Below are 144,179 nucleotides of genomic sequence, written 5' to 3'. Positions count from 1 at the left end.
GACTCGATTTATGAAAAAAAAAAAACAGCTTGCGTGGAACTTTCCCAGCAAGTATCTCTGGCATAAATTAAGGTGCACCTGTTTGTATTTTCTGGAATTTACAGATTGTCTTTGTATCCCTTCATAGATAGATACCAAAGTGTTGAGTTGTCATCATGTGTTTGCTCTCTGATTTTCTGGAGGCTTAAAATTTGTCAGCTTCTTTGCTCCTAGATTATCCCCTTTACCTCAGCTAGATGAGGCCTGAGCTTTAGAACTGAAGAGACTGAATTTTGTTAAGCATGCCAGTGTGGAGGTGGATTTAGTTGGCAAGAATGACAATGATGTTAAAAAAAAATAGAGAGAAAGAGGGGGAAAAGATGCCCAGGAGTTATTAAATATTTGGAAAATGACAATTCTTGCAAAATTGGCACCGAGATCCCCATAGCCTCTGGCTTGTTCTGGTCATCTTCTTTGAAATTCTCTCTTTCTCCCTTTGCCTACAATTCTATGCTGGTTGTCTTGCAGAGCTTGTTCGGGAATTGGCCCTAGTCTAAGCTATTCTAAGAAACTAACTGCAGGCACTATGTGAGCTGGTGCAGGCTCTTCTGCCCCTCCTATATGAGAGTGACACACCTGCTTTTTTATACTAATTAATCTAACCAATGGGGTTTGTCAAGTTGCTCTTTCTGCTCACCTGTTGAAGAAGAATTTTCCTCAATGTTGCCAATTCCCTGTTTGAATTCTATCATTGATATCCATGTGTAAAGTTATTAATTATGAAATACAATGAAACAGTCTTACGGTAAAATACTTGTTTCCCAGACAAAGTTTCACTTGAAGGTCATTGTTGCAATTGGCTCATTGTGGTACATTGTAACAAACTGAAAATTTCATTTCCTCCCCATTGTTCATTGAGTGCCTTGCCAGATGATTTACTGTTGTGCGTCAAAGTGAGCTTTGCTATGTGTGGAAAAGGTGAGATGGATCTATTACTGTGCATTATATAGAGTTCTAATTCCATGAAATGAAGGGAGCTGACACAAGTTGGGCCTAATGCAAATGGACCCAATTTTTATACAAGTTCACTTTATTGGTTTTGTTTATTTGTTTTTTAACTCTTACTTCACATAGGAACATGGCCTTGCTTTTATCTCTGTTATTATTTTCACTGTAAATATTTCTCTGTTGTTTTTATCTTCTACTATGACATAGGAGAAATAAGAAATTCAACTTTACCTTGGTTCTTTCTATATCATGGCTTTTACTATGGCTTTAATTGGAAGTTTAATATTTCTCATTTGACTTGTAGGAAGAAACTGACTCAGTGTATTCTGTAGAAGTTTGCCTGTCCAAATACAATCTAAGTGACAGAGAGATAGCTATCCAGGCTGTTAGGTACAGGGTAAGGGGTCTACGGCAGTAAGCTGGGCTCTTCCCAAAGCAATCTAATGGGAAATCAATCCCATAGGCAGTCAGTAACCTTCTCACTGCCACCCAGGGAATCTCTGACCTTCACTTCTTCCTTTGCTCTGTGGAGGTATGCTATTTTTTTCCAGTGTAGCAATAATGTATAGTGTTTTTTTTTTCCCAGAAACAATCAGCAGCAGTCAACAAACATTCATTAAGTACCTATCAGGCTTATACCTATACAGGCTCTATGCTAGGCATTAAGGCTACAAATACAAGGACCAAAACTCCCTACTAGCATCCCTACTGAAGTTTCATATAGTTTACATTTTAATAGAGACAGAACATATATAATTATGCATCAAATAAATACAATGAGAACAAATATAAACAACTGAAGTAGTGAAATACAAGGTAATTCGGGAGGAATGGAAATAATAGTTGTCAGGATCAGAAAAAAAGTTTTATGTAGATGATGATACTTGTGCTGGGTCTTGAAGAAAAAGACCCTGTAAGTTGTAGGTGAGGAGAGAGTGCATTCTAGGCATATGGGATGTGCAGTGCAAAGGTAAAGGGAAATGATATTACCAGGAACAGAAAGAAGGCTATTTTGGCTGAATTAAAGTATATACAAGGGGAAGTGATGTCCAGGGAAGCTGGAAAGATAGGACGGGGCTAAATGAATTTAGATTTTATCCTAAAGGCAATTAGGAATTGGCATTGATTGAGTGTGGGGGTCACATGATTTGATCTGTGCTTAAGGAAAATCAGTTTGACAGTAGTATGTACCATGAGGTAGACCGGAAGACCATTAAGAAAGTTAGTGCAATCAACTTTGCAAGAAGTGATGAAGGCATTAATTAAGGTTGACCTGTAGGAGTAGAGAAAAGGGGTTATATATGAGAAATGTTGTATAAGTAAAATCAGGAAAATTTTGCAGCTGACTAGATAAGCAAGGAATAAAATTAAATGTGAATAACCAATGTCTAAGCATTTTATACACTGTTCCTGTAATATTTACTGCCTCCTATAGCTGTGCTGATTGTCAGTTTCAACTTTTTTTTTTTTTAATTCTTCCTCTCCTTACTTTTACACTTTTGGATTTGCAACACTTTCCTTGTGGAGTAGACCTAGGGCAAACTCATCAAGAAAGGTGATTGCTATTGGATGTCTCTTATATCATGAGTTCCCTCCAGCCCTACATTCCTGGAGAAATGAGAGAATGCCTATTAAAAACAACAACAAAATAAGAACAGGGAAGAAGGGGAAAAAATCATCCCCCAAGCAGGATTACATTGGGAATTGGCATAGCACTTTCCACAGCCTCCTTATCATTATCATTAAAGCTAATGTCATTTCATTCCCCAGTGAAAGAGGTTGCTCTGGGGCCTTTTTGCCTTTTGACAGTGGAGACTAGTGTGTAGATTAATATGAGCCTCTGCTTCTGCTAATGACAACTTTTTGTAACATTAATATTTCCTCCTCAGGAAAATAATTTTTTTTGACTTGAGGATCTGAACTCTAATTTTGTAACAGCTGGTTTGCTCAACTAATCAAGCTTTTTTTTTTTAATACTTAAGCTGGAGTTTTGTATTGGAAAGGGAGGCTAGAATTATAAATTGTCCCTTCAAACTGTGGGTTTGTCCACATTTGAAAGGGGAAGTAGAAAATGAGGCAATTAGCTGGATAGTAAAGGGTTGGGGGATGGGGAGAACCTCAAATTTATGAGGATATTTCAGGTAAAAGTATTTTCTTGGACTGGATTATTTAGTATAGTTATCTCATTTTTTTCTTTCACTCTACTCATGTAACTATAACAATGCTCTACATCAAGAGTTTCCAGCCAAATATGGACACAAATTTCTTTTAGCGGGGACAAAATTAATTTTTCCTTGTCTTTGCTGATATGCTACATTTCATATCTTCTAAACAATTTAATTAGTTGAATATGTTTCTCACTAAAAACTATACTAATCAATTAGTAAAATATTTTATTTTTGTTATTATTGTTGCTTTGTGAAAACCCAAACTTATGGATTTTAGACTTAGCTTATGGACTCTCTTCTCACCTTCCCATTCAGGAAAGGCCCAGCCATCACTTTCCCTAAAACAAATGCCCATGTCACCTCAGGCCTAGGAGGCTGTCAGGAAGAATACCACTTGCTATGTAGCAGGCACTGTGCTAAGTATTAGGAATATGAAAAGAGAAAAAAGACAGTCCTTGCCCTCAAGTTGCTTACAATCAAATGGGGGAGACAAAGACATACACAAAGCTAGCTATATGCGGGCTAAATAGGAAATAATTTAAAAAATCAAAAGCATTGGAATTAAGAGGGGTTGGGGAAGGCTTCTTATAGAAGGTGAGATTTTAGGTGGGACTTAAAGGAAGTCAAGGAGGTCAGTAGTTGGGGGAAAGAAGAGAGCATTCCAGACATGGAGGCATCTAGAGGGAATAGCTGGACATGGAGTATCTTGCTGGTGGAACAGTCAGGAAGCCAGTCTCCCTTCTTTGAACTTGGATTTTTCAATTCTAATGCAGCCACTCATTTCAATTTTCATTAAATTGTTTCTGGATTAAAGAATTATTAAATTATTAAATAAAATGATTACTAAATTATTAAATGACCAAGATGAATTGACATTCAATTCATTAAACATATATTAGATACTTACAATGTGCAAGACACTTTGCCGGGTGTTGGGAGATATAAAGTAAAGAAAACATGGTTAATGCCATCATACACCTTACAGATTTTGAGTAAATTCAATTCATTGCAACAAAAAAATTATTAAGATTGTGCAACATGATAGAAGAAAAAAATGTTCTTTCTCCTCATAGAACTTATAGTCTTGTCAGAAGGTAAGATACATTCACAGATACCTACTTTTAAAAAAAGTGCATAAGAGAGGTCTAAGCATAATAATGGGAAAATTGATGAGTGCTGAAAAGAAGGTGAAAAAAATGTTTACTGGAAGTGGTTGTATTTAACATAGGCTTCAAAGGATGGGCAAAAATTCTAGAGGTGTAGAATGGAAGAGGGTATTCCAGATATAATAATAAAAAACAAATGAACAAAAGTAGAAGTAGTGAAGTATGTGATATGTATAGACTATATCAATAACTAGCATTTATATAATGTTTTAAGCCTTACAAAGTGATTTAATTCTATTATTTCATTTTTATCCTTGAAATAACCTTGTGAGATAGAGGCTATTATTACTCTGGCACAGTGGAGAAGCACTGGACCTGTAATCAAGAAGACCTAAGTCCAAATCCAATCTAGCTGTTTGAAACTGAGCAAGTCAATTCGCCTCTCCCTGTCTCAATTTCTTCATCTATAAAATGGGGATAAAAATAGCACCTTCCACACAAGGTTGTTCTGAGGATAAAATGACATAATATTTGTAAATTTTTTTTAAACCATAAAGGTTTATAAATGAGAACTCTTACTATTATTGAATGAGATTAAGTGACTTACTTCCCTAGTGTTTCCCAGCTAGTAAGTGTCTGGGGTAGGATTTGAACTCAGGTTTTCCTGAATTCAAGATCTAGCTGTATCCATTACACCACTTAGCTACCTTAGATAATAATGGAAAGTTTGTTGGATAAGGCCGAAAGAGGATTGTAAGAAGACTTTGAATGTCAGGCTAAAGAGTTCAGCATTTATTTGACAATCAGTCATTAAATCAGTAAGCATTTATGAATCCCTTGCTAAGCGTCAGTCATTAACTGTGTTTGCTAGGGATACAAAGAAAAAAAAAGAAAGTCCTTGCCCTCAAGGGGCTTACATATAATAGGGATTATAGATAGATAAATTTGGGGTAAAGTATGAGCTGGGAATAGTATAAAAGGTACACTGGAGAGTAAGAGAATAGACAAGGGAAAAGCTGTCAAGGTAACAGTCGAAGCTGGTTGCTATGTGTTAGTATTCAGTTGTTTTGCAGCCTGGTGGTACAGATAGAGAGGAGGAGAGTTGAAAATGAACTTCCAGTGTTTGAATAACTAGATAGAATCATAGATATGAGAGTTGAGGTAGAGAAAAGAGTCACAGATAATACCAAATTTTCAACCCAAAAGCTGGCTAAATAGTGATGCCACTGTAGGTAATAATAAATTCAGAAAGAAGAGAAGGTTTAGGACAAAAGATAATAGATTCAAGTCAGAGATTCATTGAGTCTAAGATTCTGATGCAATAGCATAGTTTGGAGTTGGAGATTTTGAATCAGGACTTTAGAAGATCAAAGCTAAAAATATTGTCTTTGGAATCATCTTTGTAGAGGAGGCAGGTGAAGGCATAGAAAAGAATGGGGCTGTCAAGGGAGAGAATGGAGACAAAAAGAAGCAGACCCAGGACAGAACTTTGGAGATTATCACCCTTCCCCCAAACCATTGGTAATAATAAGAACTAGTGAAGGGACTAACTTGTGTATGAAAGTCCCTAATACAAATAAAATAATAGTGAATAGGAGAGGTACAGAGGGCTATGAAAGACCCAGAGAGGTAATGATTAGTTCTGACTGGGAGTGGGTTTGCCAGGTAGGGAGGTATCAGAGAATGCTTTGTCAAGTACACACCATTGGTGCTGGGCTCCAACCAGTGAGTAGTATTTCAACATTGTCAATTACAAGGAGGAGAAGAATTTCAGGTATGATAGGAGAGGAATGATTAAGTAAACAGTCCATCAACACCATTTAGGTATCAGCCCATACTACTTACCTAATCTCTCAGTATCTGAGGATAATAATAATTCCATTGCCTTTCCCAAAGAGTTGTTTTGAGGAAAGAACTGTATACATTCTTAAGTGGTATATAAATGCATTATTATTAACGCAGAGGTAATTGGAAGAAAATTATTTGTAAACACCAAACAGATAGAGGGAAGGTCAGGAAAGTGGCTTTTGAACATGTGGCCTTTTTTTTTTTAACATTTTGAACATATTTTTCTATTTGACTATAAGCTCCATAGTTAAGGTAGCATGTCTTATTTAATCTTTGTATCTCCTCCAGTCCCTAATACAGTGCCCTGCACATTGTAGAACCTTAATAAATGTTTGATGAATTGAAGTGTGGAGGGATAAAGGAGGAAGAATGCACACTTTTTTCTCAAAGAAAGCATATCTTAATGATGTTTGCAGCCCTTCACAACATGGCTAAAACTACCTTTCCAATCTCATTTCATATTACTCACCTTCGCAGTTCACTATTCCAGTCAAACCAATCTGCTAAATCTTTCCTGTAGACCTTATTTTACATCCATTCTCTGTGCTGTTGAATGAGTGGTCCTCCTGTCTAGAAAGTCCTCCTCCCTCAGCTCCACCAGCCTCATGGAATCCCTCATTTCCTTCACAGCAGAGCTCAGATGTCACCTCTGGAGGGAGGATTTTCCTGATATCCCATCTATCCTCTCTCTACATACTAGTACTCAGAGCCAGGAAGTGTCTGAGGCCAAATTTGAACTCAGGTCTTCCTGACTTAAGCTCAAAGAAAGAGACTTTTTATTTGTCTTTCAAAAGACAGCCTATCAAAGATGTAAACTTTTTGCCTATTTTTTTGTCTTCACCTTTTTCACTCACCTCTCCTCCTCTTCATCTTCCTCCTCATCTTCTTCATCTTCCTCACGTCTAGCACCATATCTTTCACACAGAAGAAGTTTAATAAAGGCCTCTTCCATGGAAGAATACTTACATACAAGGCTAAGAATTAATAAGGTGAAAATGAATAGAGTTAAAATCTGAGAGTTTGGCTGATAGAGGTATTTTGACTAATTCTCTGAGGATGAATGCATGAGCAATGCATGAAGTTGCCACCTGAATAATGAAGGAAGAAATAGGCTAGATAAAGCATATTGTATTTTCTACTTAAGCAATTTTAAGGAGAAGTTATATTTTATACACAAAAATTATAAAAAGAACAAGCAAAAATCATATTTTCAAAATTAACTTAAACCTAAAAAGAACCAGAGATAGAATATTAGATCTAGAATAGGCCTTAGATATGATGATTATAGTCTAATTTCCACCTCTCCCTCAATTACGAGATGAGGAACCTAAGGGTTTAGGATGGTTAGTCACTTTCATCAAATGAATACCAGATCTCATACTTCTTGACTCCCAGTCCAAAGCATTTCCCACTGAGAAAACTTGTTAATATATTTGCATGATCTTTCCAGAATCTTCTTCCTTTCTTTACTACCTTTTCTTTTTCTAGTCTTACTCTATGGTGGCCTTCAGATTCAGACCTTTAGGAAAGGAAAGATTTAGCTACCGGAGGCAATTCTCCCCTACTTCTCTATATTTCCACCAGTTCTACCTATGACAATAAAAACCTATAGCTCTCCAAACCCCAAATCTGCTAATCCTTCCCTTTAGAGAACATTCTGGAGAATAGAGAAGAGAAACATATTCAGTAGTGAAGTTTAATATAAAAAAGCAAAGATATTAATAAAATTAATTTTAGATGGTCTTTTGGACTGAGTCCCTTTAAGGTGTTCCCCATCCCCACCCCATTCCATTTCCTTCTCCCTGGCAGTGTTCAACTTATAGTTTTGTCTAGTCCCCTGGGCATGAGACACCCATCAAGCATGACTATAACAGCTGACCAATTTGGAGTCATTTAAAAGATGGGAAGGAGTGAGTCTAGGCTAATGAATCATTTCAGTTTTCTTTACTGTGAATAATAAACTGGCCAGGATGAAAATCTTTCTTGTCTGACAAATCATAACAGTTCATACAACGATGTATGGCTTGTACAACAAAATATTCAGTGTATATAGCTAAGTCACATCACCAATAAGCAAATATCTATCTATCTATCTATCTATCTATCTATCTATCTATCTATCTATCTATCTCTATCTGTCTGTCTGTCTGTCTATCTATCTATCTATCTATCTGTCTATATATATATATATTTATATTTATATTTATATATATATTTCCTCAAAATAAATAATTTAAAGACTTCATCTAGTCCAAGCCCTTTATTTACAGATTAAGAAATCAAATACCAGGAAGGTGAGGACACTTGTCCACAGTAATTTAACTTATTGGTGTTCTACTTTCTTCCTCTTACATGAATATTTTTGTTTTGCTTTATTTTTTGCTTAACTTAAAATACTTTGAATGTAAATAAAAACAATATTAAAATGCCCTCAATAAGCATTGCAAATACAAATATTACCTTGATTTATGAGATAGGCTATTTTACAGTTTAATTTTTTTAATGGAAATGTCTATGATAGTCTCAGCATAGGGAACTCCTAGTGTAGAAATACCCTTCACCAACACGGAGCAAGGTGCCTATGGTGCATAGAGGTTATAAATGACTTGCCCAGTGTCATAGTAAGTGTCAAAACTCAGGCCTTCCTGACTGAAAGCTGAGAATTCTATCCAATAAGGCATATGTATACGTATGCATCTACATACAAATAAATGCACATGTGTGTGTATGTGGACTTTTTTTTTGTAAAGCAAAAGATATCTCTAATTTGCCTTTTTTATAAATGTGTATTGTGGAATTATTACTAGAATCGTTATGTAATACATAGATTTTTATTGAATTGAACGGAGACAAGTTTCAGTTCTGGATTTGCCAAGAACTAGCTATGTGATGCTGCTATATATCAGTGTTCCTTCTTTTAAAATTAAAGAATTGGAATAGGTGCTCTCTAAGATCTTTCGGATCTAAAATTCTATGATTAATTAAACATGAATTTTTATGTTGTGTTTTTAAGGTATGTCTAGATGCGATTCTCCTTTATAGCCAGCAGGGGTCTCAAAGAGCTTTTTACCCACCGGAAACTATTTTTATCCAAATTAATGACTATACACTGCCCCCACCCCGCAACCAAATTGAATTATATACACAGTAATAAAATCTCTAGGCCATATTCAAATAAAAATACTATTCCATTTTAAGATGATAACTCAGTGCTCTTTAGTTATAGATCTTAATGCTGATAATTGAATATAGTTGCCCTGCTAATCTTAACAAGCATCAGAGCAAAGTATTGAGAAATTATGCTGATTTATATAAAGTGTTCCTAATTAGACTTCATGGTCTCAGAGTACTTAATATTTTCTCCATGCAAGTATGTCCAAGAAATTGTGTGGTATTGAGATTATTTGTTTAAGAAATATTTTCAGGAGTCTGTCTCTTTGTGAATTATTCATTTCCTTGTTTAGAATGGAGCACAGAACAGGGAGGAAAGCATTATATATTTCTAGCACTCAGGGTTGATTGGAATTCCTCAAAGTGGAAAAGACTCCCACATTTAATACTGAAGCTAGTCAGGCACCATAAGAGGCCACAGGGGCTAGCAATCTTCACCAGGCTGTCTCTTGATTTATCTGGGGTTCATTGGTCTGAAGTTGTCCTTCTCCTTAATTAAACAACTAGGGTCACCACTGTTTGATTTCTTTCCCCAATGATTCTGGTTTTTGCTGAAATCTAAGATATCCTCTAGGACAAGGCGGGGAGGATAGGAGGAAGGCAGGGCAGAGAATTAGCATTTATATAGCACCTACTATGTTCTGGGCATTGTGCAAAGTGCTTTATAAATATCTTATTTAATACTCTCAATACCGTTGGGAGGTAGGTTTTATTATTCCCCATTTTACAGTTTAAAAAAATGAGAAAAATGGAAATTGTATCACACTGCAGCTAGTAAGTGTTTCAAGCCAAATGGTTGAGGGCAGAGATTAGGAGGAGGAAGTAAAAAGTACACCCAGAGTACAAACATGAATCAGGTATGGAGCAAGAAAATCTATTCCCACCCACAAAGAGAACCCAGCAATAAAGAATTATAGGATGGTTTCAAACAGTTGAAAAGCCAATATACAGGCCTTGTTGGTCCATTTGTAATAGGATTGATGATTAGATATTTTACATTTGATTTCTGCTGAGTCCTGTTTGAACAATACCAAGTGGGCTCTTTTCTTTTTGTCTTTTTCTTTTTTGGGGAGGAGGGGTGGGAGGACCCTTTTTTTTTCTCTTTTCTGTCTGTAAGCAATCCTATCTTTCTTGGCCAATCTGCATCTACCTCTTACAACTGATACTATTGCCCCTGCAACCTCCCAATTAGCTTATACCTTAGTACTCTGGCTGCAGAAAAGTAGGGAAGACTGTCATTTGAAATCCCACAAGGTCCTGCACCTAAATACAGAAGCCAAGTAACAGACACAGACTTTTCTAGGGGGTCATCTATGGAGGAAGTAGGGGGAAGAACATCACCTCACCAACTCTCAATAGCTAAGAGAGCTGTTCTTACATCTTGAAAATCCTGAGGGGCATGGATTGATTGCCTCTTTACTAAATCCAGGTTAGCAGTCAGTTATGGCAGAAGGAAGTAGTCCAATGATATCTATGCTTGCTTAGAATTGGAGGCGGAGAGACCCTCTATCACTTATTCCCTAAGGGTTCTACACATATTTGTCTAATTAATTAATCAATTAGTTGTAGGTTGGGGGAGTTAGTCATGGTTAATGAGCAGAAGTAAATCGTATGTCAGGCAAAGCAAATACATTTCAAGACTGGGTTGAGTGCAGACTTTGTAGGTGCCCTCATCCCACAATAGCCTAAAGATGCCCTAAAGAGTGGTGTTTTTTCACAATTGGGAAGGAGTCTGAGGGAAGAAATGAGCCCTAGTGAAAACAACTAGAATTCAGTACACCCAGAGGCAGTCTCTAGTGTTCTTAGCTCAAGTGGTGTCTTGTTATCTGCAGGGTTGAAGTAGGGGACACTTGAGGCTGTGGTGAGGATAGGCTCCAAGAAGAACTAAGTTCATTCCTAAAGAGCTAAGTAGCTACTGGGGAGGAATAACACTGGAAAGAGCTTCCCAGTGTCCAACTTGTTGCCTTAGGAAAAGAAAGAATCACAGTAGGGAGGGTGTAAAAAAAGTGTCCTTCATAAAACATCAAAGAGGGGCAGCTAGATGGTACAGTGGATAGAGCTCAGGCCTTGGAGTCAGGAGGGCCTGAGTTCAAATCTGACCTCAGACACTTGACACTTACTAGCTGTGTGACCCTGGCAAGTCAGTTAACCCCAATTGCCTCACCAAAAAGCAAAACAAACAAATAAAAATAAATAAAACATCAAAGAGAAGTAGGAGGAGACATATATGAAGCTTACATTAGTGGGTACATGGGGATAAGAATGGATGGATGAGTGGGAGAGAGACAGAGAGAAACAGAGAGAGGGTTAGAGACAGAGAGATTGAGAAACAGAGAGCAGACAGATGGAAAAAAAGAAAGATGAAAATAGGATGAAGGATAAATAGGTCTTTTTTTTCTATTTCACAGTGAGATCAAATTACTTTAAGAATTAAATTCATTAAATATGAATTTCACATTCATCAGGCTTCTAATAGTAAACTGCAGTAGAATTAGTAAATGTTGTATTTGTTAGCTCCTTTTATTTTGTATGGATTACTTGAAAACAATGTATTTGTTTAGTTATTTCAGTTGTGTCTGACTCTTTGTGATTCATTTGGGGTTTTCTTGGCAAAGATACTGGAATGGTTTGCCATTTCCTTCTCCAGCTCATTTTACAGATGAGGAGCTGAGGCAAACAGGGTTAAGTGACTCACCCAGGGTCACACAGCTAGTAAGTACTGAGGCTGGATTTGAACTCAGAAAGATGTGTCTTTCTGACTCCAAGCCCCAGCATTCTATCCACTATGTCATGTAGCTGCTCCAAAACAATGTATACGTTGAAGAAAAAATATGTATGTGTGTGTATTTATGTATATGTGTATGTGTACATGATATCAGATTCCCTGGGCATAAGAACCCCCACCCTTAATATTTGATGGCTTGTGAGATTCTTGAACTAGAACTAGTAATATAATGTCTAAGCTATTTGCAATATTTTATGCTTACATCATCAGCATATTCATCCACTTTAGGACACTCTTTTCAGCCTGCCTGATCACTTATCATTGGCAGCAATATTATCATCATGAATATTTATTAAGTGGTATACTAAGAGTTATGCAAAATAAGTTACACAGACATGCTATAGAAAGTCTATGAAGCTAAAACAGATGGCATTGAAATATATGTCTGGGTTATTTTTTGTGTCCAGCGGTCATCATCAAATTGAGATAATTTCTGTTGACAATTCTATTTTCTGCTAAGTAGTTTACCTATTTAACAAATGGCTTTTGTCCTCATCAAAATTTGTTAGCACATCAGAATATGTTTTTTGAGGCTGACAGAATGATGCATTATGCTTGCAGTTGCTCTTTTGTACTCAAGGCTAATTTCTATTCTAAAATCCTGTGATGTGTTAAGAATCCACACCATTGCGTCAGCAAAAAATAAATAAATAAATAAATGAATGAATGAATGAATGAATGAATGAATGAATGAATAAAAACTCCGATGAGTGGAGTAATACCAATACAGTGGGTGTCAGAATCATGACAGAAAACCATGTTGCTAGGCTAAATTGTTGATCCTAATTAAATAAGGCAAAAATTCAGAGGAATAAATAGAAAGTCTTAGACTCAGATTTCAAACCATCACTTTCAGCAGTGCAAGATGATCAAGGTATGGCTAGATGCTAGTTTATCTCAACAAAGACATGGTGGGTTTAGTAGACTGGAATCTCCATGGGTCAAAGATATTCCCTTGGAGAACTGATGTAATCTCAGGTTGCCTTAAGAAGAGGCATGGGCATAGTATCCAGGAACAAGGAAGTGAGAGGCCCAGTATATTCAGCCCTGATCTGGCATATCATGGTCATTTCTGAGTGTCACATTTCAAAGACATTAATAACCTGGAGAGTGGTCACAGGAGGGCAAGCAGGATGGTGAAGATCCTTACCTTTATATAAAGGAACTAGAGTTCTTTAGCTGAAGCTGGAAAAAACAAGATTTAGGAATAGGGTGATAACTGAATTCAAGTGCTTAAAGAGGGATTAGATTTGCTCCTTTGGGCTCTACAGCAGGAGTTACAGCCAGAGGGCCAGATCCCCTGCGTGGTTTTATTTATACTGCTGGTCAGGATAATTTTTTTTTTACATTTTAAATACAATAAAACTTTATTTAAAAACAAAAATATCAGTTGTAGCTTGCTGGATATAACAAAAACATATGGGGCCAGATTTGGACAAAGGACCATAGTTTCCTGGATCCTTGCAACAGAGGGCAGAAGAGAAGCAATGAGTAGAAACTGAAATGGAACATTTAGTCTAAATATAAAGGAAAAAAAACTAAAACAAACTAAAATAAAACTTCCTAATATAAGGGTGATATTCCACCCTCTTATCCCAGTTAATGGATCAATTTAATCTAGAGATTTAAAACACCAGGACATTAGATCTAACCCAGGCAATACTCCTGAGTAGATTTTGAACTAGATTGAAATGTAATTGGAATTATATTTGTATATTATAATCATTTAATGAAACAAATAAAAGTACAATGAACATGCCTACTATTACAGGGATCCTTATGTATGGATTAGGGATCCCCATTTCTATTTGAGTTTAACATCATTGATCTAATCAACAGAATAAGCTTTAAAGGTGTGAACAAGATGCAGGGGTGGGGAACCTGTGGCCTGAGGCCACTGTAGCCTTTCTAGGTGCTCAAGTGCTGCTGCCCCTTTGATTGAATCCAAACTTCACAGAACAAGTCCCCTTAATAAAAGTATTTGTTCTGTTAAATGTGGACTCAGTCAAAAGGCCCAACCCAAGGACCTAGAAGGCCACATGTGGCCTCAAGGCCACAGGTTCCCCACTCTTTGTTTCAACTATGTGATCCCTTTATGAGTTATGAAATTCTTTGGGTGCAGAAAAAAGTAGTATAATTACCTGAAAGGAACAGTCATTTCCAATGGGTCTGTGTACAATTCAGCAGTCCACCAGAAAGAGTAAAGCTCTGGGAAATTCCTGGATCAGGAGCACCTTGAGGAGGCTAACTCTTTTGCCAAAGGGCAACAAGCTGTGAAGGTAATGGTCCCACTGGGAGTGTTAAATTTCCACCCCTTGACAGTAAGTCACACCTTCCTCCATCCTATTTGACATGTTATTAAAAAGACTGCCCAGTTTCTGCCATACTGCTTTCCAGTTTCCTCAACAATTTTCACCAAAAAATTAATTCTTATCCCAAAATCTAAGTCTTTACACTTGTCAAATACAAGGTTACTATGTTTATTTGCAGTTGTAAATTGTATACCTATTCTATTCCACTGATCTCCTTTCTGTTTCTTAGCCAGTGCCAGATGGTTTTGATAATTACTGCCTTATAATATAGTTTAAGATCTAATACTGCTAAGCCTCCTTCCTTTACACTTTTTCATTAGTTCCTTTGATATTCCAAATGAAATTTGTTATTATTTGTTCTAATACATTACAATATTTTTTGGTAATTTAATTATGACTGGACCAGTATGAGACAATGCATTCAACAGAGCTGAAAAACGCTCAGAAACACTAGAAATATAGAAGACAAACCAAGTACCTTACAGATAGGCAACTTAGGACTCCACAACAGTACTGACCCCTGATCCCACCTAGGAGTTACACCTAAGGGGGATTTCATGGGGATTCCACAAAGGAAAAAAGAGATCTTTCAGTAATCAGGAGCTCTGACTTTCCCCTTTGGCATAAAGTGCTACCTAAGTTTAGGACAAGTCCTCCCAGGAACCTTGTGTGGATAACAGAAGAGTACATTCCTAGTTTAGGAAATATATGCATTTTATGTATAGACATATATGTGTATGCATATTACACACACACACACACACACACACACACACACATATTTATGTGTGTATATAGAGGGAGATCCACTGATAGATAGATAGATAGATAAGTAGGTAGACAGACAGACAAAATGAACTGTTCTTACTATATAACACTTGTAAATACTTTTTTCTTCTAAAAGCTAATGAAGTATGGCTAGATAGGGGCTCATAAGCAACAGTACTAGAAATCCCAGAGACCATTGGGGTTTACCCTATAGTCCTGAAAGAAACTGTCAGCTGTCCAGCAGCAAACCAGCATTCCATTGTAAATATGGGTCACAAAAGTAGCCCCTGAGGAAATTCTATGCTAACAATTAATTATAAAAATGAAACTAACCTGTTTCATAGAGAGTGACCTGCTTCAGTGGAGGTCTTCAAGAAAAAAAGATGCATTATTATTTGCTAATCAAGTTGTAGCAAGGATCCTGATTTAGAAATGGGTCAGATGACTTTTGAGGTCCCTTCTAACTTTTTAATTCTGTTATTATATTATTTAAATAAATGATTAAGTTGTGAAATAGACATTGTGTTTGTCCTCCAAGCTTTTACAGCCTCTTAGGACATTCCAGAGCTTATATTCCCCTATAACAGCATTAGTGGAGGTTAGGGGGGAACCTCCCTGCTTTTTGAGACAAGATAATTCCACTTTTAGATAACTAATTGTTAGTGTAGGATTCCCTCTGGGGCTACTTTTCTGAACCATACTTATAATGCAATGTTGGTTTGCCATTGGACAGCAGATTTTTCTCCTCTCAGGTCCTAAGGTTAATGATGATGGTCACTGGAGTTTCTAGTTTGTTGTTTATGAGCCCCTATCCAGAGGGCTCCCCATTAATTATCAGCCACATGATCCAGGATTACTTGCAGACATCACTAAGACATCAGAGGCTGACTTTGGAGAAAGGAAAGGTTATAGTTAAATTTTCCACAATAAATATCATAGTTAGACAATTTTTCACCTTTCATTCAACTGTAAAATAAATACTGCCTACACCAGAGTTAAGAAAAGGCATTTGTCTACTCCAGGCAAGGTTGAAATATTGTCTTCCTTGAGTGATGTTGACCACCAGAAATTTAAGCCTTTATTGCAACATATTCAACTTGAGATAAAAAAAATAAATAGCTACATGACATGGAAAATGGAATTTTCTGGCAGGAAAAAAAATGTTCATTTACATTAAAGATGGTCTTTATTATCCCTCTTTATGTATTGCATCCTAAACAGTCTCCAACTTTGCCTAACCTTAGGTACAGCTCTTCTCTTTACTCTAAGCATCTGATTGTATGCTGTCTGCAGGGCACCTTTCAGATGTTTTCGGAGAACATTCCACTTGCTAATTCACTGTGAAGTAAAACAGCAGGTAAAGAAGGAAAGGGGAAAGGAGGCCAGTGGAATGCTGAGCTGTGTTTGTGTTTTTTGTTTTGCCTGAATGCCAGCAAACAATAATGACCTTTCAGCCTCCCTCACTACTCTCCATCTCAAATATTCCAACTGTCTTTATTGGAAAAACTCAACCAGATGCCCAAATTAGTCATTTCATTGAAGTCACACACACACACACACACACACACACACACACACACACACACACACACATATATACATATACATTTGATAGTCCAAGACCTTGGTGGTTGAAAGGCCTAGAGGTACTAACATGATGTATGAAAGTTTCTTTTTTTAATATAATTTTTAAAATTATCCATCATCTATTTTCTTCAATCTGTGTCTATCCAATGGAAAGAAACAAGAAAGAAAGGAAAGGGAAGGGAATGGAAGGGAAGGGAAAAGGAAAGGGAAGGAGAAAGGGAAAAGGTTATACCCCAAAATCATTATTATCTTGCATATTAGTCCATCATTTTCTGTCATAAAGTAGGCAACATTCTTCTTTAGCATTCCTCTTGAATTCTGAATAGTTGAACCATTCAAAATTATACATTTTGTTTTGTTGATATTATAGTTTAAATTGTTCTTCTGATTCTGCTCACTTCCATCTACATCAGTTCATACATGTCTTTCCAAGACTCTGCAACCATCTTTATCCTAATTTCTTACAGAATAACAATATTACATTACATCTAATTAATTTTCTTCATGACTTTCTCCATTGCCTCTCTGTTGATGACTCCACTATAGATACCTGCAGCCTAATTTTCCTTCCCAAACTCCAGACCAGCATTTTCATCTCTCACCTGAAAGCTTATGTACTTTACCTCAAACTCAACTTTACCCCAAACTGATCTATGCATTTGAAATTTTTTTGGTAGGCAATGAGCCATTGATACATATGAGGTAGAGGGAGGGGAAATGATCTGCCTATAAATGTATTTTTCTATCAATTCATATTCCTCTCAAATCATTCTCCTCCTCCTTAATACCTCTCCATCTCTCAATGAATACATTTCCATCTCTCAATATTTCCTTAATCTTCTGGTCTGATATTTTCAGCCTCTTGCTAGACATCTATGCCAGGATATCCCACTGGCACCTTAAGCTCAACATATTTCAAACTTCTTTTCAGTGGCATCCCCAAACTGAGTATTACCTTTAGCTCCTCACATGTAACCAGTTTTTAAGGTTTGTTGTTTCTTCTTCTACATTGTCTGTCAAATGTACCTCTTTAACTTCCTTCTCACAATCATAACCCCAGCTCAGACTCTCCTTACATCTCACTTTTGACTGTGGAAATAGCCTCCTAACTAATCTTTAACTACCCTGACACCAATCCTGATCAAAAAGTATTGCCAGGTTATATTTTCATAAATTGTATTTCTAATCATGTAACACTCTTCTAACTTCAGTGGTTCTCCATTATGTATAAATAAAATCCAAACTACAAAGATCATAGATTTAGAATTATAAGTTGTCTCAGATGTCATCTAGTTCAATCTCCTCATTTTACACATGAAGAAGTAATTTTCCCAGAGTCACACAAATGGTAACAAGCAGGGCCAGGATTTGAACCCAGTTCCATTGAGGACATTCTACTTTTCAATTTATTTTCATAGTGCTTAACAAAATGTGGTATATTTAGTGAGCACTTAATGATTGCATTTTAATTCATTCTTTCATTCATTCACTCATTTCCATTCCATATGTGCTATTTGCCATAACTATAATAAATATGGGTATTTTCACTCAAAGCAAATTTCACAAACTGAAACTTGGTGTGAGAAAGGGAGAAAGCTGATATACTGAGGTGGATTAGGGAAGTATTTTGGGACACTAGGTTTGCTGGGGAGGTCAAGTCACAAAGGGTGGGGAGATCAAAGCAAGGCAAGGAAGTGCATTCCATTTTGTCATTTGGCAACTTCCTATTTAAATTAATTATCCTTGCCAAGTAATGCTAATCTCAGTTACATTTATGCTGCTGAAGAGCTACAATTAGTGTTTTGAGCCTCTAAATTTGGCAGTCTACATTCATCACCCTGGGACAAAGCTCCACTTGCCCTGTTCTATTTATGTTTCTGTTTCTTGCTGTTCTTTGAACACTTCCTATACTTTCTGACCACTGAGGCTTTGTAGTTACTGTTCTATCTACTTGAAATGCTCCTTCATACATATCTGCCTGACCAATTTATTCTTATTTCTCAAAATAATTCAAATTCTACCTTGTCTGTTAAATCTTACCTGATCCAACTTGCCAGAAGTGACCTCTAACCTTTCCCATTTCTAAATCAACATGAGGAGTTGGATTTTTTTCTTATTGGATAGCTACATTATATTTTTGTATTATAAAATATGTCTATGTCATCTCTACCAATTAACTATCATCTTTATGAGGGCAGGAACTATCTTGCTCTTAAAAAACCTAAAATATGTAACAGTAACTCAAGCATGAAAGACATAAGTATGATGAATGAACATCATGAGTTGATATTTTTATTTTGGAGGAAATTGCAAATAGGCAAATTTAGACTTGATTTATGGGGTAGACAACTTCTTAGCAGTAATAGCTACCTAAATTTGCAATGGATTTTCTCAGGAGATAGTCACCAATACCTATCACTATTAAAGGTCTTGAAACAGAATCTTGTTAAACATGTCTGAGGTATGGCATATAGGGTTCTAGTTCAAGTATGCTCTAAGCTAGCTGACTTTTGAAGTTTATTTTAGCTTTAATGTTCAATAATTTTATGATTGGTAATTTGATCCTAGCCATAGGGATGCTGAAACTGGCTTTGGTATATGTCTAGTGTTAGTAGCATGGGAATGAAATGTATCACTGTAGCTACTACAAATTTGCCTGCCATGAAAAATTAGGATGATCCATATAATGGATTTGACCTATGTATTAAAAAAAGCCCATGACTTAGCAGCACCATAAGATTTTTGCCAAATAACCCTGTTTGCCCTTTCTATCGTCTCCGTGGTTCATTGCTAACATTTGAGTATTTTATGTAATTGAGGAAAAGAACATGTTAGTGCACTGAAAACCTTTAAATATTGCTATAATTAGCTACTCTGGGATAACATTGTATACTATGACAGGCCCCTCAGTAGCAGTTGTTGTGACCAATCCTGTTGCCTGACAAAAGATTGTAATGGAGTATTTAATATTGTTTTAATTAGAAACTCTTAAAGGAAAAGTAAATTATCTTCTATTAGCCTGATACATTTTTCTTTTTTAAGTTATTTTTTACCCCATAGGGAAAAGAGCATTTTTAAAAAAATAGGGTGAATTTCCATTATTTTAAAATAGAAGAATAGTGTTTCCCTTGAATATTATTAGTTGGAGGGTTTACATCTGAAAAAGGGAGCACTTAATACTTTTCAAAGTCCTAAAGAAAATTCAGACTTTCCTAGGCACCTTCTCTTTCCTAAAAAAGGAAAGAAAAAGGAGAAGGAATGAACATAATCTAACAATTCATGTGTTGGGTTAGTACTTCACTCATGCAAAGTAATAGTAAATAATAGAGTGTATGAGGTAGAGTGAGTCACTTTAAGGTAGGCAGCATTCATTAATCCATTTAATAAACATTTATTAAGTGCCTATTAAATGATAGACATGAGATATTGTTGCCAGCAACAACATTTTGTCTCTGGTTCCCCTTAAATCTAGAGCTCTGATTTTGCCCTTTAATCATCAGTGTCAATCAGGTGATTGAGAGGCAAGAGATTGTAGTGGAAAGTGAATTAAACTCAAAATCAGATGACCTAAGTTTGAGTCAAAACATGGCTACTTACTCATTTGGGCTTTGGACAATATATTAATCAGGCTTTTTTGAATCTCAAGTTCCTTGTTGGTTACAAATTTCTAATAAATGCTTTGTACTTATATCATAGAGTTAATGTAAGAATGAAGTGATACAGTGTGTGTGTATGTGTGTGTGTGTGTGTGTGTGTGTCTGTAGGAGCTAGTCTCCCAAGGTCACACCCATAAAATGCTACATAAATATTTTGTTGCTCTTTTTATTTTTTATTATATCCTTCTCATCTTATTCAATGGAGTTCAAATAGAAACAGTCTTGAAACTGATTACTATCTTGCTATTATTCTTTTATATGTATTGTTGTATTGACTATTATACAGGTGGTAAAAACAATTGCCTTTTATAGGTGAATAAATTTATTAGGATGCAAGTTCATCCTTTGTAAGCTGACTGAAAGTATCTTCAACACAATTCCAAAAGCAGATAGGATGTACCTCATCCAGTTACCATGTGATTATAATCTCCTTCCATAGGTCTCGATACAGGATGTCCCAAAAGTCTTAGGACAATTTTAAGCTTTAATAGCTCAGAAAGGAAGAAAGTGTAGATGTGTTCAGAGAAGAGCAAATAGTGGAGGCATAACTAGGATGGCGCAATCAAAGCTTTGACCTAGGGCAGTGAATATAGGTTTCATAGCTTAAACTGCACCAAGATATTTGGGACGCCATGTATTTAAAAGATTTTTTCTTCCATGTAGTTTGGAGATTACAAGTACTTGGTATAGCAGTATCTATTAAATTAATCGGTTTTGTAATTTTATGTAATTATACTATGCTCAGGTGATTATGAGTAACCATTTGGTCTGTAATGAAAGTCCCATTGCGGTGCAGTTATACTCAGTGAGTTATTCAGATCATTTTGAAGTTTGATTTATATAGTGTGGAGATTGGTCTATGAAAAATAGTGAGCTTCTGATGTGTAATTCTCACCACCATGACATGCTAAATTTTTGAAGTCTGCAATGATGTGTTATATACTTTCTGCCATTTTCATGCATAATCTAATCATCATCATCATCAGCATCATCATCATTATTTATTGAGTGTCTACTGTGTTTCAAACAGCAGAACATTGTACAATGTATGCTTCCTCACTATTCATAGTTACTCATTTCATTAGAACAAAAAGTATATGTGTGAAGTGGTTACAGACAAAATATATGCTCAAGTAATAATGAGGCAGCATGGTATACTAGAGCATTGGTTTAGAGTTAGCAAGGACTACCTTTATATCCCATTTCAAACACTCATTATCTCTGTGGACCTGGACAAGTGACATAACTCCTCTGGAACTCAGTTTCCTTTTCTGTAAATGAAAATGATTGAACTCAGTGACTTCTGGAATATTTTCCATCTCTAAATCTATGAACCTATAATATTAGAATTTCTAAATTCCATAGTTCAGAAAGTAAATATGATAGAACATCATCAGAAGGAAAGATCAATATGGACCAGTGTAACTAGGGTAGGCTTTGTGGATATGGGACTTGAATTGAAACTTATAGAATGAATGGAATTTTGATAGAGAATGGGGAAGCAGACATTTGGGATATGGGGTACAGAGTAAGCAAAGATACAGAAGGAGGAAAGATTATAGTGTATTGGGTTGCGATGAGCAAGAAAGTAGCTAATGAAACATACAAGGGAGCTATGCTGTAGTGTCTACTTCTACCTTCAGAGAGTATGCACTCTGTTGCTATATGTATGTGCAGAATTTCTTGTTTTCTTAGAGGAAAACATGCCAACTTGAGCACTGTGTATTTTTGGATTTTCTAGTTAGAAGATATAATTTCATAATTGTTATGCAATAGCTCTACTGTATTTGGTCTGGAATCCTAAATCTGGCTAGGAATTTTTCCAGCAATGGACATTTGTCATCTTCCCTCACTCATTTTGAATTAGTTACAACTAACAAGTATACATGACTTGGCAGAGATTTCCGCATAGAGAATAAATAATGTGCTATTTAATAGGGATAAAAGGAGGTGCTTGGGCACTAGAAACAGATTCTATTTCTCTTCTCCAACAGCACCAAGGGATCATTTTTTTTTTTAAATTTTGCCCATGCCAGACAAAACCCAAATTGAGGCAATAAGGAATTAAAGCTTAGAGAGGAAATGTTTTCTTGCATTTCGTTTTCTGAAATTTCTTATGAATCAGTTACGTATCTTTGTATTTAAAAATAATAAAATTGATGGATAGAATTTTATTGAAAACTAACAAATGGAAAAAATGTACCTAGGGATTTATAGGACACACTGGGTCAATTCTGGTTGCTGAGAAACATAGAAGACTTTAAGCTTCTGTCTAGCATGGAACGATCCTGGTGATAAGGGGAAATCAAATTCCAACGTCTACAATAAAATATACATGTAGACACTTTTTCAGTGATTGAGAGGACTTGTATCTCCCTTATCTTATACTGTTCTCTTTACTAGTGAGTAATTATGGAATTCTAGAACATTAATTTTACACTAGAGACTAAGAATATACTGGCCTTACATCCAACTGTCCTACCAAGCTACCATCTTCCTAGTGATAGAACTAGTTGAGCATCAGGTTCCATATCCCTCTAACACACATAAACCATTGTGACACCACAAAAACAAACAAAGCTGAAAACCTGCACTGACAAGTGGAGAGGACATATTTGATTAAGTTGTTGACAAATGCTGCTCACTAGGATCAATACACTCATAATTCACATCACTAAGGATAATAGATCAGGTCACAACATACTAAATGCATGTTTTGTTTTGTTTTGTTTTCTTTCTAGGTTATGTTCTACAGAGATGTCCTTGAAACCATCCTGACCACTGTTGTAAACTCTGGAGAACTTTATGTGCAATGAGAAATGCTTGTGTGAATGATAATTAGTAATAGGTAGAGTTTCCTTAGTGGTACACATAGCCTAGATCCTTCCTGGACAAATAATAAGTTAATCAGAGTTATTGACTCATTTTAAAAGCTTTCAACAGGAAGAAATATGATGTAGAAGTTTTATCTTCCTGCTCTGGACAGGTTTCAGATTATCTGAGAGATAACTGTGTCCTTGTTGTGGCTAGACGTATTTTGCTATTGATATAGGTATTCATTCCAAATAACCAGTTAGAGATATTGTAAACATCCAGGAATAAAAACAATCGATGTACTAAAAGGTCACTTTTCACACATCAAAGACTCCATAGTATGCTTTAAATTTGTAACACAATGAGGAAGCAGTAAAAATAAACAAATAAACAAACAAATAAATAGACACAAATTAATAAATGCATGAATGAATGAATAAACAAACAAACAAATAAATAAATAAATAAATAAATAAATAAAAAGTGTTTGAATCAAGTTCTCTTCAGTGTTGAACTTTTCTTAGAGGTTTCCAGAATCACATTAAAAAAAATTTGAGTATCTGGAGGAATGAAAGAGCTCTGCTGTGCTTTTTTGTTTTAGTGTCCTTCAAAAAGTGGTGTTTTGTTGTTGTTTTTTTTCCCCCATAAAGCACTGGTACCTTGGACGGCAACACAGCTGGCTGCTATTTGATTTTTGGTTTGCTTCCCTCATATAACTCACATCCTCTCTCAGACTAGTATCTGACTACAGATGTGATTTCCTGACTCAATTTCTTTACTTTGTAGCTTTCTTTTTTTTTTACCATATTATGGAGATAAAGATACGGGAACCTAGGAAATTCTGGATAGTCTGCTTAATCAGAAGTCAGGTCTCCAAAACCTTAAGGGGAAGAGAAGAGAGTGCTATTGGTTGGACAAAATCCCCAGAATTCCCAATATTCCAGAGACCTTCATTCTATGTACATGGCAAAAGGTAGGCTATTCCCAATTTAGAATCCTAAACCCCACATCTAGTCAGCACTTAATAAATATTTATTGCCTTTGTAATAAAAAGTGAACATTAAAGAGTTTAGTTATTCAATTCAATAGCATGTACATTTTTTTTTCTAAATGGTGCTTTTATATAGTTTGGTTATGAATATAGTTTGCTCATGAGGCACTGTACAAAATATATACATAATAGGGAAAAGTAAAACATAAAGGGACCTGCAAGGAAAAGATTTATTCCTTAGAGTCTAATCACTGTCCCTCCTCTCAAATCATTCTCCTTTTTTCCGTCTTCCTCCTCAGGCAAATGAATTTGACTAAAGAAACTCAGCATTCACTGTTGTTCTTCCTCTTCTTCCTCTATCACCTCTGATATGTGATGCCTTCTTTTTTCTACTAGAGCATTATCTTGGGTATTCCATTTGGGGTCATGTTCCTCATAACTCCTAGGACTGATGTCACTGCCCTCCATCCAATTCTAGGCCTCACTAACATCACCTTCATTGGTCAAATACTCCAATCATTGTGTTAAATTGCAGCACATGAGTTTTGTTGAGCCTCATTCCAATAGATTCCATTTTATATCCTTCATCATCACTCCTTGCCTCTTTCACATCTTCATCTACATCACACATAAACAAATCATCACATAGGACTGTAGACTGAAATTACTCTGGAGTATCCTACTCTTTATCTGCAAGAACATCCTTTCCCTGTTCTCCTTCCTTTACTTACTACTCTTCTAGGTCTGGTAGTTGGCAGCCCTATGATAGAAAACAGACATACTGCTTTTCATATTCATATACTGAGGCATCTCAGGACATAATAAGGAATGTGTTCATAACATACAGTTCAGAAAGTAGAGGAAGATATGACCTTGAGGTAACTGGTTGATGATCATGATATAGAGAAGCAGAAATTTCTCATTGCAAATGTTTGATAAGAATCAGTGATTATCTAGTTTTTCCCCAAATAAATTGGGAGCCTAAACAATACACAATCAGAACCACCTAAGGTTTTATCATTTAATCAAGGTGCAATCGTGATGATGGTAGTGATGTCCTATATTTCTGTGAGCTGAAAATATGTTTTCATTGGGACTAAAGAGCATTGAGTAAGTCATGAAATTGAAGAATAATAGAAACTCAGATTTCAAATGCATCTCAGAGGTCCTCTAGTCTAACTTGTATCTGAGCAAGTATTGATTTTTACGACCACCTTGAAAAATGACCATTCAGCCACCACTTGAAAGTCTCCAGTGGTGGAGAACTCACTTCTGAAAAACAGAGTATTTGATTTCTAGCCAAACAGAATAATTTTAGAGAAACTCCTAGTTTATAATGATTTATATATTTGAACCTTGAAATCCCATTTAGATTATCCTAGTTCTTTTACCATGCCTGAGGTTTACATTCCTCGTATTATCATAGCAAGATTTTGCTCATGATGGTCTCATTTATTTGGCACACACAACCTTCCTGTACATTACTGCCATTGGTGTTCCAAACTTTCATAGGACGGAACCATCTCTATGTAGCTTATTGGCTTGCTAACTTGACTTTTAATCAAAATCACAGCAGAAGGAAAGGGGGGGAGGGGAATAAAAAAAAACATGCTTGAAAAAGTTGCTACTGAAATTTCTTTGTGTTGGGTTTTGTATTTACTCCAAGATCTTGAAGTTCTGTTATTCTTGTTAATTTGACAGGGAGTATCACAAAAATGAACATGCATGTTGCCTTTTGGCACTTTGCCCAATTCTACCAATGTTTCATAAGAATCCATGTATTTCCAATTTCGTATCTGCTGCCATGAAGCTCTTTGGAAGGCCAGGAGTACAGGGTGTATAGATGTGAAGAAGAATTAGCAGAGTAAGAGAGAGAAGAAAGGAGTAAGAAAATCAGGAAGAGACAGAGAGAAATGTCTACCTATTACTGTAGTAGGCATTTGAATTGAAATTTAAATGACATCATGAAAAGGAAAGAGAATACTCCTGGCATAGGCAACATTATGAGCAAAGGCAAGAAAGTGACAGGTAGGTCCAAAGGTCAAAGAGTACTTCAAATTGGTTAGAATGAAGTGGAGAGGGAGATATTGAGATAACACTGAAAAAGGAAGGGTGTTATCAGATTATGGAAGACTTGGACTGCTGGACAGAGGATAATGAACTTTTTTATAGTAGACACCAGGGATCGGGAAGGGAAGAGAAAGAAAGGAAATAAATTTTTTTAAGTTCTCACTATGTGCCTGAAACTTTAAAAATATTTTCTGTTTTGATTCTCACAACCACCTTAGGAAGTAGTTGATTTTATTATCCTTATCATATAGTTGAGCAAGCTGAGGCAGGCAGACAGAACTATAGTAACTTGTTCAAGGTCACATACCTAGGAAATGTCTAAGATTTGAACTCAGGCCTTCCTGACTCCAGGCCTAGCTCATTATCCACAACACCACCTAGCTGCCTAGCAACTGAGCTTTGGAGAACCCCACATTTAAGGGTCAGGAGGAGGAAATGTTAGGTAGTCAAGTTTTCCTGTCTCTTACACACCTGGAGGGAAGATGGAGTTGATTTGCCAGTCATACGAGTCTTTGGGGAGAAAAGGACAGTTTTCTTCTCTTTGTAGTTCTATTTCCATTTTCATCCTTGAATGTCCTAGCATGCATTACTTGGCTCTCTTGTTAAGCTTTCTTCCTACTGGTTTAAAGCTCTTCCATTGATCTACTCCATGGATTAATAAGACAATACTAATCAAAAACACCCATCATTGTTCTTAGTAATATTTTACAAATTAGTATTTTTTTTCCTAATCTGGTGTTGCCTTTTGCATTTTTCTGTCTCCATTTGACAAGTCAAAAATTTGTTGACTAATGGTTTTTTGGGCTCCTTTGGTCTCCACTTCATAAATTAATTTACATTGGTTAAAGGTCTAGATAAAGCTATCACAGTTGGTTTTCTTATTTTATTTTTATAGAAGATAATTAAGGCCCAGAGAGGTTAAGTGACTTCCCCTAACTCACATGTAAAATTTGTAGTGGTTCTGGAACTAAAACCCAAGCAATTTGTATTCTAACCCTATGTTCTTTCTAGTGTAATACATTTCCTTTACAAATAAGAAAATTCACTAAAATTGAAGCTGAAATGTGGTGACATTTTTATGTATGATAGACTCACTCAAAGTCAAATGCTGGACACAATATTCTAGACCTCTACTGATCACAGTTATATACTTTCAAAGATGCAAAAGGCTTTATAGGTCATCTTAATCCCTCTCTTAAACATGTGTCTTTCTCTCCCCAGTGTCTGTTATTCAGCTCCTACAGGAAGACTTCTAGTGAAATAAAACTCACTAGCTACTGAGATAGGCAATTTGACTTTTTGACAGCTCTAACTGATAAAAGGTGTTTTTGTTTGTTACTATCTACAATATACCTATCTGAAGATAAACTTGCAATTTTGATTGTGCACAAATCACATCATCCACTCACTCTAATTTTCTTCAATTCTGTTTCTGTTGTGGGTCTTGATTCTGCTTGTAAGAATAATACTTTGTCCAGATCCGTGATTTCATTAATTCAGGGGATTCTGAATAAAGAAATCCTCTGAAGAAAATCAAGAGGTTAAGTGTATGTGAAAAATGATCTATTACACTGTTTCTGGAAAAAAAAAATTATACTGTTTAAATCTGACCTTATGTGATTTCAAAGTGTTGACTGCACCCAGAATGTGTCTCGACCTCAGTAACTCTCTAGGAATGCCAGACATGGGTACAAGATATTTGCAATTCCCTTTAACTCTTGGATCCACCCAAAACATTTTTCTTTTGGGTTATCATACCCAGGAACTCCCAGAGTCTACCCCAAGCTTCTGTTTGGGTTAGAGTTTCTCATATCTATCTCAATCCTCTTGCCCTCTCAATAAAGTTGCTTAACTGATGTACAAGTGATTTGTGTGTGGATAATTTTTGTCAAAATCCTATATAATATAAATCTTCCAGAACTTGAGGGGAGAGAGAAAGCCACTACCTTTCCATCTTGCTCTTCTCTGCCAAGCAAACAAATGAATTTCCTTTTTTAAAAAATTAATTTCAGGTTGGGGGTATGTTCTCACAACTGACATGTGACTTGCCTCAAATCCAATAGAGGCAGCTAGGTGTCACAGTGAACAGAATGCTGGTCCTACAGTCGGGAAGTTCTGAGTTCAAATCCAGTCTCAGAAGGTTATTAGCTGTGTAACCCTGGGGGACTCACTTAACAACTATTTACCTCAGTTTCCTCATCTGGAAAGCGAGGATAATGCTAGCAGCTGCTTTTCAGGGTAGTTGTGAGGATCAAATGAGATGTTATCCATAAAGTGTTTAGCACAGTGCCGGGCCAAAATAGGTGCTATGTAAATGCTATTTTTGTTACTGGATATATCTCTAGAGACCAGATCTTTCTGACACATAGGGTGGTTCTTTATCCTCTGAAACTTGTAAACTTCTTTTACACATTATTTCATGTTATCTTTGCAAAAATTCAATGAAGAAGGTACTAATATTATTCTAATTTTACAGATGAGGAAGTTGAATCTCAGAGATTATTTGACCTTGGTCATTCAGTCAGTATATTTCAGAAGCAGGGATTGATCTCAGGTCTCACCTGTATTTCAATCCAACACCCTTTCTACCGTCTCATACTTGGGTTGGTTGACCACACAAGTCCCACTAATTCTGAAAACTACTTTAAAAGTATTATTTTTCTTCTTTGTGTCCTAAGGACAACAGATTTCCCTCTAGAAGTTTGATTTAATGTCAATTATTGTATAGTCAGTAATAGAAGTCAATGAAGAGAGGCTGACAATCTGTATACGGATGGCTCTGTATTTTGGGGGGGGTATCTTCAGTTTTCCCCCCTTAATATTGTGTAGCTGAGAAGGCAAAACAAACAGATTTGCTTAAACTTCCCTTACAATATTCATCTACTCATTCAATAAATTTTGAGCATCTAACATTTATCTGGTTGGTGCCTCAATATTTAGCTCTCTCTTCTAATTATGGATTATATCATTTTTGTGCATTTAGAATTTATGTATTATATTTGAACATATGCTTAGCATCATTTAAAATCTAACAAACAGAAAATAGAATTTGATCCTTCACTCACCTTACCCACCCCCTAAGAAATCTTTCCTTTCATCAGTAAGCCTTCTGTGTTGAATGGGCATAGTTAAGCATATTGGCCAAGGAATCTTGGAATCATTTGCAGCATTAACACTGAATTGTCACTTAAAATCTGAACTACTTAGATTGCTTGTTAGCAGGGAATAAACTTAGGAGAAGCAGGAGAGTATAAGGCAAACAGATATTTATAGAGTACATGGATCCAAGACGGAACTCACAAGGGTATCTGAGAAAGGGAGATTGTTATTGTTCTAGAGAGAACTAACAGGTACACATTTGCAACTGCAGGTGCCATAGGTAGCCTGCCCTGGAAAACCTTTATAGATAATACATTCTTCTCAATAAGGGAGATCTATTATTGCTGCTTGTAAAATAGAAAATAAATATTAAGCAGAACTCTTGGAACAAGCACATTTCCAGGGAAGTTCAGCATTAAGCATTTGACTACTGATTCTGGTGACCAGGCCTGAATTAATTTTGGAAGAGTGCTAGGCATTGCTACTGTCAAGCAGCTACTGAGAAGGAGGCAATTAATTGATAGCTAAGGTCAGAAACCACATTCTTGAGATTCTTAAGTCCAGGAACTTGAATTAGACTTCTTCCCCCAGGAGCTGACATGTGAACTCAGTGATCATTAATGGATAGTACCTAAGTAAATCAGGGGAAACGAGTCTTGAATTTAACAATTTGCTTTTGGGTGATATTTTTTCTCCATTAAAATGTGTCAGATTTTCTAATCACATTCCCATTGTGTCACCCACATCCTGAGTCAGGCAATCAACAAATTGTAAGCTTATTGAGTCTTCCGTTGGTGTGTTCTTCATGTCTGGCATATTCACGGAGTAGTAGTGATAGGAAGGGCCTTAGAGATTATCTAGTCCAATTACACTATCCCTCACCTGCTCATTTGGAGGTAGTAGAAAGTCAGCTATATGGTCAGAGAACCTGAAGGAACATTGTTATCTGTTATTAGATGCCCTAGGTTTAATGCTGGCTCTAACATTTACCACTCATGTAACTTTGGACAAATTATTTAAGCACCTTGAACCTCAGTTTCCTCATCTATAAAATGAAGGCGTGGTACTAGATCATCTCTCTTTTTCTTTTTTTGTCCAAGCCCTAAATCTAAGATATTATGATCTTATGACCTTATTTCAGTCCTATGTCTCACTTAACCTTTTTGGCTTTGTTTCTCTAATCTTCAAAATGGATATTATAAGATTTATATTGCCTATTCCATAAAAATATTGTGAAGAGAGTATTTTATAAACTTTAAATTCTAACAAAATGTTGTTATTTAGTCATTTTCAGTCATGTCTGACTCATTGTGACTACTTTTGGGGTTTCTTGGTGAAGACACTGGAGTGGTTTGCTATTTCCTTCTCCAACTCATTTTACAGATGAAGAAACTGAGACAAATAGGATTAAATGACTTGCCCAGGCTCACATATACACAGCTAGTAAGTATTTGAGGACAGATCTGAGCTCAGGTCTTCCTCACTACTGCCCTGGTGCTCTACCTACCAAGCCACCTAGATGCCCACTACAGAAATAGGATTTATTAAAAATATGAGGACAGTGATACCTAGACCATAAGTAACTTAGCCAAGGTGATACAGTATGTTAATAGTAAATCCAAGACTGGAACCTGGGTATAAAGACTCTTAGTCCAATAGCTAATACTATATCATGTCATAAAGTAGAATGTCTTTGAAAGAAGCAAGCCTGGCTTTGTTTTCCAAAAACAAAGTTTGAATTTTTAATCCAGTTTTCCTCCCTCTTAAGTAGAAGTTCCTTTTTATTTTCGATAAAAACAAAAACCTTTGTTTATTTTATTTTTTCCTTCAAAACTCCCAGACTGCCATATGTAGTTATCTCAAGAAGGAGGAATAAACACATGGTCCTTTTTTGGCCATGAATCATTGAAGGAAATAAAGTACTCTATTGAATGCCTGTCCAATTGCTTCCTTTTGCCCACTGGGTTCTGCTTGTACTTTTTTTTTTTAATTTTTAAAAGTAATTTGTGGAGAATAATTCCCATCATTATCTGTATGCCACTTAGTGTGAGTATAATTCACATAAAGACCTACATGGACAGATTTTTCTCTCTATGCATCTAATCCACAGCTGCAGTTTTTCTATCTACATATACATCTGTGATCTTCAGTTCTTCCCTATTGACAACTTGAAGTGTTCCTCTTTGCTTATTGAATAGGAAGAAATGATTCCAACTTTGGCCCTACAATGTGCCTTATAGTCAATAGTACACTGACATGTTTATGTCTATCTGGTTAAGAAATGTGTTTCACTCCTTTTATCTCTTCCCTTCCAATCCTCTCTTCACCCTACTGCTAGATTAGTATTTGTAAACAATTTTCATCACATCACATGTTTGATCAAAACATGACTAACATATTAAATTTATTTGATCAATAAAGAAGGATCTATTAAATGGTTACTATATGTCTGGCCCTGTTCTTGGCACTAAGTTGATAAAAATAAAAAGTGATATGGTTCCTTTCCTCAATAAGCTTGCATTCTACTGTGAAAGGGGGAATGCAACATATTCATAGATAAGGAAAAACAGTAAAAGACAAAACAAATATATCTCAAGGGGATTGAGAGGGTTAAGAATTGAAAAAAAAATCAGAAAAGACTTCCTGGAGGGGAGAGCACTTGAGCTTATCTTTGAAGAGAAGTAGGTTTTCAATGAGGCAGGAGGGAATATTCCAGAGAGAGAAGATAGCCTATGCCAAAGCATGGAACAGGAAATGATGTATCATGTACAGGAATAGTAAATAGACTGGTGCAGCTGGATCATAGACTTATGAGGTGGGGAGTAATTTCATTCTGGAAAGATAATCTAGAGCCTAAAGGGCTTTAAATGTGCATAGGGGTTTGTAGTTTATCCTAAAAGCAACAGGCAGATACTAAAAAATCTTTAAAAAGGTCTGGTGGTCAAATATGTATTTCAGAAATAAGATTTTAGCAAATATATTGAGAATGGATTGGGGAAGTGTGAGACCATGCATTGAGACCAATTAGGATAAGATAGCTGTCTGAGTTGTTGAGATAGAATCAATAAGATTTGGCAACTAATTAGATTTAGGAAGTGAGTGAGAATGAAGGATTGTGAATATCTCCTAGATTTGGAACCTGAATGATTGGGCAAATGGTAGCACCTTAGGTAGAAATGAGGAAGGATAGATCAAGGGGGAAAAGAGAACAAGTTATGTTTTGCACACGTTGAGTTTGAGATGTGTACATGGAATATCAAGGTGGAGGTGTCCCATATGTATACAGAGATGTGAGATGGGTGCTCAAGAAAGAGATAAAGGCTGAATATGTGTATCTGGTAGTCAAATGAAGAGAGATAATGATTGAATGCATGGAAACTGATGAGATCTGGAGGGAGGAAGTGAAGGAGGGGAGAAGAGGTACTCAAGTCAAAGGTTTAATGTACACACTCACACTTAGAAGTTAGAATGATTAACCTGCAAAGAGACTGAGGAGAATTTGTACAATCTGCAGGAAGGGAGTCACAATCAAGCAGGATTATGAAAACTCAGGGTTAAAAGAGAGTAGTGAATAGCGTCAAATGCTACAAATAGGTCAAGAAGAGTTAGTACTAAAAGGTCTTTGGATCCCCCCCCCAAAAAAAAAATATCATTTGTGACTTTGGAGAGAGATATTTCATTTGAATGGTGGGGTAGAATCAAGGTTAGAAGGGGTTAAGAATTGAGTAGGAAGGGAGAAAACAGAGATAGTAAGTGTAGACAGATTTTTCTAGGAGTTTCGCTACAAGCGGAAATGAACTATATACCCCATCTGGCCCCATACTTTTTCTCCAGACTCAATTCTCACTGCTCCTCTACACAAACCCTCTGTTCCATCATAACTAATCTTCTTACTATCCCTGAAAATACTTTTTATTTCTCCATGTCTGTACCTTTGCTCATGTCAGTGTATCTTCTCAGACTGTCTTACCTCAGTCCTCATTTGCTCAAATCTTAGGCAGTCCTTCATGATTAATTTTAAACCCCACTCTTTTCTCTAGGGTAGTCTTAGCAGATCACCCCCTCCCACTTGCTGAATTTTTATATTATACCATAAGTTGTATATCAAAATCTTTCAGAGCCTATTAAATTATATTTTCTTATGAACATATCATATCTTCTTAATGGATTAATATTTCCTTTTGTTCTCCCCAAGCTGGCCTAGCTCCTAGTAGATGCTCCATATAGATTTGTTGATTGACTTAGTGACTGATTTAATGATAACAGAATCCAATCCAAACATGTAAACATTCCCCTCTTTTCCTAATCCACATTTCTCACAATTGTTAGAGGTCATGGTGATAAAGGGCAACAATGGATATACTTTTAACCCCTTCAAATGTTATAACAGAATAAGGAGATCAGCAAACTTAAAACTGTCCCTGAGAGAAGATATTAGGCCAGCTGAAGAACCTTATTGTGTCTTAACATCCCCAAAGAGGTTCTTTGTTATTTTTAACCTAAACAGAGATGTTTAAGAAATATTACGTTGGCTGTCCTATCCAGCCAAATACAATTTGCCTGGATCAATCTACTTTTCCCTTTGACAGGGAATGACCTGATGAATCAAATTTATATAAGCCAGTGGCTTTATTTCTGGTATTCTAAGCCAAACATTGCATCCTAAAGCTTAAGGAAGCTTTTATATGTTTCTAAGTCATTTCTACCCACACGCTTTCTACCCACATTTATTTATATCTCTAGCTTCCTTAACTGAATTATAGTCAAATACTCCATTGCAGATAGTTTCAGCCAGGAGGACATGCCCTGGGGAGTTTATTCATAGGCAAATGTATTATTCACAAACTTGATCTGATCATATGGAATTTGTCCTATAAACAGCAGCCCTGAGGAAATCCCTTTCATAAACATAAGTGATTATACTTAAAGGAACAATATGGAGGGAAAGAAAGGGAAAGTGAATAAATTTGAAAGAGATGAGAATGCCACAAGTTTATAGTAGTGGAACACAGGAGAAACTGCTAGAGTTATATTTTACTGCCTCTCCACCTCTTTCTATGACATTGTTTCCTTTCCTTGGCACACTAGGCTTGCTTCACAGTTTTGAAGGAAGGGAGGAGATGATGCATTAAGTACAGTATGGTGAGTTTGTAATGATAGTTTCCATGACAACCAGACAAATAGTTTCCATAGCTTTTATTTGTGTTTTAAGCAGAGGAGCTCTAGACGAAGATTTCATAGGAATAGTGAATGTAGTAAAGATTGTTAAATCAATTTTTTATTTCTATCAAGTTCAAATCTGACTTATTAACTACATCCCATTAAAGAATAGAGCTGGTCCATTTGACAGCCAGAGTGGACTTCTACACGGACTGAGTATCTCTAGTATTGCCTGGCCCAAAGATTCAATATTATCAGAAGATCATAGATCTCAGGATTTCCCTCACTTTACAAATTAGGAAACGGAGGCCCAAAAAAATCAAGTAACGCGATCAAGGTAAAAAAAAAGTGGTTAAGAAGCCCATCTGAGATTTAAAACAGGGTCCTCTGACTCCAAACTTTTCCATTTTTAAGCATTTCATCATGCTATCTTTTATCAATCTAGTCTGCAAAACTTCAGATTGGGAACTTTTTCTCAAAACTTTTTTTTTCCAGTAGACATAGCATCATGGGAGGGGGGGGAAATATGATTTTCCCCATATTCCATTGCAGGATTGCCTATGGTAACTTGACAAATATCATTCATGCCCAAATGACTTAGGAATCCCCTTTGCACTTGTGGATTGAGAGGCCCAGGCCCATTAATGCAACACTTCTTACATGGCATGGAGGTCAGCAGATTGCCATACAATTGATACCTCTGCTGCTCCCGTCTCTCACTCTGCAGAAAGAAACCTATCTATTATTAAAAACCCTATTAGTAGTGGTGAGATTGCACTGTTCCCTCTCACTATCGCTGCTGAGTGTTATCTAATTGGTTTTTATTACTTCGAAAACCCTGGGAGTGTGAAGCTCAAATACACATTTGCTAACGGTTGTGTTCTTCCCTCTTGTACTCATTGGAGATGCTTTTAGATCATTTAGATTTTGTCAGCAAGAAAAGGGAGGAAAAATGCCAGAAAGCAGTTTGGCCTGTGCCACTAAGTTACAAAGGTACAAAAGGGAATACAGACCCAAAGGTCTGGAATAGCTACAAGAGCATTGCTGCTTATCTAAACTGATAGAAAGCATTTTTGAGGATTTTCCCAGACTGAACTGAAATAAATTTGCTCAAGGAATTGTGTTGCTACCGTGAATTTCTCACACAAAACACTGTTTACAATTTTCTGCAGGCTTGATCCAATTTATATATTTTCCCTGTTATCATTCTTGGGGAAATTTTCTCTAAAACAATGTGTTCCTTGCTAATTCTCCAGAATCATGTGTGCGTGCGTGTGTATGTATGTGTGCACGCGCGTGTGTGTGTGTGTGTGTGTGTAACAAGATCAAGCATGTATCATTTGACCAATTTCTATTATTGCTGTATACTTTTCCCATTTATTTTCCCTAGATATGCACAGTGAAGTTTTGCTTAAAAGAAGTTGCTTCTCCTTCCCTCAGGGGATTTCTTTAAAAGGATTTGCCTTCTTTTTACTCCTTTAAATTCATTATCCTAATGAATAGAAAATATTATGTAAAAATCCCAGTTTTACTCCATCTTAAAAAAAATCCTGTTTTTCAGGGCCAAATATCTTCAGTTAACTATGGAGACTTCCATTTACTCACCACCTCCTCCTCCTTTCTTGACCCCTTGAAATTAGGTTTCTATTTCACTCCCCGGAAAATGTTCACTCTATGTCAAGATCCGGGTGGCATCTTTTCAGATGTTTCCTTTCTTGATCTCTCCCCTGCTTATGACACTGCTGGTTATCTATTTCCTCTAACATCAGTATCTGTTCTCTGATAACCTCCTCTATTCTTTGTTTCTTTGTTTCTTTCTTTTTTTTAAATTCTACTTTTCATCTCCTTAACTGGCTCTTGTAACCTCCACCCTTTAGCCATATACACTGAGGCCTGAAAGAAACTAAAAATCATTTCTAAAATATAAGGCAGTACTGGCAGGGCAATGTGAGCATGGGTTCACAGAGTGCTGACAAGGGTGATAAATGAATGGCACTTCTTCCTAAGCTTCAATGGCAAGATCTTCCCCTCAGTACTTCAGGCTCATCTCCTCACAGGTATTTTCAATGTCTCTTTCTCCTTTGTTCCCTGTGTACTGCCTGTCACCAAATCCTGCTGATCACACCCTTTTCTATATACTTCAACAGCCACAACCTTAACCAAAGTCTATAATCCCTTCTTTGCTGGATGACTTCAATTGCCTTCTAGGCAGCCCATTTGGTTCTGGTTTGTCTTCACTCCAATTCTTGTTATTGTTCAGTAATGTCCTACTTTTTATGACCCCATTTGGGATTTTCTTGGCAAAAACACTGGAGTGGTTAGCCATTTCTGAGTCCAGCTCATTTTTACAGATGAGAGAAACTGAGGCAAAGAGAAGCTAAGTGACTTGCCCGAATCACACAGCTAAGTAAGGGTCTGAGGCCAGATTTGAACATAGGTCTTCCTGACTCCAGCCTAGCACTCTATCCACTGTGCCGCCTACCTGCCCTTCACTCCAGTTCATCCTTCCCTCAGTATCAAGAATCCAGTTCTGAAAGTATGGTTTCAGCATATTGCTTAACATTTGAAAACTTGTAATTATTTATATTTATCTTTCTGAAAAAGAACAAATTCCTCACCATAGTCTTCTCCCTAAGAACTCTTCTTTCTACTATTTCTAGACTTAGATTTGGCTATAGCTAAATAAGTATGTTTCCTGTTCCTTTCTCAAACTTCCTTCATCCAACTCCTGTTAGATCAAGTAATATAATGTATATAAAGCAATTCAAAAAACCAAGTGTTATATAAATGCTAGCAGCAGAAGCACAGCATTTCTGCTGGTTCCAAATTGTGTATCCTCTTCTGTTTTTCTTTCCTAAGCCATATCATCATCAAAGCTACACCTAATACCCCTGCGTCCAATCACTCCATTTGTTGTAGTACTCATTTCGGTTTAAACTTGCTTTAAAAAAGCTATATTAGGATCCTTTTTTCCATGGACTTTTAAAAACATGTTCTTATGTCTTTTTGCATCTGTGTCTGTTTCATACTTTTGAAAATTTTAAAGTTATTTTATTGATGCCAAACTTCTCTCCAAAAGGAAAAAGAAAGAGGTCCATATTTTCTTTACCAATCTCATATGGTTGTTGTATAACTATGCATCTGGGAATACACAACATGCTCCAAAAGAAGCAAAGTAAGTATAATGGGAGGATACAAGGGAACAAAGATACTAGGCAACATAAAAATAAAACATATCAAATAAAACCTATTTTTTTTCAAATAAAATAAATACAACATAAGGGGCAATGGAAAAGCATTTGGTGGATATGGGTGGACTTCAAATCAATATAAACAAAGAATTAAGAAGGAGAAATGAGTTAATTATGTCATTATAGGAATAGATGAGAAGAAATAAGAGTCTAGGCATGTGGTGAAAGCAAGGGACAACTGATAGAGTCCCATGTGCTCCATTAGTGTCCTTATTCTGTCAAGAGAAAATTAGGAAGGCCTCATTCTATTGGGTGAATTCTCTGAATGGAGTTTATGGAATGGCATGGAGTTATGAATGATGGTTAGCACAGATGGTATTTTAGCTGTATCATTGGACAAATACAAACATTATGAATCATGCATCCATTTGACTATTGAGTATTTGAGTGTATATATACTCTCCAGGACTGAAATTATATCATCTAGGAAATTAATTCTCTCCTTCTATTATTATCACAACACCCTGACCACACTTAACTCTCTGCAAGGGCTGTTGGGCTTTAATTTCTCCTTTCATCTCTGATGGGTTGGGATAGGGGGGAGAGGGTGTCAAACCATCACTCCTTTATTTGCCAGTGGCACATCTTGTGTTCAATGTCAACTTTTATTGAAAGTCTACTACTGTATACAAGACATTCATTTTAAGGATTAAAAAAAAAAAAGAAACTGACTCTGCCTTCAAATGAATCCTGTTCTTTAAAGAAAGCTTCTGGGAAGAATGGCCACCACTAGCTGTTTTTCCAAACCGAATTGCTGTTACCACAATGTGGTTTTTAGCCCCACCTCTGTTCCAGTGTCTCATCTATTTTTATTTTACCTCTTGCATTTCTTGTAGTGCCCTTATGGAATGGGAGGATGTAGGGATCAGGGATGTGGTGCCTCATGTGAAGCACTGTCCTAGTGGGGTCAGCAGATTGGCTCCTTGCCATGGGAGAGGCTGGACTTTTATAATGAGGAAGCTAAAAGGTAATTATGGATATTAATCCCTGAATCACTGTGGTCTGTGAACTCCACCAACCAAAACCTTAACTGTCAAGGGCAGTGCTGCCATGTGGTGCGGGAACAGGGAAACCCTTTACTCATCTTTCTTTCAAACCATGAACTGCTCACATTCACCCACCCACAAAAAATCTATTTCAAACAAGGACAATACTTTTGTGTGAAACAGTTTCTATACCACCTGACACAAAGAGGTTGCTTATTTATCCACTAATTCACTGGACTGAAAAGGCAAAACTCTAAGTAACCCCAAATTGCTCTATAAGGGAAGGAATGGATTAAGATAAGTGCTTTTTAAATAGTAGAAGGACTGGTCAGATGAAGAACCAAAAAAAGAAATGGGAAGAGAAGACAAACTCTCATATCTGATTTCTCATTTCTTCCCATTGCCAAAAACAAAACAAAACAAAAAGTCTGTTCTAATTCATTTGCAAAACTAGACCAGAAAATAAACAGTTCTTCAAAGCATGTCATCTTATACAGCATGTTCACTACATTTTGCATTTAACAGTGTCACAGTGATATTTTCTTAGATAGTGGGGCACCCTGGTAGCCTGAAGAAATAAAATATCGTTGTTTTGGAAGCTGCATTTTCTAGGGTTATTAAAATTCTTCCTGTTTGATAAACTAGTTTCTTTTATGACAGCCCAATTTCTTTCAGGTTCTAGACTTGGTTGAGATGAATGGCTATAAACAAATTCCAGGTTTGAATTGTTAGACACAGGTAACTGGGTAAAACTTCCTTCCTAACCTGCCTCTGTTTGGCATTTAAAGCCCTTCATAATTTGACTCTATTCTTTCCAAACCGATTTCCTGAAATCTGATTTCCAGCCCAACTGGTCTACTAGCTAGTCTTCATAAGTAACATTTGATCTCTTGCCTCCATGCTTTGCCACAAGCTGTCCCCATGCCAGAATGTTCTCCCTTCTAATTGGCCCTTTGAAATCTTTGATTATATTTAAGGATAAATCCATATATACTTTGTTATGAGAAGGCTTTCCTGATTTCCTTATTGCTAGTGATCTCTCTTTATCTCCCTAAAATTACTTTGTATTTATTGGTATAGATGTGATATCCCCTGATAGGTTCTTTTTGAAGTAGGGGTGGTTTAAAATTTTCCCCAGGCCTGGCACTGTTTACTGAGTTGAATTGAGTTAAATTCCTTGCAACTTAAAGGGAAAATATCCCTAAATGAAAGGTACAAGTCCCCAGATATAAGAGGACGAGTGTAGGTATATCTCTACTTTCTAATGCTACCAAGGTGCACATCTGACATGATTTTCAGACTTGCAGTCTCATTTGCTTTCTGACCTCTGATCTGTCTCTTTCTCTTTCTCATTAGATTTAATTCAGTAATCACACCCTACAAGCCATTCAGGCAGAAATGCCCTCACTGATTGCAACTCTCACCAGATAGCCCATGAATAATGCTGTAATGTTCACCAGGGGCCCATGGATTAGTTTGTACGATTTCCTCTCACCTACAGATATGCCTCCTGTTTCTGTTGAAATTGCTCTCATCTCTACCTAGGACTCCTTCTTTTTCCCTGCATGTCCTTGGTAGGTGTAATTCCATACCTGAAGTATACCTCTGAGTTGATTACTGGTGGGCTTGCTTTCTTCTTTCTTCACTGGTTTCCACTGACTGTGATGTCCCATTTTTCCTTTTTATGCCCTCTGTGTAGGTAACTATCACCCTATCCCACACTTAAGCCCCTGGCTGCCTTTACTTCTTCTGTAAAACAATGAACATCTATGATTTCTTCCTTATGTTTAATTTGCTGAGAATCCAGTAAGAAACCCTATCCCCTGGGTGTAGGAGACTCTCCCTGAATATCTCTTGGCCCAGCTTCCCATTTATTTGATTTTCTCCCTCACTCCCAATTTCCTCCTTGCCTGTGATTACATCTATTTTATCCCCTGTGTGCTTGGAGCTATGATTTCCTCATACTTCCCTTACCTCTTGTGTGGTATGTATATGTCAATTTCTATTTCCTGTGGGATCTATGTTTAAAAAAAAAATCTGTTGTGGAATGATGTATGTGCTTTAGTTTGGAAGATGTATCTGTATCTCTCCACATCCTTGTTTTATATCTTTATGCATGAGTAGCATCATTCAAGCTGAGCAGAAGCTTAACCGCCTGAAACTGTACATTGCCAGCTCCACATAGAGCAGCTTTCAGTCCTGAAAGGATATAAATCATTTATTCAGCTGAGGGCAGAGAGATGTGGTCTGGAGGAGACCAGGATTTTGCATTTTTAATAATTGTCCTTCAGAACAAAATCTTCGAGATTGTTTTTCAGTCCATAATATAGGGACATGAAGAAGCCTTACTTACACAGTCTTTCAGGTGGTTCTTAGAGTGGGAAGGATCTAAAGTTGTGTTCAGGAGAAAGAACTAAATTAGCCAGCAAACCTCAAAGGGATGTTGTGTCAATCAGGGCAAGGGGAAGAGCACCCTTTTGACACCAATTTATAGTGTGAGTGTCCAATATGCTTTCTTCTCTTCCCTCAGTTTATATGGACTTACCAGTTGCAGTTTTTCATCTCTTACATACTGGGAATGGATTGTTCCATTTCTATAGGGTAAATATACAATGTAGTAGAAGATCCCAAGGGAGGCTGAGAATGTGGAATGCACAGGGACACAATTTCCAAATTCTCTGGTCTCATCAATATTTAAATAATTTTTTAAAAGTTTAGTTCAACATGGTCAGACTCTTCTTACATTTCTAATAAAGTGGGATGAAGCTTGTTTTATTCTACCCTTGAGGGAAGAAATACGGGCAGTGGATGGAAGTTACAAAGAAGACTAAATTTAAGCTTGATGTTAGAGAAACACACACACACACACACACACACACACACACAAATACTACATATTCAAAAGAAAAACAAAAATTAAGTGAAACAAAATCCCCTTTCTAAATCTTAGAGCTACCAGAAATGGAATAGTCTGCCTTAGGAGGTAATGAAAATTTGAGCTCCCATCCAAAACATCAGTGGAGGACATCAAACTGATTCTGTAAGACTACTCGTTGAGTGTATAATAGTGAGATTTCCTTTTTAGACATTTTACATGAGTTAGCATCTAAGCTCACTTGCGGTTCTGAAATTATGTAATTTTGTAAAAAAAAAAATTGGAAAAAAGTCCTGGACCTCTGTTCAAGGTCATAGTGTTTAGAGGTGGAATGGGCCTTAAAGGCCATGTAGTCCAACTTGCATATTTTGTAGATGAGAAAACTCAGGCTCAGAGAAGGTAAATGATTTGCCCGAGGTCATAATAAATTGAGATTAAAACCCTGACCTCAAATCCAAAGCTGTCTCCACTACAATGAACTCCCTCTCCACAAGTATGGATAGTAGTAAGAAACATAGACACTAGTTTTTATTGATAGAAAAAAAAATATTGTACAAACTCCATAGAGTGTTCCAGGATCTCAAATCAATTCAACATATGTGACATGAGGAATAGTTCTATCAAACATATATTTTCCAAGGTAGGAATTATTAATTTGGGCTACATGGACCCCCCCCAATAGATCCTTTTGCCAGATTTTAGGAGGTCTATGAACTTGGAAGGGGGAAAAACCCTTATTTTCACTAAACTCTAACCAAAATTTAACATTTCCTTCAGTGACAAATGTAGGCAACAAAACATTACTCTGAAAAGGAATTTATAGGCTTCACCACAGTGCTAAATAGGTCCAAGACATAAACAATTCTAAGAACCTCTTAACGAGAACTGTTAGGTTGTATTAGTTCTTGACAGTTTTTTGTTGTTGTTTTGTTTTGTTTTGTTTTTCCCATGAATACCTCATAAATCTTCAATAATATTCATTGCTTTTAGTCAGAAGGAGTTTTTCAGGGGAGACAAAGCATAGTCTAAGACTATTTTCCTGGTTTTCTATAATCAAGCACAACCACCCCAAATTTTATTTATTTGTATATATGCATGTATGTATATGTATGTGTATATATATGCATATATGCATGTGAATATGTATATATAATGTATATATGCACTCAGATACATACACATATAGAATGATAATTATATATAGTATAATACATAGCTATAATTAAAATATGTTATATAATTAATAATGTAATTGTGCTATTAATATTTTATCATTGTATTATTAATATTGTGATGTTAATTGTTATATTATTATATTAATAATACATTCCACATAATATATGCCTGTTTTGCTAGTGCATGAAAAGAAATGGCTCCACCATGGTATTATCAATTAATACTTCTGGTTATATAGTAGCTGCTTAGGATTTTGCTGGACTTCAGAGAATAGAGAAGTATCTAAACTAATTTAGTAGTTATCATGGCCAAGAGCTACATGAACATAGAACTTCAGAGTTGAAAATTATCTCAATGGTCATCTAGGCCAACCACCATTTCTCACACACACACACACACATCCCTACTACAACATATCTAAGAAGTAGCATCCTTGACTCTGTGTGATGACCCCCAAGGGTCAGGGGTGGAGCATGGGGGAGCCATCATTTCTGTAGGCTGACCATTCTACTTTGGGGCAGCTTGAATTGTTAGGAAGTTTTTCCTTATATCCGATCTTCATTAACCTCTTTTTTTTTATTAGCAAATTATCCCCATTGTTGCCATTTCTGTCCTCAGCAGTCACATAGTACTAGTCTAATCCCTCCTCCTCATCACAATCTTTTAAATATATTCAGATAATCTTCATGTCCCTACTGAGTCTTCTCTCAGTTAAACATGTCCAGTTTCTTCAACTAGTCTTCATATGACTTGGATTCAAGGCCCTTTATCATGCTGGTTGACCCTGCCCCAACCCTCTGACGTTCTCAAGTTTATCAGTGTCCTCAAACCATGATGCACAAGATTGATAATAATACTCCAGAACACAATATTGTTAAGGAACACGTTGTATATTATAGATCAAGTCTCTCTGCTTCTACCTCATTCAGAAGTAATATTAACTTGAAAGTTTCTGACCTCTATTATCCCATTTCGTTCCTATGTTCTTTGTCCCTTACAGTTAACACAGAGCATTAAAATAAGGCAAAAATGTTAGAGCCGTTACAGTGTAATCAAAGATCAAAACCATCTTCACCAGTGGTATCTGTGCCAAATCACACGTCCCTCCATACCTTGACTTATCGCAAACTCTAGACTCTGCTTACCTAAGTCCACAGGACTAAGGGCATGTTAGAGATACTTCACAGAGAAACAGTTGTTCAATTTTCTGTATGAGCATTTATAATTTGGAAATCAGTATTTTGTTGGTCATCAAGACTTAAGAAAGTGATGGAGAAAATGTTAATATAAATAAAATTTAAGTGTTTCATATGTTGTTTTTTTTTCCTTTGGAAAGTTGATCAGTAAACATTTACCAGCCCACTACTACAGAATGCTCACCTTTACAGATTTTTCAGAATCTGGACTCTACTACACCTGTACCCACAGGCTTTGATCACCTAGCTTCCTGAACCCATAATATGGATTTATAGGCTATGTTTCAGCAGGACTCTTAGTTCTAGTGTCTTCTGGATGTTTTTTTTTTCTTCTATTCCTTTTGTGTTCTTGTGACACTTAGGTCAAGTTAGGATATATATGTAAATAGCTTCAGGTGAATACCAGTAATTTTCCTCTTCTAGAGTAGAATAAATTCAGTATAAGGTGGATACGAGAGTAAAATGGAATCTAAGATCTAAAATCAGGAAATAAAGAATAGGATATGTTTTATTTTTTTTTCTCCTGAGGTGATACACTTGAGCTTCTTATCATAGTTTTCCATGACATGTGACAGACTAGCATATTTCATAAGTGGTTTCATGAAAAAAGGAAAAGCTAAATTAGTTTGTAGGACACATAGTTGTCTTCTGTGATCAAACACTAGTGTATTGCTTGAATCATAGAAATCTAGAATACCAGACCTGGAAAGAACCTTGAGAGACCACGTAGTCCAGCCCCCAAATTTTACAAATGTGACATGAGAAGCCAAGAGACAGAGCCATAACTCTAAATTTCCCCACCCACGACAAATTCAGCTGGACAAGGGGTGCAGTCTGTCCCAGTCAGGTACTCTGAAGGCAAGTCTGGAGCTAACTCTCCTTGATGTAGCTAACTGCCTAATATCTCCAACTCCCCAGGCCTAGGAGGAGAAGGTAGAATCCTCAAAGTTGACACAATGCAGTACAGAGGACTGCCATAAAGAGAACAGTTCCCTCTTGATGATTTACATCATCTCTTGATGATTTACATCAGCTCCCAGGGGCAGTGCTCCAGTTGTTTAGACTAACCAAGAGATAGGAGTTGACTGGTCCAAGACCATATATCTTGGGAAAACCTGCATGGGAAGTCTGGCCTTTTGACTCAGTCTACAGATCTCTCTACCAGGGTAAGTAAATCATACACAGAGACATTATGCAGCGGGTGACAAACATCACATTTCAAGACACCAAAAAGTATAGAGCCCTTGAAGAAATGATCCCTTTCACCACCAAATTGTTCCTATATCTGTTTTTTAAACCGCAAAGAGGAGAATCAGATGTTATGGATGTATGTAAGCTGATAAAGTGTTTTGATAGAACTGGGATCCCTAGGGTTTATTTTCATAACAATAGTGTGAATGTATCTAATCCTGGATTCATTTGTTTATAGGAAAGGTAAAAACAATTTTCTCATTATTACCTTACTTAATGTTACTTTAAGCCTAGTACTAAAGTTGTTTACACATCTCAGTTGCCCCAAAGAACTGAGCTTTCTGATTATTTACCCTGCATAGATATTTAAGCTGAGTTCAAAAGCTTTTGTTCCCTTTTTCAGATACTCAAATGGATCTGTGATCTCAGTGATGTGACTGTTCGCCCAACAATGCACATCACAGCCAATCCATCCTAGTCATCTGACTCTTTTCTACATCTTCTCATATTAAGTCCACCCAACATACTAGAGCCCTTCTTTGCTTTCTATTAGCAGCAGGAACACATGTGCTATCTACTGGTTATCTCTCATTTTCAATATTTTTTTTTCCATACAAGATGTCAAACATATGAGAAATCACATCATCATAATCTCTGAATTATCTGAACATATAGACTTAGGTTTTCATACTCTAATGGATGAAAGTAAACTGATTAAAGCTCAATTTAAATAAGACAGATATGCTATTGATAGGCAGGTGTAGAGATTATAGTGGACAGCCTTTCAAAGTAAATTTTTCCTTTCTTTGCCAATGAACTTGTTGGAGAGTACCACTGGGTTAGCAGTTACTGATGAATTAGAATCCAGGAAAGCTTTTTCTTAATCTTTATCATTTCTCAAAGTGACTCACTCTCTCTCTCTCTCTCTCTCTCTCTCTCTCTCTCTCTCTCTCTCTCTCTCTCTCTCTCTCTCTCTCTCTCTTTTCTCTCCCTCTCTCCCTCTCTCCCCCCCATCACTCTGTCTCTTTCTCTGTCTCTTTCTCTGTGTCTGTCTCTTTTCTTTTTGTTTCTCTCTGCATTTCTCTCTTTGTCTCTGTATATCTTTGTCTCTTCCCCTCCTCTTCCTTCTCCTCCCTCCTTCCTTCACTACCTCCCTCTTCCTCCTTTTCTACTCTTTCCTGCAAACCTCAGTTTTACTCCCCCAATCTCTTCTCCCCAGGCACCACAGCCACCCGGAGAAATAGGAAAAGTTCTTTTTTTCTACCACTGCACCCTAATTTCACACCCATCATTTCACTCTCCTTACACCTGCCTCCTTACTATGTCATAAATCTGATCATTTTATCAACGTGGGCTGGCCTTTGGTTAGATGAAATTACCATAAATGCCAGACCTGGAGATCTGCTGTCAATCAATAAACAGCACCAGGAGATCTTATATCCATCAATAAACAGCTCTACTGTCCATTTTCTAGAAAATAGTATCTGCACATACTTAAAATCTTATATTACCATTCCATGGTCAACCTTATTCAACTCTAGATTCCCAGTAGTAGCAATCTAATTGCCAGAGGTAATTAAAAGTGTTGTCTCTATTTTATTATATTTTGGCCTCTGTTATCCTAAAAACTACCACATTTAAAAAAAAATCTTTCAGTTAAATCAAAGCCTTTCAGAGCCATCCTGCCCCCATACCCTATCATATATAGAAGACCCTTCTGCTTATCTTTCTATTAACTTCTTGCTCTGGGATAAATTCATTACTGGCTGCATCTCAGTTTGAGATGAGGGTTTTGGAAGGCTATTATTGGAAGGCTACTCATATTTGTTCAGTTTTTAATCTGCGTGTGGTATGTGTTTCCACTTTTTGTACGATAACCACATGTATTAAGATGAAGAATTAAACAGAAGGGAGACAGTGTGGTACAGTGGAAAGAACATTGGCTATAGAGTCAGAGGAATTAGGTTCAAATATCACTTCTGATACTTTGTGCCTGAGTGATGTTTAGCAAATACCTTAACCTCCTTGTCCTTTCTCTTACACATTTGGAAAATGAGAGGGTGGTACTAGTTGTCCTCTGAGGTACAGGTCTGCTTTAAGTGTAGGCTTCTAGCTCTTGGAGCTAGTACAAGATTGCATTGGGAGGAGAAAAACATGCTATAGTAACACAAGAAAAAGAAAACTAGCAGGTGAGGATTTTGTTGTCTGCCAAGAATATTATTGGAGGACCTCTCCCACTTCTCCATCGATTTGTTAAGCAGTCTCTGCTCTAACCACAGTTTTAGTATTAGGATAACTTAATGAGCCGCTAATGAGTGAGAAAGTGCCCTAGCCCATTCGAAGTCCCACCTACACTGCATTGTTTACACAGGGTCAAAAACCCTTTGGGTACTTATACATGAGCAAAATAATTAAAGCACTTTCTAATCTAGTTTCAAATACCCTTCAGCCAACCTGCTTTCAGCCTACACACAAATACAATTTAAATTGGTCCAGGCAAAGTGGTTTAGAAGTGGATTACAGAATATGCAATGAAGCTGATCCCCTCATCTCTATTCATTTCTACTAAAGTTAACTGCTGACATATTGACAGTGAATTTGAACTCAGCTTGAGCCAGAGCCACACATTCCATTCACATCCTTCTCCTGACAGTCTGGCTATTGGCATCCCATTGGTATCACATGTGGCATCATTGTAAAAGCCTCAGTGTGCTGGGCATGTTTAGGAATCTCTGAAAACACTTTCCCAGAGCATTTTAGTTACAGGCTTAGAAGCAGGATCAGGCTTAAACATTGGTGGAATAGATTGATGCCTTCAGGGACACTAGGAAATGAATAGCCTCCCCCCCAAAAAAACAACAAAACAAAACAACAAACCAAAGCAAATACTAGAACATATATTTGAACTGCATAATATAGCAGTAGGGAAAGGAAAGAAGAGAACTGAGGAATAGATGGGAGAAAGTACAGAGAAGGAAATATGTAGAAAGATATACTGAGAGGGAAAATGAGGAAATGAAAGAGGTAGAGAGTGTTTGTTCTGGACTTGTGATTTCATTGCTGTAGGGACCTGACGTTGTGGAAAGTACCCTCAACTTATATAGGTCAATAATTCCTCTCCCCTAGGATCTTTACTCTGTGTGTGTGTGTGTGTGTGTGTGTGTGTGTGTGTGTGTGTCCAATTGTGCACCTCCTTTGCATTCTAAGCCTATTGACCTTTCGTCAGAATGATGTTTTAAAATTGAAATAAAACAGATATAATTACTAAGGAAAGCAATTATATTGAAAAAATATATAAAAATATTAAAATAATTCACTGGCTTCAAATTAAAAACCCATTTTCTATAATCTTAGATAATTGCCTGGTCCCAGATAAATTAAATAACTTGCTTATAGTCACATTGCTAGTATTGCTCAAAGGTATGACTTGTCTCGAGATCTTCCTGACTCTAAACTATATCCACTACTTCCTACCTCTTATCAGAGGATGTTTACACTTGGTCAAATTGATGTCATCACTGCCTTTGACAGTGTTCTGCATGTAGTGCACCCTCAAAAGGTATTTGGTGAATGGAAATGAATGTTGAAATGCAGTAGAAATGAATTCCCTGAGGTTAATTAATAATGTTTAGTTCACTATGACAGTAAAATCACAGAACTGGTCATCACAGTGGCAGAGTCAGCACCAGAAGTCTATGGAAGTCCTTGTCTTTGAGAAGTGGGTTTTAATACATTACCTTGCTGAGGTCCTGGGGAGAGTGTGACTGGATTGCTAACCACTAAATGAGGCTTAGGTCAGCGTGACTAGGATAGCGCTGGGTCCTATGTTGGCAGAAACATAGTTGTGGTAGGGCCTACTTGCAGTTCCTGTTACTGGGAGACTGGAGCATTTTTTGAAAAAAAAATCAGTACAGCTTTTGAGTCAGAAAATCAGATCTGGGTCCCAATTCCAAATATACTACTTTTTTAGCCATGTGAATATGGACAAGTCCACTTAATCTCTCTGTGCTTCATTTTCCTCCTCTATTAGTGTGAATAATAATTATTATATTGCTTCTCTCATAGGGTTGTCCTTTGGAAAGCTCTTTGTAAATAGCAAAGATTATACACATGTGGATTATCATTATTAGCTATAGTTTCTATTAACTTTCTTGTTACAAAAGGTGCTTTAAAATCATTTGGGGAATGCCTCCTACTTTTATTACAGGGATAAGAAGTAACACAAATGGGTTGACTGCTCCTTTCAACCCAATGTGGAATGCCAAGTAGCCCAAACACATGAAGTGACTTCAGAAGCCCCAGAATTACCATATAGATGTTCTAGTTATGAAAAAGTTCTATGAGACCTCCATTCTGGGATGGCATTAGTTTCAGGTGATACATAACTTGGGGACTTTTCTTGGGTCACGTATTGCCTTCTCTGCTTTGAAGAAATGTTGGGACACACCAGGTGATTCCCTTTCCTAAACATTGCTTCCTACAAACCTGGATCTTTTTGGTACCAGATTCATAGTAACCCTTAATTAGCCCTATCTTCTCTAGATTTACTCTGAATTACCAGGGCCTGGCTTAACCCAGAAGAGAATTTGTTGATAATGTAATAGCACATTGCCTGTATTGGTTTTAGATGTTCCCAAAGCCAACCTAGAGTTTGAGAATGTGGGCCAAGAGAGATCATCAGTTTGATGATAGCTGCTGTACATTCAGCCTTCTCATGACCACCTAATAGATGACCAGTTGGCCAGACACCAGGAACTTCTGCCAATCTCAAAGAAGTACTTGACACAATTCTCTGGCTCACAGACTACTATGGTGAGATCTTAGGCCAGGCTTAGTAACTAATGGACTTTTTTTTTCCTCTCAAGGAAAACATCAAACCTTTAGGGCCAAAAAAAATCCATGAAATATTGTTTGAATTTGGAATCATGAGTGAAACTTATAAGGTTGACTAGCCATAGGCAAGTACCTACCTATGTGACGTGATTCCTCAAAGTGGTAGTCACAGTCCCTGTCCCCAAATTATACATTCTATTGCTTATTCCTATTATGTTACTCATTATTTGACCACTGAAACTTAATTCTATTGGTGATTCAAGGATATTGCTTCTCCAAGTGCCTCTTTTAAAATAAAAAATATATATATTTGTTTAGAGTATAATATCTTAAATTATATGAGCTACTACCTTGGTTGTTTTGACTTGAGTCATGAGGTTGTTATAAGAACAGTACATTGTAAAGAATAAAATACCTGAACATTTAAAACCTTAAATACTCAAGGATTTGCCACTTTTTCAGCATGGACATTGCCTACTGACAGATCAGAAACCCTCTGTCATTTAGTAGATGGAATTTGAAAGTTGCTATGATCAAAAAGTTCATAACCTTGCAATCACCCTGATAATGAACAACATCTATACACTTACCAGGGTTGGTGCTAAGACAACAACCATACAGTCCTTCCCTTGGCCTATAAATCTTTAAGAATAATGTAAATATGAGTTGTTATTATCAGTTAAATCCCAATAATGATGAGCTATGAATAAGCTGAGAGCATACATAGCGAACAGGGTAGGTAACAGAAAGATAGAGAAAAGGTCTTGGGAAACAGAAGATGGGAAACTGTTTAGCAGTGATGGAGGGAAGGTAAATTGAAATGGCATCAGAGATTTAGACCTGGTAAGGAACTTAGTGGCCATCAAGTCCAACCCTCTGGCTTTTTTGTTGTTCAGTTATTTTCCAGCTATGTCCAACTCTTCATGACCCCATTTGGGGTTTTTGTGGCAAAAATACTGGAGTGGTTTGCCATTTGCTTCTCCAAATCATTTTATAGATGAGAAAACTGAGGCAAACAGGATTAAATGACTTACCCAGGAGTTCCCCCAGTTAGTAAATGTCTGAGGCCAGATTTGAACTCAGAAAGATGAATCTTCCTGACTCCAGGCCCCATGATCTATCTACTAAGCCATCTAGCTGCCTTGTAAAAGCCACTTTTGGCTTTACAGATGAGGAAACTGAGGGTTCAATAAGTTGAAGGATATACCCAGAGTAATATAGCTATTAAGAGTCTGAGGCTAGATTTGAGCCCAAGTAAGTCTTCTTGATTACTTGTCTGCTACACCATGATGATACTCTCAAGTTACCTACACAAGATCACACATGAAATGCACAAAGTTAATTTAGTAAAGAACTATATACCATGCATTTTAGAGGTAGGAGAGTATATTAGTTTTTAGAGTCAGCATTTAGGGAAAGTTCCATAGAGTAGATAGCATTGCAAAATATAAGAACAGGGCAGGTAGAGCTGGGAATTGGGGAGCCAGAGAGGAAATAACATGAGCAAGAGTAGAGGTAAGAAGACACTAGGTCATGTTCAGAAAACTGCACATAATCTAGTCTTACTGGAAAATAGTGAACATGAAAGGGAGCACTTTGTTGTGAAGAGGGAAATTTTACTATTGCTCTCCAAAGAGTTGATAGTTTTCCACATGTGATTGTTTTCCCCAACACTTCCTTTTTATTCTTTGTTCAACAGTAAGAGTAGAAAGGGTAATGTTAAACTCTTTTACTTATGATTATTACCTGGTGTGTATCCCAGACTCATAGGAGATGCTTAATGGACTAGCTGAATTGACTAGTCAGGAAAACGTCATTAATTTGAAGTCTTCTAATGAAAAGTGGGCTGCCTCCTTTTAAACCAAAATCAGCAGATTGGCCTTCCTAAATCCAGAGCTTGGCACTTCTGTAACTTGGCTACAGTGAAGCACATCACACACTACTAAAGATTATAAGCAGTGTGTGGATTCACACACAGAAGGAAAAGAAGTACAGCACTTAAGGAAGAGGTAAATAAAGTATATTTCAAGAAAAACTCATCTTGTTCTTCTACCACACTTCCTAGACCAAAAGTACACAATATCACAAGCAGGCTTACAGTATGGGTTTCTGAGGCCAATAAGTATCCTTTATCAAATGTTCATTAATGAAAGCTCATTGAGGAGTTTCCTTCCACCATATGTTCATCACCCCACCAATGGCAGAGGGGGAAGGGGGATCCTGACTTGTGACTTCATTGGTGTATGGAACACCAGGTGTCTACAGTTCTCCACCATTCTGGATCAGCAACTCATCTATAACTCAGAGACTTAATGGAGGAGTTCTTAACTTGGTGTGTGTGTGTGTGTGTGTGTGTGTGTGTGTGTGTGTGTGTGTGTGTGTGTGTGTCTGTGTATCTGTGACTCTTTTAGTAGTTTAGTAAAGTCTGTGGACCCCTTCTCTGAATTTTTTTTTTAATTCATGAAATAAAATGCATAGGATTTCAAAGGAAACCAATTTCATTTAAATATAGTTAGCAGAATATTTTTTTAAATCATTGACCAAGGCTTAAGAACTCTTGTTTTATATGACTAATGTGAAAATATGTTTAATATGAATGTATATGTAAAGCCTAAATCAGATTGCATGCTGTCTTGGGGTGGAGGAGGACAGGGAGGGGGAAAAATTTGGAACTCAAAATCTTATGGAAGTGAATGTTGAAAAATTAATTATTTTCTTTTAAAGAACTCTTGTTTTAGAGAGTTGGCTGGGACCATGAGGTGTCACTAACATTGGGAGGAGGAATGAGTTGCCCATTGCTCACACAGCTAGTATGCATACAGTGGAGGGCTTACACTTAGGCATTGCTGACTTCAAGGCTGACCTTCTCCATATTCCCTCTCATTTTCACATTCATTCACATTCAGGCTTAAATAGGATACTCTACTTGTGTGATGCATTAAATCCTGAAACTACAATAGCTAAAGCATAGCATATTAAAGTTGAATCTATCAAGCTTGAAGGGAGTCAGACAAACAGGCAAATAGAATTGAGAAAGGAACAGGAATCTGGTTACATGTCTTTGAAAAGTAATTTAATTAACCAAGAAACCATTTAGCAATAAACTAGTAAAGCATAATGAAAGAAGCCCATTTCATTATTCACGTGAGGAACAAATACAAATATGAAGTAGTCTTTGCTACGTTGCTTTGCATAATAGTAGCATTCAAGTGCCCACAGGAAAGGCTAATAGTTAATGTTCCATTTACGTTAATGAAAAGAAGTTGGGCTTTTCAAGTATAAAATATACTTCATGAGAATTTACTGCAAAGGAATAAATTAAACAAATGCAAATTTCACTTAGACCTAACTAATCACAGATTTAGGTGTAGATTCTCATTGACCGGAACAAAATTTGTTACCCAATTCAGTGAGACTGCTCGTTGTTTAAGTGTTTATGTATTATTTTTGCAACAATTTTGGAAGACACTGACTGATTTTGATTAGCCATGATAGCTTTATAAAGTGCGTGGATATATACCGAGGCTCAGATTTACATTTCTGCTATCATCTTGAAACAAAAAGATGCTCAAATCTTTCTTTCAAGTGGCCATTGTTTCTGTCATTTCAGTGCAACGTTACCCATAGGTATATGTTACAAAGATATATGATGGGAATGAAGGAGGTCTACAATTCACAGAGCCACTAGTCATGTGACATTATTCCTTTTTAACTGCCTTTATCCATAGGTCTTGAATTATTTAGAGACATAAACTATACCCACTTTTCTGCTGCAGTTTGTTTCTGTAAGTATCCTGCCCCCGAGAATGTTTAGAGAACCAGTTTCTAGTCAAGAAGGGCTTTGCAAGTGTTGCCTCTGACACAGAAAGACCTTGTGAACTTGAGCAAGTCATTTGCAAGGTCAATGCCCCTAGGCAACTCTCTAAAACTACAAGGTACAATACAGTTGCTGCTCTTCACTGGTAAAGAGAATTTCCTTATATCATTGAAAGCAAAGCTCTTTTTCCAAAGACATCAAACAAACACATATGCTTTACTATGGTTGGCCATTAATATACAAAAATAATCATAGACACCATAGAATGAACCCTTAAAGGCAACACAAAGTATAGGTGCTTGTTAATCAGCAATGATGAGTAGAGATAGGAAATGCAAAGAGGTAAAAAGGAGAAATACTTCTAATGTGTTAATGAAACCTAAAAAAACCTTTGTCAAATTAAAATATTCAGCAAGTATGTCTGTTTGTGCATTGAGTTGTGCTAAGTTTTGGATAAATAGGACGCAGTTCCTGCCCTCAAGTTACTTACATGATAGTGTTACAAATAGTCAATTCTCTAAGAATCCTTGACAAATAGTCACTGACTCCCAAATATCTAGTAGTGAAGACTACTTGTCTTTCCATTTTATTTATTTATTTATATTGTTTATTATTGATTTCCTTCCATAGCTTTGGGAATGAATGAACCTCTATAACCGCTCCCCAATACCATCCTACAAACACACACAACACACACACACACACACACACACACACACACACACACACACACACACGCCTCAGAGAGACTTCAGAGAAGTTTAAGATTTGAAAGAAAGTAAGATTCAGGACTCAAGAGAGATGTAGTGAGCTTTGGGTTCAGGAACTGGAATTTTTTCTCCACAAATACTGTTTTTGTTTTGATTTAATTTTACTATTTAAATCTTATTATTATGATTTTCTGAGACTGGGTCTTTACATTTCCCCCAAGACTAGAACTACAGTATCTACTCATAGGCTCAATTCTGGTATTTCATTTCCAAAGTAGCTGAGTTCACCATTCCTTTGGCCACCTGGGCCCCCAATTCCAGGGGCTCACCATGTTGGTTTATATCTATTTAATACAGGCACCCAAGATCAGAACTACTGAACTCAAGGGATCCCACTACCCTCCACCTGCCCAGTATTAGGGACTACAGATATGTGCCACCACATTTTGCTTAAATGTTATTTTTAGTAATAACTTTTACTTTTACATTAATATTATATCCTTCTTTATAGAGTCATACCTTGTAATGTGTGTGTGTGAGAGACAGGAAAAGACAGAGATTTCAGAAAACATAATAAACACATCAAATATGTCTGAAAATTTCTACAATATTGTATATCCATGGTTTACCCACCTTTGTAAAAAGGAGAGGTAGGTGGGACTATTATTGGCATAATTTTTTTATATTATGTATTGAATGAGCTGCCCCAAAATAATCAAAACCCATATTGCCCTGCTAAAATAAGATCCCAGCTATCTTCTGCCTGTATCTCAATATTATAAGATCTGAACAAGCCCAGTTATGTAGATTGATCCCAAACATCAGCAGCAAAAATCCTCCTTCTCCAAGTTTTTACTCCATAATTGCAAGTGACAGTTCCATCATGGGAAAGGCTGGTGTACTCCTAGCTTCTCCCCAAGCTCATCTACCACACTTTCAGTGTTCCACTAACAAGTCATAGCACTGCTGTGATGAGGAAATATATTCATGGTTCCAAACCACCAACTTCGAAGTAAGCCTTTGGATCACAAACTTGCTTGTAAACTGTATACTACTTATCTTTCCATTTTACTTATAAGGAATTTTAGTCTCAGGAAGGTTAAGTGAATTATTTATGGTCATACAGAAAGTCAGCTGGGAATAGAATTTGCTAAATTTGCTAAGCCCACATTCCTTTTCTCTGACAGTTCCATTTGTCTCATTTTAATCCAATGTCTACGACATTGGTTGTATCTATCTGTCATCGACTTATAGTTCAGAAAAAAAAAAGAACTCAGCTCTTCCAAAAGATAAGAAAAAATGTCAAGTCAATGTCTCTCACTACCCTCAAATCCCCTAAAGGAAGGACTACATATATGTGATGGGGAAGGACTGGATGCCAATTGAAGTCCAATCCTTTTCTGTGTGATTTCAAATCCTCAAGAGAGCAGTTGCCCCTCTTGCCAATGCAGGAATCAACCTCAGCTGCCAAGTGCTAGACTCCCACAGAAGAATGCAAACAGCTTGTTGGAGAAGTGACTGGATCTTGGTGCACCTGGGCCTTTGACAGCTTTTGCTGCTGCTGCTCCTGCTAGAGTAAGAAGCAGGTTGCCTGTTTTTGTTTTTGTTTATGTTTGTTTGTTTGTTTTTAGAGCTCTTTGCCATTCAGGTAAGGCAGGTTTGCATTGCCAGCTGTGAAAGATGTTTTCCTTGACATTTCAGAGCATCCCAGTTCTGTATGAAGATCACACTTGCTGGTTTGCACAGGCACATGGTGAAGGAAGAAAAGGAGAATTGAGTTCAAGGCAATGAAACCTCCAAGTGGGAAGGGGTCTGCAGTGAAAATTACCCAGGTCAGAGTCACCCTCTCAAAGCTGAGTATAGTGAAAAAAGAACAGAATGACTTAATTCCAGCAGTTTGGTTTTGAATATTTAAACTATGCAGCTGCTATGGCTGGGCCAGGGGAAAGAGTAAAAATAAACCACACAAGCGATGAAGTATCTGGCTGTGGGTTTGTTTTTTAACTCTCTAATGTTCAGTTCTAGTCAGGAGTAGCAAGGCAACCAGGCTGGGGACTGTCACATTGCAGAATCTATATCAAGGTATCAGGAATGCAAAGATACAAAACATGGAGTCAGTGAGGGTTGCTTTGAAAGTGGCAGACTGTTTACCTAAGAGATTCACAGTTTTTCTCACATGGGAGCATGTTATTATTATTATTCTGTTTTTGTTTTTTTAAACACTTCTTATCAGAAACTTCCAACTAGCCTGGGAAATAAGCAAAGTATTTGTTTTCCTTTTTTTTTCTTTACTTTTCTAGGAAGCCTTGATGATTTGAACTTTCTTCTTCAGTTAAAAAGAAATATTTTCCATTTGGGTTTTATATCACCAAGGCAATTTTCGAACATGGAAGACCACGGGCTGAGAAAAACTTTGTCCCCCTATTTTTCCAGCTACACACCCAACTGTGTTGGCCATTTCATTTACTCTATAATTAGAAGAAGAAACAGTCAAATTTCACATGAATTGAAGATTCAAGGAAGATCACTGTTTTAGTGACTGCTGAATTCTCTTTTATTGCTAAAATAGAAATTTATAACAAAATTGAAGTATCTAGATCAAAATTCTTCACCTGAATTTTTCAGCAGCCCTTGATGTGTCTTATCTTAAAATCTATATGGCTTGTCCAAAATCTATACAATCTATCTTTAGCTTTAAAAGATTTTATCATAAAATTATATAAATAGAATTTAGGTATACAATCTGATCCTAAAATTACAATACAAACAAAACCCCAACACAGTGGAATTTCTTGGGAAAAAAAACCTAATTCTAAAAAAAAATTTAGGGAGAAGAGTTGGCAACTTTTACCAAATATCAAAAACATTATTTACAGATGGGTGCTGCTAATTATATAATACCTAATTCATAAAAATAGTGCCAGCAAATTTGGACCTAGTTTGTGAACTATTCAAGTTATCAAATGTACTTGAAAGTCATTCAATTCAACTGAACATTCATGAATTACTTCCCATGTACATGGCATTGAGCTTGTTTAATTTTATCTTATATCTGATTTTTCACTAATTCAGATGGCTTCTCCTCATTAACTCAAATGAATGAGCTTTAAATATGAGCCTAATTTCTTCAGTTTTATTTTTTCATATGTTAGTTTTTAAGCATCTTCATAATTATTCTTAGTTTTGTATAAATTTTCCATGTAAATTGAATCAATTTATGCTTCAATAGTCAGGGATAGTTTCTCACTAAAACTATATCTAACAAAAGGATTACTTCATGTCTTCTAATTGTAATTAAATTTAGTTCACTTGAATGTCTGATAATAGTATCAGGTGTGAATTTTGTAAGCGCACTCCTCATTCCATTATCTAGACCTAAAATGGAAATATTAGACAGGATGAAATTAGCATAACTTACTTGGAATGGCAATTGATCTATTTCCTTCTTTTGACATTGGACCATGGGTATCAACTTAAATATGATGCTTCTCATTAATGCATATAATTAGAGGTGTGGAGTTTATGCTTTTGTGGTTGTTTTCCCCAATCCATTTCTTCCCCATCTTGGGTTAAATTCACCAGTTTCACTGAATCATAGATGTTAGCAATGGTAAAGACCTTACAGATGATCTAATCTAACACTTTGATTTTATAGAAGAGAAAACTGAAGCTCAGGAAGGTGATGGGACTTGTCCAATGTTACATAAAGGGCTAATGACAGGAAGGACTGGAACTTCAGTTTCATCACTTTTAAACCAGTTGTATAGCAACAGCAACAACAATGCTACTTATGTAATGCTCAGAAATTTGCCACAAACATGGCATCGTTTATTCTCCTGACCAAGACATATAATATCAATATTATTATTTCCACTTTTCATATGGAGCTTAGAAGGCTTAAGGAACTTTTCCATAGTCAAATAATTACCATCAGAGACATAATTTGAACTCAGTTTTCCTTGACTTCAAGAAAAACACTTTTTAAAACATTGCAATGCCCCATAGGTCCTTTCAGTTAAAATCACAGCAATTTAAATCAGTACAGTAACTACACACAAAAAAAAAAAAAAATAAAAGGGAGATTGGTATAATGGCAGAAGGAAAGTTTCAAGATGCCAGATAGAGAGGATGTTTAAATTCAACAAACATTTTTAAGTGCCTACTTGTGCAAGTCATCATACTAGGGTAGGCTCCATGATGGATGGAGTAAGGTCAAAGGAGAAAACTAGATAAAGCCAAGGATGGGCAAGTATTGTAAACAGCTACTTTGGAGAAAAAAAAATCAACCATTTCCTTGTGGTTTCTATTGTATGGCTAGCCAAACTTGCAGTGCTTCCTTTCTTTTACAGACTACTAAGGGAGTCCATATTACAAGATAGAAAATGCTCCCTTTATTTTATCCTCCTCAGCAAACACTTAAAATTGACTATGAGACTGACTGGATAGACAACCATTTCTCTCTGCTGCCTTGGAAAACCATCAGTAGTTTCTAGTGTACTTCATCAATACCTTGTCTGAGAAAGCAAATTGACAGCTATACTGGCATTCTTATAGCCTCAAGGTTACTGGGTTTTTTTTTTTAATTTCTTGATCTTTCTAACTATGTAGCACGTACTATATTTACTTCTGTGTGTATAAATTTTCTCTCTGTATAGAATATAAATTCCATGATGGCAGAGACTAGTTCTTTGTTGTTGCTTTTGTTGTTATTTTTGCCTGTTTTTGGTATTCCAGCACCTACTACTGTGCCTGGCACAAAGTAGCTGCATAGTAGATGCTTAGTGATCAGTTGACTTTCCGTATCTCTCTAACTGGATATCTCGGTGCATTGGATGTAAGAGATCATTAATGAGCATGTATTGAATTTATGGAATATGTTTATTTTTTTTTAAGTATAAGCATAGCTTTTTATATTTAGCTCAACCATTTTCTTAACAATGATTATAAGAGAGGATGTTATTAAATTAAGAGAGATCACTGGAGGTGGTTATAGTAGAAAGAATACTAGCCTTAGAATTAGAGGATATGTAGTTTAATTCAAGTTCAGAAACTTACTCCCAATAATGCCTTTGGCAGGTCATTTTCCTTCTCTAATTGCTCCATTTCTTTAACTGTAAAATCAAAGTGTTGGATGAGATGATCATCCATCCACCTCAAAACTGATGATTCTGTAACTGAATATTTCAATGTTTTTACACACAGCAAGATCACAAGTTTGACAATGTGGCTTCCTTGGGAATTCCTTCAGTAACTTGGCAATTAATTGAAAGTATACTGTAATTAATTTCTTAGAAACCTGTAAAGGCCTGTTAGCTGATATTTATAAACCATTCCTGATTCTAGCTTGGGAGAACTGCTTAGAATAAATCCGCTTATATCAGCTAGATATGCTTCCCTGGCCCCTATCCAAATGGAAAACAGACATTTCTTCCCTCAAATTTCAGGAAAAGTAATTAAACTCATTTTGAAATGTAAGTGAAAGTCATTGTCTGAAGTAGTGACCCTGGAAATAAAAAATTGCATAGTATCTGTAGAGCATCTGCTTACCAAGAGCTCAAAGTATTATTTTTATAAATAGATCTTCAAAATGTCCTTTGTGATATGGGAAGAAAGTACTTATTATGTATATTTTATTTGTGGAAAAGTGGGATTAAATGATATTCCATTAGGTATTTAACCCAATTATCTTCCATTGTGTTAAGCATTCAATGGAAGATCATTTGGAGAGCTAGAGATGAGACTACCTTTCTTGAGAGTTTAAGCTATAAGTATAAAGTTAAAGATTCCATGAAAGATGCATCTTTCTTATCAGACAGTCAATAGATTTGTGGTTCTTTTTTAAAATAAGTTGTTCAAAAACTGAGGAAAAAAATCCACTAGTGACTGACATTCCCCTCCAATGATGTAAGAACCTTCTTAGAAAATCTTGGACCATGTTCCTGCTTTTATTCAGTACCATGGAAGCCCAGAGTTGGATATATAACCAAGCAGGTGATATTATGTAACCCATAACTGAGCAGGTATTCCTTCTGAAGGATCTCTGACAAGTGATCATCTAGAGACTATGGAGTTCTTCCTTTCCTTATTGAATAATACACATCTTTAAGCCCCTTTCTACACACACTCTGTTAGGATACTTAAAACAGGACACAGAGAAAACAGTCTAGGCATAGAGGTAATAACCTCACCTATTCATCAATATGATCCTGACCACACACTTGATCCTCCCTGCATTATTGACTTTCCTGGATTTTTAACTGACAGCTTTTTAAACCTAATGTACTCTTCTATACCTCCCTTCTGTATAGGACCTCTCTGATTAAGGTGTTTTCCCTCTACTTAAATCTAGAGTTTCCATTTGTGTGTCCTTGCAGCTAGGTAGCACAATGGATAAAGCACTGGGCCTGGAATCAAGAAGACATGAGTTCAAGTACTGTATCACTTCAGATACTCACTACCTGTATAACCCTGGGAAGTCACTTAGCCTCCACATATGCCTCAGTTTCCTCAGCTATAAAATGTAGATAATAATGGCACCTGCCTTGAAGGATTTGGTGAGGATCAAATGAGATAATACTGATAAAGCACTTAGCATAGTGCCTAGAACATAGACGGTACTGGATAAATGTTTATTTCTTTCTTTCCTGGCCAAACTTCTCCAGAACATTTCCACTTAACTTATTACTTCTTCAAGCCTCTCCTAATCTGTTTGTATCAAATCTCTGGCACAACAACTACCCTCAACATAGGCTTTAACTTCCTAATTTGGAGTATTTACTTTAGTCATATTTGAATTCCATAGTTTACTGGCTCCTGATTGAAATGGATTAGAATCAGAATATTTAAAAGATGAAAGGAACAGTTAGAAGAAATATATTTAGAGATGGTATAGAATAGATGCAACTTAGCTAAGACATATGGAAAGTTGAACCCTACATTTATTCCTCTAGGTAACTTGAATGAAATCTGTGTCCTATATTCCGTACAATTTAATTAAATATTTCCTTTAATTCTAAATTTAACATAGTCCTAAAACAGGAGAATCAGAAAATATCACTCAAAATATACACAGATACAGGCATATATCATTTTATTGTGCTTTGCTTTATTGCACTTCACAGATACCACTTTCCTTTTTCATAAATTAGAGTGAGGCTGACAACTTTCTGCAGTTCTGCCTCACTTAAATCTATTTTACCTGGAAGTCAAGACAATACCCTTATGATGTCATTGGCCCTCTTTGAGAATGAAGGATGAACAAGAACAGCAGGAAGGTTTGCAGCAACTCTGTTATTGAACAAGTCTATTAGCACCATTTTTCCAATAACGTGCTCATATCATATTTATGTGTCACAATGTTTTAAATTTTTTCATTATTGTTATGGTGATCTATCATCAATGATCTTTAATGTTACTATTATAATTGTTTTAGGGCACCAAAAACCACTCCCATGTAAGACAACGTATTTAATTGATAAATGTGTATTTTCTAACTGCTCCACCCATCAGTTCCCCATCTCTCTCCCTCTCATGCAGCCTTCCTATTCCCCGAGACACAACAATATTGAAATTAGGTCAATTAATAACCCTACAATAGTATCTAAGTGTTCAAGTGAAAGGAAGGGCCAATTGATGTTGGAAACTTCATTGTCGTTTTATTTTAAGAAGTTGCCACAGCCATTCCAACCTTTAGCAATCACCATCCAGATCATTCAGCAGCCATCAACATTGAGGCAAGACCCTCCACCAGCAAAAGAGTATGACTCGCTGAAGTCTTAGATGATGGTTAGCATTTTTTCTTAGAAATAAAGTATTTTAATTAAAGTATATACATTGTTTTTGATTGTTGTTTTTTTTAAGACATAGTACTATTGCATACTTAATAGACTACAGTATAGTGTAAACATAGGGGCAGCTAGGTGAGTAGTAGATAGAGTGCCAGACCTAAAATCAGGAAGAGTTGTGCTCCTGAGTTCAAATTTGGCCTCAGACACTTACTAGCTCCATGACTCTGTTCAAGTCACTTAATCATGTTTATTTCAGTTTCTTCATCTGTAAAATAAGCTGGAGAAAAAAAATGGCAAACGACTCCAGTACCTTTGCCAAAAAAACCCCAGATGGGGTCATGAAGAGATGGATACAACTGATAAAACTGAACAACAACAAATAGTTGAACATTACTTTTGTTTGTAATGGGAAAACAAAACATTTGTGTGACTCACTTTATCGCAACATTCACTTTATTGTGGTGATATGGAACCGAAGCCTTAATATCTCTGAGGTATACTTCTATATATACAAAATATACATATGAGATATACACATAAAATATAAAATATATAGATACAAAATTAGAGATCCTTAGAAGAGAATCTCCCACTTTTCTCAGACTAAAGGTAGCACTCATTTAAAATGGGATAAATGTGATCAGAGTTATATATGTTACATATGATGATGATGGTTGGATATTTGTTTTCAGTTTTCTCTTCTTTTTTATTTTCTTTATTAAATTTCTCTCTCATTTAAAGAACCCATATTTGTTTAAAACTCGTATGCCTAGTACCTTATACATGAAGTAAGGACTCATAAAATTGAACGTAAACTATCAAAAAGTTAGATGCAAGAGATGATATAGGAGTATTTCCCAAACATTCTTCTAAACTACCCAATCCCAAATGCCACTTTTAACCTTTATTATACACACACACACACACACACACACACACACACACACATCCATATGTACAATGTACATATAACATACTATGTACACATTAGACTTTTTCTTTCTTTTTTACAAGAATAATAAAGTGTTCAAATTTACAGAGGTCCCCAAATCCCAATAACAATGTTTTTGGACACTTGGACAATGAGAATATTTTTAAATACAGAAAAATAATTTCTAGGCTTTGAGGTGGGCAGATATCAGAGTAGCCCATTTTCTTCTTTAGTGTCTTAAGGTATGTAAAATTTCAATTGTTTTGATTACTGCTGAGTATGAAATATAAAACCTCTATCTTAGTTGTCTATAAGAGCTCTTTCTTAAGTGTCAGCTCACATAAATAAATGTCCTTAGAAGACCCACAAGAATTAAAAAGTTCAAGGTCAGCACAGTTTTATGTTTTACAGAAATAATATTGAGGAAATCAACCTTGCTGAAGTTGAGTCATAATTCAACTCACATTTACATATTGATTCAAATCTTTAAAATGACAAATCAGCACCTCCCGATAGTCCTATCAATGTTGTGGTCGACAGTTTACCAATGTGGAAACTGAAACATTAATTGGTTAATTGATTAACCCAAAATCACATACCTATAAAATGTTTGAAGTGAAATTCAAACTCAGACTCTGAAACCAAGACCAGAGCTCCTTCTACTAAGCCATGATACATCTTGTATAATTTTGAAGCTAGAAATTACTTCAGGAATCCTTTTGTCTAATCCCCAAGTATATTTATACATGAAGTTAATTTAGTATTTAAAATTTGCTACTATTTCCTAACAATTTAATCATAATGACACCAAGAAGATTAACTGTAGGTATATCCTAGTATCAAACAACATTAGAGCTGAAAAGCATGTTAGGTATAATTTAATTCAATCTTCTTTGCTTACAAATAAGCAAAGTGAGGTTCTGAGAAGTTGTGCAACTTGCTCAAGATTATAAACTTTATGATAGTGGCAACACTGGGAGCAGAATTCAGATATCCTAATTGCTCTTCTGGAGCTCTTTCTACTTGGTCAATTTAATTCTTCAGTTAAACTCAATTCAGAAATTATTAAATAATCTTTCACTATATGCCAAACTCTATGTCAGGCACTGAGATAGAAAGGCAAAAATGACAAAAGCACCTGCCTTCAAAAGGCTTATATTCTTCTTATCTTCTTTCTCCACCCTCAAAACACATGTACCTAGTTCCCTGCTAGCCAAAGAGTCAGGCTACAACATATGCTTCTTTTCTGTCATGAACCTGCATCCCCAGCAGAAGCAGTAGAGACACAAATAGAGACAGTCCCACTTAAGTGAAAAGGTGTTTTTTTTTTTTTTGTGGTCAGAAGGCTTGGTTTTGAGTCTCAGTGCTTCACTTAATGGATAAATGAACCTGAAAAGGTCACTTCAGAAAGGTAATAAATGATATTTGTGTTGTCTACCTCAGACTTCTTTTGAGGAAATTGTTTGATAGGCCTTATAATATAGTGTAAAATTGAGTTCTCATCATCATCATCATCATCATCATCATCATCATCATCACCACCACCACCATCATCATCTTCACAGATATTTAGGATTATAGATCTAAATATGTAGAAAGTCCATGGATAAGGATTGGAGAAACACAAAATATTAAAAACATAAATAGAAGCTAGAATCTGTATAGATGTGTCAGTGCAAAAAAATAACCATGCATGACTCTAAATTCACTCTCAATTTAAGTAGTAATCAATAAAAGGAAGCTGAAGAAAATCTACAAAATTAAGATTGAGATGCAGTCACAAAGTTATGGTAAATGGATGAATAATAGAAACAATGAATAATTACATTAAATAAGATAACAAGACGCCACCAAAGATTTTGGGATTGCAGCGAAAGGATTTCTCAGAGAAAATGTAGATATCTGAAAATATATTAACAAAACAGAAAAAGAGAAGATCAATACGTTCATTATCAAGATGCCAGTCAGTCAGCAATAAGCTAAAAATCAGTGCAACTCAGAGAAAGAGAAAAAAAAATACAAGAAAACATTATGCTTAATGCTGTGGACACATATATTAAAAAAAAATTCAATTATTTTTTAGGCTATATGAGAAAAAAAACATTCCATAGATAAGTTTTCTGAATATATTCTCTATACTGAAAAATACCTGAGTATTATATATATTGACCACTGGTCTATATATTTAACCTCCTTGGTAGTTAGTTTTCTCATCTGTAAAATGGTTATGACATTTATGCAATTTACTTTATGAAATTAGTGAGGAAAATATTAAAAAGAAGTTATTCTACTTAAAACATTTTGTTAAATTTAAAATGTAATGAATTTTTTTCTGTTATTGTTTGTTCTTAGTTATTTCTAATAATGCCTTCCCACAAAGCCCCTTAGTGGTTCTATAACCTAGACAGGTCAGAGCTTACCAATAACTCTTTTTCCTCTTTTTTTAGCCACATTTCTTCAATCCTGAACATAAGCAAATGGAATATATTTAATCTAAGTTAGGAAGGCACATTTGTCCCTGTTAAATTCCATCTGATTAAATTTAATATATCCTTTTAGTTTATTGAGATTCACAATACCAGTTCTTTTATTCACTGTCTTATTTATCAGTTCCAGCAGATTCAATAAGACTTCACCTAAATAATTGAAATTTGGAACAGGATAGGACCAAAGACAGATGTGTGGGATGTTCCACTGGAGACCTCCCTTGAGGATGTTATTAATCAATTAATCAACACTTTAGAGTCTCTGTCATCCAACTAGTTCCAAACCCACATCACTCTGTTGCCCTCTAGTTCACATTGCTCCATCTCATTTATAAGGGGATAGGTCTGTCTGACAATCAATAAACATTTATTAACTTCCCTATGTGCCAGACACTGTGTTAAGTACTGTGGATAAAAAGAAAGGCAAAAGGCAGTACCTGCTTTCAAAGAACTTACATATCAATAAGGAACAGAGGGGATTTCCTTTGTGAATCCAAGTGTATTGTATGTGGTATTCTCCTAATCTATCTACTGTCCCCCCAAAAGAAAACGTTTAATTGGCCACAATTTGTTCTGTATGTACCTATGCTAATTCTTTCCCTCTAAAGTGTTTTAATTGACAATTTATCTAAGTAAATAAATTAACTACTAATTTCCGGTTAGATTTATATGAAAAATATTGTTCTGGGTTCAAAGACTTTCATTTGTGAACTTCTCTGGCTACATTTTGAGTTAGAAAATGTACATGGCTTACATTGCATATTGCCGAAAAACCCCAGATTTATTTGAAATATGGGTGGAAGAGAGAGATTGAATAGGATTCTCCAAAAAAAGTCATGAGCAGGACAAAATTTATTAAGAACCACAGCAATTTTTCAGTCAAAGTTTGAGTAGTGAAATATTCATGTAGCCCCTTGTTTCCCTGAGCTCATTTTTAGGGAGTCTTTTAGTTTAAATGAGACAAAGATAGTTATTTTTATTGTTCCAAAAGGGGTTGAAGGTACAGCATAGTAAGTGACCATTCCATGTTACAACTGAACATGAGAGTGAGGAAGCATAGGTGGTGGGAAAGTCAGCATTTCTTTTGTTATTGTCGCAAAGGGGATTCTGGGTATAATAACACTATTCTATTGTTACAGCTCCAGTGGGGGACCATATAACAACAAAGCATTTCCCATATTATTACCCCAACAGGTACCGTCAGTGTAACAAGTGGCTATTCCAATTCTACTACACCGTAGGGTCTCTCCAACTACTGACCATTCCACAGGATAGATGTTGGCTTGAATTAATTTAAAGATTTTGTCGTTGTCATTCTACAGTACAGATGCCAATCTCCTTTTCAGACTTCTGTATTTAGGATTTTAGTTAGTCCATTTAGACAGAACATGGTGCTTATCAGGACAGCACCTAGTTTGACTCATTAACTGAGATGAGTTGCTGTGGTTCTATGCCCTAAATATATAGACTAAACCTTTAATTCTGGTTAGTTGCTATGCAAATGAGTGTTTGCCAGTAGTTACAAAGAGGATTGGGCAAAAGCATGTGGACTTGTCAAAGTTACCATTTACCCATTATACTTTCTGGAAAAAAGCAACAAATTAAAGTAAATATCTTACTGGTCTCTAGTCATCTTCATAAATGGTGGAAAATAAATTATTATAATTATAGGCTTTTTTTTTCTCAGAATGCAAATGATTTGGGCAAGGATAAAGACCTTGTGTAGTACTTCTTCCTAATGTCCTTACCTGCCTCTGGGGAAAAAAAGTTTCCTCATAATTTAGAACAACGTGTTGCTTTTGATGAGCCAGCAGTATAAATAATTAGTAAGCTACAACATAAGCAAAAACTGTCATAGTTTAAACATTAATAGATCACATGGCAAACTCCTCAGGGATATTACTTTGAGAAGCATTATTGTAATTAATGACTTCAAAATCACTCATTTAAATGATAATACTAATAGGCCTCCTGGTGATGGAGAGATGTGATGATGTATCAAAGAATTCATCACTCAGTTGAACAAACTTTTTTATACATAGCTATGCTCACTCTCAGACAGGGGACATTCTGTTGTGAACACTGTACTTGGCCCCTTACAAACATACATACCTTTATAGAGCTGGAAATCTAGTGGCATAGTTTTCTAAGGGTATTTACATTCCACAGTGAGGTATCAGGTTATATAAAAGGACTAATAAGAATGACCCCTCAACACTGAACCACGTCTCACCAAGTTCTCACTAAATATCTCTAGAATTCTTAAATAGAAAGAAGATAGGAATCCAACTATTGAATATGGTTAAACACACACACACACACACACACACACACACACACACACACACATGCACGCATGCACACACACACCCCAAAATCAAACCCTGCATCATATAGAATTTTGGGTGTAAAAGAAAAGAAATTATCTAAAGACATCCTCTTTGACAGCATTTAATCACTTTGATATCTATCCTTGAAATGTCAGAAATGAAAATAGACACAGTAATCACAGAAATGTTTGTGGCCTACTTCAAATTTTATTTTTCCACCAACAGATTAGAATCCCACCTCTGATGCTTACTATATGGCCTTGTGAGTCACTAACCTCTCTGGGACTCAATTTCTTCTTCTATAAAATGAAGGGGGTGTTCTCAGATGGACTCTAGGATCCAGCCCTTCATGCTCCAAATCTGGAAGAGGCGGCTAACTTCATCTTGCAAGAGAAGGCTTATACCACTTATTGAGTGGTGTCCACACATCCCTTTTGATTAATTAAGTAAACCTGTATAACATACATAATAATTAAAATCTAGAGGTTATCTGGGAGGCTGATTGAGGAAGGCTGCAGTGAAGACAGATCAGCTAGCCAATTGAAATATTATAACCCTACCTGCTGCAGAATCCAGTTCTATTATTCCATTCTTTTTATTCTTTTGTATTTTTATTTAGTTATAAAAGCTGTGACATAATTTAAACTGACAGCAGAATTAAACAGTGTGACCTTGTTGGAATTGTTTCAGGACTTCAATAAATCCACTTGGGGTGACATTAGAAGGGGAGGGAAAAGAGAAAGCAACTGAGAGGGTATGGGAACTCTCCACATGGTTGCCCTGTTCATATCTTTTTGGAGGGCTGTTCTATTTAGTTGTGTCTGCACTTTTTTACACTAGTGTGATATAGAAAGTGGTAAAACGAAAAGGAGTTAAAAAGAAAGGGCAGGAGTACATGGTGAAGGTTGATGCCAACATGAATATGATAAATGTTGAGAAATAAGTTACAAAAATAGAGCTAGCTATAAAGGGAAAGCAAATGTTTAGTGGTATATTTTTTCAAAGTGTAAGCCTACCCAGATTGAAATAAATGAAAATAAATCTCATTATAATCTTGTCTGCTAGAAAAGACATTCTTCTATGAAAAGATTTCAGGAGATTAGTCAACTTTGATGGCTTAAAAATACATTTTCCCCTTTACCTTCTAACTAGGATCCAGCATTTCCTTCAATTATCACATTATCCTGAGAAGAGGTCCACAGGCTTCACAAGACTAAAAAAGTGACCTATGACACACATGACAAAGATTGAGAACTCTGTGTTAGGCAGCTTGGTAAGCATATGATAGGCATGTGATACTTTGCCAGCTTATGAGCATGACAAAGCAACTGTACTGACTCACTGGAGTTCCAGAAAGTACCTTCATGTAACTGGTTTTACACTTAATATATTCCAAAGAAGGATGGGACTGTCATTCTGTGCTACCCAAGGAAGCTGAACCATGAAATCGTAGACACACAGAAAATTAAAATTATAAAGGATCCTAAAGGTCCTCTAGTCACACTATGGCTCAGGTACACACATTGTTGTAGGAGTGGAAGGTACAGGCCACGGCTGTGATATAAGTTAGGTAAGTAGATGGCCACAAAAGGAGAGAAGTAGGCTGATTTGGGCTATATAGGGAGTTATTTGTAGCTGGAAGTGTGACTCATACCAACATACATTACTATGGCAATAGTAAGAATAAAGTTTGGAGGAACCTTTGTTTAAATAATAATGGCATACACACACACACACACACATATTACTTAAAGGTTTGCAAAGCACTCTACAAATATTATTTCATTCTTTCCTCACAGTACCATGGGAGATAGGAGCTAGTATTATCCCCATTTTAGATATGTGATAGATAGATAGATAGATAGATAGATAGATAGATAGATAGATAGATAGATAGATAGATAGATAGATGATGGATGGATGGATGGATGGATGGATGGATGGATAGATAGATAGATAGATAGATAGATAGATAGATAGATAGATAGATAGATAGATAGATAGATAGAGGTTAAGTGACTTGGACAGGGTAACAAAGGTGGTAAATGTCTTAGGTAGGATTTGAATTCAGGTCTTACTTTCTTGAAGTCTGGAACTCTATGGACGTTACCACCTAGCTGCCTCACTTGTTTCCTTATGTTACAAATAGTTTACAAATACATAGTGTTAGCTACTTGCATTAAATTATACTATGATCTGTAGAAAAAAAAGCATAAGTTGTGGTCCTTGTCCTCAAAAATGATGAAATTAGCTAGAGAGGTTTGAAAAATATTTCAACCATTACGGATTAATAGATATGATATTTTATGATATGCGCTATTGAAATTTTTGTGATTCAGAAAAGGAAGTAATGAGCTATAGTGGAAGAAGCACTAAATTTAAAACCATATGACCCAAGTTCCAATATTTGTTCTTTTATTTTCTATCTGTGTAACATTGGCCTAGGCATTAAACATTTCTCACTTCTCAGAGACTAGATGATCTCTGTACTTTCTGCCAGCTGGAAATATATGAAACCTATGAAAATTAGTGAAGGCTGGAGTCATTGTAGATGAATTTTTGAAGAAAGTTAACTTGATATTTGCTTTGAAAAATTTAGGACTGAGTTTGGTGGAATGAATGGAAAGATAAGTTATCCAACTGGAGGGGAAAATAGGAGCAATGACATTGAGGGAGAAATGTACTTGAAACATTCCTGAGGCAATAAATAAATTAACCTAACTAGAACAGAGGTTTGTATTATGGAATAGTGGAATATTTTTAGTAGGTAGGTAGTGAATCCAAACAGGGATAAATAAAGTATAGGTAAATTAGGAAGAAGGAAGGGAGTTTAGATTTAATGCAAGAGCAATTATTGATTTGTGAATATGAGAAGGACCTAATAAAAAAAATAGTATTTAAGGAAAATTAATCTGTCAATGGCAAGCCATATACATTATAGAGAAGAAAAGCTAGACACAGGGAATCTAGCCCACGTATAAGGTGATGAGATTATTGGAAGAATGAATTGGCTAGAGTTGGTGAGTGAATAAAGGGGATAAAGAAGAGAAAAGGGCCACAAATGTCTTAACTGAGACATCCTTGCTCTGACCTGGTTGTACTCTGGGCACATCACATTCTTCACTCTCCCTTTAAGGGCCTCAGTTAGGGTCCAGAATGTTGTCATATATCATTGGAACCAAAGAGGTTGAAAAGGGCTCATGTGTTACCATTGGAGCTATCTAAAGACAAAAAAGCACTAGAGCACGTTGTTGGATATCCCACATCTAGATACCTTTTTATTTTGGCAAACAGTGGATGATTTTAACTCAAAGCTCTGTATACTCTACCAGATATTGTAATTCTTCAAAGTTGCTTCATTTGTCCTCAGAATCATTTATTATATCCTATGTTTGGGCTCTAATTTCTAAGATTATATCTAGTTGTAACATTTAGTGATTGTTTGATGTCTCATGTATCTGTGATTATATACTTCTTACTGAGCTAATACTACATCAGCTACGTAAATAATTGTGCCTTCCTATACCACTGACTCTCAGCCAATGTCCTCCTCTCTTCCTAGTGTTTCAACATTGGTGATTGCTCTTTGTCATTCAGTTCTGATTCTTCATGACCCTATGGACCATAGCACACCAAAGCTGTCCATGGGGTTTTATTGGCAAAGATTCTGGAATAGTTTGCCATTTCCTTCTCCAGTATATTAAGGTAGACAGAGGTTGAGCAACTTACCCAGAGTTATACAGCTAATAAGTACATGAGTCCAAATTTCAACTCAGATATTACTGACTCCAGACCCAGTGCTGTGTATACTGAACCACCTAGTTCCCTCCAGCACAAACAAAGGTTAGTGATTTCTACAGGGTCATACATCTAGTATCTGAGGTCAGATATGAACTCTAGTCTTCCTGACTCCAGGTTGACTTTCACAAATTGTATGCTAAATTGACTGTAGGAAGGCAGTATGGTATAGTGGGATTTGGAGTCAGAGTTCTAAAGTTTGAATCCTAACTCTAATAATTACTAGTTATTTGATCTTGAGCAAGTCTTTTCATCTCTGCATATCAGTTTCCTCATACATAAAAGGAAGGTATTGGACTGGATGTTCTTTAAAGCCCTTTATAGCTTTAAATTTTTGTGCTATTATCACAAAGGAAAGGTTACCTAGCCCACGAAGTTTTGGGAAAACATAGTGGAACAGAGGAGTACCAAGAAGGTGGAGATTGAAATTAATTTAATCTGAGAACTGTAGGGACAATAGAAGTGGTGGTGCAGTCAAGATGTCATTGGTTCTTGAGTCAGAGGTCTTAAGGTTCAAATCTCATCTTTGAGGGTTACCAAATATATGACTTTGGACAAGGCACTTACCTTCTGTGGACTTCAGTTGACTAATCTGTGAAATAAAAGAGTTCGACCAGATAACCTCTGATATCCCTTGAAGCTCTAGAGCTCTGATCCTAGGAAGACAACCACTTTGATAGGTCACTGGGACAAAACACTGGTGACAAGAAACAACTCTAAGCAGTCAGTAGAAGTAGAGACTTAACTTCAGTCTCCAGCTCTCATTATGAGAAACATCTAATGTTACAGCTTGTGACACATAAAATAGGGATAAACAAATCATGAGTCCTACTGTATTCAGTTTCCTTTCCCTAGCTTTCATGTTTTGACTTTTATAATGCTATAGCAAAAGAACAGGGAGTGGGTGTGGAGGTCTAGAGACAAGGGTAGAAGGAGAACTGGCCATGTAAGGTAACCATTTTTTTTGGCTTGCTAAGTCAGTGAAAAGTAGTGATGAGGTCCGTATTACCCTTCCACTCCCTCAATTTTCATTCCTACGTCGTTCAACTAACAGAGATGCCCATGTCATTTCCCAATGTTAAGTTTCTTTGACTGACAGCTGTTTATTTTTTGTTTGTTTGTTCGGTTTTGTTGTTGTTGTTGTGGCTCATCAGTCACAACTTGTGCTCTCTCTTCTACTGATGAAGGAACCTGAGAAGCAACGGGAATTAAAAATGCTTATGATCCTTTCTGGGGAACTCTAATATAGCCCTGTTCTAGAGTGGAGATATTTTGAAACTTACATGTGGAATCAGTCTTGATACTGTATTTCTCAGCTTGCTCACTCTCTTTTCACTCCCTCTTGTATTGCCTTTCTTTCTCATTTGACCTCACCTTTTGTCATACTTTCATTCAGTAACTTGTTTTCATTGGAGCTATAGACAGAAGGCTGCCCAGGGACCTGGCCAAGTGTGTGTGATGAGAGATACTTTCCCATTTAAAAAAAAAAAAAGACCAAAAAAAATGCCCTCTTTTATCAACCACAGCAACTTTTGCTCAGAACACAAGGTACTTAGTAAAACCACGTTTCCTCCATTTCAGTTCTTTGTTGTGCTCTTTGCTGAGCCCACTTCCATCACCAGAGTCTGTCTTCACAAGCTCCAGACTTAGAGTAGCCTTTCCTTTGACTAAGGTTCCCTTTCATAGCACATTCCTTTGTGATTTTCTAGGTGGAGAAGATGAATGGTAAACTGACAGTGTAGGCCACTTCACAGGCTGAGCACTTGCCTTGGATGCTATTCCATCTGGCTTACCTGTCCTCAAATACAAAGGCCTGAATATGACCTATGTTTACAAGGGACTTGATTTGCAGGTTGAAGAAAGAGCTCAGAATGCTACCGTCGGGGTTTAGTCTAAATTTGTTTGTTTCCAATATGTATATGTCATGAAATGAACGGGGTGGGGGAGTACTTCATATGCACCAGGTACTGTTCTAAGCCCTGGGGAAATCAATACAAACTAGCAAGCCAGATAGTACCTGTGTTCAAGAAGCTTCTAGCTCTACATATTATTATACATATAAGGGAGTAGCATCACCATGTCATCTTCCTAGTCTCTAGGGCTATATGTTGTGCTTTTCTGTGACTTAAGGAGTTAGTCATCTGTGGGCCAATGCTTAAGCAATGGGATGCTCAATCAACCCAATGCATTTCACATGAAGGACATTTTTTTAAAAATCACATACATATCTAGAGTGAACTACAGGGCATATAATCATAAAGAGAGGCATTACATAAAATGATACCTCACCCTACTAAAGCAAAAGTACAGATATATACCAGAAGACAATTGCCCCTAAAATTCTTTGGGGGAGGGTATGATCTAGATTTAGAGCTGTAATTAGAGTGAGACAATCAGAATTTTGTTCCTGGACACTGAAATTTAGAGATTAGTAACATCAGTTATCTTCTTTCATGCTGTACAAACAAGTGAGCTTTGTATTCGCTTAGCCAGAATAAATGCTACAGTCTGGATACTCCTCCTCTAGCCCAGTTCTGCCCTATTGTGTTGTTCTCCTTCCATCAGAAGGAACTTCATTAATAGCATACTCAGGGTGCCCTGAGGTCTCTCTTCAGACAAGGTCCAAGTTCCTTCCCAAAGTCTCACATCCAAAATGAAAGTTTCTTCTTTGAAGGTACTACAAGTCTATGCCTGCTGCTTCTCCCAGGTACCTATTGTGATTCTTTCCTCAAGTACCAGAATTGTTCATTATGTCTCTAACCAGGTTCCCCATATTTTTCCCTTTTCCCTATTTTTTTCACTTAGACAGAAAGAGGAAGATCTGAAAAAGACCAGGATCCAAAAGGAAAGGGAGACTTGAGGAACAATGTTCATTAGATGTCTACAAAAGAGCTGGCTTTATATTTTCATCTCAGGCAAGAGATTGATTTTGACCTAACCGAGAGCTTATTTGGGATCAAGTCTTCTGGTCCACTTTTTAGAAGATGGCACACGCATTTACTAATGTAGTGGAAAGAGATTTGAAGTCAGAATACCTGAATTGGAATCCTTTCTCTGCTAGTAACACAGTGGATAGAGTGGTGGGCCTGGAGTCAGGAAAACTGATTTCCCAAGTTCAAATCTGGCCCTAGACACTTACTAGCTATGTGACTCTGGGTAAATCACTTAACCCTGTTTGCCTCTGTTTTCTCATCTGTAAAATGAGCTGGAGAAAGAATGACAAACAACTCCAGCATCTTTGCCAAGAAAAGCCCAAATGGGGTCACAAAGAATCAGATATGACCAATAAAAAAAAAAGTAACTGAACAACAACAGCTCTGCTATTTAGTAGTTCCATGTACTTGGATATTTTGCTTTACCTTTCTGGGCTTCAGTTCCCTGACTTATAAAATAAGGAGTTCGTATTTCATGATCTCTAACATCCATGATCTCACTAAATCCTATAATAATCAGTTGCAGGGTAAATATTTATTAAAGAACCATTATATATTCAGCAGTGCTCTAAGTCATTGATTACATGACATATTTCTTATGTAATCCTCACCTGATGACTGGACTAGTTTCCTACTGTTTTCACAAAAAATAAAAACAAAACTATATGTGTGCACATATTGTGTCTAGAACAATAATATGTAGAGAAGGAGATGTGAGGGATAGTTGTCATGTCAACAGATGGGTCAAATTCTGCAGCTTCTTACTCAATTTTTTAAAATTTATTTTTATGTTACCATCTTAAACACACACACACACACACACACACACACACACACACAGGACAATCAGTGGCAATGTTAATTGAACTATAACTCTCCAAATACTTATTCTTTTGTCTTATTAGCATTCCAGGTGAGTGATTTTTAAATAGAAAAAAATTAAGAAGAAAAGACAGTGGAGGCTCTGTGTGGGAAGTGTGTCAGTTGGCGTATGCCAGCCTGCATGTGACAGAGACAAAGGAAGGAGAGGGATGATTTACAAAGATATTAAAAAGTTGTGTTTACAATTAGCTTTGCCTTTTCTTTCAAGTTTCAGCTTTAGTTTTTAAGCACCTTTTCTGAGGGGACAAATAATAGAATTATAAAGTTGCGAGAAACTTTAGAGGTGATACTTTCCCAAAGCCTGAATCTACAGTGTATAAACAAATACTCTTTTGACTTCTACTTGAGTACTTCTATCGATAGGAAGCTCACCACATCCCTATCTTTTATTGAACAGCTACAATAATTAGATGATGTTTTCCTTTGTTGAACCAACAGCAACTTCCATCCATAGATTCCAGGACAGCCTTAGGGAGATACACAGTGTAAGTCTAAAATGTCTTTCATATACCAATCCTTTGTGTGTTTGAAGACAACGATCAAATTTTTCCTGTCTTATCTTTTCCACATACCATATCCCAGTTTCTTCCACAATTTCTTATGACAGTATTTTTATTTTTTGGAACTTTCACCATAAGCATACCCATAAGAAATTATCTTCATGTACTCCATTTGTTGTTGTTTGTGTGTGTGTCTATGTTTTAGTTTCCTTAATAAAATGTGACATCTAAAATGAAACCTATTGCTTCAGACACAATCTGACCACATTGGATGACAGAACTATTACCTCTTTTCCTCAGTACCATGAGTCTATTAATGCTACATAAGGGGACACTAACTCGGTGGCAGCTAGGTGGCACAGTGGATAGAACACCAGCCTTGGAGTCAGGAGGACCTGAGTTCAAATCTGACCTCAGACACATAACACTCACTAGCTGTGTAATTCTAGACAAGTCACTTAACCCCAATTGCCTTAACAAAAAACAAACAAACAAAAAAGGAGACACTAACTTTTGGCAGTCACATCACACAGTTAGATCATTGTGCCAGGGTACCCATTTCCTAAGAATCTTCTCTTTCTTTTAGATATGGGTGAGACCTCAGAAACATTCTCACAAATGCTACGAGACTATGGATCCACCAACTATGAAAGCCTGACTAGCTCATGACTCACTCCTGAACCTTGCCAGCCCTACACAAATACTCACAAGAAGATAGGAATTTGCAAAAGGATCAAAACGTTCCTTGGGACTTGAAGAAATAGATAAATACCGTTGAATTAGAATTACAGGCAGTAGGCCATCATTAAAACACAGATACACAATAAAGGGGGAAAAGTTCTGGCCAATAGATGCTACAGGAAAATTCCCCTACCACTTCAAGCTTGAAATCTGCACAAGTCGCTGTTGTCAAATGTCCTCTGTGTCATTTATTATTTTTTTACCTAAGTTCACAATTTTGCATTCATTTTTATTACTCCATGCAATACAAATCAAAAAAAATCTTTACATATCATCTTGTTGGTTTTATTTCATGATTCTAGACTGTTGAGATTTTTTTAGATTCCAACCTTGTAATTCAGCAATATTAATTCTACTCCAGTTTTGTATTATCTGAAATCTTTTAAGCATATTATCTATTTCTTGATCCTAGTCATTGATTAAAGCAACAAAGAAATGTTGAACAGGAGAGGGTCAAGCAGAAAACCCAACGGCACATCGCTAGAGAGTGTCCTACAGGTTACACAAAATCCATTTTTCAGTACTCTAGAGGTAGAGTTGTTTGGTCCAGCTAACTTCCCTACCACCAACCTCCATATTTCTCCATTTCATCCACAAGACTATAATGACAGACAAGATAGGCTGTCAACACGCTACACTAGAAAAATCACTTGATCTATAATCAAAGAACCTGACTTTATTTCCAACTCTGCTTCTTGCTTCCTGAGTGAATTTAGACCAGTCCCTTCAGCTTCGTGATTGTCAGTTTTATCATGCCTAGAAGGGAGGCTGGAAGAGACCACGGGTTCTTCACCTGGACTCCATGAACTTTTTTGTGAAAAATACCTTTACTTCAATATAATCAGTTTCCTGTACAACCCTATATATTTGAGTTTATGCACTTAAAATTATATTCGGAGAGAGTTTATAGGTTTAAAAGACTAACAATAAAAAGCCCACTCGTGATGCCCACCCCAATCTGAAAAAAGGGTCAAAAACACACAAAATAGATGATCACAAATGTGTTTTTTTTCAAAATTGAAATTTATTGATGGTTGGTTTTTAGGTGATTTCTCCATTATCACCCTACGTATTTGAGAAGGCTCCAAGTCTCTTGCTTGCTAAGCGAGAGTTACCATATTTTGTGTGTGTGTGTGTGTGTGTGTGTGTGTGTGTGTGTGTCTGTCTAGTTGAGGAAAAATGTATATATAAGAAGGACCTTGACCAAGATCCAGGGGTGTGCTCTATATCACAGTGAAATTCATCTTTATTAAATACCTGTCTGCATCAGGCACTTTGTAGATATATAATATAGTTCACTTGAGGGTAAAGACTGCTTCATTTTTGTCTTTGATTTTCTGGTACCTCATATAGTAGACATGTTTATTGAGTTAAACTGTATTTCTCCTGCATTAGAACAGGTAGAAAGATCAAAAAAAAAATGAAAAAATTCTTTCTCTCAAGGAGTTCATAGCTACGTCCTCCAATAAGGGAGAGATATCATTAATTAGGATATAAGGCAATTTGTGATAGGATAACATTGGATATATACAGGTAACAAAATGTCATGAGAAAACTGAGGAGAGATAGATCACTTTCCATGTGGATTGAAGGATTTGGAAAGTGATGTTGACCTGGAAGGGATAGAAAGTTTTCAATAGGAAATGTTTTACAGAGGAAATATGTTTTAGGCAGAACAATTAACTAGCAATTTTGGTACTTCAGACAAATTGAAGTAGCCTAAAATGCCTCTATGTCAAATTTGTAATGCAAAAGGTGAAAACATAAAGCAATTAAGATCAATTCATTTTATTGGAAGAAGGAATTAGATGATAGAGAGTGACTTCTATACAGATTTCATATATACATATGCATACATACATGTGTATATACATACATATGTGTATATATGTATGTATGTACAGGATTATATACGTATGTATATATATAATTATGCAAATTTATATGCACACATACACATATATGCATATGTGTACATCTGTATGTATGTATATGCATATATTCAGTTTTTTACACCCTCTCCATATATCACTGCCTTTGAGAAAAGCCTAAGTCACTCAGCCCTAGTTATGTCTGGTTTTCATCAAGGCTTCACATAGAAGGTGGTACTTGAGTTGGGTGACAGGGTCAATATATGAAGCCATATAAGATGGCAGAATTTAGAACTGGAAGGAACCTCAGAGCTCATTTAGATCAAGCCTCTTATTTTGCAGATGAGTAAGCCAAGGCTTTTACCAGTTATATGGCCTGTCTCAGATTACGGAGATGGCAAATAGCAGCAAAAAAAATGAGATTCTCTCATTTTTAGACTCAAAAATCTAGTTTTTTTTTAGAATAATATATCATACTGCCCTCACAATGTACGTTGTGGAAAATCAATAGGATTGAAAAGTAGACCAATTCATGGTGTTTAGGTCCTAGCTGAGGTACCATAAAAGTGAAGGGAAGCTTATAAACATCAGCTCCTTCAACTTGCCCCTTGTGTACCCATAACCTTGCATGGCTAAAGTTGTGTTGTAAACATGAAGTAACATAAAGCTAGATTTATACACCCCCCTTAAAAAAAAAAAAACTATATAAATACTCACAGAGTAAAAACATGGCACACTCCACAAGTTCCTTGTCAATCTTGCAAAAAATACTAATCTTGTTTGTATAGATTCTAATTCCCTTTTCTCCAACCTGCTTCACTCTAGACAGTTGCAAATACCTAGATATTCCCGTAATGTGACTTCGGTTGTGCCCTGACGAAGACACAATACGCTTTACTTTTTGTCTTCTTCAAACCTCCAATAGGTTTTTGCTTGCAATTCCAATTGATTTTTCAAACTGGAAAATTAAAGTGGAGATAATTACGTAATGGAAACATTCCCATAATTACTGAATATTAAAATTAAAAGGATATTAGACACTATCAAGTGTATTTTCTTCACTGTGCAAATGAGGAAACTCAAGCTCACAGTAGCTAAGTGACTTGTTCAATATGACACAATAAGTTAGAGGAAAAGCCAGCAGCTGAAACTATGTCTTCTAACTCCTATTCCAATGCTCCTTCTCCTGTATCTTTCTATTTCTTGATTTTCTTCTAAAAATTCTAGGAATAGGAAAATGCAGCATAGCATCATAGGGAGCAGTTAAGTAAGAGCCTTCTATGAATGTGCATTGTAAAACATAGAGTACTACTTAATGCTAGATGTTATTAATAGGAAAAAAGTGGGAAAAATTATGTGTAGCTTTATATATTTTGCTACATCTTATTAAAAGCTTAATACTAAATATGAGTTTGCAAAAAAACCCCCACAACCTAACTTGCACAGAAACTTTTTACATTGTAATTTATTTCAACATTTGAATTTTTATTTTAAAAATTCATCATTCCTTCTACTTTATCATGACTTTTTATTTGTTGATTCATTTTCATTCAATTTCCTTCTTAAATGACCTTATTTGATATATACACCACTTTTCTGCTTCTGCTTTTATGAATTTACACGCTTTCATAAAAGTTTTTCTAAATTTCTGTATATTCCTCATACCTATCAGTATGAACTGCATTTTAAATTCCCACAGCACCACTTATTTAGTCGCTCCTTTATTTTTGGATAGTTGTTGCTGTTTTTGAGTCATTTCAGTCATGTCTGACTCTTTCTGACCCCATTTGGGGTTTTCTTGACAAAGATACTGGAGTGATTTGCCATTTCCTTCTCCAGCTCTTTTTACAGATGAGGAAACTCAGGATACAGTGACTTGCCCAGGGTCACACAGCTATTAAATGTCTGAGGCCAGACTTGAACTTGTGAAGATCAGTCTTTCTGTCTCCAGGTTCAGCACTCTGTGCACTCTGGCACAACCTAACTGCCCTTTTGGTTAGTTAGGCTGTTTTTATTTGTTTCTGCATATAATTTTTCTATGAAAACCTTAAAATAGACAGTTCTTAAGTTTGCTGGTTTTGTAACACTTTCACAGTAACTTTCTAACAATAGAATTCTTCAGAGAATAATATATCATAGGATCATAGGTTTAGAGCCAGAAGTGACAATAGAGGTAATAAAATAAACACTCCTCCCTATTTTACAAATTAGGAAACTATGGCACAGAGGGGTTAAGTGATTTGCTCAGGGTCATTTAAGTGTTTGAGGTGGGATTTGAACACAAGTTCTCCAGGCTCCCCATCCAAAGCCTTATCTATTTGGCCATATTATCTCACCAGAATTGAGAATTGAGGGCCAATAGGACTCACATGACAATAAGATCAGAAGCTTAGTCCTGGCCCATTATGAAAGAAATCTTGTTTTTCCTCTTCCTCTCACTCTTCTTCCTCCTCTTCTCTTATATCATTTGCACATTTGTTCTTCTATTGGCTCCCATTTTTGCTAGCATTGCAACTTTACCAATGGCTGAAAACATGGAGCTATGCTGATTTCTGGCAGAAACATGAGAATGTACTGAAAAGTCACTCCTACATCTCAGGCACTGAGCCAATAGCAGGTGTCATGCTCAATGAACAGACAGACCCACAGTGGGCATACGGAAAAGACAAGGTGAAATCTAATACTGTGTACCTGCTGCTTTCAGGTGATGCTTCACCACTGCATTTCTCTCACCTGGTGAATGGAAAAGAAAATCTGTCTGCCAAGGTTAGCAGAGTACAGCATACCAGGGAAGAAAGGAGGCCACAGGAAGCATCTGGGGGAGGTTTAGGGATTCAGCATATGATGGATGCACAAGAAGATAAGATGAGACATTTTAGTAGATTTAAATGGGAATTTTGCCCTGTTGGCTTGACATAGCTTTTATATGTAAACTTTCAGGTCATGATTCAAAGTCCATATGTTTTCTCAATCTGATGACTGAATCCAAGGTTAGGCCCCAAAGAACTAAGTTTATGTGTACAAGCTTTGGAGTACAAATAATGTTTGGTCGATTTCATGAATTTAATCTTGAGTGATAAATTATGGCAAAATTATATTTTACAAAGCAATAATGATGAGGAAGATGATGATAAATGGCATAGAGGCAGAAAAAAATAAAAGTGGGGAGAGAGATGGAACATGGGTTTTATAGGTGGAATAATGACCCAGGTTTCAACAGAAAATCTAGTGCAGTAATGTTTGGTTTATTGATAGTATTTAGGGGGAATCATGAACTTGGATGGCAAAAAAAATCTTCATTTTCCCTAATCTAGCTAAAAGTTAGCATTCCCTTCAATTTTTATAGTTTTTATTATTAAATAATCTGTCTTCTCCCTTCCCACCAAAACACATTTGCTGCAACAAATATGCATAGTCAAGCAAAAAAAATGTTTCTAACTGGCCATGCTGAAAATATTGGCCTTATTCTGCAGTCTGAAACCATCACCTCTCTGTTAGGAGGTAGACAGCATGTCTCATCATCAGTCCTCCGGAATCATAGAAAGTCATTGTGTTGATCAGTTTTTACTTTCAGAGTTGTTTGTCTTTACAGCCTTTTTATGGTATAAATTGTTCTGATTCTGCTAACTTAACTCAGTATGAGCTAATACAAGTCTTTCTATATTTTACTGAAATCATCTATTTCCTCATTTCTTACAGCACAATAGTATTTCATCATGTTCACATACCACAATTTGTTCTGTTGTTCCCCAATTGATGGGTATGTCGTTAGTTTCTCGTTGTTGTTACTTGCCACCACAAAAACAACAAAAAAAGATGTTATAAATATTTTTGCCCATATAAAACTGTTTTTTGATCTAAAAAGGCATCCATAGGTTTTACCAGATTACCAAAAGTGTTCATGCCAAGTAACAAACAAACAAATAAATAGGTAAATTAATAAGCAAGCAGACACACAAATAAGCAAATAAATGAGCGGATAGAGTGATAGATAGATAGATAGATAGATAGATAGATAGATAGATAGATAGATAGATAGATAGACAGACAGACAGACAGATGGTTGGATAAATCAAAATCCCTCATGGAGAGAATGAATTGGCTCCTTTCTAGAAAATCTTTCTCATTTTATGTCCTATATTTGTTTGCATGTGAGACTTGATTTATTGTCAAAGGAAGGATGTGATGAGAGAATAGACTCTTGGTGGACACTAATTTTAAGGCGTCAATAAATGGACACAAAGGAAAGGAAAAGAAGTTAAACAGGAGCAATGATTAATAGGAATGGAGAAAAGCAGGAGGATGTGGTATTAAAGCAATGGATAGAGAAAAGATTTTCGAAAGGAGGAGAGACTTTTGTAGTCATCATTTATATTTTTTCTGCTTGTTCTACATACTTAACTTCTGCATCAGTTCATGGAGATAGCACTGAAAAGACTCCTGACCTCTGAATAATTGAAATTGCAAATCACATAGAGGAGGGAACCCTTCTTCTCTTTAGAGAGATTGGAAGGTAAGGTATTGATAGGAACTATTGTTTACCTTTTCAGATATGGTCTCTGGATAGGTTGGTATTGCTTAATGGGCTTACAAGAAAGTGATCACTTTGGAGTTGGAGAGACTATACTGGCAAATAACTATAATATACAATCAAAATACATCAATAGTTTTATAGAAAATTACATGATAGACAGACAGACAGATAGATAGATAGATAGATAGATCGATAGATAGATAGAGATATAGGTAGATAGATAATTATAATTCTTCCTAGCTGTATGATACACATTTGCCATTACTATATCAACCAACAGGCATTTATTTAATGTCTACTTCTAGTCAGCGCTGTGCTAGGTCCTCGAGATAAAAATTTTTATAAGCAAGATAAAATCTTCCTTCAAGGAGCTTGTTCTCCTAAAACCTCCATGGACATTTTATTACCATCTTAAAATATGGGAAACCTTCATTGTAGTATCTGTACTTGAATGTGGACAGTTCTCTCTCCCTGTGGCAGTAACTGTAGCTTGAAATTCTCAATTATCTTGTATTTGGGGAAAATGGGTGGGAAGAAGGAGATGGAAACAGGAGGTTCATTTAATTGCATTTGCAAAAATGCTTTCAGAAATAGGAGGAAGGTTATGTATATTGATATTCCTAAATTATTCAGGGTAGTTAGTAAAAGTAAATAGTGTTTATATTTAGTTCTTGATAACTTTCAAATGTATATGAATTCCACTAGCTTAGTTCAGTATTCTTTGAATTAACTGTGTTTTTTCCTCAATTTCTTTTTATTTTAAATTCCCAAGCTTACATGCATTTGTGTGGTTCAAGACTTATGCCCTGAATAGAAGGGGATTATGGAAGAGCTCAAGCTGAAGGAGACAATTGAGAGGGAGGGATAGAAATCTCACTTAAACACAAACACTCCCATTAATTACCAGCATTAACAGTGCAAAGTAAAGTAGAAAATTATAGGCATGAAAATCAGCTTCTGGTTTTTGCTGTTCTGCTCCCTTCTCTTTGGTCACAGCAAGAAATTCCCCTTCCACCCAGGCATGATGAATGCAGTGGCAGTTTCAGGATCTTGCTGAAAAATGTCAACTTCCCACTATTCCATTAGTTGCAGGCTGCTACTAGAATGTACACCTGCTCCTCCCTGATGAAACTTTAGGGGGAAAATAGCTAGACAGAGATAAGAACACTAATAGCTCTATGGTTCAGAGAGCCAAACCTTCCTCTGGGCATTGAGTCCTGGGTTCTAATCAGGTCCTGTCATAATCAATGAATAAGAATCAAAGGTCGTGGCAAGAATCCTAGCCTTCTAGTCAGGACTAAAATTCTTCTACCTACTTGTTTCGCAGGGTATTTCAAAGATTCTTTTAACAGATGTTTATAAGACACTAAATTGTTCACCAAAAGAATAATAATAGTAATTGTTTTTATAATTTTCTACTGTGTTCTACAAAGTCAAATCATGGCAGAGCTATAAAGGTCCTGGTTTTGTCTTCAGTGCCAGGCTAAAATTGCTGCCTGTTTTGTTCTCACTGCTACATAGGTGTTAAACCTAGTGGGAAGGATGTAAGACAGGCTGGCACACATTCCTTGACTTTCCATTTGTAGGTTGTAAGAGAGTCTTTGCCCACTCAATTCCTGCAGGTTTGCCACCTGAAGAACAGAAATAATGATTTCAGAGTGGAATGAGTGCTGGTTTTCAAGTCAAATGGCCTGGGTTGAAATCCTGGCTCTACCACTTTGTGACCTTGGGCCTCGTTCCTCATCTGCAAAATGTGTTGGTCTAGAAGGCCTCTAAGTTTCCTTCCACCTCAAAACCTAGAATCCTATCATGATAGCTAGTGAAGAAAGCTAGCATATAAATAGTAAATTAAGGTTTGCAAAGCGATTTACAGATCAGGTAATTTTGATCCCCCAACAACCTTGGTAGGTAGGTGCTATTATTATCTCTATTTTATAAATGAGGAAACTGAGGCTGTTAGAGGTTAAGTGATTTATCTAGGGTTACATACGACCACTAAGTGTTTGAGGAAGGATAGGAACTCAGATATTCCTGATTCCAGGTCTAGTGTTCTAGCCACTGTATTATCTAGCTGCTTCTAGGACTTATTGGGTTCTTATTCCTGGCCAGTCTCGTAGTGTTGAATGATGACTTTTTGAAATTATATGTGGCCAGAACTGTTTAAATTATATCAATATAGTTCTTAATAGCATTTGTTTCAGCCTAATCTGTGCAAAACACTGTACAGTGTAGTAGAGTTCATTGAAAGACAAAGAAAATGTCATCTTTCTTTAAGGAATGTCATGTTTCCTGGCAGCAGAGAGAGGGAGGTAAATCATGAATCTACAAATAGTTTTAAAAGAAGCTTCTACTTTTTTACATGAGGATGAGCAAAAAATGTGAAGCCTAGGCTGGGAAAGTAACAATGTTGGAATTAGGATGATTATATTAAAGCACTCTAAAGACCCCAGGGATTTATTCCCTTGTCCATCCAAGACATATCTATTGAGCACTTACTAGTACAATAGACTATACTGGGTATGGTGAGAGGTCTAAATACAAATAAGAAATTAGACCTCCCCTCAAAGAGCTTACAATCCAATTTGGATAGGATGAGGTAGACTTAGTGACATATTATTGGGAAAAGAGTACTTTTGAGAGATCATAGGAAAGACAGAAGATCTTTGGCTAATAGAGCCATGGAGTGCCTCATGGATAAAGAGGTATGTGAACTAGGCTTTGAACAATGGGCATAATTTCACCAGATAGAAAGAGTAGAAGAAAGGACTAGAAGGGCAACTAAGTCATAAAGATCATTGTGATTGAAAACGCAGAAGCAAAAGATATGCTCTGTGTTTGGGGAGCAATGTCTAATCTAGCTGTGGCTGAAGCATAGAGGACATTTCATGTATGAGAGTAAGGAGAGCAGAGCAAAAAGATATATTAGGGCCTTGTTTAGGTAACTTATATGCTAACCTGGTGAGTTTCACCTTAATTTTGGGTAAAAGAGAACTCTTGAAAGTTTTTGAATTCAGGAAGATTTTTAATAAGTGGGGATTTAATAAGGTTAACCTGTCAGTGATATGTTGAATAACTTAGAATATAGAGATTGGAAATGGGGATATAGGTAGTAAATGATTCCAGCCTTCTAGGCAAGAAAATAAATGACTAAATTAGGCGGTAATAATGTTTAGGGAGGGTAAAGCAGATATTTAAATACTAAAGACATCATGGAGATTAAGATCAGCAAGAAAGTGATTGACTTTATCTGTGAATTAGGGAAAGTTAGGAGGCAATGATGACTTTGAAGTTTTAAGTGTTGGATGATTGGGAGAATGGTGGTGCCCTGAAAGAGGAAAAAACATCAGAAAGTCAGGAGGAGGAGTAGATACTAGAAGGAAGATGATAAATTCAATTTGATTAGCAACCTGTTGAGATTGCTTCATCAAAATGCTAGCATCAAAATGGAAAGCAATAGGGAAATAGGAGATCCAGAGTTCAGGAGAGAGGAGGGAAAAAAAGAGAAAGAAGGAAAACAAATAAATAAGTAACACAAAATACAGGAATAGAGTTGAGTGGGCATGGCATTTTAGAATCGAGGAAGGAGAATTTTTTTTTTCAGGAGTAAGTAGAGAGTAGTACACAACGATCATATAATTCAGGAAGGAAGAGAATGATGTTTCAGTAGAGTGTCTACATAGTTGTATTCAGAAAAAGAAAGTGGCCAACAGTATCAGTTGTTGTAGACATATGAGGTCCAAGAAAAGTAGCTACTTTTGCTGGTCAGGACCATTAGTAATTACTGAGAAAGAAGAATCAATAATAGTGGAGGTAGAGAAGTCAATAGGTAGTGAGAAAGTAAAAACAACAAGTCTTTGATAGTTAAAGGGAAGAAGGAGAATGACCAGGAGATAAAATGGTTGTCAAGGGGAGAGTTCTGTTTTAGGGCATATCTGAAATTGTTTTTAGGCAAAGAGCAAGAAGCCAACTGGTTGGAAAGTTAAATGTTTGAAATAGAAAGACAGTAATGGAGCTAGATCCCAAAAGAGAGGGGAAAGGGTAAAAGCAAGAACAAAAGAGTGTGTGTGTGTGTGTGTGTGTGTGTGGTGGGGAGGGATGAGTGCTGGTCTCAAAAAGGAGTTGTCACACCTACTGAAACAAAAAGGAAAGAGGATGGGAGGTGAAGTGTTTATGGGATATGGAGGAGATAATTTAAAGCAGTTTAAAGGATAGTTTCAATCTCAGGCCAAGTGATGTTTTCTACTGAGAATGGAAGTCAGGATGGTTTGCGATATTGAGAAGAGTGGCAAAGGTTTGAAGCAAACATTGAGGGAAATATAATAAAGATTCAATGATAGAAAGATCATATAATTATTAGAAAACTATGGGGGACAGGCTGAGGTTTTAATTGATTAAAATCAGTGTCTCATTTTCCCTCCAATATTTGTCCTTTTCTTTTTCTGTCATATTAGACAATTTGATAGATGTGAGGTAACTCAGAGTTCTTTTAATTTGCATTTCTCTAATTAATACTGATTTTGAGCATTTTTTCATATGACTATAGATAGCTTTGATTTCTTCTTCTGAAAGCTGCCTGTTCACATCCATTGCCTTTATCAACTGGGGAATGACTCATATTCTCATAAATTTTAGTCAGTTCTCTATATACTTGAGAAATGAGGCCTTTCTCAGAGAAAATTGCTGTAAATCCTTCCCTGTCCTCAATTTTCTGCTTTCTTTCTAATCTTGACTGCATTGGTTTTGTTTGTGTAAAAAACTTTTTTTAAATTTAATATAAACATAATTATACATTTGCTATTCCCATTCATTTTTCTTCTGAGGTCCATCCAACTTTTTGAAAGTTTTATTAATCTCCTTAACTTCTTTCTTGCTTATTTACTTATTTGTTTGTTTGTTTGTTTACTTATTTATTTTGGCTAGATTTAGCTAATTCTGAGAGGAGAAAGTTGAGGTATCCCACTAATATAGTTTTACTGTCTGTTTCTTTCTATAACTCATTTAACTTTTTCTTTCATAATTTGGATGCTTTACAATTTGGTACATAGGCATTTAATATTGATATTATGTACCTTTTAAACAAAATTTAGTTTCCATGCTTGTGATTTTTAATTAGATCTGTTTTTGCTTTTACCGGAAATCATGATTGCCCCCACTGCTTTTTTTTAACTTCAGCTGAAGTATAAGAAATTCTGCTTCAGCCCCTTAACTTTACTCCATGTGTGTCTCTCTGCTCCAAGTGTGTTTCTAGTAAACAACATATTATAGCATTCTGGTTTTTAATGCACTCTGCTATCTACTTCTGTTTTATGAATGAGGTCATCCCATTCACATTCACAGTTATGATTAATAATTGCGTATTTCCCTCCATCTTTTTTCCCCCTGTTTATCCTTCTTTCTCCCTCCTTTCCCCCTGTACTCCCTCAAAAGTGTTTTGCTTCTAATCACCACCTCCCCCATTCTGCCCTTCCTTATATCAGTCTTTCTCCTTCTTTTATTCCCCTCCCCTCCTATTTCCCTGTAGGGTAAGATACATTTCTACACCCAATTAAATATGTATGTTATTCCGTCTTTGAGCTAATTCCAAGGAGAGTAATGTTCAAGCACTGTCATCCCCCCCATCTTCCTCTCCACTATAAAAGCTCTTTTCTGCCTCTCTTTCGTGAGATAATTTACCCCATTGTACCTCTTCCTTCCCCCTTTTCCTAGTTCATCCTTCTTTTTCACTCCTTAATTTCATGTTTTTGGATACCATCCTATCATAATCAATTCATAACCATGCCCTCTGTCTATGTATTTTCCTTCTAACTGCCCAAATGATGAGAAAGTTCTGAGGAGTTATAATATCCTCTTTCCACATAGGAATGTAAGCAGTTTTCTCTTATAGAACCCTTTATGATTCCTCCTTCCTTTTTACCTTTTTATGATTCTCTTGAGTCTTGTATCTGAAAGTCAAATTTTCTATTCAGCTCTGGTCTTTTCATCAGGAATGCTTGAAAGTCCTCTATTTCATTAAATACCAATCTTCTCCCACCCCAAAGGATTATATTCAGTTTTGTTGGGTAGGTGATTCTTGGTTGTAATCCTAGATTCTTTGCCTTCCAGAATATGATATTCCAAGTCCTCTGATCCTTTCATTTAGAAGCTGTCGAATCTTATGTTATCCTGTCTGTGGCACCATAATATTTGAATTGTTTCTTTCTGTATGCTTGCAATATTTTACCCTTGTGCTGGGAACTCTGGAATTTGGCTACAATATTCCTGATAGTTTCCATTTTGGGACCTTTTTTGGGAGGTGATAAATGGATTCTTAAATTTCTATTCTACCCTTAGGTTCTAGCATATCAGGACAGTTTTCCTTGATAATTTCTTTAAAGATGATGACAAGGCTCTGTTTTATTTATCGTGGTTTTCAGGTAGTCCAATACTTTTAAAGTTATCTCTCCCAGATCTGTTTTTCAAGGTCAGTTGTTTTTCCAATGACATATTTCACATTTTCTTCTATTTTTTCTTTTGTTTTCTTTTGTTTTATTGTTTCTTTGTATCTCATGGAGTCATTAGCTTCCATTTGCCCAATTCTATTTTTTTTTAAGGAATTATATCTTTTCCATTTATTTTCCCAATTTTTCTTCTACCTTCCTTATGTGACTTTTAAAAAATGTTGAATTCTTCCAGGATTTCTTTTTTTTTGGGGGTTGGCCTGAGACCAATTCACATTTCTCTTTGAGGTTTTGGATATAGCTGTTCTGACATTGTTGTCTGCTTCTGAGTTTGTGTTTTGATCTTCCATGTCGCCATAGTAACTTTCTGTGGTCAGGTTCTTTTTGTTGTTGTTTCCTCATTTTTCCAACCTATTTCTTGATTTTTAATTTTATGTTAAAGTTGGGCTCTGCTTCTGGTATGGAGGAGGCACTGTCTCAAGCTTGAGATTTTTCATACTACTGTTTTCAGAGCTAATTCTGAGAGATCTGTAAGTTTTCAATTATTCCAAGGTTATAATCTAAGAAGTATGGCCATGGCTGTCCTGGCCTGTGCTCTGGTCTGTGAGTGACCACAAGTACTCTTTCCCTCCCTGGAACTGTGACCAGGGCCCCTGCTCCTGCAATTGCTCCTCCTTGTCCTGGGACTGTGACCAGAAACCCCATATAGACAATGCTATAGAGTAGTGCACTCAGTGTCAGTAGAGGATCCCCTGTAATCCCCTTCTGACCAGTTCTCCAACCCACTTACTGCCTGTAAGTGGAGAGTCCTGAAAGCTGCTGCTGCTGCTGCTTCTATAGCCCTGTTGGCCTGCTGATGGCTTTCTCGGGAAAAACCTATGTTGGACTGCATTTCACTCTCACCCAGTGAGACAGACCTTTCCTGATGACCTTCTAAGCTGTCTTGGGATAGAAGATTATTTCACCCCATTCTTTTGTTGGTTCTGCCATTTCAGAATTTGTTTTGAGATGTTATTTTAAAGTTATTTGGAGGGGAATTTAGCATAGCTCAGGTCAGTCCTGCCTGTACTCTACTACCTTGGCTCTGCCTCTAGGGGGCATTTTCTTAAGAGAGTTGATACTGCAGATCTTCCTGATTGCCCTAGTTTCAGGAGACATCTACCTTAATTAAAGGCAGAAAGACAGACAGATAGATAGATAGATAGATAGGTTGATACATACATACATACATACATACGTACATACGTACATATTTAAACTGGAATTTCATTGTTGTTGACCTCATATAGAATGTTATTAAATATTTTAGCCACTTTTCAGACATTAATTATGCATTTTTTGAAGGGTTTCTAATTTCAATTCTGTTCTATTGCATGGTGTAAATGCTACTATAAACATGTAGAAATACTGCTGTGTTTTTGACCCAGTTTCCCATTAAAATTTAACATGCATGACCTGATACACCTTTCAAATTCAGGGGAATTGAGACCCTTTCTATTTTTTTTGTACCCTGTGGTGATTTTATTATGAAGAACTTAATTAAAAGATAATAATAGTACAATGAAAAACACATTTCTCTGTTATAAATGCATTATACCAGCAGGAGACAATTGGTTAAGTACATCACAATAACCAATGGTAGAAATAGATGTTCTAGAAATAATATTTGCTGTATCATGGCCAATTCTGTAGGATAATAATTACTAGCATTCATATAGTGTTTTATACAGAGCAAATTATCGCATTCTTACAACAACATCATAGATATTCCTGTTATTATCTTCATTTTAAAGATGATGATATTAAATCACAGAAAAGTTAGCTGATATGCCTGAGGTCATAGAGCTAATAAGTAGCAAAATTGTGATTGGAACTCAGGTCTTCCTGACACTAAAGACAGAATGCTAACCTGTATAACAAGCTGCTTCCACCAGGAAGCTGTCCAACATGGTGACATAGGATTATTTCCCAACAACAACAGGATTATTTCCCAATAATGATGTACTTAAGCAGGGAAATGATAGTTTAAGTAAGAGACATTTCAGGATTAAGTATCTGAAGAGAGCAAAGAAAAGTCAAAATACACAAGTGGGTGACTGAGACATTGATTTTAAGCCAACTCACCATAAAAATAATCTGTTGAAGTAAGAACTGGTGTAGTCTATGAGAAGATGAAAGTAGCCCTGGTTAATGGATTAGGAGTTTTACCGACCTCAATCAAGATTGTGGTGTTACACATTATTCATGGTACTTAAGAATACGAAAATAAGGAATGACTCCTTATCCTCTTATCTTCCCCAGGACTTGTTTCTTTTGTAATAGGTATTACTTTATTTTTAAATGTCTAGATTTTCAATCATGTTCAATTTTTAAAACTGTGCTTTTCAATGAATGAACAGAAAAAAGGAAAACCATTGAAGACCTAAATTTTTGATCTTTAGATTGGAGAGCTAAAGGAAGGCAATGCCCATTCATACAGTACATTGACTGTCAAAAACCATTTGCAAAAATATTCTTTTCCCATTACTCCTGAAAGATTCTCAAAGATCCTGTTCAAATCTATGGCAGAATCTCATCAGCTTCCTTGAATTGTAATACTAGCACTGCTTGGAATGGGTATGACATGGAACATGTCTACTCCAAAAAAAAAAAAAGCACGGCAATGAGCAGAAACAGTTACCTCTGGTTGGTTCAGTCAAAGAACACTTTTGCTTGAATTATCTGGTTCAAAAAGTGTTTTGTTGCCTCATTTACACACATAATTTTCTAAATTTTCTACTTCACTTTACATGAGTTGACATGATCATTAACAGTCAGAAGTCAAACAGGCTCAGTGCACTTACTTAAAAAAATCTTAATGTTTAAAGCTCTGAAAGCATCTTGAACTCAGGAAAATGTGCTATTTACAAGGATAAAATAATTGTTTAATGGATTTAGTTTGGAGGCTTATGAGTCAAGGTCTGCAGAATCCAAATCTGTCTCTTACGTTTACTCATGTTGTAACCTTGAGTAAGTTGTTTCAGAATTCTGTTTTCTGTTTTCCTGATTTATACAAAAATAAATAATAGTACCTATCTTCAGATAGATTAACAGCAGGCATCAACATTTTATGCTGAGATGTTCTTATGGAAATATTCATAGAAATTCAAAATACAATAATCTTAATCTTTTGGATGGGACTCAAACATATTATAGACAAATTTTCATATCAGATATTTATGTATATAGTTGGTACATTTCTTAATTTAATTTAATTTTTGTTATATTTTAAGTTCCAAACTATCTCCCTCCCTTCCTCCTCACCCTGCACTAGAGAAGGCCACCATTTAACATATATATGGATGTGTATATGTATATGTAGACATATTTATACACACATATACTCATATATATGGATAGAAGTATGCATAGCATGCTTTTACACACATGTGGGGGGTATATACACAAATATACATACTCACACATGTGTGTATATATGTGTGTATCTATGTATCTGTGTATATGTATATGTGTGTATATATATATATAAAACCAAACTGTGCCTATTTCTATGTATCAGTCCTTCCTCTGAAGGTAGATAGCATCTTCCTTCACAGGTCTTTTGTAGTTGCTTTAAATATTTATAATACTCAGAATAACTTAGTTATTCACAGTTATTCTTCTAACAACATTGCTGTTACTGTATATAACATTCTCTTGGTTCTGTTCATTTCATTCTTCATTCTTTCATGTAAGTTATTCTATGTTTTTCTGATATCGACCTGCTCATCATTTCTTACAGCGCAGTAGTATTCTAGTAATTGGCACATGTCAAGAGAAATAAGGTAAACATGAAACTTTGTTTTCAGGACTCATACATATGGGATAATAAGCTATTTTCCTAAACATTTTAAGTAGAATGTAGTCACCTATTAATTATACAGTAATAATGCTATAGTTTTTAATTATTATTGAGAGAAAGCACTTATTAAGTGATTTATTGCAGGTGGTTGCTTAAAATCCTAGATGGAGGCTTTTCGCTATATTGGGAACAGTGTTGAAATGAAAATATGCAGCTTGCCTATTTTTATTCCTGGATCTATCACATGTCCCAGGGCAAGTCATTAAACCTCTTTGGGCTCAATTATCTCATCTACAATATAAGGGGCCAGGGCCAGATGTTTTCCAGAGTCCCTTCCAGAATTAACATTCCATGATCCTGAGGTTATTAAAGGTATCACTATAAATTAGTCTTTGACAGAATTTGGAACCTTTGCAGAAGATGATTTTGAATAGGAGTCATTCTACCTTGGTGTTAAATCAACGATCCTATTTCTCATAGCCGCACCTATACCTTATGCTATCTCTTCCCTTGGTTCCCAAGGTGCCATTCTCATTTTCCTCAAACTTTATATAATTGTGTCTGTCTTAGATGTAGCATAATTACTGAGAAGTTCATAACCCTAAGTAATCATGCCACGCCTAAGGCGGACACAATTCACTCAGTGGGCCAATCCTCTACATTTATTCTTAAAGGTTGTTTCTTCAAAAGACTGCAGTCTCCAAAGAACTGATGTGGGGAATCACCCAAAGGGTGATGAAAAAGCATATGGTGAAGAGGGGTAGGCTACAACACACTAAAAATGAGGAATTATAAATGAATGTAAAAGAAGTGATTAAAAGGATGTCATAAAGAAGGAGGAATAAACAGAAAAAAATAGCCATCAAACAGTGTTGAGAGATGGTTAATCTCTAAGTACTCTAATGATTTCCCGAAGTGTCAAGAGAACATGAAAAAGGATCACTGCACATTGGATAAATACCTTCTGGTGAATTTCTAGATTGTAGTGATCTGCAATGCCTATCAACGTGAGTTAGATGCATCAGCGTAAGGGTCACCAAATGATATCTGTCACGCTAAGGGACTTGACTTCTATCAGCTGACTCAGCAGAAGAATTTTGATGCATTTGGTTTTATCCAGTCTCTTCTCATTTCCATAGTAGTTCTCCAAGCTCATACTACCACTCAATTCTGAGTGAGGGGAGGAAGAGATTACGTTCAGGTTTATGCTAGGGTAGATTTCCAGATTTTAGCAAATAGTTAGACTACTCTCCCCATCAACGAGTTTGCTTTTAGCCAATGCAAAAACATTTCCAAACAAGACCTGGCTTAGAGATCTCTTGCATACAAAGGAGAATCTATCTCTAATGTATGCCTTTATGATGTCACTGGGCCCAAATTGCTTTTTTATGAAGACTTCACAAAAGACATAGCAATTTGTGTAGGGCAAAAAAAATTAAGACTGTTCATGAATGTTTCCTTTAATGAAGTTGTTCATCTTAGCATAGAGTCTCATCACTCAATCACTAGTAATTTTCTTACAATTTGAACAACTATTAAATCTTCATAGTCTGTGCTTATAGTTCCAACTGGTTTGGTTTAAGCTTTCTTGCAATGATACCATGATGGACTGGGACTTGATGGATGAAGTTTTTGACTTGGAGCTAAGAGGACATGGGTTCATAGCCTACATCAGACAATAATTAATATTAATAATAGTAGCATTTATATAGTACTTACTAATGACAGGCTCTCTGCTAGACATTTTATAATTATGTCATTTATCTCTTAATAGCTGTATGACCAAGATCAAATTGTTTAACCTCTTGGTTTGAGTGTCCTCAAATGTAAAATGATAATAGTATATCTTCAGGTTGTAGTGAAGATCCTATAATGTATGTAAATCTATTTGTAAACCTTAAAGCTCTTTATAGATGTCAGCTATAAATATTGTTGGGCATTAATGGAGAGGTAAATAATGTGTCGCTGAAATAACTTGGTATTTCTATCCATGCTACTTTGTTCCATTTTTACCTTTCAAGCCTGTACTTTAGTCCACAGATTCACAATTGCTTACCACCTGTTACAGGATGTCAGGCACTATGATTGCAGGTGCCTTTTGATATAGCCAAGAGTTTCCCTTGTGCAGGACTCCATAATGTAGATACCACATCAAGCAAAATCTCTAAAGATTCTATAAAGTCTTTAGCAAAAAGAACATTCACATTGGACACTGAGATGGTGCTTCAAGTCTAGTATATAGCATGAAAACACATTATCAACAAGCTTCCTCAAATTATTCAGGTGGTTATTTCCCCCTGCTGTCCTAAAGCACTGAGTAGGACAGGTGTCATTTTACTAATTGTCACAAAACTTCCAACTTATAACTTTTGTATATTATATGAAGACTCTGAATGGCCCAGTGGTACAGAATATTTCTCTCACTGGATTTTAGTAGATACACTGGACTTGGAAGCAGGATGACCTGGGTTCAAGTCTAGCCTCAGACATTTACTAGCCCTGTGACTCTGGGCAAGTCTTAGCATAGAACACTGCCATCTAACTTTAGCACTAGTATTGCTCTTCAATCATTAGCGTCGTTGCCATTCAATCAACTTTTAGACTCAATTTCCTCATCTGTAAAATGGAGATAATCATAGCATCTTCCTCCCAGGTTTGTTGCAAGGACTTGACATCACAAGACTAAGTCCAAATCTAATCTCTCTCGCTAGTGGTCGTTTTCTACTTCTGTAAAATGGGCTTGATCAAACTTATGCTATCTACATCACATGAAAGATTTTGAAGAGTTATAACATAAATTCTCCAATAAATTGAGTTGAGTATTTTTGATAATGAAACTATTCTTCCTGTCTTACTATAAGCCATTCCTGAATTAAATAAAAAAGAATTATGAAAAAAATGTTCTGAATAATAATAACAGCTTCCTTGAGATAAATATAACTTCTGAGGCAATTATTGGGAACAGCCCAAAACTCATTTGACCATGGGTGTTCTTTTCTGTTCATGTTATTTTATCTTCATGTTTTTTTTCTTGAATTTGAACATATGCTATCAAGTCTCACGGTATTTTTTAGCACTAAAATGATAGTAATTGATATTTATGCATCAGTTGATCTTGATCACATTCCTATGAATCAGGTTAGGGACATATGGAATAGAGTATTGGCTTTGGAATCAGGAAGACCAGAGGCTGAATACTGCTTTAGACATTTATCAGCCATGTGACCCTGAGCAAGTCACTTAGCCTTTCTCATCCTCAGTTTCTCTATCAGTAAAATGGGATTAATAATAGCAACTACTTCACAAGGTTATTACAATGATAGAATGAGAAAGTAAGTGGAAAGCTCTTTGCAAACCTCAAAACATTACAATAATCTTAGTTATTATTATTATCATTTTCACGTGAGGAAATTTAGACTTAAAGAGAATAGAAGACATGCCTGGAGATGTAGAAATATTAAATTTTAAAGATAGGATTTGAACCCAAAGTATTCTGGACTCCCTGTTGAGTGCTCTATTCACCACCCTTAACTAACACTTAAACAGCTTTTCCTATATTCCTCTCAACTAGTATTTATATAGCTTTTAACATTTGTACATTGCATACATTATTTCACAGGAGCCTTACAAAAACTCTGTGAAATAGGTACTGTAAGTACCATCGTGTTTATGTTAAGATAAGGAAACTGAGGTACACAGAAAGGTGGCTAGGTGGTACAACGTATACAATGCTGATTTGGGGGTCAGGAAAACCCGACATTGAATACTGTTTTATATACTTACCAGCTGCATGACCCTAGGTAAGTCACAACCTCTTTTGGTCTCAGGTATCTCACCTGTAAATAGGGTTAATAATAGCACCTAACTCACAGTTGTGAAATACCAAATTGTAAATGCTTTGAAATACTTAAAGAGCTATATAAATGTTAGCTATTATTACAAATAATCATTTTATTAATTATTGTATTGATTTATGGATTAACTTTTAATTAATAGAGTATAATTAGGGATTTAGGATAGACCTATGATTTCATTGGTATAGAGAGTTCCTAGGAGAGGAAGATACTCTCAATACAGGTCAGTTACCTTTATTGCAACTTACAGACAAAATTAGGTCAACTAGTGGGACCACAGTCACACAGTCAGTGTGTATCAGAGATGGAACTTGAACTGATGTCTTCCTGACACCTAGTCTTGATCTTTAACCACTATGCTATCCTACCTCTACATATAAAATTAGATTTTCCATCTCTTATGATCAGGAATCACAGTGCATCTTCATTCTGTAGAATTTCTCACAGTATCTAGTTGACACACAACATGGGTTCAATGACTTCACTTCCTCTCCAGGCCATTCAAAGGAATAATGCAGGTGTACCTATCTCAGTTCCAGTTATAAATAAATGGTGGAATGGTCCAGTAGTCAGCACACTGGTTTGGGAATCAGAAAATTAAGGATTGAGTCTTGGCTTAGATACTGACTGTGCCTCAGTTTCTTCATCTATAAAATGGCAATATTCATCCTTATATTCTCTGTTCTCACTAGGTTTTTGTTAGCTAAATTGTTTATAAAGTTAAAAATGCTTTTTAAATGAGTTATTTTAATTAAATATCAAATCACCTAAGATTTCTTGGGGAAGCTTTTCTTTTTTTCAGAGGGACACCATAGATGGTGACTCAAGGAGCACAGAATTAATTTATTTGATTAGAATACATTTATCCTTATATAATATACATATTTTCTAGTTTAACTATTATGAAAGCAAAATTTTGGTCACATTTTCCAAATAGTTGTGCAGCTACACTAAGATCTATACCGATAAGAGTATTGAAAGATTATGTAATTGTCGGCCTCCAAGCACAAGTTCCCTTTAGGTCTTTTGACTTTGTAGTTGTTCTGTTTGTATTAAGATATAGTTAAAAACCACATTCTTTTTATGTGTGTTCCATTTTGTGTCGTTTGCTACTCTTCCACGTGAGACCCAAGATTTGTGTAATACCCATTCTTGTTTGTATCGCAAATATTTGTGCAATGAATGTGTGTGTAGCAAGGGATGTGGAATGAGAAAGAGAGAGAGGGAGAGACATGGAGATGGAGAGAGATAGAGAGACAGAGAGAGAGAGGAAGAGTTACAGAGAGAGGAAGAGAGAAACTGAGAGAGAGAGAGGCAGACAGAAACAGAGACAGAGAGAGACAGAGGGGGAGAGACAGTGACAGAGAGAGACAGAGAGAGAGAAAAGGAAGGAGGGAGACAGAGAGAGAGAGACAGACACAAAGACAGAGAGAGAGGAAGAGAGAGAAAGAAAGAGATGGAGGCAGAGAGAGGGAGGAAGAGAGATTGTGAGACAGGAGATAAAGAGAGAGAGAGAGAGAGAGAGAGAGAGAGAGAGAGAGAGAGAGAGAGAGAGAGAGAGAGAGAACACATTCTATTCTATGTAAATAACCAAACATTTGGGATACTCTAAAGTTTAGCTATTTCTTGATATTTAGGTGGATTATATCCTAAGACTGAAATTTTCAGTTGCATAGAAGGCAAATCATGAAAACTGAATCAATATGCATCTTCAGTTTGGTCTATGACAGCAGTAAGTACGTAGTAATACTATATTGGGCTTATAAAAAACAGAGCGAAATCTATGTCTTTCTACACTTTTTTAGAAAATGCAAGTTAAAAAAAATTAGTGATGTGCCACTATCAATATCTTAGTATATAAGCAGTAAAGATCTTAATTTTATGTCAGCCATATTGCACTAGTCTTCCTAAAGAGTAGCTATGGCTCAGTTTCATTTTGGAGGAATAAATTTGGGTGGTCTTTTCTCTACTGCATGCAGGAAGTTCAAAACTGGGCCTTCTTCTGTTATTTTTCTTCCCTGGGTAGAAGCAAACTTGACTGAGAGAAAATCCCTAAAATAAGGAAATCTACACTTGTTTCAACATGGACATAGTATCTTTTCTTATTAGTTCAATAAATGGCAAAGTTGATAGAGTGTAGAATTAGTGTCAGGAAGACCAGAGTTCAAATCCTGCTTCAGACATTTACTGACTATACTAAGCTATTAAAACCCCGACAAGAGACCTAACCTCTCTCACTCTCAGTTTCCTCATCTGCAAGGATAATAACAATAGCTGTTATCTCACAGGGCTTGGCTGTAAGGAAGCGAAGCAGATAGAGTGCCAGACCCAGAGTCAGGAAGCTCATCTTCCTGGGTTCAAATCCAGCCTCAGACACTTACTAGATGTGTGACACTGGGAAAGTCACTTAACCCTGTTTGCCTCAGTTTCCTTCTCTGTAAAATAAGCTGATGAAAGAAATGGCAAATCACTCCAGTATCTTTACCAAGAAAACCCCAAGTGGGGTCACGAAGAGTTGAACATGACTGAAAACAATTGAACAACAACAATACAAGGTTACGAGGATCAAAAAAGATAATACGTGTAAAGTACTTTGCAAATGTTATAGCATTATATCAATGTTAGCTATAACAGTTATTTTATTATATAGACTCCAAAATTGCTTTTTTTTTTATCCCCCTCTGGATCTCTGTCATTGTAGGGTATTAATGACTTTGCTACCAATGGGAAGGCAGAACCTGTTTGCCCACTGGCTATGACCCTCTAAAAGGCATTTATGATTCAAACAGAAATTGGACCTCAGGTTGGGGCCTTCAGATTATGAGATTCTGTGATTCTGTATTCAGAGACATAATACCTTCTAAGACCCCTAGGCCTTGCCATCTATCCCCCCAATACCCCCTTTGGTACTTCCTACACATCTACATGCTGATTTTTTTTCTATTTGTTATCTCCCCCAATTAGAATGTGAACACCTTGAGAGTAGGAATTGTTTTGGTTTTTTTTTTTTTTCTGTATATGTGCCCAGCAGTTAGTATAGTGCCTAACAAATGGCTTTTTTTCCCCCTTATCCATCCATTAATACACACATCAATGCATATGTAGATGGGAATATGGACAAATGCCATTACATAGCTCTATCTATGACAGCTACCTCATTCCTGATGAAGAGGAAGTGGGTGGTGGTGGAAGGAAATCAGAATCAGTCTGGCCAAAGGATATCTAACAAGGACTATCATTAATGACTGTGTCTGGTTTGGGGCTCACTAACTTAAGAGGATATGGACATACCTGAAGCAAAGACATTCCACAGAAACTGAGCTCATCATAATAATACTAACAAGATTCATAGAATATGAGAACTGTAAGACAGAATTGACTAAAACATGCTTATTTTATAGATAGATGATTACCTTGTTTTTTTGGTAGCTATTCTTACTTTTCAGTCTACTTTTTGGATCCATAATTTTGATCTTCACAACATCCTTGCAGCATATATGTAACATATGTATTATATGCAGTTTTGCAAATAAGAAAACAAAAACACCCAAACACATGTCTAAATTCATACTAGTTCTTTGTAGTAGAGCTTATAACGATCATAATAATGATTAGTAATAATAAGAGCAAACATTTATGTAACACTTAACGTGTGCCAGGCATTCTGCTAAGTTTTCTACATTCTCATAGTGCATGGAGAAACATTCAATGAAAAGGGAAATATCCATATTTCTCTTGATTTCTCTGCTTTGTTCTTTACCCCAGTATGCAACCTTTCCTTCTAAACTATCTCCATCTCTTTTAACCAGATTCCTATTTATCAAATGCTTCCATGATTTCATCACTCCATTGAACTAATCTTCATGTTGAGAGAAATTAATTTTAACACTGTACCATTTGGTTACTGAAAATAATTTGTAATATTCCCCTTTCTGTCAAAAGGCAGGCTTAAAGAGAAGCCCCTCTCTGGCTAAAGAATGTCATAAGCATTCCAGGTCTTCTCAAGACATCTGCTTAAAGCATCTGGGCTGGGCCCCACCCAACTGGGAACCTGATTTCTGTCTACGGCATAAACAGAATTCAATTTGAGTTAGTGTCTTCACCAGGGAACAGAGCTTCTGTCCTTACTCCCCTTCATAAGAGTTCAGGCAGGCCTGCACAACCTGAGGCCTGCCAAAGGATTTCAGGCAGCCCATGAAAAAAGTCACAGGCTGTACAGGCATGGTTTCGGGTCACCCAGCTCATGAAGGAGAAAGCAAACAAGAGAGAACCTAATTGGGGCACCCAGATTGCTGAAGGGGGCTTGGACCTCATGACCAGGACAGATTCTCTGCTCACCTCCCCGCCTCTAAGATGAAGTGATTGGGAGGGCTGAAAGTTCTTAGCCTGCCTCCTCATTAAATGTCCATCAATCAGTGTTGAGTTGCACTAGTCAGGGGCGTCCGCTGTCAGAAGAAATACACACGATTTAAGGCGTTTCAGAGTCTCCCTTGGCATCTTTGATTACTAAAACAATGACCATTAATTTATTGATCAGCCAGCCTATTTAATAAACTAATTTTTATTACCCAGAACTTTGTCTCTCAGAATTTTTACTCTGGACATTTTCATTCCATCTCTATTCAAAAACAGTGAAACAAGGAAAGTATAATTAGAAAATCCAAATGTATATCTGCTAGGTAAACCTTCTTTTCTCTCTTCCCCCTGAATTTGCCTGGCTTAATGATATTTTCCCTAATGTCAAGAGACTGTGATTTTCTTTTGGATTCCTTTTGTATGATATCTAGTGTAGCCCCATGTTCATGTCAGCCTACTTCAAGGTACTGGACAATGATGAGTAAGCTAGGAGGAAGAAAGGCTATTTGCTTGTTTTTATTAGCAGAATAGACATTCAGCTAATGTAGTATAGTAGTAAGTGCCATGGAATTTGTATTGTGAGACCTAGGTTAAAATTGCAGGGCTGGAATTTACTAAGTACATGATATTAGGCAAATCATTTCAACTCTCTGGCCCATCTTTTCTCTTATCTGTAAAAGATTGAGGTTGGAGAATTGGACTTGGAATTAAAAGTTTCATAATCTTTTTTTGTGTGATGGGCCTATTTTACAGTCTAGTAAAAATTCTGGAATACTCAAAATGATATTTTAAATGCATAAAATAAAATACATTGGATTACAAAGAAGCTGATTATATTGAAATGAAATAATCAGTAAAAAATTAATGGACCCTAAGTTAAGAATCCCATGAATGCAATGATTTTTAATCTTCCTTCGAGTTGTAAATCCTATGATCAGTAGTCTCATCTGTTCTGTATCTGAGGGCAAGTGGGGAGAGATTAGATGTCCTTTAGAGACTTTCACACTCCTGTTAGAGCTTTGATTCTATTCATTTACTTACTAGTCCTCGGAATAAAGTTATGCTTTCCTGGTGAACCAAACCATACCTAATGGCCACTTCCTATATAGGTCAAATATTTTGACTCTTGGTATTCCCCACTTTCTTCAAAGGACAACCATCCAGAGTGACTTGGCTGAAATAATGTTCACATTGCAAAATCTCATGAGGTTATATATGAAGGTTATATTAAGTGACAAGATAATCATTTACTTAGAACTAATATTGAGGGATAAGAAGCTTATTTAATTTTTATTAGACTCTACTCAGAGATTGTGGTGTTTGTACAAGGCATTTCCCCGGGAATAATTTTCTCTAACCCTAACCCTGTTCTCTGGTATTATCGTGTGCATGCATAACAGCTTCACAAGACAGGTCCATTGTCTTTTATTTCAATGACATTAGCCATCTCTTCTGTCTGACACATGAAATATCCTTTCTCCAGTTTTGTCCTTGCGACTGAAAGGAACACTGGCTCCACAATGGTTGTGTCACAGAAAAACAGAATGAAAGGGTTTTCAAAGTGGAAACATGTTTAAGATATGCAAGAAGGAAGAAGAAAACATCAGATGTTCACTAAGACTTTTCATTTCTATACCTTTAAATGGGATTATACTTATATATTTCAAAGGGCTTAAGTTGCTCTGCTGGGGTGTGCTTTCCATAAAGTTGGTAGAGGAGAAAAATGTCCCAATTTACATCACATGCCTTAGTGTCATGACAACTATCTACCTGACTCCAAATGTTCAAAAAGGTACATAGCTGCACTGTTAGATGTACAGATATAGGCCAGGGACCAATGTCATCTCTGCTACTCATGTGACCAAAAACAACATCTTTATGTTCACTGAAGTGGTTTAACCCATTTTCCCTCCTATGAACCGTCAGGGCTGCCAGTATTTGGGTATGTGGGGAATACGAGCAGTGGAGCTGAGATTTTTTTTTTTCTATTCTCTCCAATTCCAAGAATGAAGAGGGTAAGAAATGAACCCACAGTAGTGGGAATAATGAGACTTTGTTTCTAAACATAGCTTTGCCACCTTGGGTGATGTGGCCTCATAGTCCTCATTTGAAAAGTGAGGTTAGATTAGTTATTCTCTAATGTTCTCCAATGTTCTCTTACAGCTTTCAGAGTTTGTTATTTATTTAGTTTCTAGAGTGTTCTATTTGTGTTTGTTCTCTCCAATGTAGTTCATTTTGATGCTTAACTTTTATAAGGCAGAGGTTAATTGTTTTGCAAGTGATCCTTTGAAGTGCATAGGTAAATTAAGTTGATTATGTTGGTGATTTGAAATATATATATATATATATATATATATATATATATATGTTTAGGATTATAAAATGCACTTCCCTTTTTCTAAGAAGCGGGGAACAACAGGTATTGATTATCACAAATACTATTGGGCATCATCAGACATCATTGGTGTATTTTACTAATATTTTTTTCTCTCTTTTTTTTGATAAGGGGTGGCTCACTGTAAAGTGGGAGAGAGAGGATCGTATTTGAAATCAAGGCAATATGAGAACAAGCTACCCATAAAGTAAGATTAAAAATTAATAAAAGGGAGAAAGAAGCACTATGTCTTTAGCATTTACTCTCAATTCTTTAACCATGACTACCTTTTGAATCTAAGGTAGTCTGAAATCTAATATACGGAGTACAGGACTCACTCAAATCCCCATGAAAACACAACTTGTGTGCACAAGTGGCAGGGCATATTAAAATTTAACTTGGGCAACTGATTTCATTTAGTTATACCATCTGATTCCTTTTAAGTTACAGGCCCTATTAGCATGTTGTAATTTCAGGTGCTCACATAGAGATGCTTATTTTAAACAACTTAGGCTATTAATTTTGTGGATATGATAGTGCAATTTTAAGTTTTAAAAATCCACACACTGAGAGTCAGAAATGTTTTTTGTTTTTGTTTTGTTTTGTTTTTGTTTTTTACATCATTGTTCAATGACACGTATTCATAGATAGATAGATAGATAGATAGATAGATAGATAGATAGATAGATAGATAGATAGATAGATATTTGATTTTTTTTTTTTGGTTTGGTCTGAACCTCTGATTTCCTCTGTGCAAGGAACTCCTGATGAGGCAACTCTCTTTACCAGTGCAAATTAGCAATTGTTCTGGCACGTGTGGTCTTAGAGAGGTTCTTGGGGACCTTAGGTGTTATGTTACTTAGTCAAAAAAGCTAATATGCATCAGCAGTGGGATTTGAACAGATATTCCTGACCCTTATACTCACCCTCTATTCTCTCTGCATTGTTAAATCTTGTTCCAGCTCTTTCCAATGACAATTTTAGATATATTTATGTTTATATAGATTTTTAAAAATATATAGTACTTGTTGGCTTATTAAATATATATATGTATATGTATATAGCTATGTACATGTATATGCATGCTTATCTATATATGTAAATATATGCATATCTATATATAGATATATGCATATCTATGTCTATAGAGATACACATATCTATGTATAGATAAATATGCATATATCTACAGATATGCATATATCTATATACTTTAAGACAAATCTCTATTTTCTGATGCAACCTTAGGCAGCATATGGATTGTATGACCCTTTTACACATCACTTAATCTCCCTGAACCTTAATCCAGCCATACTCATTTACTTGGTGTTCATTCTATATTTGTTGTTGTTCAGTCATTTTTTCTCATGTCTGACTCTTCATGACCCCATTTTGGGGTTTTATTGGCAAAGATACTGGAGTGGTTTGAGATTTCCTTCTCCAGTTCATTTTACAGATGAGGAAACTGAAGGAAACAGGGTTAAGTGACTTGTTCAAGGTCACACAGCTAGTCAGTGTCTGAATCCAGATTTGAACTCAGGAATATGAATCTTCCTAACTCTAGGCCCAGTGCTCTATCCACTGAACCACCTAGCTGCCCTCATTATATTATATATCAAGCTCCATCTATCCCATTGCCATGCCTTTTCCATAGGTGTCCCCCATGCCTAGAATGCATTCCTAATTCAGCTTCTTCTCTTAGAATTATTGGCACAAGTGCTGCTTTCTGCAGGATATCATTGCTAGTCCTCTGCCAGCTGCTAGCCTCTTCCATTCTAAAGTCATGTTTCATATGCTTTATATGCATCTTGCATGTACCTATTAAAATACACGTTGCCTCCCCCAATGGGAATGTGCTTCACTTTTTTCTTTGTATCTGCAGTGCTTAGTACAGTGACTGGAACATGCTAGAGACTAGAAAGGCTTGTTGATTGATCTGTAAAATGTGGGGGTTATACTAGATGGTTTCTTAGTCTCCTTCTAGCTCTATATCTATAATATTATGGTACTATGGTCCTAATTCCCTTAAACTCTATAGGCTTCTGGTAACTCCCCTAAGCCTTTACTACTAAGTCAAAAATTGTGTTAATGGAGGGTACCCCCACGCTGATGAAATCCTCATCTTTGTGTATGTCTGCATTTATATACATCTGCACCACATGGAAGGATACAGTTGTCTCTGGAGCAAAGATTAGTAACTTGGGCATCTAGAAACCTGAATTCCAGTTCCAGTTTTACCACTTGCTAGCTGGATCACACATTAGGCAAATTCTTTCACCCTTCTCAATCTTGATTTCCTTATCTGTGAAATGAAATAGTTGGACCAGAGACTCTATGAGAATTCTTTTAGCTCTAATAGTCTGTGATTCAATAATTCTAATTTTTCTACACATTAGTGATGTGGTATAATGCTCCTTTAATATTTATTTATATGAACACATTGAGAAGCAGTCTGTTCTGATGGATAGTTATGAAATCCTGGCTTCACATACCATTCCTTACACTTGCCTAAGCTCTTTAACCTTAGGTAAGTCATATCAACTTTTGGGGTCTTCCACAAAACTGCCTAAGATCATTAAGGGGCAAAACAATTGCTGATCTGCATTGATGAATGGTATTTTCTCACTAGGAGTTCTCTAAAAAGTTTGAATCAAAGGACTGGAGAGAAAAAGACCATTTTCTATATTTTTCCTGATGGTTCAAATAGAAAGTTTTCACCCCTCCAATCATATTAAATTGTGATCAAATAATGTATAGATTCTTTAAAGTGTTATCTTATCTTGAATGACTTTACATATGAGTCCTTATGATAGATTTGTAGATGTATTTTGGGGTACGTTGAAGATACTAAAGTTGGTAAATGATCTGCATGTATGCATTACCCAGCTTAAATGCCAGAGTTTCTGAAGACTAGTTTTCCAAATCTGAGCTGAAAGATATTACTTCTTACTTACCTGTTCTACTACTGCTTTTATGCCCTCATAAAGATTTAATAATGTCCTATCAAGACACATTAACATTTTTCCTTGAGCTGGGATGTCGTGAAAGCCACTTGAATTTCTAGACTTACCAGGTTCATCCTCTATCCAGAAAGTCATCCTATATTTCAGGGGGAGTGAGGGAACCTGTGAATGAAAACTACAAAGAGCAGGAAGCCTGTGGAAGATGGTTCAGAGAGTTGCAACTACAGAATTAATAGGGGAGAATTGGATTTTACTGAAAAATTTAAAAAAACATAGAGAAGATTCATACTAAAGATAACCATGAATCGACCCCCCACAAAATCTCATGGCTAGTCTGTCTGAAGTAGTCAAAGGGATCTGGGCCAGGATGGCAGACAGACCAAAGACAAGAGAAAATACATGAAAGTGTTATGTACTAACGGAAGCATAAATATATGATGGAAAACATCCCATAACCCAGCCATTTCCTCTCTTTCAAATTGGACAGTTAATATTTTATTTTCACCAAGCTGTAGGAAAGAGATATATTATTGAAGAGGCCATATTTTTAAAAATTTCTTATTCTCAGGGTCTCTCATTGCACCAAGATCATAATAAAGGGATCACTGAGAAGAAAACTGCAATCACTCATGATTGGGAACTGTAGAAATATGCAAAACCTAGCAGGTCTGAATGCCTTGGATTTTTAACCCTCTCACCATCACCTCCACTAGTTCTCTCTTCCAAGTTCCTGTGCTGAATTTAAGCAGACAAATTAAGTAATGGCCTCCAGAACTATTTCTAAAGCTGTGAGGTGAAAAGAGAAGAGAGAAAGTGTCAATGGAATTTCTGGACTTCTTTTCCTAAAGGTGAAAAAGGTAAAGAAAGAATAAACAGAAGGAAGGAAGTGACTCTAATAGTTGTGCCAACATCCCCCATGCCTCGGTTAACATGTTTCAGTTCTATCTCTTAATACTACTATGGGGTTACTCCATGCCAGGGCTCTGTTGATTGGATACTGTTTTTACTTTTCAATTGGGAAACCCTTCAAACTGCATCGATTCTAGTGAAAATAGGCAAATTTGAGGGAAAATCATAACTTAGGATTCTATTACATAGTAGCCCTAAATATTTGATGCTTTCTACCCTTTGGCTACTTCAAAATGTTAAAGGTCTGCTCTTATAGAATGATATGGAGAAAAGGGCTACTGGACTTCACATGCCTCATCAAAATCTTGCCTTTCTGTTCCCTTACCTTTCAACTCACAATAAAATCATACGAAGCCTAGCAACCATTCTTTGCAGGATATTTGCTGAAAGTGGCCACATTTGGTTGTGTTTTTGATTAACCAGTCCCTGAACTCTCCCAGTTTTCTTGTAGTTTCCTGGGGGCAAGAATAAGATAGTTAAGGAGAGAGAAAGAAAGTATTTCTCTTACATCTATTCTGTCTAAATGGAAGTAGAAGGAGTAATGCCAATGGCAACGGTGGTGGAAAAGAAGAAGCTGAGGAAAGTACCGGGGGAATCTTGGGGGTTGGGAGCAGGAGTTTCTGCAAATCACAATACAAGGATGGTACACTGTACTGATTCTTTCTCTAGCCTGTTCTGTACTTTCATTTCTTCCTGACCATTTGTGCCCAGAATGCATCTTTCCCATCCCTGACACTTGACCCTGATGATACTGTAGGAAGCTGTATCTGGGCTTGTAGTGAACAGGTAACTCTGTAATGGTTATGTGGTGTCCAGGAAATACATAAGTGTATTTATAATTTATATTTTCTTCTGGACACTGGAGAATAAAAATAGCATATTCTTCCCTTTGGCTGAGATACAGTTGTGTGCTTAAATTTCAAGTTTCTGTGTGACATGAATCATTGCATAGCAGCTGTAGTCAAACATTGCTACCATATTTTCTCCTCTTTTTCAGGGCAAATGACAGTTTGAATCTTAAGTAGAATCTCAGATTACTAAATGTAAACATTTACCAGGCCTAGGGGGGGAAAATAATTATACATCTGTCTGGTATTTTTCTTCTTCCTTCTGTATTCTTCTTCCTACTTGGTTGAATCTCTTTTAATTATTTAAACCGCAGAATGACGAGCATTATTAAAAGAATAACATGGGACCTTGGTGAATGGTGATACAGCTAAAAGAGTACATCATTTGTTATTATAAAACAATTGTCCCTTGGCTTTTTTGACTTAGATTAATTTTAAAAACCATGTGGATGTTCTTCACACTCTCCTTGCAGTGGAAAATAATTTAAAAGTCATTCAAGGTCAACACATGTTGTGCAATTACCTTATCTACTCATGGGAGAGGGGGCAGTGAGATATACCTAAAGGATGAAAATATATGTTTTGATCAGATCAAAATAAATTTACTTGCGTAATTTTCCCTTCCAGTTCTTGATTTTATGGGGGTTTTTTTGTTTGTTTTATTTAAAACCAGTAAACATAGCTGATAAAAGAAGATCTTTGGCAATGTTAAGAACATCGGTCAGTAGAACAGCTGTCATTCTTTCTAGGGCACACAAGATGTTAAGTTAAATAAGTATTCTATATATGTATATTATACACACACACATACACACATATGTTTCTGACTAGGGAAAGCCATCTTTTTTCTTTTTTGCTTTTTTTTGGTGAGGCAATCAGGGTTAAGTGACTTGCGCAGTGTTACACAGCTAGTAAGTGTCAAATGTCTGAGGCCAGATTTGAACTCAGGTCCTCCTGCCTCCAAGGCCAGAGCTCTATCCGCTGTGCCACCTAGCTGACCCTGGGGAAAGCAATTTTTAACTCATTTTTTTGTATCTTGCTTCCAGCCTCCATTTTCTTTCCTTATCTTTATCTTCCTCACATTCACCCTGGCCTGGGACTGGAAGACTCTGAATGATACATTGGCTGGTAGTGAACTGCATTAATTTCCACTGACCATGCTTATACAAGAAGTAGGGAGATTGTTTGGACTGTCCTGTGACAAAATACAACAGTTGTGAGCGAAAGGCAGCAGGTGGGCAGGCCCTTTCTTTTCCTGATCAAAGTTCGCTTGATGATTGACCTGATTTTGGGATCCAATAGTCTGTTCAAGTCTTCTGAAATTTTTATTTATTTATTTATTTTTTTTTTGCTTTTTGGTTGAGGAAATCAGGGTTAAGTGACTTGCCCAGGGTCACACAGCTAGTAAGTGTCATGTGTCTGAGACTGGATTTGAACTCATGCCCTCCTGACTCCAAGGCTGGAGCTCTTTCCATTGTGCCACCTAGCTACCCCTCTTCTGAAATGTTTAGAAAAATTGGTTGAGGGAGCAGAGCATGCTATATCTGAGATTCATTCAAATAGGTCTTGTCCTTCATTTCCAAAAAAAAAAAAAAGGCTCTCAAGTTTGAAAGCCTAAATTTGAAAAGACGTATTCAACATGAATGCTACTTTTATACCTAATTAAATCAAATTTAATACAAAAAAATCACCTCCTTTAATTTCTGTGCATCTTTCTATAAAGCATACTGTTACATATACAGTTTTATAGAGTCACAAATCAAGAGTTTGAAGGAACTGTAACAGTCATCTCTCAGCCCCTTTTACAGATGAGAAATCTGAAGTCTAAGTAACATCTAAATGTACATTTTTTCTTTTGGGCACTAGGGACAGCTTTTAGAAACTTTGCTTTGGCAAAATGATCATTCAGTAGTAAATATTTATTAAGTGCCTACTACATTCCAGGCTCTGTGCTAAGCACAGTGCAAAGAAAGGGAAAATATTAGGAGAATCATGCTTTAAGACTTCTAGTTTCTCTGGTTTCTTAAAGAAGGGTTTTAAATGTTCCATCTCTTGGAACGTGGTCTTCATGACCTTTTGTGATGGAAAAAAAAAAAGAAAAGAAAAAAAATCCTTCTTTCTGTTGATGAGTTTCTCTATCCTTAGCTGTACCAGATGTGGAACAAAAGAAAAACAATTTAAGAATGGACCTATGTGCATAGTAGGGCTTGCCAGGGTTTTCAAGTGATCAGCATAGCCTTTTAGATAGGATCATGTCCACACCATGATGGAATATGATTAGAGGGCTTTAGTGGAGGATCTCATCTGTATTCTGTGACAATAGGTGTGTGTTTCATAGTAGCTCTAACTAGCGCGTGTGTATCTAGAGTGTTTGTATCTCAAACATTAATAAATATTGCACAAAAATCAACTGTTCTCTCTCATTTGTTGTTGATAACATTGGGCTAAAAAAGGTAGGAGCCCAGCATCATTTAAGTAGCCATTCAGGAATATATATTTGTTTTAAAATGTTCCCGACTCAGGGTGCCTTAGATCTTTAAAACAAAGAAATAAAAATTAGAGATCTTTCGATACAAAAATTTCAAATGTTTAAATTGCTAGCACTGCTTCTTACTAATCCCACAAAAGGACTAACGGGTTCTATTTCATGGAATCTGGGACAATGATTTTGCTTAATGTGATTTTCCCTTTTCTCTGGGCTGAGACTAAAGTTTTACTGACCTAATGAATGATCTTAGGATCACAGATCTAGAGCTGGAAATGACCTTTAAATTGTGCTGATATATATCTTCATGTTTCAGAGAAATTTCTGGAAAGGAGTGAATCCGGGTATGCCCCTTTATAATCACCCAAAGATAGGTCAGCTTACAGAGTGTTTCTGGAAAGAGTGGGATGTAGTGGAAGAGAAGTGGACTTAAAAGTTAAAAAGACTTTGGTTTGAGTCCTAGCTGTAATATTGGACAAGTCAGATCATCTCTGAGCCTTCTTTCCATCATTTTTAAAAAAAGAGAGAATTAAGCTAGATGATCCCAAGGGTCCATTCTATTTCTAATATTCTATTCATTAGTCACTTTGGGTTTTTGTCAGTATATACATAGATTACCCAAAGAAAGTGGTCGTGGTTTGATTAGAGTTTTTAAGGTATCCTTCATTATTGCTATATTGAAAAAGCTGCATGCGTAAATGGGTCATCAATCTAGAGAATAGCTGGGACAGCCACTGATAAAAAAGAGAGTTGAAGTTAACTAATGCATAGTTCAGAACAAACAACTGGCACAGTGGCTAATCAAATATAGGATAGATACGGATTAGGGCATACTTAATGGCTAGTCAAGGTGAGATAGGAGACAGTGAAGTCAGACAATATCATTAGGAATTGCTGAAGGCTCAAGGCCAGATTCAATACAGCTAGAAATAGTGTCTTACACAAAAATATAGAGGACCCCTGTCTTTTGAATCAGTTTCAAGTTTATGAGATCCAGTTCCTTTGATAGCATTAAGGGATGGCATTTGCATAGACTCATAAATTTTTATCCTTAGAGTTGTTGGCTCATTCATATAGCAGCTGAACCCCATTTCTGTAGATTTTACCATTAAAGAATCTGGCTCCCTTTTTGGTAGATTTCTTCACTATCGTACTAAGAAATCATACCAATTTCTATGCTGAGAGTATTTCATCTCTGTTTAAAGGAAGGGCCATGTATTTGGACCTAAATAAGAGCTTCTCTGAGAAGTGCATGTCCCATTATAGTCCACAAGGTTGATCAAAGATTGCTTAGATCCTGTATCATCTAATCATTCTCTGTCTCAAAATACTCATTTTCTCAGGCCAGCTCAAGACTCACAGTATAATTAATCACATGATTAAGGTTGGGGGAGAGACTCAGATGAAACATGAATGACAAGGCATTAGAATTCTAAGAATGTGAGAGCATAAAAGCAGAATAAACCTGAGTTTCTATTACTTATATCTAGGGCTAATCTGTAGTAGAGTTAGGAGGAGTGGGAATGCAAGGGAGAATGTAGATTGATGAACGGGAAAGCTCTCAAAGTTTTATTAACTATTTGCACATGAGTTTGGTCTTCCATCTCTGCTGTTCCACAGCATTGTTTGTCCCTTTTCAAAGTTTGATCAGATCCAGGAAAAATGTAGCTTCAGCCAAATGTAGGATCAACCGAATTCATGCATAGCTAACTGACATTCATCAAACTATCAAAAATAGTTCTTTCCAGTATAAAATCTCACATGGAAAAGTAAATAAAGATCAGGAGATTGCTTCATGTTTTCATTAAATGAGAGCTAGAAAGGTGCCCATAGGAATAGATATGCCCACAGACAATTGTCTTATTGTAGTCGTGGTCCTCTTCCCCTAATATCTGCCCCAAAATTCCTTTCTAAGTTTCCATTTTTTCCTATGATTTCTTGCTTCCTATTCTAATAATAATTTATTTATTAAATGTTCTACTGTATGTACAACATTGTATTAAGCACTGGAGATATGAAGACAAAAACAAAAAAAAATATTACTGACTTCAAGGAGCTTATATTCTACTGGAAGTAAACATCGTATGTGCAGATAAATTGTACAAAATGAATACAAAGTTCATGCAGATTAATTTCAGAAAAGGAAAGACATCAACAAATGAAGGAAAAAAGATCATGAAAGGCTTCCTGAAGAGGACAGCATTTGATTGGAGCCTTGAAGGAACCTAGGAATTCTCAGATGCAAACATGAAAAGTGAGTGCATTCCAGGCCTTGAGGACAGCCTATATGAAAACATTTTTTTTAAAAAATGATAAAATGTTATGTACAAGAAACAGCAAGTAAACCAATTTGCCTGGGTTGTAAAAAGGGTGAATGCAAATAATGAGAAAGTGATCTGGAAAGGTAATTTGCAGCTGTATTATGAAGGGCTTGAAATACCAGAACATAATTTATACCTTATCCTGAAGGCAGGAGAGAGCCACTGAAGCTTTTTGAGCAGAGTGGTGACATTGTCAGATCTGAAATTTAGAAACCAATTTGGCAGGTGCCCTTTTGAGTTCATCATTGTTTATATCACATGTTTTCTGCTTTAGGAAATTGATCTTTTATTGATCTATTTTTATGTAAAATACTTTGTAAATGTAATGCTATTATTAATGATTTAATAATATAAAATAAAGTAATATGAATGTTATTTGAAAAATAAAATAATGTATAAATATCAGTTTGCACACACCCCTTATATGTCTCTCACTTAGTCATAGGATTACCTCCATTAATTTTTCACAAACATTGCTATAAGGTAGGTGAAAACAAGGCTTAATATCTTTTCCAAGCTCAAAATATTGAGTTTCAAAGGATACAAGGGATTAAATTTGCTTTCCTTGACCCCAGAAGGCAGAGCCAAGATATAACTTCCTCCATACAAAGTCCGGGAGATCCAGATTTAGAGTCACTGAAAAGAATATTCCAATCAATGAGTTCATAATTATGAATGTTCCCTTCACTGCCATAAATCACAACAATTATATGATTTTGTAGACAAGTTTTTGATTTACTATGGCCAAAAACAAAACAAAACAAAAAATAACTCATCATCCTACAGCTAACCTGGTAATGAGTCTCTCTGAGCTTAATTAGGCTGGTCCTAACTCAAGAATCATAAAGCCCATCAAAGGATCCTTTCAAATCAGTAGAACCTTCCAAAGTTTATGCTCTGCTTTCATAATTTTTGAGTTATGTCACTTCCATGACATGAAGACACTTCAGGGTAGGACTTCAGAAGAGGTCATTTAAAGTGGGGGGGGGGCAGGGGAAGGCTTTTTAATTTAACTACCCTAGAGTGGAATGGGCTCTTTTGGGAGTTAATGAATTTCCTAGAACTAGAAACCTTTATGTAAAGACTGGAAAACAACTGTCAGGAATTTTGGAGAGGATATCTAGCTCAGGTTGGACTAACTCAAGTCTGAGATTCTTTACACAACTTAGACTACAATACTATCAATCTCAGATATCAGGCTCCAAGTTCACTGTTCTTTTCAGTTTCCAAAGAGTTTTTTCTCCAATCAAGTAGTGCCTGACTCCATCTTCCATATGTTTCATAGTCTTTACTGGGTAAATGCCCTCCTTCAATATCATGTCAATTTATCTCATGGTTCTTGCCTTCTTTGTTCAGATTTTTACATCTAATTTTCTCACTATGTTGATGTTGACCTGTTGCTAGATCTCATTCCTCTGACTGCTAGCTAGTAAGTTGTGGCATACTTGTAACATGTGTATACACAAACATAAATTGTGTGGTTCTAAAAGTGCTCTCCTTGATTAGCCAGTAGAATGCATGAATTGTGTGTAGAAATTCCTTAGCGTAGATCAAAGAAGAAGCATTCAGTGTATCATACCAGGTGTCTCTCTTAAAAGACTATTTCCAAAGCACACTGTAATTACATAAGAATTCAAAGAGGAATAGTTGAATTTTCAAAGTGGTAACAGATGGGAAAACCAAATCACAGAATTTCAGGACTCACACTCAGAGGTGTCATTGCTGCCACACACATTTTCAGCTGGATTGGCTATTTTGTCTCATTTTCTGCCTGTGTATTTCACACCATTTGAAAGATTTTGAGGTTTTGAGGAAATTCAGAGCTTATAAGAACTCTCTTCCTCAGCCTAGCCCCGTCTCTCTTGTTTGTTCCCTTCCTATCTTATTAAAGCAGCTGTGAGTACATTTCCAGAACTCTTCACCTGCCAAAGTGATGAGGGATCAGGTGCCAGGTAGGGTAATCAATCTGGAGGGCTTTTAGCAGAGCATCCTGCCACTGTTTGACAGCATGTCTCCGTCAAGGAGACTGTCTTCCTTAGATCGATAAATCAGTCAGTTCTTTTTACATCTTATGAAGCACTACTCACGCCCTCTGTCACTCATGCTGCCCCACACACAAATAGAGCATCAGAACGGAGGTCAACCCAAACCGGTCCCCATTCACATTCTATCCCATAATCTCCTATCTTTCTTCTCAAATCAATTTTCAACACACTTGTAATGGATCAAAGTCCAGTTCTTCTGCTTCTGAACCAATGGATAAGTCCATTTTAAAGCACTGGATTTTCAGTTCATGTATCTGTTTTTGCATGTTTAAAACAGAAGGAAGAAAAGCTATAATTTAAAAGAGGCTCATTTCAAAGATATAGGATCAAAAACTGGCAAAAAAAAGAGATATAAAAAAATCAACTATGCTATCTTCAAAAATGTAAGGCTAGCATTTGTTTCATTTGTCTGTGTATTCTCAGTATTTATCAAATACCAGGTACATCGAAGGTGCTTAATATATGCCTGTTGATTGACTGATATTTTTCCAAAAAAGATATACTAAATGTCATGACAGAAGCAAAGGGCTAGAAAGAACTTTTGATAACATCTAAGAAAAACATTCTGGTTTTGCAGATGAGACTGAATTCAAGAAAGGTTAAATGAATCCTCAAGTCTAATATTGCTGCCAGTGGTAGAAGTAAGACTAGGACCTAGGACCCAAGTCTTCTGATTCCCAGTCATGTGCCCATTTGACCATGCCATGCTGTTTCCCATATGGCAGTCTCATCACAGTGGGATTCTGGAAGGTTAAGCCTGATCACAATTTAGGAACAACTTTCTGCTGTAAGGAAGAGATATAATAGGAGAATAATAATCGCTAATATTTGCAAATCACTTTACTGAATGTAATTTCGTTTTTGTCTTCAAATAACTCTATGAAAGAAGTTCTATTATCATTCCCATTTTACAGGTGAGGAAACTGAGGATGGGAAAGGTTAATTGATTTGTCCAGGGTCACAGAGTTAGCAAACATCTGAGGCAGGTTTTGAACTGAGGTCTTCTTAATTTTAAGTGTAGCACTCTGTTTACTATGCTACTGATACACCACATCTAACACAGTGATTTTTAATCCCGGGGCAAGTTGTATGACACTCTACTGCAATTTGTGTAATATGGTCACCTTCCCATCCCCCTAAAAAAGTCTTTTGTTTGTTCGTTTTTGGTTTGTTTTATACCAGACCTATAACTCCTCCTTTAGAGGGTGTTGTCCATTGAGAATTTGCTTTGTCAATGCATATCATCAACTGTGCTACAACTTATAGTCTTAGAGAATTACTTGGGACACTTAGAAGTTAAGCAGCTCACTCAGGACCACATTGATACTTAGTGTTAGAAATGGACTCAAGAGTCAGGCCATGTACCTCTAAGTCTAATGATTGATCCACTATTTCAGTATATTTCCCCTCTTTCTAGTACACCAGTATAGTTCAATTTCAAAATTGATTTTTTTTCAATTTCATATCGTCTCTGAGATAATTGAAAATGTCCCGATTGAAGGAATACCTTAAAATTATTACAAGTGATACATGCAAAGGAGTAGAGTACAGCAATAGTAAAGAAACACAGAATATTCCTATAATCCTCCTGACTCCAAGGGATATCCCAGTCAAGGGGTCATCTTGTCTAAGATACAGTAAGAGCAAAAGAGAAGAGCTCAGGTAGAGACTGGGAATAGAAGTGTAGGATGTGTCAGTGGGTGGGTTGGTGGCAGGGGTGGGGGGGGAGTTTTTTACTGGCTATGGCAGCAGGTACATGCATTTGCCCAAATATACAATTAAGTAATCCAACACTGGATTATGGTGACAAGTTGCTCAAATGAACATCTAAATGGATAATGAAAGTTCATTTTGTATAGACCATAAAATAGCAATAACTGTCTTTAGCAATCTTCATTGAAAACAGACTCATAATCTCAAGATGAATAGCTTTTCATTCCTTTACCAATCTCCTGAGCAAACCAATCCCCCTCCTCTCTCCCACTGCTCCTCTACCCAGGAACAACATATGTTTAATATTCAGACTAATGAAAGAATTTCAAGGAGCTAAATGCCGATGATGTATTTACTGGGCTGTTATTAAGCTGTTCCCTATCATCCTAATGTCAGTACAGCTGTGAGTGCCTATCTTTCCATTTCCTACTCCCCTTGCCTGGCTCTAAGCCTTCTATGAGTGTCACATGGTCAGTGCATTACCATCAGGTACCATAGTGATGCTCTTTGAGTACCACTGCTGCCATGCAAATTGTTTTTATCAAATTCCCCAAACACTTGTTTATAAAGGGGATCTTGTGGTCTTATGCACCCCAATCCTCTGGAGTCTTATGATCCAAAGTCACAATATTAATCCTTTGATTTCATAGAAGAGCAAATGCTGTAAGAATATAGTATCAGCTCTACTTGGGAAAGAAGTGCATGAAATCTTTTTTTCTCTTATGTAAAATTTGTGTTCAAATTCTTCCTGAACTATTACTTGCTGGGGGATGGGGAGTTAGTGGTGAGGGATGCAAAGAATGTTCCTTCCATTTCATTTAGATGCCTCAATAAAGAAGGAATGTTGTGATACCTAGGGATGCTCTCTCTCTTTATCGTATGGTAATGTCAAAAAATTGTGCTTCCACAAAACATAAATACTTGTTTCTTATCCTTTAGTAAAATTTTGTATTCAGTTGTATAATAAATTGTACTTGTGTATGAATGTGGCATTCTCCTCTAAGCTTGCTTTCCCTTCTACTCTGCTTGTCTACATAATGAGTATATTTATTTATCTATATATTGGCTGCTCCATTAGAGTGTAAGCTCCTCAATGGTAATGACTCTTTTCTTTTCCTTCTTGTTCTTTTCTTTCTTCTTTTCTTTTCTTTTCTTTTCTTTTCTTTTCTTTTCTTTTCTTTTCTTTTCTTTTCTTTTCTTTTCTTTTCTTTTCTTCTTTACTTTTCTTTTTACATCCCAACAATTTAGCACAGTGCCTAGTGAATAATAAGTACATAACAAATGCTTGCTGATAAATTGGTTTTTATAGATTGAGAACTACTACAGAACAAGTACAATTTGCCTGTTTAGCTTAGTAACCAAAACATATAGATGGCCTCTGTATAATGAGATTATGATTGGATATTTAGGAAATCAAGAAAAGTAGCCTGGAATAGCGCAGAGATGTCAAATATGCACCAGAGTCCCCTACAACTCCTGAGTGAAGCCTGAACCAAATTAAAATTAAATTGGGAAAAAAATATAAAATAAAAATGTAATAAACATAATATCAATTTGTAGTTTTCTAGTCTTGCCACCCATAAGAATCCATTTCAATTTGAGTTTGACACCACTAGTATAGTGGATAGAATATTGGTCTTAGAAGATTAAGCCATGGGTTAAAGTGCAGCTTCTGATACTTAACTAGCTATGTGACCTTGGACAAATCACTTAATCTCTTAGTACACTAAATCAAACTCAAATAGAAGCAGAGGGTCACTATTGTAAATAAGGATCTCTGCTGGCCCCATATTGATTTCATGCTAAAATGTAATGTTATCTATATTTTATTGTGTCTTTATGTATTTTGGTAAATATCCTTAAATTATATTTTAATCTGGTTCCACTTTCCAGAGTGTGGCATACAGAATGCAGTGCATAAGCTGTGTGTGGTTTGTCCTTCTGTCTGGAAGAAGACCATGACATCAGGAAGATGATGCCATGACTTGCAAGTGAATTGGATTATAGGAAGGGAAGGCTATGCAAGGTCACCAGCCTCACTTTTTCCTCCAGAGCCATCTGGTCCAGTGGCCAGATATAGATCAGGACAACTGAAGATGGCCCAGGATACAGGGGGAGACCTTGGCCATTTTAAGCTAAGATCTTTCTGAGTTCTCACTTTGGGCAAGGGATGTGAGCCAAGGGATAGCCCCTTTAATGAAAAAAGAAGAAAAAATCAAACTGGGAGAGGAAGACCCTCAGGGTTGTTTCTGGCCAAAAGAGAAACAATTACTATTTACATTCACTCTGAGCCTTCAGGGGACAAAAAAATGACCATTAAGTGGTGCTTGGTCAGGGACCTATTGTTGGCCTATGTTGACATAAGCTATAAGTGGCAGAAGAACTACTGACTTCCATTTGTGGGAGTTTCCTCTTTTAGGAGTTACTTGTACTAATGAAATCACAGCTTCAATCTCCAAGAGTTAACTCAGAACTGTATGGATTTCTGTGTATCTCCAAAGGAAAGGAAGGGGATTCAGGAAGCAAAAAAAAAAAACAGACATAAAAAAATAGTGGAAGCCTTGGTCCTTGCCTTCAAAGCACATGTAATCTAGTTAAGGAGACAAAAGTACCATTTGTGAAATAAATACAAAGAGGTGAATGATAAGCAAATGTCTTTAAGTGCTAAATTCTATTGATTTTAAGAGCTAAGTAGACTGGGATATAGACTGGATGATTTATTTCATTGGTATGGGGAACACCCAGGAGAGAAAACTCTCCAACAAAACTGGTTTTCACGTTCTATGCAATTTAGAGAGTTGCCTAAGGCACTGAGAGGTAAAGGACTTTCCCTGGGGTCATACCCCTTAGTATATGTTAGAGGCAAGACTTGAAACCAAGCATCTAGGGAGGCCAAGTTCAAATCCTACCTCAGATACTTAATAGCTGCATGAACCTAGCAAATCATTCAAATCTTTGTTTTTTTTCTCAGTTTTCTCATCTGTAAAAAGAGGATAATAATAGTGCCTGTCCCAAAGGGTTGTTATAAAGATTAAATAAGATAATAATTATAAAATTATAATAGACAATAATTATAAAATTAGCACAGTGACTGGCATACATATCTGTTGTTGTTATTATTATTATTATTATTATTATTATTATTATTATTATTATTATTATTATTATTATGTTGTTGTTGTTGTTGTTGTTATTATCTTCATGACTCCAAGGTTGGCTTCCTATCCACTACTCTGGTTTGATAAATGGAGGGCCAGCGAAGTCTGAGACTTTAGATGGGTCTCCAAGAATGTTTGGGAGCTGAATGCATAGAGGAGTAGGCATAAGAATGAACTGCCTACCAGATATGGAGAGCAACCAGATGAAGATAAGAACAATTTATAGAATGTCCTGCCTGGACTCGATCATATTAGTTGAGGAATAGTAAGTAGTAATAAGTAATACTTAATAATTAGTGAGGTTGTAAGTAGATAGTAAGTAATAAGTAATAAATAAATAGCAGGTAATAAGTAATAATTAATAATTAGTAAGGTGGGGATCAAATTATGAAAGGTTTTGAAATCCAAAAATATACTTTATGTAATCAAAGGATTTAGAGCTTAAAGTACTAGAACACATCTAACCCAATCTCATTTTGAAAATGTGGAAATTGATACCTAGAGAAGTTAAGGAAATTGCCCAAGGTCATGTTGTATTAAATAATCTGAGCCAGGATTTGAATGCAAGCCCTCAGACTTCTAATGTAGGACTCTCTGATATTGTCAGTGGGGGAGGGGAGAAAGGAGGGAATTTGGTTTGGGAAAAGGCATATTGGAAATGGAAGGAAAAAGTTTGAACTTTGCTGAGCTGAATAAGGAGAATGGTGGCAACACAATTTATAGAATGACAATTATAGGTTACAAGCAGTAAGATTTCATAATAAGGGGATCCACTAACATCACCACTGGTAGGCAGATGATATGTATTATTACTAGGGTGTTACGGTCACTAAGTGTGCAATTTCTACCAATTCAATAAATAAAATGCTTCTACCTCTGCTAAGTGGTATGGCACACACACTCTGGAAGGAAGAAATGATGGCATTGAAAAAGGACAGGCTCCTCTGTCTGACTTGCGGCCTTTCCATGACTGTGGCATCCATGAGGCAGGAAACAGTGAGAATCAAAGGAGCTTTTATTTTAAGATGATGATGATGATGGTGGTGATGGTGACAGTAATGATGATGATAAGGTTTGCAAAGTACTTTATAAATATTATTTTATGTTCACAACAACCTGGGAGGTAGATATTATCATTATCTTCATTTTATAGATGAGGAAACTGAGGCAGGCAGAGGTTAAGCAACTTGGCAGAGATCACACAATTAGCAGGTGTCTGAGGCCTAATGTGAACTCAGGTCTTCCTGACTCCAGTTCCTGTGCACTATCCACTGGTTCCAACTAGTTGATCTTGATTGACAAAATTGTCATCTGTAGGACCAATCCAGTTAATTGGAACTGAGATTTAGGAAACAGTGTGGTTTCATTGAAAGAAAGCTGATATTTTCCTATGGAAGTTGAAGTCAAAGGACCAGAGTTCTAATCCCAACCCCTGCCAATTATTACCTAGATGACCTTTATAGTTGTTATTCATTTGTTTTACTCATGTCCAACTCTTCATGATCCCATTTGAGGTTTTCTTGGCAAAAATACTGCAGTGGTTTGCCATTTCCTTCTCATTTTATAGATGAGGCAAACAGGGTTAGTTGATTTGCCCAGGGTTACAGAGTTAGTAAGTTTCTGAGGCTGGATTTGAACTCAGTAAGATGAGTCTTCCTGACTCTGGGCCGAGCACTCTATTCACTGTGCCACTTACGTGATTTTAGGCAAATCTTTTCAATTGCGTTACCTCATCCGTGAAATGAAAGGGTTGGACTTGATGGGCACTGAAATCCATTCCTGTCCTAGATCAATGATCTCGTAATCTACCTATTATGTAGTAGGCCTTTCTCTAGATGGTAAGATGGGTGTCCTTTCCTCTTGGCTCACAGACATTTCTGTTGGAAGGGGTGATCAAGAGTTGCTTGCTCCCCTATTTTCTCCTCCTAAAAAAGAAAATCTTTCAGAGCTGTGACATCCTACCCTTCCCAAATATTGCTAGCAGCACCTAGGAATTATGAATACCTCCCTGCCTGTGCTTCTTTTCAGTAAATCATTTGACTTAATGGGCTCTGAAGCACCATTTCTGTCTTGTACAGGCTCAGAGTACATGTAAATAAAATACCTCTTGCATCCACACCAGTGTTAGTTATTAAGACGATATTAGAGTTAGAGTCTCCTGATGTTACACTTTACTGTGAATTTGCTTCCCTTCACACTGTGCTAGGCTGGCCGTGTCAAAAATAAATGAATTAAATTAAGAATTCAATTCAATGGCCAACAGCTAAACTAATCTAAAATCAACAAGGAGCTACAGAAATGCCACTCCAAGTTCAGATACTGATGCACTACAGGGCACAAACAGTAAGCAGTCTAGCATATCTGGTCCTCTGATACATATCTGCGTGTGTGTGTGTGTGTGTGTGTGTAGTATGTGGAATGTGTGGTATGTATTTGTGTGTATGTATGTGGGAGAGGTTACATATTTCTGCTATTGGCTAAATTTTTTTCTGTACTTGTTTCAACATTTGCACATAAGGGGAGGGGATTAAAGCAGGAGGTGAGGCTGTATCTTGAGTTCCTCAAAGAAAGAAAGGCACAGTACTGTTAATGATACCTAATGTCATTTACATAAGGCTTTTAAAGTAAGGAAAGCAGTCTGCATGCATTGCCTTCCTTTGTCACATATGTCACTTACATGTTATAAGCGATGATTAGGGGAGTGTGGAGCTGGGTAGGATGACAAGGGTGCTTAGCACCAAGTGCCCTCTCTAGCATCACCAGAACAAAGCATAAACAACTGCTTTTCTCCTGCACCTGGAACATCTGCAGAATGACTGCAAAGTATCTGAGTAAAATAGGTCACATGGCCCAAAGTGTAAACCCTGATCCGATTGGCTGGAGAGCCTTGGAAGCCTCTGAAATCTCCCTCTAGGCTTTCGGCACCAGCTTTGGTGTCTGCATTCTTGAATTTCTGGCAGCTCACTGTCTGATGGCAGCAATTGATGTAGCTTTGCTTTCATTTCTGCTGACCAGCTCACTGAATAAAACGGATATTCATGATATTTAGGAAATTCATCTAGACACCAGACCTTTGGGGCCTTCAAACAGCTGTTTGATGGCAGCAGCTCCCGCAAAAGCAACTGCAGGGCATATGCATGAGAAAAAGGGGAATGAGGGGGCTGCCAATGCCCTCTGTATTCTGGACCCGCTCCTTCTCAGCCTTCAAACTGGCAGAGAGAGAAACAAGAGCTGTAAATTTCTGGGCCGCTTTTTGAGGATGTGAATTCTATACAGTGAACACTGGGAGCATCATGTGGTGGAAAGTATGCTGGATTTCAAATTAAAACTTGGCTTGAATTTTAGATCTGTTGCCTCTTATCAGAATGACCTTAGACAAGTCACACAACTTTTCGGAGGATTCATTTCCTCATCTATAAAATGAGAGAAATAGACTTATCTTCCTGAGTTCAAATCTGGCCTCACACACTTACGAGCTGTGTGACACTGGGCAAGTCACTTAACTCTGTTTGCCTCAGTTTCCTCATCTATAAAATGAGCTGAAGAAGGAAATGACAAACCACTTCAGTATCTTTGCCAAAAAAAGTCCCAAATGGGTTAACAAACGAGTCTGACACATAGCAAAGACACTGAAGTGGTTTGTCATTTCCTTCTTCAAATGGGGTCACAAAGAGTTGGACATGACCGAACAACAAAAGTAGATCGCCTCTAATAACCTTTGAAACCCCATTTACATTCTTATGAGCTATAGGCTTATGAATTCATTCCTTAGGGGTGAAACTCCATATTCTTTATTCAATAAAACTAATGCACAGATTCTCTTCTTCTATCCACTTGTGGTGTTCCACCCATTCCTATTCAAAATATGTTTCTTTCTTTTTCCACTCTCCTACTTAAACTCTTTGGGCTTCAGTTACCAGTCTCCTACATAAACTCTTTTGTGCCTACTATGTGTCAGGAACTGTCCTAAGCACTAGAGATACATAAAAAGTTCAAAAGATAGTCTCTGCTATCAAGGAGCTCACAATCTAATTGGGAAAGACATTATGCAAATAACTACATACAAATAAGATATACACAAGTTAAAATGGAGACGATCTCAGAGGAAAGGCTCCAAGATTAAAGAGAATTGGGAAAGATTTCTTACAGAATGTGCGACTTTAGGTGAGATGAGGTTGGAGAACTAGTGAAAATGCTGTGTTGGGTAGGGAGATGGAAGGAGGAATGGTAAGGAGACCAGGTCCATTGGATTGCAGAGCACACAGGGGGTTTCATTCTGAAAAATAAGAAACAAAGAATTGATATTTTAAAAAATAACGAAGAGAACATTTATTAAGGCATCCAAATTGAATAGTGCATGTTTGACTAACATGTGTTTTGTAAACAGCTGGAAGTTTCCTAAGCATTTTGGCATAATTCTTTGGAGGGGCTAACCCTAGCCCTACAGCTTTCATGGCTTGTTAAGGGGACTAATGAGGTACAAGGTCAAGGGTTACTTTCCTGTAGGTGTCAATGAGCTTTACTCTATGCTGTGGCTGAGTACTGAATCCATGACCTCAACCACCTGCCTCATGAATGAAAACACCTGCTCTAATGAGAGTGGATCAATAGTGTTTTCTTGGGATGTGAAGGACAACACATATACTTGGATTTTAGAAGCAAATGATATCCTAAGAAAGATGTCAGACAATGATTCTTGAGACAGGGGTCCACCACAGTGATCTTAATTTAAAAGCATTGATTAGTCCTTTTTATGCAAAACCATGAAGGTCTACTGGGGGGGGTGCTTAGAAAGATGGTAACTGCTAGAAATCTATATTTTGACCTCCCCTGGTTTAATGGAAGGCATACTCTACTGGGATTTAATAATCATTCTTCCCTTGTTTTGATTGGCATATGTGGTTCTTCCCATTATTTATTTATTTATGTTTTGAGGGCATATGGATTTGGAATGCTGGATCAAGGCTTAGGGTAAAAAAAAAAATCAGTTGGAGTTAGGTCCAGTTGGAATAAGGGATGGTAGTGGAGAAGGGAGGATTACTGTTTATCATATAGGATGTGATATGCTGACAGCCTTCCCCACTCCCGAACTTCAAAGCCCTTTTAAAGTAAATATTCTTAACCAAAACATGATTTAAAAAAAACCTGTATTTCAATGTTATTTCAATTATATATATGAATATATAACATATATAATGCCTATTTTCTATGTAATTCCAATTGTGCATATTCAATATAATTTCAATTCAATTGTATTTCAATTTCCTTTGTGACCTTGTGCATTTCATTTCATGCATTTAGAAAACATTGTGACTGACTGTGGTGGTGAACACCTGTAATCCCTGCTACCTTCTGAGTCTAAGGCTGAAAATTCATGTGAGCTTGGGATTTCTGAGCTTCAGTAGGCTAGGACAGTAAGATGTCTGCATCCATGTGGTGAGCATCAGGGAAAGAAGAACCACTGCTTTGCCTAAGAAGCAGCCCAGGTGGGAAATGGAACAGGTCAGAGATCACATGCCAATCAGTAATGAGATCTGGGGTCTGTGTCACTGATGTACTTCCAGCCTGGTTGAAACAGGGAGACTTAAATTTTAAAAAAAGCAAACAATCTTAGAAAAGGCCCAGAGACTGCCAAAGGTTCTATAATACAACTCCTTCTCTAGAATGTGTGGCTGAAGTCATTCAAAAGACTGCATGATTCAGGCCATTTGAAACAATATGCAGGTCAGAGGCCTTCTACAGACATTTCCCACCTCTTTTCTTCTCTTCAAAGTGTGGCTTTGTCTTGACTCAGCTGTTCTGAACCTTGGCTTATAGGCTGGGCACAGGCATCATAATATGTATGGTTTCAATTCAGAAATCATGGTTTTTGAATCTTGGCCACACTGTGTGCCCTCAATGAAGTCAATTAACCTCTATGAACTTCGGTTTTAGTAAAATAAGAAGTTAGTAAAATGGGAATAACTCATAACTCACAGGATTGTTGTAAGGAAAGTGATTTGTGAATCTGAAATGTTATATAAATGGTAGCTAGAATTAGCAGTAATAATAGTCCCCCTGTCCCATCTTGCAGTGATGAGATGATACTGAATACTTTCAATTCATTCAGTCAAGCAAGTTCCTTGGAAGAAAGTGCTGTGACTTAAAAGGTAGTATTTTACATTTATTTTGATGTTTTGATATCTTAAATGACTAGCTGCAAGTGAACACAGGAATAAAAAGATACATAACAAACAATTGAGCTTTAGCTGAATGAATTAAGCAGAAGAAAATGTAGCCGTAACATTTTTAGAAACTTAATTTCAATGAAAGAGCTGCTTAATTGGGACAAATCCAAATCAGCAAGTCATTGTGATAAAGCAGTTTGTACTATATTAGTTTCTTAAATGTAATTATTGTTTCTGGGACCTTTGCATTTCTTCGACTATACAGATTTTATCCCATAGCAAAGCGTTTGTTTAGCGCAATTTCAACCAGACCCCTCCCTTCCACTCTATCTTTCCAGATTAATCTTCCTAAAACATCCTATTTCTCTTATTATTTCCCTACTTACAAACTAAACTCCATTTGAAAAATCCTCTATAATCTTGCCCCATTATAACTACCCATCTTACTCCTTGAGCACATCCTCTTCCAAGCAAGCCAAAATCAGCATTCCATGAGCAGGCCACCTATAGCCCTGCTCATGTTACCTAGCCAGGAATGGCCACCTCTTATATTCAATACTTAGCACCACAGTCTGGTAAAAAGAAGCATTGCCTCTAAAATCAGATGGCCTGGGTTCAAAACTTATTTCTAATATTCCCTACCTCTGGACCTTGGGTAATCACTTATCTGTACTAGATCCAAGTTTCTTCATCGGTGAAGGGAGAGGTTTGCACTAGAGGTACCTTCCAGTTCTATTACTATGAACTTACTAGAAGCACTGTCTCCTCCATGAGGCTTTCCCTACCCATTTCCTCCTATTGCTGATCTCCCATTCGTTAGAATTCCTATAGAATTTGACATATGTTATCAGTTGTAACTTTTATGTTCTGGTAACACATAATTTATTATTTTATGATAATATTAATGAACACAAGAGACATGATAGTGGAAAGAGTGCTGGCCTTCAAATTAGGAATTTGATTAAATAAGCATTAATGAAGCACCTTTTATGTGTCAAACTTTGTTGTTGTTTGCCATTTGTTCTGAAAGAGGACCATGATATCAGGAAGGTGATGCCAAAACTTGCAAGTGAATTGGAGTTAAGTGAGGGAGAGCTGTGCAAAGTCACCAGTCTCACTTTCTCTTCCAGAGCCATCTGGATCCAGTAGCAACATATAGATCAGGAGGACTAGAGACTACAGTGCGAGACCTTGGCCTTTTTAAACTAAAGTCTTTAACAGGTGTCAGTTTGCCTGAGGCAACACCCATTCTGTGACTAAGGCTAGGCATACAAAGACCAAAATAAAGAAAAAAAAGTCCTTTCTTCAGGGAACTTGGATTCAGCTGTAGGGAAATATATACTACTATAACCCAGAAAGATGGTTTCAGATCTTTCCTCTGACACTTAATCTGTGTGACAGTGGACAAGTCACTTAATTTTTTTGAGGATAAATAAAAAAAAAAACGCTAACACTCAATTACAGAGTGGTTGGTATCTTCAATAGCAGAGTGAGTGGAAATCATCTATCCTTGAAGAAGTTATTACTATAGAGGCAGCTAGGTGGCATAGAGGATAGAGCACTGGCCTTGCAGTCAGGAGGATGTGAGTTCACCTCCTGTCTCAGACACTTCCTAACTGTGTTACCCTGGTCAAGTCACTTAATCTGGATTGGGTCTAAAAACAACAACAACAACAATAGAAATTATAAATATGTGAATTCTGTAATCAAATGTAATATTTTTGTTGTTTCATGAGTGTATGCGTTTCACCCTAATAAGACTGAAAATTTCTAGAGGGTAGAGATTGTGTCATAAATTCCATAGCCCACCTAACTCTTGGCCCACTGCTACCTAGATGGCAAGTTCTTCATAGAAGCACGTAGATTGATTGAATGTGACCAGAAGGTGACTTCCAATAACTCGACAGCTGAAATGAGAGAAGTGGCTATTTGAGTAGCACACTGAGAGCTGACCATGCACTGCATAAGCTATTTCTTTAGAGCTACAGTCTTCTGTGCTCAAAATCAAAGTGTGACATTGAGCCAGAGCTGTCAACCCACCAGCCCTTCTCATTCCCTCTACTTCTGACGCTAATCAGAGGATGCTGTAAATGCCTAAAAAGACTGACTTTCTGGACAAACTCATGAAAAAATATAAACAAGTGGTACTCCTGACACCCTCTAGCATGACAGGAGTGGAAGCCTTCTCCTTATTCTACTTCCTGCTATTCATTAGCAAACATCTTCCTGCTCCTACTGTTTGTCTTCTCTATTTCCAGCAGCTTGCCCTCCTTTTCTCTCCCCAGGTTCTTCTTCCACAATCCCTGTGTAGTCTTTTTTATAAGGGAAGAAAGCATCTTTCTTCCTCATCCTGCCACCTGCAGCTTCTGTGAAACATTATTTTTTTCCCCTTAAGGCCATGACTTAAGCACAAGTCTATCATAAAGAAATCAAACCCCATCTGTAAACAGGTGTGTTTATGCTAACAATGGGCACATTTTTTTTCCTCTTCATGCTTCCTTTAATGCTCAAACTGTCCCGTATTCTCAGGACCGAGGAGAATGCATTCATATTGGGAAGTGAGGACATCACTAGGGTGTAAAAGAGCATACTGTTTTTACAAAAAAATAAGATTCTGCCCCACCCCCATTTTAAATCAAGAAATGGAAATCAAAAGGGCTGCCTCCTATATCTTATAGATGAAGAGAATGAACTACCTAGAAGTATTTCTGCTCCTCGTTCAATCTCAGAGCTGCAAGAGATAGTGAACATTAGTTGATGTTCAGTATCCTCAATGAGGGAGTCCATTGTCCCCTTTATATTCTATGCTGATCTGACAATACCTGGAGGATTACAGACAGTTCTGTGTGTCTCACACGTTAGAAGGGCCATTGACAAACTGGGGCATGATCAAAGAAGGGCAAATAGAATAATAAGGAGACTCAAAATTATGTCTTATGACGATCAATGGAAGGAATTGGCAATTATTAGCTGGAGAAGAAGAGATGTAAGAGACACGAGAGTGGACTTTAAATATCTGAAAGGCTGTCATCAGCAAAAGGGATTAGATTTCTGCTACACTGATCCACAGGGGATCTCTTCACTTTCCACTAGACTACATACCTTTGAATTTCTACGTTATGCTCCCCTCCATTCCCCTGAACTGGGTATCTTTTTCTCCCTTGCCCCCTTTTCAGCTTCTGTTTATGTGTGTTCTTCCTCATTGGAACATAAGCTACTTGAGGACAAGAAATAGCTTTCATTTTATTTGTATTTATATCCCTGGCACTTTAGCATAGTACCTGGCATTTAGTAAGCACTTAATAGATGTTTGTTAACTGACTGACTAGAAAACTAGGTAGAAGTTATTTAAAGACAGATTTTTTTCTTATATTGAACTAATCCAATTGGAACTGTACAGAAAAAGGATGTAATTCCAGGAGTACTGAGTTTTCATCAATATAAGTTTTCAAACTATCAAAAAATGCACATAATATTGTATCAATCATTGGTGATTTAAAAACAAAAACAAAAAAATTTAATAGTCCCTGCCCATTAAAGAATTCATATCCTGCTGGGTAAATATAGCATGTACACAGAGAAGTGAATACATGATAATTTGTGGGAAAGGGGAGCATTTACAGCTATCAGAATAAAGAAAAATTTCACAAGGAAGGTTAAACACCTAAAGTGAGCCTTAAAAGAATTTAGGTTCTAAGATGGAGATGAAGACTGCATTCCAACAACAAAGACTACTAAGCAAATGCTCATTGGTGGGAGGAGTGCCAAGCTCATAGAATCTCAATTCAATTCAATTCAATAACACTTACTTGTCAGTTTAAGGCATTCTGCTATGTGCTAGACATATCAAAACAAACAAAAAAGCCAAACAAAACAAAACAAACAAACAAAAAACAGTCATTGCACTCAAGGAGCTAGTATCAAAGTAATTTACTTGAGAGGATGTTATAGGATGTCAGTCAGAGGCTTGCATAGATAAACTCTCAAGTTCCTCCCCCTCCCCATCTCTGACATTGTGCAATTATCTAAGTGTCAAGAAGCAATCCAAGTAAAACTATGGAGGAACAACTTTACAGCTAGAAATACCAAAGAAAATGTATTCCTAGAAAATATAGTCTTGCTTAGAGGTAACAACAACAACAATAATTGCTAACTTTTATATAGTACTTTAAGTTTGATAAAATACTTCATATATACAAGCGTCCCGAAACTTTTAGTGCTATTTTAAGCCATCTCAAAAGTCTCAGTGTCATTTTAAGCTATCAAAGCTTAAAATCCACATACATGTATATATACACTTATACACATACATGTGTGTATCTATACACATATGCATATATAATGCACATATTATATACATAAGCTGTCAAAGCTTAAAATGACACTGAGACTTTAGGGTCCTCATGTATATTACCTCATTTGATGCTCACAACAACCTGGTGGAAGAAGTAGCATTATCAGCATTTTACAAATAAGGAAACTGAGGCTGAGAGGAGTTAAATGACTTGCACAGGGCTGCTCACCTAAGAATTGTGTGAGGTAGGACTGACTCCAAGGCTTTGGCCCAATAGCCTCCTAAAGAAATAACTAAACTGACACATTGGTCTAGAATCTGGCTCAAAAGATGCATGTAAATAATGTTATCATCAATTCCACCTTCCAAATCAACTGGAGATATCTAGGTAGAGGCAGGGAACTTGCAAAAATGTGAAAATCCACAAGCAAATCTAGTTGTACAGAGCCGAGCACTGCTGTGGATTGGCCAGTGCAGCGAGAATTCGTGGTAAAGGACAGTAGTGTCACTATTATATTTTTTCCCTTTGTAACAACAAAGGTGCAGGAATAAAAAAAGGGGAAAAATATCAAATCTCTACTAACAGATGAGAGAGACAGAGACAGAGAGACAAGAGAGAGAGAGACAGAGAGGCAGAGATAGATACAGACACAAAGGGAGAAACAAAGAGACAGAGAAATATGGAGACAGAGAGACTGAGAGACAGACACAGAGAGAGAAAGAACCATTCCATTATTCCTGGAAAAATATTCCAGCCATCTGAATATTTTATTGCAACTTTAAAATTATATGACTATGCATAAAAATAAAACAGGTTAATATAAATATAAATGTACATATGTGTGTGTATACGTTTATATAAAGGCAGCTAGATGGCTTGGTGAATAGAGAGCATTTGGCTGGAGTCAGGAAGACCTAAGTTCAAATCTGGCCTCAGATACTTTGTCCAAGTTCTACCCAAATTGTGAATCTTAAGGATAAAGATCTCTATACAAGGACCCCCAGCAGTAGCCTCTACCAGCTGGAAATTCACCATCTCCCAAGACAACTTTTGCCACAAATATAATAACTCACATTCATTTATATAGCACCTTTGAGGTTTAAAAAGTATCTTCCACACAATAATATTCTGAAATGACAGCCTTGCCAGTCCTTCAAGGAAATTACCACTTCTTGCTCTTCCTCCAAGGCTTCTCTTGCCCAATGTATACAACCCTAGTTCCTTTAGCCGGACATTTTAAGGAAAGCATCTTAGGGTGCCCACTCTGTTTTGTTTGTCCTCTCTGAACTCCAGCTTGTCAATGTTTTTCTTAAAATGGGAGATTTAGAAATGTCCAGGACAGGCTAGAGTAGGGCTGTCCTCTTGTTAATTTATCCTAAAATTGCATTATCTCCTTTGGTTGCCATGGTACATTACTGACTGATGTTGAGCAAATGAAGAGTCCAACAAAACCCCCAGCTGTTTGTTCTGTTGTTATGCTACTTGTTGTTGTTGTTGTCATTCACTTGAACTCTTGGTTAACCATAGCTCTTTTAGTTCTCTCTGGGGGAAATTGATTTCTTTTTAATGAAACTACAGGACTTTACATTAATCTCTGTTAAAATAGGTAACTAGGTGGTACAGTAGATGGAAGTGCTGGATGTGGAGTCTGGAAGACCTAAGATTTTATCCTGCCTCAAATATCCCTTACTGTGTGACCCTAAGAAAGTCACTCAATCTCTCTGTGACTCAGTTTCCTCATCTTTAAAATGAGCATAATAATTGTGCTTACCTATAGGGTCTCTGTGAAAATCAAGAGTTAACATATGTAAAGCACTTTGCAAAACTTAAAGCACCATCTCAATGATAGCTATTATTAGATATTAAATTCATCTTGTTCTCTATAGCGCACTGTTCCAGTCAATTGAGACCTTTCTCTAAACCCCTTCTGCCATTCAATATAATAGCTATTGCTCTTACCTTTTTTATTATTTTTTTTAACAGGGGGATGTGTGTGATTTTATCAGCAGAGGGTACTCTCCCCCTGACGTAGATGCATGAGTTATCTGTTACCTACAGTATTAGAGCATTGCAAGATAAAATGACTTCCCTGGTCAGATAGCTAGAATGTGTTCAGAAGTGGGCACAGATTCTGGCTCTGCCTAACTGAAAGACCAGGGGTGGGGAACCTGAGGCCTTGAGGCCATGTATGGTCCTCTAGGTCCTCAAGTGCGGCCCCTTGACTGAATCCAGACTTCACAGAACAAATCACCTTAATAAAAGGATTTGTTCTGTAAAACTTGGATTCAGCCAAAAGGCTGCACCCAAGGATCTAGAAGGCCGCATATGGCCTCGAAGCCACAAGTTCCCCATCTCTGTCATAGACAATCTTCTATCCATTATATTATATCATCTAAAATTTTGCCTCCTATGCAAACCTCTGAAAGCTACAATTTAGGTAAGCATCTCTTCAAAACACATGCCCCCACCAATGTTTCCCTTTACTATAAAATCAGGTGTGAAAACTGTGTTCCAGGAAATTAAATTACTTTATCTGGGCTTTAAAAAAAATAAAGAAGAATTATTTTGGTTTAAATGTTTAAAAGCTAGATTTCTTTTCCATCACAGCCTTCCTTCCACTATATTAATGAACTCATTCTGTTCCATTGAATACCAAATGAAATACCTCTTGAGCATCATAAAGCTAGGTAGACCAAAAGTGAGTCATGGCCTTATCATAAGTCAAAATCCTTAAGTCTCTGCCACTGCCCAACCATTCTCCCTGACCACCTCCTTCTGAATGACATGTTTAATGAAAGTCTAGCTTGTTTTCTTTTATCTTTCTACTCCCCCCACCTTCCTTGCAGGCAAAGTCAGACAGGTTTTGAAGTACTAATTATGATTAGTTCATTTAAGCCAGCACACACCAACAATGGGTTTGAAATGTTAATCAGATGAAGGGCTTATTGCTAAACAGCCCACAGAATGGTAAATGAAGCAGGAAAGGAACGCTAGTAGAATAAGAGGCTGAGTAGGGATTTGACACAAGCTGTCTCAGCTGCTCCCTGTCTTTGATGTGTGAGTGGGACAGATGTGCCTCTCTCCTTCTCTTGAGAGAACACTCTCTAGACACAATAGCAATCTGATTAATATCACTTCATTCTTTCCCTAAGTGGAGCTGGGATCCTTCTCCTTTGGCCTCCCCTTGGGTAGCATGCAGTGGGTATATCTAGTCTCAGGTTTTCTTTTTTCCAGATCCTCTCTGACTCAGGTGTATCTTTCAGACCTTCTCTATTTTATGAGGGACAGTGAAAGAATGGAGCTAGAGTTATAGGAATCCAACCCTGCCATGATAACCACCACCACTACCATCACCATACACACACACACACACACACAAAATTATTTTTTCAGGGTACCATCAGCAACACCACTATGTATGGACAGTTCCTTAAAAAAAAGACTCCCCCGCAAGGAAGCCATAATCTGGAGGGGAGTTCATAAGAACTAGAAAATAGCACTGTCATTGTCATTTATTAGATACCTGGTCATGTGATCTTTTGTAAATAACATTTGACCTGTCTAGGACTTGTTTTTTACCTTCTCCCCCCAGGGCAAACTTTTTTTTGGGGGTGAGGGGCAGGGTCCTAGACTATTGCTTTCATCTCACATTAAGTGTAGAGAACTCCTCTCAGGGCAACACTCAGTGCTTTTGAGAGTTGACTGCAGCACTAGGAGATTAAATATCTTACCTAGGATCACATAACTATTGTGGGTCAGAGGCCTGCCTTCCACATAAAAAATATGATAAAGTACACATTGTGCCTTTCTCTCTGGGTTTGTGTAAAGGTCAGATAAGAACATACATGAAAGCCTCTTGAAACTACTAAGCAATGGACACATGAGAGGCATTGTTATTGTTCAGTTGTTTTTCAGTTGTATCCAACTCTTTATGACCCCATTTGGGGTTTTCTTGGCAAAGATACTGGAGTGGTTTGCCCTTTTATTCTCCAGCTCATTTCACAAACGAGGAAACTGAGGCAAACAGGGCTAAGTGACTTGACCAGGGGTCACCAGATTTAAACTCAGGAAGATGAGTCTTCCTGACTTCATGCGCAGAACATTGCACCACCTAGTTGCCCATGAGACATCATTATTAAAATTATAATGGAGAGAATCTTACTTTGAAATGTGCATAAGATTTGGGGATTTGTATGTGGTTTACAGTGGGAGTTTGTAAACTTTTGTTGTGTTGTGGACCACCTTGGCAGTCTCGTGAAATGAACCCCTTCTCAGAATAATATATTCAAATGAATAAAATAAAATACATAGGATTACTAAGGTTAAGGAAGATGAAGATATATATTTTTCCCATGCAAGTTCACAGACTTCTTTAAAATCATCCCAAAAACCACTCGGGGATCAACGAACCCCAGGCTTAGAGACTGGGAAATGGGAGGAAAGCGTTTAGTTGGGTTGTGATTGGATGCTTCCATGACTTTTGCTACAGAAATCTGCAGGTGTACATCTGCTTAGCATAGTCCAGAGACTCATGGGTGACTGAATGGCTGGGTTCATCTTCTCTAAAAATGATTTCTACCTGAAATGTTAGAGGTGTCCTTGCCCACTGTGCTCACAGTATCTTCAGCTAGTCATCTTGGCTATTGTCTAAGGAAGCTGCAGATTAAAAAGGCAGTGTTATCCATCACCTCCCAAGAAAAATAGACATCAATTAGGGCAAAATGCCACATGGCACGGATTTATTAAGTCCTTCAAACCAAGAAAGGAAAGGGCCCTAGTCTTTTCTCAGCAGTGTACTAAAACCTCCAGACCTCAGAAAGCAGCTGAATTTGAGGACCTGAAGGTTACATACTTATCATGAAAAGGATCAATTAAAGTGTCACTATTATGGAGACTTCTCAATGACCTGTTCTTTATACCTACCTTTTCAGAACCTTTCAAAGACCTGGTACAACACTTAAGTCTCCTATACGATGTACATTTTTTTCTCCCACCCTACATTAAAACACGTATTATTTCTATATTTTCTTTTTTTTTTTTTAAATAGTAACTACGCGACCAAAATTATAAGGAAAATTGAAAACTGGGGAAAAATTTGCAACAAGTATCTTTGATAAAGGCCTCATTTCTCAAATACGTAGAGAACTGAGTCAAATTTATAAAAATACAAGCCATTCCTCAACTGATGAATGGTCAAAGGATACGAACAGGCAGTTTTCAGACAGAAATAAAAGCTATCTACATTCATATAAAAATGTTTTAAATCACTACTGATCAGAGAAATGCAAATTAAAATAACTCTGAGGTACCACCTCACACTGTCAGAGTGGATGATATGACAAAAAAGGAAAATGTTGAATGTTATATGGGAAAACTGGCACACTAATGCACTGTTTTTTGGTTTTTGCAAGGCAATCAGGGTTAAGTGACTTTCCCAAGTGTCTGAGGCTAGATTTGAATTCAGGTCCTCCTGACTATAGGGCCAGTGCTCTATGCACTGCACCACCTAGCTGTCCCATACTAATGCATTATTGGTGGAGTTGTGAACTTATCTAACCATTCTGGAGAACAATTTGGAAATATGCCAAAAGGGTTTTAAAGTGCATTTATCCAGCAATATCACTGCTAGGTCTAAATTCCAAAGACATCCAAAAACAAAAACAGAAAAAAAAGGAAAGGACCTATTTGTACAAAAATATTCACCGCAGCTCTTTTTGTGGTGGCTAAGAATTGGAAATCAAAGAGATATCCATCCATTGGGGAATGGCTAAACAAGCTGTGGTATATGATTGTAATGGAATATCATTGTGCTATAAGAAGTAGCAAGCAGGATGATTTCAGAAAAACCTGGAAAGACTTACATGAACTGATGCATGGTGAAGTGAACAGAACCAGGAGAATCTTGTGCAGCATGATTGTTTGATGAAAATTGTGGATGACTTAGCTATTCTTATCAATACAATGATACAAGACAATGCCAAAGGACTAATGATGACATATACTATTCATCTCCAGAGAAAGAATTGATATTGAATGAATACAGACTGAAGCATGCTATTTTTCACTTTCTTTCTTTTTTTTTCTTTTGAGTCTTCTTGTACAAAATGACTGATATGGAAATGTTTTACATAATTGCACATGTATAATGTATATCTGGTTGTTTATCAACTCAGGAAGGGAGCTAGGGGAAGGAGGGGAGGGAGGATAGAATTTGTAACTCAAAATTTTAAATAAAAATCTTTTAAAAAATTGGGGTAAAAGAGTAACTGTAATGTAGAAATTTCACTAATTCACTGCAACATTTTAAGTGTCTGTCCTGACCTGGGCCCTATTTCTTAGTATAACCATGTGGCTATGGGCAAGTTTGAACTATCCTTAACCTCAGTTTCATACCTGTAAGTTAGGAATAATGTTGCCTTTCTAGCCTACTTAATAGGGTTACCAAGAAAAATAAAATGCTAAGAATAGTTATTTAAATTCTGAAAAATCATTAAAGTTTGTGCATTGGGTCTACACTTCGTCATGAAATCCAGGAGGGCTAGGGGGAAAAAAAAAAGCAATACTCTCTATGCTAGCAAAAGGAAATTTGGGCATAGCTGTAAGGAAATGTAGCTTTTCACAAGGGCTCATAAACTTATGAAACTCCCTAACTTAATTGTCTAGCATCAAAACCATTTCTTAGGTTCTTATTTAAAAAGCATCACAGATACATTGTTTAGCAATATTTGTTTGCTGTGTGTTTTGTGTGAGCTGCAGTGGGAGCAATTACTATGATGGATTCATCTTTATAAACCCAATAAATGATTTTTGATTTTAGCAGACTGTCAAAATTAGTTTTGGCAAGCAGCTGTTCATCACTACTTAGCCAGTGTCACCAAGTCAAGGCCCCAGATTGGTGTGGGCATGTCAGATTTGGTCAGGATCACTTCATTATGATTTGAGACCCTCCATCAGATTGGCCCCCTCTCTAACACCTGTGCCTTCTCTGTGTCTTTACCTTGATTGGCCCATTGCTCACTGCCAATTCTGAGAGTTTCCCTTACCCCAGTACTGAGAGGGTATCACCCACAGACACAGCAGGTTTTAAATGAAGCAGAATGAGGCCTTAATTACAGATTTAACAAGGATGAAAGCCTGATCCTCACCTCTTGCTGATTTCCCAGCTGTAGGACTATATTTGATTATTTCCAGTAAGCCAATGCTTTCCATTCCATCTGCCACCACCTCTTCCACCATCACTACCACCACACTTACGGGGGAGTCGGCCTCTGCTGGCATTCTTCGGGTTGTGCTTTCCCAGTCTTCTAAGGGTGTCTGTAGCTGAACTCACTAGGAGACAATTTTCCCCGATTCATCTCTCATATTTTCCTCAGTTTTTACTGAAGGAAAGAATTCTTGCCAAAAGAGAAATGACATGAAGCCTCAGTGGACAATTGGGGTTAAAAATATAATGGATTTCTGATTGCCTAAGGGAACACTAATGTATATAAACTCATGTATATTAGACTGTTCAGGGTGGTTACATTCATATTTCTATTATAACCCTCTGCTTTCATCTGGCCATAATTTTTAAAAGAGTTATCTGGGGATAGAAATTTGCATGCCCTTTCTGTATCCAAAGAGCAATCTTTCAGCATGGACTTCATTTTTACAAAAAAAAAAATTAAACACAGTAAAAAGTTGTCTTTCATTCTCTTAAGAAAATTGACTTTTTAAGCTCCATGTGAACTGATATTTATGGGCATTTTTAAGCCAAGTTTTCTTTAAAGATCATCCAGAAAAAAATAAAAAGAAACCTTCAGTGATTGGGAAAAAATATCATATCACAGTATGTTCAGGTAGGATATAGTTAAATTCTTGTAGTGTAAGGAAAAATAGCACCCTCGGGGCAGCTAGGTGGTACAGCGGATAAAGCATGGGTCCTGAAGTCAGGAGGACCTGAGTTCAAATCCCTCCTAAGACCAAACACTTGACACTTACTAGCTGTGTGACTCTGGGCAAGTCACTTAACCTCAATTGCCTAAACAAACAAACAAAAAACCAACTCCCTCCTAAAATGGGGCTAGTTGAATGTGGGGGATACTTAGCAGAGTAGGAACAGAAGCAGCAGTTTTCAAAATGTGAACCTAAAAGATCAAAACTAAAACGTTGGCTTGCATCTCCCCCAAACTGGCCTCAAACAGATTCCAGCTGCGTGAAAGTTATCCTGAGATCTAAAGGAAGATATCATCTACTTTGTTCCCTTTTGAACATGCTTTGAGGCCAAAGCACTTCCAAATTTACATTTGTTCAATCCCATTTCTTTGGGACCATTATTATTTACCAACTTCACCAACAAAAATTTAATCCTTTTTTTCCCTATTAAACAAAACCAAATAGAATAAACTTAAATAAAACCCACCATTGACTAGTCAAAATTAGATATTTTAATACACAGAAGCCAGAGCTTGCCTAGGTACCTAAAATCTAGTTTGAAGTATAACATTTTTATGTAAATCAATACATTCAGTACTTCTTGACTTGTGGCTTTAATACATTTTTAATTTCCATGTTGAATTTACATGACTTTTTTCCTCCACATAACATACTGTATTTTCAAACTCACCATGGCTGAACAACTAATTATCCCTGAGATTATTAAAATTTTTGACTCATGTCTCCCTGATTACCTTTGGCATTATCTCCGACTTCCTATCTTTTGCATTATACATACAAGACATGATCCAACCCTGCTTCTTGTCTCACTGTGTAAATGTATCATTTCCCCACGATTTCCTTCCCTACCTTATTCATTTTTTTCCTGTTTTGAGTCTGCTACTTTTCTCCTTATTGGAGTTAGCACCTCTAGCTTCACAGTTCAAAATACTGCTAAGACCTGGGTATACTTCTCCTTGACCTCTTCATTTCTTTTTCTTATCCCCAGGTCTGACTAGTCTTTCCTCCTTCCCCAGACAGCTGAACTACCTCCCTTGACCAGTAAGACTTCTTCTGTCAGACTTAAGTCTTTAGCAAAGCCTTTCCTGGATCAATGCAATACCCCTGGTGGGCTATAGTGCTGTCTAATTCTGCTCTGTACCCAGCATCCAAGGCATTGCAGCCACCCAACTGTGATTAATAGCCATAAGAATGAACCCAGCTAAACAAACCAAAATGGATCTGTCCCTTCTTTCTGAGTTTCGTTTCCCAGCCTTTATTTGACAGGATAATTTTACTAGTCATTTCACTTTCTTTTCACAGACACTTCTTTTCTTAGTTTTGTCCGCTAGCACAGAATGTATTTAGAGTACTGACGTTTGAGAATTACTTAGTTAAGGGGAAAGTGTTGTTCTTTATAATAACAACAGTAGTGATAATAATAATAATAATAGTGATAAAGATCTTGAGAGCCATTTGATTCATGATATTAGAGAAAATTCTTCTCAACGGAATATGAACTTAGAGCTAAAATCTTTGGTGACTGACAGTGATGCTTCTCACTGTCAACTTGAAGCCAAATAATTTTGGAGTGGTAGTCTATCTGAATTAAAGCTCAGATCAAAAGCCTTATAATACTGGATGGGAAAAGATACTCATCCTTTTGCAAAATCAGAAGGGAAAAACAATACAGTCACACTGGTTCTGTACAATTAAGAAACATTATTAAAATTGTTATTGTTATATTTTGGTTTTATCTCTCCTGAATTTCTATCAATCCCACTTTTGGTGCTCACTACTTTTGTCATGTATGGCAAATCATTTAAGCCTCTCTGGGCCACAGGCTGTCCATCTGTGAAATGAGGGAGTTTGGCTAGATTCACACTGAGGTCCATTTCAGCTCCAGATCTATGGTCCAATCAGCATGGACAAGTCACTTAACCTCAGTAAGCCTGTTTCTTTATCTGTTAAATGGGAATAATATTGGGTCCGGACAATGCTAACTTTACAAGGTTGTTGTCAACATCGAATGAGATGATTGAGAAGAGTGCTTTGCAAGTTTTAAAACCTTTAGGAACAGCCTGTACTTCCTTATTCTTCATATGCTCCTGTAACGAGGAGAGGAAAAGACAGAGGAGTATCCCTGCTGTAATCTCATGTAGGAACTCAGGAAAGTATGAAATGACCAAGGATTTTTCAAGGTCACAGAATAAAGGAGACATTGGGAACCATTTGCTACCATAGAAGAAGTTACACGGCAGGGAAATAAAGAAAAGTAGGATGTTTGTATCTATTGTTGCCTAGTGATTAGAGAGCTGACCTCAGAGTCAGGAAGATGAGACTAATATGCATACTGACTGTGTCCCCCTGAGAATGCCTTTCCACTTCTTCCAGGCCTCATTCTAAAGATTATACATAGTTGAGCAGCTTCCTGTGTCTGCCCTGGTAGAGAAAATCCCTTGCTAAGCATTGACTACATGCATGAAATCAGAGTTCTTGTCCTCTCAAACCCCTTCCCCCCAAAAAGGGAGGTTAATGATGAGATTGTCACTTCACTTTTCTCATACTCATCAGGAAAATGAGGGACTTAAATTAAATCAGGAGTTTTTAGTCTGAGGTTTATAATTTTTTTACTGTTATGATAATAATTTCAGTCTGGTTAGTTTCCTTTATAGTCCTATGTATTTTATGATATACATTTAAAAACATTATTCTGGAAAAAAAGAAATTCATAGGCTTCATCAGACATCTATTGAGTCCATGAAACACAAAAAGCATAAGAATACATAGATTAAATGATCTCTAGGATTTCCTAGCTCTAAATGCTACGAAAATGGAAATATTAAGATGTAGATAAGTAAGTAGATAGATAGATAGGTAGAGACATAGATAGAGAGATAGGTAGATAGATAGATAGATAGGATGTAGGTAGATAGATTTTTAAATTTAAGGAAAACAAATTAAGGGACAGGAAATATATGAAAAGAAGTGGAGGGAGCTATCCCAGAGAAATAGCAGTGAACAAGGTGTGTGAGAGAGTCACTTGGAGGGTTGGGGAAGAGGAAAGAAGAGAAAAGGACATAACAACCTAGGCTCTAATCTGAAAGAGGGGAAGGGAAGGAGAAGGAAATAATTCAAAAGTGGCAGTCATGGCCTGGTTGGAGCCAGACAACATTTCTATTCTAATGCAGCTCTATGGTGACAGCGCTTTGCATATGAAAATCTAGTTAAGCTAACGAGGTCTTTAATTAGGGCTTTTATTATCTTTTAATTCTTTGCTTAAAGGAAAATGATTACAAAGCTCATCTTTATGATATGCCATACTAATCTTTCATTTCTGAAGTGTTTTCTTTCCCTCCCTCTCCCAGATATGGAAAAGAAAAAGAAAAAGAAAAAGGAAGAACAATGAAACCCAGAGAATGATACAAACAAATATAGTTACAGTAGAATGAAATACTTGAACCTGGACGTTAGCATTTTCCTGAAGCTTAAAGAGCAGGCCCTTCTTTATCAGATATGACTTGTTCTTTGGATTTTAATTTAATAAGGACCAGTTGGAGCTGTATTAAAAAAAAAGTATTGCTAAAACCTCTGCAATTCAAGTTTCTCAGCAGGGTTCCTTGCTAGAGGAGTCCACAGGAATTTGTACTGGGCTTTTCCTTTGGTCAGATTCTCAGTCCTGCCTGATTTATTAACATTACCCATATTATTAATACTGCATCTAGGAAGGAGTCAGGTCAAGGACCTCTCCTAGGGAGCATAGCCCAGGGAGATTCCCTGTGCTGGGCTTCAATTTTCCCCAACATTTAAATGAATTTTAAAGTAAAAACCAGGGGCAACTAGGTGGTACACTGGATAGAGCACCAGCCCTGGATTCAGGAGGACCTGAGTTCAAATATGGCCTCAGATATATGACAGTTACTAGCTGTGTGACCCTGGGCAAGTCACTTAACCCCATTGCCTAGCCAAAAAAAAAAATTAAAAAAATTAAATTAAAGTAAACACCAAAGGAAATCCCTGAATGGGCTGGGAAGGTGGGGCAGGGAGGTAAAGTAGAGGGAGCCCAGTAAGTCACAAAAGTGGATTGTGGGGGGGGGAAAGAGAGAACTAACATAACCTTGTTTTTATGGTACTGATGATACTAATGATGATGATTTAAGGAGGGATGTGCCAGGATATTACATTTTTACATTAGTCTAAGCTTGTCTTTCTCAGTAAACTCAGGCACTGATTTTTTTGTCTTTTTATCTCTAGTGCCTAGCACATAGAAAGCCTTCAATGTGTATTGAATTGAATTGAATCTCCTTGAGCTTGTAAAGTGTTACTGGACTGGACTGCAGTTGAATGTGTATGTTGCCAGGAGGGAGCAATTTCCAAGTGTGTGTGTGTGTGTGTGTGTGTGTGTGTGTGTGTGTGTGTGTGTGTGTGTGTGTGTGTGTGTGTGTGTGTGTATTTAATAGAATAATCAGCAAAGAAATCATCCTCTAATCCTTCTTCCCTTTTGCCAAAGGCCACACAGGAAGTGACTGACAGCTAGGATTAGTAGATGGAGTGTTAGACCTAGAGGTTAGGAAGATCCAAGTTCAAAATCTACCTTGGGCATTTATTAGCTGTGTGAACATGGGCAAGTCACTTAAAGTCTTCCAGTCTCAATGTGCTCATCTGCAAAACAGCAAAAATAATAATACCTAAATCTGAGAGCTGTTCAAGAGATATTATTTGTGAAGCATTTAACTCAGTGTCTGTCACATAGTAATGCTGAGGTTTAGATACTAGGGTGAGACCCCAAAATCACGACATGCGGGTCTTGTCCAAAAGAATTCGACCCAAGCCTTCTTTCAGCGAAAGACAAGGTTTATTAAAGATGAACCATATAGTCCAGACTCTTAAGGAATCTGAACATTTGTGATGTTCCTAAGGACAAGCAGCATGAGGAAGTCTCAGCTTCTAAATGGCAGCCTGGATGTTTCTTATATACAGAAAGACTGTAGGAGGGATCTAGGAGTGGACAAGTAGTTTGGGGTGACTGGAGGAGGGGTATAAGGAAAGATCTGGATGGGAATGGCTGGGACCTGAACCAGTTGGCCAAGGGAGAATGAAATCTAGATAAGATTAAGGGTGGGAAGTGGCCAGGGCCATCTGGAGGTAA

Source organism: Phascolarctos cinereus, unplaced genomic scaffold, assembly GCF_003287225.1.
Source record: "Phascolarctos cinereus isolate Bilbo 61053 unplaced genomic scaffold, phaCin_HiC Scaffold_726;HRSCAF=1367, whole genome shotgun sequence".
Lineage (NCBI taxonomy): Eukaryota > Metazoa > Chordata > Mammalia > Diprotodontia > Phascolarctidae > Phascolarctos > Phascolarctos cinereus.
The sequence above is the reverse complement of the archived record's forward strand: the minus strand, read 5'-3'. Positions refer to the sequence as shown.